The sequence below is a fragment of the Salmo salar genome, chromosome 04 (genome assembly GCF_965601325.2).
Source record: "Salmo salar chromosome 04, fSalSal1, whole genome shotgun sequence".
NCBI lineage: Eukaryota > Metazoa > Chordata > Actinopteri > Salmoniformes > Salmonidae > Salmo > Salmo salar.
This window is the reverse complement of record NC_138294.1, coordinates 93,014,955-93,151,606: the sequence shown is the minus strand read 5'-3', so window position 1 is coordinate 93,151,606 and position 136,652 is coordinate 93,014,955. Positions and strand designations below refer to the sequence as shown.

General features: G+C 43.6%; 3 protein-coding genes and 1 long non-coding RNA gene across 7 annotated transcripts in view; 1 reads left to right on the top strand and 3 right to left on the bottom strand.

The window, feature by feature from the left end:
• Positions 1 to 15,844: 15,844 nt before the first annotated feature.
• On the bottom strand, positions 15,845 to 19,054 carry LOC106604035 (regulatory factor X-associated protein). Its single transcript, XM_014198370.3, has 3 exons — positions 18,272 to 19,054; positions 17,884 to 17,994; positions 15,845 to 16,829 (listed from the first exon to the last, which is right to left on the bottom strand). The coding sequence occupies exons 1-3, from the start codon at positions 18,710 to 18,712 to the stop codon at positions 16,725 to 16,727; spliced, it is 657 nt and encodes a 218-aa protein (XP_014053845.1). The 5' UTR covers positions 18,713 to 19,054; the 3' UTR covers positions 15,845 to 16,724.
• Positions 18,369 to 32,486, top strand: LOC123742515 (uncharacterized). The gene is made up of 2 exons (XR_006769700.2): positions 18,369 to 18,647; positions 31,005 to 32,486. It is a non-coding gene; the product is annotated as an uncharacterized LOC123742515 (long non-coding RNA).
• A 3,929-nt stretch (positions 32,487 to 36,415) lies between these two features.
• LOC106604032 (uncharacterized) lies at positions 36,416 to 100,938 on the bottom strand. Of its 4 annotated transcripts, XR_014392235.1 has the most exons (13): positions 72,541 to 72,658; positions 56,454 to 56,683; positions 53,284 to 53,480; positions 52,876 to 53,013; positions 52,403 to 52,541; positions 51,591 to 51,765; positions 47,727 to 47,868; positions 46,911 to 47,057; positions 39,707 to 39,762; positions 38,834 to 39,529; positions 38,662 to 38,744; positions 38,229 to 38,586; positions 36,416 to 38,118 (listed from the first exon to the last, which is right to left on the bottom strand). XR_014392235.1 is itself a non-coding variant. In XM_082974822.1 (12 exons), the coding sequence occupies exons 1-12, from the start codon at positions 72,545 to 72,547 to the stop codon at positions 38,506 to 38,508; spliced, it is 2,091 nt and encodes a 696-aa protein (XP_082830948.1). In that variant the 5' UTR covers positions 72,548 to 72,658; the 3' UTR covers positions 38,145 to 38,505. The 4 variants fall into 4 exon arrangements, 3 of the variants coding, with proteins under 3 accessions (XP_082830949.1, XP_082830948.1, XP_082830947.1); XM_082974822.1 differs by lacking the exon at positions 36,416 to 38,118 and having other exon boundaries at positions 38,145 to 38,586; XM_082974823.1 differs by lacking the exons at positions 36,416 to 38,118; positions 52,876 to 53,013; positions 53,284 to 53,480; positions 56,454 to 56,683; positions 72,541 to 72,658 and adding exons at positions 93,132 to 93,269; positions 94,280 to 94,464; positions 100,662 to 100,918 and having other exon boundaries at positions 38,144 to 38,586.
• A 16,228-nt stretch (positions 100,939 to 117,166) lies between these two features.
• The window catches only part of LOC145850287 (serine/threonine-protein kinase DCLK1), a 20,643-nt gene continuing 1,157 nt past the window's right edge, over positions 117,167 to 136,652 (bottom strand). Inside the window, exons 2-8 of the mRNA XM_082973829.1 lie at positions 135,604 to 135,750; positions 132,835 to 132,968; positions 124,874 to 124,951; positions 121,574 to 121,751; positions 119,373 to 119,486; positions 118,770 to 118,843; positions 117,167 to 117,340 (exon numbers count right to left, since the gene is read on the bottom strand). Of these exons, the coding sequence (XP_082829955.1) occupies positions 117,283 to 117,340; positions 118,770 to 118,843; positions 119,373 to 119,486; positions 121,574 to 121,751; positions 124,874 to 124,951; positions 132,835 to 132,968; positions 135,604 to 135,750 (783 nt within the window). The 3' untranslated portion in view covers positions 117,167 to 117,282. The remainder of the gene's footprint in view (positions 117,341 to 118,769; positions 118,844 to 119,372; positions 119,487 to 121,573; positions 121,752 to 124,873; positions 124,952 to 132,834; positions 132,969 to 135,603; positions 135,751 to 136,652) is intronic.

Genomic DNA, 136,652 nt, shown 5'->3' with positions numbered 1-136,652 from the left:
TAACCCCTACAGACAGGTAGAGACACCAGGTATATAACTATATTAACCCCTACAGACACCAGGTATATAACTATATTAACCCCTACAGACACCAGGTATATAACTATATTAACCCCTACAGACACCAGGTATATAACTATATTAACCCCTACAGACACCAGGTATATAACTATATTAACCCCTACAGACACCAGGTATATAACTATATTAACCCCTACAGACACCAGGTATATAACTATATTAACCCCTACAGACACCAGGTATATAACTATATTAACCCCTACAGACACCAGGTATATAACTATATTAACCCCTACAGACACCAGGTATATAACTATATTAACCCCTACAGACACCAGGTATATAACTATATTAACCCCTACAGACACCAGGTATATAACTATATTAACCCCTACAGACACCAGGTATATAACTATATTAACCCCTACAGACACCAGGTATATAACTATATTAACCCCTACAGACACCAGGTATATAACTATATTAACCCCTACAGACAGGTACAGACACCAGGTATATAACTATATTAACCCCTACAGACACCAGGTATATAACTATATTAACCCCTACAGACACCAGGTATATAACTATATTAACCCCTACAGACACCAGGTATATAACTATATTAACCCCTACAGACAGGTACAGACACCAGGTATATAACTATATTAACCCCTACAGACACCAGGTATATAACTATATTAACCCCTACAGACACCAGGTATATAACTATATTAACCCCTACAGACACCAGGTATATAACTATATTAACCCCTACAGACACCAGGTATATAACTATATTAACCCCTACAGACACCAGGTATATAACTATATTAACCCCTACAGACACCAGGTATATAACTATATTAACCCCTACAGACAGGTAGAGACACCAGGTATATAACTATATTAACCCCTACAGACACCAGGTATATAACTATATTAACCCCTACAGACACCAGGTATATAACTATATTAACCCCTACAGACACCAGGTATATAACTATATTAACCCCTACAGACAGGTACAGACACCAGGTATATAACTATATTAACCCCTACAGACACCAGGTATATAACTATATTAACCCCTACAGACACCAGGTATATAACTATATTAACCCCTACAGACACCAGGTATATAACTATATTAACCCCTACAGACACCAGGTATATAACTATATTAACCCCTACAGACACCAGGTATATAACTATATTAACCCCTACAGACACCAGGTATATAACTATATTAACCCCTACAGACACCAGGTATATAACTATATTAACCCCTACAGACACCAGGTATATAACTATATTAACCCCTACAGACAGGTAGAGACACCAGGTATATAACTATATTAACCCCTACAGACACCAGGTATATAACTATATTAACCCCTACAGACACCAGGTATATAACTATATTAACCCCTACAGACACCAGGTATATAACTATATTAACCCCTACAGACACCAGGTATATAACTATATTAACCCCTACAGACACCAGGTATATAACTATATTAACCCCTACAGACACCAGGTATATAACTATATTAACCCCTACAGACACCAGGTATATAACTATATTAACCCCTACAGACACCAGGTATATAACTATATTAACCCCTACAGACACCAGGTATATAACTATATTAACCCCTACAGACACCAGGTATATAACTATATTAACCCCTACAGACAGGTAGAGACACCAGGTATATAACTATATTAACCCCTACAGACACCAGGTATATAACTATATTAACCCCTACAGACACCAGGTATATAACTATATTAACCCCTACAGACACCAGGTATATAACTATATTAACCCCTACAGACACCAGGTATATAACTATATTAACCCCTACAGACACCAGGTATATAACTATATTAACCCCTACAGACACCAGGTATATAACTATATTAACCCCTACAGACACCAGGTATATAACTATATTAACCCCTACAGACACCAGGTATATAACTATATTAACCCCTACAGACACCAGGTATATAACTATATTAACCCCTACAGACACCAGGTATATAACTATATTAACCCCTACAGACAGGTACAGACACCAGGTATATAACTATATTAACCCCTACAGACAGGTAGAGACACCAGGTATATAACTATATTAACCCCTACAGACACCAGGTATATAACTATATTAACCCCTACAGACAGGTAGAGACACCAGGTATATAACTATATTAACCCCTACAGACACCAGGTATATAACTATATTAACCCCTACAGACACCAGGTATATAACTATATTAACCCCTACAGACACCAGGTATATAACTATATTAACCCCTACAGACACCAGGTATATAACTATATTAACCCCTACAGACGGTAGAGACACCAGGTATATAACTATATTAACCCCTACAGACACCAGGTATATAACTATATTAACCCCTACAGACACCAGGTATATAACTATATTAACCCCTACAGACACCAGGTATATAACTATATTAACCCCTACAGACACCAGGTATATAACTATATTAACCCCTACAGACACCAGGTATATAACTATATTAACCCCTACAGACACCAGGTATATAACTATATTAACCCCTACAGACACCAGGTATATAACTATATTAACCCCTACAGACACCAGGTATATAACTATATTAACCCCTACAGACACCAGGTATATAACTATATTAACCCCTACAGACACCAGGTATATAACTATATTAACCCCTACAGACAGGTAGAGACACCAGGTATATAACTATATTAACCCCTACAGACACCAGGTATATAACTATATTAACCCCTACAGACACCAGGTATATAACTATATTAACCCCTACAGACACCAGGTATATAACTATATTAACCCCTACAGACACCAGGTATATAACTATATTAACCCCTACAGACACCAGGTATATAACTATATTAACCCCTACAGACACCAGGTATATAACTATATTAACCCCTACAGACACCAGGTATATAACTATATTAACCCCTACAGACACCAGGTATATAACTATATTAACCCCTACAGACACCAGGTATATAACTATATTAACCCCTACAGACACCAGGTATATAACTATATTAACCCCTACAGACAGGTACAGACACCAGGTATATAACTATATTAACCCCTACAGACACCAGGTATATAACTATATTAACCCCTACAGACACCAGGTATATAACTATATTAACCCCTACAGACACCAGGTATATAACTATATTAACCCCTACAGACAGGTACAGACACCAGGTATATAACTATATTAACCCCTACAGACACCAGGTATATAACTATATTAACCCCTACAGACACCAGGTATATAACTATATTAACCCCTACAGACACCAGGTATATAACTATATTAACCCCTACAGACACCAGGTATATAACTATATTAACCCCTACAGACACCAGGTATATAACTATATTAACCCCTACAGACACCAGGTATATAACTATATTAACCCCTACAGACAGGTACAGACACCAGGTATATAACTATATTAACCCCTACAGACACCAGGTATATAACTATATTAACCCCTACAGACACCAGGTATATAACTATATTAACCCCTACAGACACCAGGTATATAACTATATTAACCCCTACAGACACCAGGTATATAACTATATTAACCCCTACAGACACCAGGTATATAACTATATTAACCCCTACAGACACCAGGTATATAACTATATTAACCCCTACAGACAGGTAGAGACACCAGGTATATAACTATATTAACCCCTACAGACACCAGGTATATAACTATATTAACCCCTACAGACACCAGGTATATAACTATATTAACCCCTACAGACACCAGGTATATAACTATATTAACCCCTACAGACAGGTACAGACACCAGGTATATAACTATATTAACCCCTACAGACACCAGGTATATAACTATATTAACCCCTACAGACACCAGGTATATAACTATATTAACCCCTACAGACACCAGGTATATAACTATATTAACCCCTACAGACACCAGGTATATAACTATATTAACCCCTACAGACACCAGGTATATAACTATATTAACCCCTACAGACACCAGGTATATAACTATATTAACCCCTACAGACACCAGGTATATAACTATATTAACCCCTACAGACAGGTACAGACACCAGGTATATAACTATATTAACCCCTACAGACACCAGGTATATAACTATATTAACCCCTACAGACACCAGGTATATAACTATATTAACCCCTACAGACACCAGGTATATAACTATATTAACCCCTACAGACACCAGGTATATAACTATATTAACCCCTACAGACACCAGGTATATAACTATATTAACCCCTACAGACAGGTACAGACACCAGGTATATAACTATATTAACCCCTACAGACACCAGGTATATAACTATATTAACCCCTACAGACACCAGGTATATAACTATATTAACCCCTACAGACACCAGGTATATAACTATATTAACCCCTACAGACACCAGGTATATAACTATATTAACCCCTACAGACACCAGGTATATAACTATATTAACCCCTACAGACACCAGGTATATAACTATATTAACCCCTACAGACACCAGGTATATAACTATATTAACCCCTACAGACACCAGGTATATAACTATATTAACCCCTACAGACACCAGGTATATAACTATATTAACCCTACAGACACCAGGTATATAACTATATTAACCCCTACAGACACCAGGTATATAACTATATTAACCCCTACAGACAGGTACAGACACCAGGTATATAACTATATTAACCCCTACAGACACCAGGTATATAACTATATTAACCCCTACAGACACCAGGTATATAACTATATTAACCCCTACAGACACCAGGTATATAACTATATTAACCCCTACAGACACCAGGTATATAACTATATTAACCCCTACAGACACCAGGTATATAACTATATTAACCCCTACAGACACCAGGTATATAACTATATTAACCCCTACAGACACCAGGTATATAACTATATTAACCCCTACAGACACCAGGTATATAACTATATTAACCCCTACAGACACCAGGTATATAACTATATTAACCCCTACAGACACCAGGTATATAACTATATTAACCCCTACAGACAGGTAGAGACACCAGGTATATAACTATATTAACCCCTACAGACACCAGGTATATAACTATATTAACCCCTACAGACACCAGGTATATAACTATATTAACCCCTACAGACACCAGGTATATAACTATATTAACCCCTACAGACACCAGGTATATAACTATATTAACCCCTACAGACACCAGGTATATAACTATATTAACCCCTACAGACACCAGGTATATAACTATATTAACCCCTACAGACAGGTACAGACACCAGGTATATAACTATATTAACCCCTACAGACACCAGGTATATAACTATATTAACCCCTACAGACACCAGGTATATAACTATATTAACCCCTACAGACAGGTACAGACACCAGGTATATAACTATATTAACCCCTACAGACACCAGGTATATAACTATATTAACCCCTACAGACACCAGGTATATAACTATATTAACCCCTACAGACACCAGGTATATAACTATATTAACCCCTACAGACACCAGGTATATAACTATATTAACCCCTACAGACAGGTACAGACACCAGGTATATAACTATATTAACCCCTACAGACACCAGGTATATAACTATATTAACCCCTACAGACACCAGGTATATAACTATATTAACCCCTACAGACAGGTACAGACACCAGGTATATAACTATATTAACCCCTACAGACACCAGGTATATAACTATATTAACCCCTACAGACACCAGGTATATAACTATATTAACCCCTACAGACACCAGGTATATAACTATATTAACCCCTACAGACACCAGGTATATAACTATATTAACCCCTACAGACAGGTAGAGACACCAGGTATATAACTATATTAACCCCTACAGACACCAGGTATATAACTATATTAACCCCTACAGACAGGTAGAGACACCAGGTATATAACTATATTAACCCCTACAGACACCAGGTATATAACTATATTAACCCCTACAGACACCAGGTATATAACTATATTAACCCCTACAGACAGGTACAGACACCAGGTATATAACTATATTAACCCCTACAGACACCAGGTATATAACTATATTAACCCCTACAGACACCAGGTATATAACTATATTAACCCCTACAGACACCAGGTATATAACTATATTAACCCCTACAGACACCAGGTATATAACTATATTAACCCCTACAGACAGGTACAGACACCAGGTATATAACTATATTAACCCCTACAGACACCAGGTATATAACTATATTAACCCCTACAGACAGGTACAGACACCAGGTATATAACTATATTAACCCCTACAGACACCAGGTAATAACTATATTAACCCCTACGACACCAGGTATATAACTATATTAACCCCTACAGACACCAGGTATATAACTATATTAACCCCTACAGACACCAGGTATATAACTATATTAACCCCTACAGACACCAGGTATATAACTATATTAACCCCTACAGACACCAGGTATATAACTATATTAACCCCTACAGACAGGTACAGACACCAGGTATATAACTATATTAACCCCTACAGACACCAGGTATATAACTATATTAACCCCTACAGACACCAGGTATATAACTATATTAACCCCTACAGACACCAGGTATATAACTATATTAACCCCTACAGACACCAGGTATATAACTATATTAACCCCTACAGACACCAGGTATATAACTATATTAACCCCTACAGACACCAGGTATATAACTATATTAACCCCTACAGACAGGTACAGACACCAGGTATATAACTATATTAACCCCTACAGACACCAGGTATATAACTATATTAACCCCTACAGACACCAGGTATATAACTATATTAACCCCTACAGACACCAGGTATATAACTATATTAACCCCTACAGACAGGTACAGACACCAGGTATATAACTATATTAACCCCTACAGACACCAGGTATATAACTATATTAACCCCTACAGACACCAGGTATATAACTATATTAACCCCTACAGACACCAGGTATATAACTATATTAACCCCTACAGACACCAGGTATATAACTATATTAACCCCTACAGACACCAGGTATATAACTATATTAACCCCTACAGACACCAGGTATATAACTATATTAACCCCTACAGACACCAGGTATATAACTATATTAACCCCTACAGACACCAGGTATATAACTATATTAACCCCTACAGACACCAGGTATATAACTATATTAACCCCTACAGACACCAGGTATATAACTATATTAACCCCTACAGACACCAGGTATATAACTATATTAACCCCTACAGACACCAGGTATATAACTATATTAACCCCTACAGACACCAGGTATATAACTATATTAACCCCTACAGACACCAGGTATATAACTATATTAACCCCTACAGACACCAGGTATATAACTATATTAACCCCTACAGACACCAGGTATATAACTATATTAACCCCTACAGACAGGTAGAGACACCAGGTATATAACTATATTAACCCCTACAGACACCAGGTATATAACTATATTAACCCCTACAGACACCAGGTATATAACTATATTAACCCCTACAGACACCAGGTATATAACTATATTAACCCCTACAGACACCAGGTATATAACTATATTAACCCCTACAGACACCAGGTATATAACTATATTAACCCCTACAGACACCAGGTATATAACTATATTAACCCCTACAGACACCAGGTATATAACTATATTAACCCCTACAGACACCAGGTATATAACTATATTAACCCCTACAGACACCAGGTATATAACTATATTAACCCCTACAGACACCAGGTATATAACTATATTAACCCCTACAGACACCAGGTATATAACTATATTAACCCCTACAGACACCAGGTATATAACTATATTAACCCCTACAGACACCAGGTATATAACTATATTAACCCCTACAGACACCAGGTATATAACTATATTAACCCCTACAGACACCAGGTATATAACTATATTAACCCCTACAGACACCAGGTATATAACTATATTAACCCCTACAGACACCAGGTATATAACTATATTAACCCCTACAGACACCAGGTATATAACTATATTAACCCCTACAGACACCAGGTATATAACTATATTAACCCCTACAGACACCAGGTATATAACTATATTAACCCCTACAGACACCAGGTATATAACTATATTAACCCCTACAGACACCAGGTATATAACTATATTAACCCCTACAGACAGGTACAGACACCAGGTATATAACTATATTAACCCCTACAGACACCAGGTATATAACTATATTAACCCCTACAGACACCAGGTATATAACTATATTAACCCCTACAGACACCAGGTATATAACTATATTAACCCCTACAGACACCAGGTATATAACTATATTAACCCCTACAGACACCAGGTATATAACTATATTAACCCCTACAGACACCAGGTATATAACTATATTAACCCCTACAGACAGGTACAGACACCAGGTATATAACTATATTAACCCCTACAGACACCAGGTATATAACTATATTAACCCCTACAGACACCAGGTATATAACTATATTAACCCCTACAGACACCAGGTATATAACTATATTAACCCCTACAGACAGGTACAGACACCAGGTATATAACTATATTAACCCCTACAGACAGGTGCCCAGGTATATAACTATATTAACCCCTACAGACACCAGGTATATAACTATATTAACCCCTACAGACACCAGGTATATAACTATATTAACCCCTACAGACACCAGGTATATAACTATATTAACCCCTACAGACACCAGGTATATAACTATATTAACCCCTACAGACACCAGGTATATAACTATATTAACCCCTACAGACACCAGGTATATAACTATATTAACCCCTACAGACACCAGGTATATAACTATATTAACCCCTACAGACACCAGGTATATAACTATATTAACCCCTACAGACAGGTACAGACACCAGGTATATAACTATATTAACCCCTACAGACACCAGGTATATAACTATATTAACCCCTACAGACACCAGGTATATAACTATATTAACCCCTACAGACAGGTACAGACACCAGGTATATAACTATATTAACCCCTACAGACACCAGGTATATAACTATATTAACCCCTACAGACACCAGGTATATAACTATATTAACCCCTACAGACAGGTACAGACACCAGGTATATAACTATATTAACCCCTACAGACACCAGGTATATAACTATATTAACCCCTACAGACAGGTACAGACACCAGGTATATAACTATATTAACCCCTACAGACACCAGGTATATAACTATATTAACCCCTACAGACACCAGGTATATAACTATATTAACCCCTACAGACACCAGGTATATAACTATATTAACCCCTACAGACACCAGGTATATAACTATATTAACCCCTACAGACACCAGGTATATAACTATATTAACCCCTACAGACACCAGGTATATAACTATATTAACCCCTACAGACAGGTACAGACACCAGGTATATAACTATATTAACCCCTACAGACACCAGGTATATAACTATATTAACCCCTACAGACACCAGGTATATAACTATATTAACCCCTACAGACACCAGGTATATAACTATATTAACCCCTACAGACACCAGGTATATAACTATATTAACCCCTACAGACACCAGGTATATAACTATATTAACCCCTACAGACACCAGGTATATAACTATATTAACCCCTACAGACACCAGGTATATAACTATATTAACCCCTACAGACACCAGGTATATAACTATATTAACCCCTACAGACACCAGGTATATAACTATATTAACCCCTACAGACACCAGGTATATAACTATATTAACCCCTACAGACACCAGGTATATAACTATATTAACCCCTACAGACAGGTAGAGACACCAGGTATATAACTATATTAACCCCTACAGACACCAGGTATATAACTATATTAACCCCTACAGACACCAGGTATATAACTATATTAACCCCTACAGACACCAGGTATATAACTATATTAACCCCTACAGACACCAGGTATATAACTATATTAACCCCTACAGACACCAGGTATATAACTATATTAACCCCTACAGACAGGTACAGACACCAGGTATATAACTATATTAACCCCTACAGACAGGTAGAGACACCAGGTATATAACTATATTAACCCCTACAGACACCAGGTATATAACTATATTAACCCCTACAGTCACCAGGTATATAACTATATTAACCCCTACAGACACCAGGTATATAACTATATTAACCCCTACAGACACCAGGTATATAACTATATTAACCCCTACAGACACCAGGTATATAACTATATTAACCCCTACAGACACCAGGTATATAACTATATTAACCCTTACAGACAGGTACAGACACCAGGTATATAACTATATTAACCCCTACAGACACCAGGTATATAACTATATTAACCCCTACAGACACCAGGTATGTAACTATATTAACCCCTACAGACAGGTAGAGACACCAGGTATATAACTATATTAACCCCTACAGACACCAGGTATATAACTATATTAACCCCTACAGACACCAGGTATATAACTATATTAACCCCTACAGACACCAGGTATATAACTATATTAACCCCTACAGACACCAGGTATATAACTATATTAACCCCTACAGACACCAGGTATATAACTATATTAACCCCTACAGACAGGTACAGACACCAGGTATATAACTATATTAACCCCTACAGACACCAGGTATATAACTATATTAACCCCTACAGACACCAGGTATATAACTATATTAACCCCTACAGACAGGTAGATACACCAGGTATATAACTATATTAACCCCTACAGACACCAGGTATATAACTATATTAACCCCTACAGACAGGTACAGACACCAGGTATATAACTATATTAACCCCTACAGACCGGTACAGACACCAGGTATATAACTATATTAACCCCTACAGACAGGTACAGACACCAGGTATATAACTATATTAACCCCTACAGACACCAGGTATATAACTATATTAACCCCTACAGACACCAGGTATATAACTATATTAACCCCTACAGACACCAGGTATATAACTATATTAACCCCTACAGACAGGTACAGACACCAGGTATATAACTATATTAACCCCTACAGACAGGTACAGACACCAGGTATATAACTATATTAACCCCTACAGACACCAGGTATATAACTATATTAACCCCTACAGACACCAGGTATATAACTATATTAACCCCTACAGACACCAGGTATATAACTATATTAACCCCTACAGACACCAGGTATATAACTATATTAACCCCTACAGACACCAGGTATATAACTATATTAACCCCTACAGACACCAGGTATATAACTATATTAACCCCTACAGACACCAGGTATATAACTATATTAACCCCTACAGACACCAGGTATATAACTATATTAACCCCTACAGACAGGTACAGACACCAGGTATATAACTATATTAACCCCTACAGACACCAGGTATATAACTATATTAACCCCTACAGACACCAGGTATATAACTATATTAACCCCTACAGACAGGCGCACCGGTATATAACTATATTAACCCCTACAGACACCAGGTATATAACTATATTAACCTCTACAGACACCAGGTATATAACTATATTAACCCCTACAGACACCAGGTATATAACTATATTAACCCCTACAGACACCAGGTATATAACTATATTAACCCCTACAGACACCAGGTATATAACTATATTAACCCCTACAGACACCAGGTATATAACTATATTAACCCCTACAGACACCAGGTATATAACTATATTAACCCCTACAGACACCAGGTATATAACTATATTAACCCCTACAGACAGGTACAGACACCAGGTATATAACTATATTAACCCCTACAGACACCAGGTATATAACTATATTAACCCCTACAGACAGGTAGAGACACCAGGTATATAACTATATTAACCCCTACAGACACCAGGTATATAACTATATTAACCCCTACAGACACCAGGTATATAACTATATTAACCCCTACAGACACCAGGTATATAACTATATTAACCCCTACAGACACCAGGTATATAACTATATTAACCCCTACAGACACCAGGTATATAACTATATTAACCCCTACAGACACCAGGTATATAACTATATTAACCCCTACAGACACCAGGTATATAACTATATTAACCCCTACAGACACCAGGTATATAACTATATTAACCCCTACAGACACCAGGTATATAACTATATTAACCCCTACAGACACCAGGTATATAACTATATTAACCCCTACAGACACCAGGTATATAACTATATTAACCCCTACAGACACCAGGTATATAACTATATTAACCCCTACAGACAGGTACAGACACCAGGTATATAACTATATTAACCCCTACAGACACCAGGTATATAACTATATTAACCCCTACAGACACCAGGTATATAACTATATTAACCCCTACAGACACCAGGTATATAACTATATTAACCCTACAGACAGGTAGAGACACCAGGTATATAACTATATTAACCCCTACAGACACCAGGTATATAACTATATTAACCCCTACAGACACCAGGTATATAACTATATTAACCCCTACAGACACCAGGTATATAACTATATTAACCCCTACAGACAGGTAGAGACACCAGGTATATAACTATATTAACCCCTACAGACAGGTAGAGACACCAGGTATATAACTATATTAACCCCTACAGACAGGTAGAGACACCAGGTATATAACTATATTAACCCCTACAGACACCAGGTATATAACTATATTAACCCCTACAGACACCAGGTATATAACTATATTAACCCCTACAGACACCAGGTATATAACTATATTAACCCCTACAGACACCAGGTATATTTATATACTGCTCAAAAAAATAAAGGGAACACTAAAATAACACATCCTAGATCTGAATGAAAGAAATAATCTTATTAAATACTTTTGTCTTTACATAGTTGAATGTGCTGACAACAAAATCACACAAAAATAATCAATGGAAATCCAATTTATCAACCCATGGAGGTCTGGATTTGGAGTCACACTCAAAATTAAAGTGGAAAACCACACTACAGGCTGATCCAACTTTGATGTAATGTCCTTAAAACAAGTCAAAATGAGGCTCAGTAGTGTGTGTGGGCGTCCACGTGCCTGTATGACCTCCCTACAACGCCTGGGCATGCTCCTGATGAGGTGGCGGATGGTCTCCTGAGGGATCTCCTCCCAGACCTGGACTAAAGCATCCGCCAACTCCTGGACAGTCTGTGGTGCAACGTGGCGTTGGTGGATGGAGCGAGACATGATGTCCCAGATGTGCTCAATTGGATTCAGGTCTGGGGAACGGGCGGGCCAGTCCATAGCATCAATGCCTTCCTCTTGCAGGAACTGCTGACACACTCCAGCCACATGAGGTCTAGCATTGTCTTGCATTAGGAGGAACCCAGGGCCAACCGCACCAGCATATGGTCTCACAAGGGGTCTGGGGATCTCATCTCGGTACCTAATGGCAGTCAGGCTACCTCTGGCGAGAACATGGAGGGCTGTGAGGCCCCCCAAAGAAATGCCACCCCACACCATGACTGACCCACCGCCAAACTGGTCATGCTGGAGGATGTTGCAGGCAGCAGAACGTTCTCCACGGCGTCTCCAGACTCTGTCACGTCTGTTACGTGCTCAGTGTGAACCTGCTTTCATCTGTGAAGAGCACCGGGCGCCAGTGGCGAATTTGCCAATCTTGGTGTTCTCTGGCAAATGCCAAACGTCCTGCACGGTGTTGGGCTGTAAGCACAACCCCCACCTGTGGACATCGGGCCCTCATACCACCCTCATGGAGTCTGTTTCTGACCGTTTGAGCAGACACATGCACATTTGTGGCCTGCTGGAGGTCATTTTGCAGGGCTCTGGCAGTGCTTCTCCTGCTCCTCCTTGCACAAAGGCGGAGGTAGCGGTCCTGCTGCTGGGTTGTTGCCCTCCTACGGCCTCCTCCACATCTCCTGATGTACTGGCCTGTCTCCTGGTAGCGCCTCCATGCTCTGGACACTACGCTGACAGACACAGCAAACCTTCCTGCCACAGCTCGCATTGATGTGCCATCCTGGATGAGCTGCACTACCTGAGCCACTTGTGTGGGTTGTAGACTCCGTCTCATGCTACCACTAGAGTGAAAGCACCGCCAGCATTCAAAAGTGACCAAAACATCAGCCAGGAAGCATAGGAACTGAGAAGTGGTCTGTGGTCCCCACCTGCAGAACCACTCCTTTATTGGGGGTGTCTTACTAATTGCCTATAATTTCCACCTGTTGTCTATTCCATTTGCACAACAGCATGTGAAATGTATTGTCAATCAGTGTTGCTTCCTAAGTGGACAGTTTGATTTCACAGAAGTGTGATTGACTTGGAGTTACATTGTGTTGTTTAAGTGTTCCCTTTATTTTTTTGAGCAGTATATTATAATTAAGTCTATGATTTGATAGAGCAGTCTGACTGAGCGGTGGTAGGCAGCAGCAGGCTCGTAAGCATTCATTCAAACAGCACTTTACTGCGTTTTGCCAGCAGCTCTTCGCAGTGCTTCAAGCATTGCGCTGTTTATGACTTCAAGCCTGTCAACTCCCAAGATTAGGCTGGTGTAACCGATGTGAAATGGCTAGCTAGTTAGCGGGGTGCGCGCTAATAGCGTTTCAAACGTCACTCGCTCTGAGACTTGGAGTAGTTGTTCCCCTTGCTCTGCGTGGGTAACGCTGCTTTGAGGGTGGCTGTTGTCGATGTGTTCCTGGTTCGAGCCCAGGTAGGAGCGAGGAGAGGGACGGAAGCTATACTGTTACACTGGCAATACTAAAGTGCCTATTAGAACATCCAATAGTCAAAGGTATATGAAATACAAATGGTATAGAGAGAAATAGTCGACTTGTCATAATTCCTATAATAACTACAACCTAAAACTTCTTACCTGGGAATATTGAAGACTCATGTTAAAAAGAACCACCAGCTTTCATATGTTCTCATGTTCTGAGCAAGGCACTTAAACGTTAGCTTTTTTACATGGCACATAATGCACTTTTACTTTCTTCTCCAACACTTTGTTTTTGCATTATTTTAACCAAATTGAACATGTTTCATTATTTATTTGAGGCTAAATTGATTTTATTGATGTATTATATTAAGTTAAAATAAGTGTTCATTCAGTATTGTTGTAATTGTCATTATTACAAATAAATTGGGAAAAAATTGGCCGATTAATCGGTATCGGCTTTTTTTTGGCCCTCCAATAATCGGTATCGGCTTTTTTTGGCCCTCCAATAATCGGTATCGGCGTTGGTGGTTACACACACACGTAACCACCAACGCCAAGAAGCATGATTGTCACACGTAAAAACAGACAAACTGACAGTGAATTCAGACTTGATAAATTAGCCATTTAGCAACCACACTAGTATTTGCTGCCAAGTTATCAGCAGAAGTTTATAAAATTATATCATTCACGTTTAGTATCTGTTGGGTCTGGTTTTAAAATAAAATATACTTGAGCAAAAAGCCAAGACCGGTCCTCTTGTAATACCTAACAACACACGTACATAGATGACAATACAAAACAAAGACTTCCCTTTTTAGCTGATAGAAACATGTTTTACGTTGTTGGCACTAACAGGTTCATGTATGGTATAAATTATTTATTGATTGATCATGGAAGCTCGGTCATTGACGATAAGAGTACAGTTCCTAGGTAGTAAAGACCCTAGAGATCCTATTTAATTACTAGAAGAGCTATGTCATCTCTCAAAGCTCCAGAATAGAATGAAATGGCAGCCATTTTGGTCAGGGAGAAAAGCAGTCTAATTGGAATGAATAGCAGTAGAGGCATAGGTGATGAATTTCCTGATTTTACTTATGTAGGAAAATAAAATACGTGTTATATCTGAAGTTGTGTAATTGAATTATTATCAACATAAACTATTGTCATATAGTTATGAGTTTATACAAATGTTTTGTATAAACAACCTCTAAAATATATTTAAAACAGACCGTAAATGTCACAAAAAATATATTGGAAAGCTGTGAGTGAATTTCAGTACTTATTGCATTTACAACTTGTCTAAATCATATCATCAACTGATTTCAGCCAGTGTCTGGCTGTAGATTGACTGCATTGTTTGAATATAATGTTGGCATTTTGGTAGTTAATTAAAAACATTTATTGAATCATTCCTCTAAAACGTGCTGGCTAACAAACATACAGTGCAGATAAATTCTTAAAAAGTCATTGTTTTATACAATATCTTTATCACAACACTGGCAAACCATAGTCGACCAACTCCCTGACCAACATGGCTGATCTTTATCTCATCATAAGAAGGTTCATTGACCATTCTAGTATTCTATTTCCTAATTCTAATTCTATTTCCTAATTGTTATGGTAACGAGTCAGTCCTTCTCACAGAATGAGGAATTTAATATGGATCTCTATGGTCCTTCTCCTGTCGGAATCAGGAAATAAGTTCCAGAGAAGCTGGCTCCTCCCCGCCGTTGCCGTTAGCAGCCCTGGAAGTGAGGCTGTGATTGGCTGAGGCTCTGGTTGGCCAGGAGACGCTGCTGCTGCTGTAAAAACATTATCACCTCAGGACTCCTCAGCAGAGACTGGGGACAGAACGCACACACACACACGGACACACACACACACAGAAAATAGGTGTTAGTGTGATGTGTAATGCATTGTCTGAATTCATAATTTAGACCTATTTTGCAACAGCTAGAGATGTGGGTGAACTGGCATAACTACAGCAGTATTAACTGTCTGTCTGTCAGTCAGTATTAACTGCCTGTCTGTCTGTCAGTCTGTCTGTATTAACTGTCTGTCTGTCAGTCAGTCAGTATTAACTGCCTGTCTGTCTGTCTGTATTAACTGCCTGTGTCTGTCAGTCTGTCTGTATTAACTGCCTGTGTCTGTCAGTCAGTCAGTATTACCTGCCTGTCTGTCTGTCAGTCAGTCAGTATTACCTGCCTGTCTGTCTGTCAGTCAGTCAGTATTACCTGCCTGTCTGTCTGTATTATCTGCCTGTCTGTCTGTCAGTCTGTCTGTATTAACTGCCTGTCTGTCTGTTAGTCTGTCTGTATTAACTGCCTGTCTGTCTGTCAGTGTCTGTATTAACTGCCTGTCAGTGTCTGTATTAACTGCCTGTCTGTCTGTATTAACTGCCTGTCTGTCTGTCAGTATTAACTGCCTGTCTGTCTGTCAGTCAGTCAGTATTAACTGCCTGTGTCTGTCTGTCAGTCAGTATTAACTGCCTGTCTGTCTGTCAGTGTCTGTATTAACTGTCTGTCTGTCAGTCAGTATTAACTGCCTGTCTGTCTGTCTGTCAGTCAGTATTAACTGCCTGTCTGTCTGTCTGTCAGTATTAACTGCCTGTCTGTCTGTCTGTCAGTCAGTATTAACTGCCTGTCTGTCTGTCAGTCTGTCTGTATTAACTGCCTGTCTGTCAGTGTCTGTATTAACTGCCTGTCTGTCTGTCTGTCTGTCAGTCTGTCTGTATTAACTGCCTGTCTGTCTGTCAGTCTGTCTGTATTAACTGCCTGCCTGTCTGTCTGTCTGTCTGTATTAACTGCCTGCCTGTCTGTCTGTCTGTCAGTCAGTCAGTCAGTCAGTTAACTGCCTGTCAGTGTGTCTGTGTGTGCATCTGTGTCCATGACTCACCAGTCTCTTCTGGTTAAGCACCTGTTCGATGAGGGAGGGTCTGGCCGGCCTGTCCCCCACGGTACCAAGACGCTGCTTGTTCACAGATACAGGCCTCTCCTCCAAGCTCTCCTGATCAACACACACACACACACACACACACACACACACACACACACACACAGAGAGAGAGAGTACAGTTCAACGTATAGCCATCACATTGTTTAGACTAGACCAGATCTCTCTAGTCCTAGGTCTTAGAGATTCACAGCAAGGTTTTGTTCCAGCCTTGTACTAATATAAACAGACAATAACAAAAAAAATATATATATGCATGATGATTAGTTGGATATGTATTAGTACTGGTCTAGAACAAAAATCACACACACACAGTCAGATACATTCTTACATCTTGTTTCCCAGTGGACATTGCCTGGTCACTCTTCTTCCTCTTGTATTTGTCTTTGTACATCTTGTTCCGGTGTTTCTTACACATCCACGGCTTCCGTTGCTTGGCTACCTGGCTCGTAGTTTCCGTGCAACCGTCGTACGTACAAGTCTTTGAAATATTATCGTTATCTCCGTACCTTTCTTCATCGTTGAGTTCTTCTGGACTAGCAGCGCTATCCCGCGGGTCAGACGTGTCTAAAATATCACTTTCTTCCTCATCGGCATCATCCATTTCGTAGGAAAACATGTTGTTATTGTCCGGGTCTTGCGGCGTGACTACATTTCTACTGTCGACAACACCGCAGTCGTCAACGTAGTACGTCTGTCCGTCTTTGGTGAGTAAAATACTGGAGTCTTTATTGTTGTTACCCGCTGATGTGGAACTCTCCTCTTCACTCATGATTCGGATTTAAAAAATATATATATATATATATATTCTTTCTTGCTAGGAAATTGTATGCTAACGTTAGCTGGTTAGCAAGAATTAAACGCTAGTTAGCTACCAGGTTGGTTAGCTTGACGTTTCCATCCACTTCCCTAACCTAAGTAGATCTGAGTGACTTAGCAATAAGTGATGGACCACGCTAAGTTAACTGGGGGGGAAAAAAACAGGAATAATAAGGTTATACTTGACTGTTACCTGCTCTAAAATAGTAAATCATAGAATTGTATTTCTAAATACCCGAAATGCTTGCTAGCAGACAAACACCCTCCCAACAGAAATAAAGGAAGACAAGGAGGAGTCTCTTCTTCTTCTGTGGGGTTTTTTATCGGTGGTTGACATCCAACATGATGGTGCATTACCGCCACCTACTGTCCTGGAGTGTGGTCCGGAGACAGGGAGAAACTAAATCCTACTTGCCAGCCCCCGTTGCTCATAACAAAGATAACAACATATTTGAGACTACATAAAAATGGCGTTCTACTCAATATAATTTTGAAACGACCCCCCCCCTCTCCATCATACTGGATCTCAGCCTCTCTCTTTCTCTCTGATACTGCCACACTGTAGCAATACATGCTCCACGGTCCCTGTTTCCTGGCAACAATCACACTTTCCTGTTGGATGCTTTCCTATCACATTTAAGGTCTTATTCAACTGGCTGTGTCCCACCCTTAATCTTGTAAATAATAGCCTCCTCTCTTCTGTCCCGTCCTCCCGTCCTGCCGTCCTCCCCGACTTTCCTCTGCACCTGAAATAAATGCCTGTCCTTAGTATCTCTATTCCACTGCTCCTGCCATTTCTGCACCATCACTGTCCATATCAGGCTTTTAACCTGCCATCTCTACACCATCACTGTCCATATCAGGCTGTTAACCTGCCATCTCTACACCATGACTGTCCATATCAGGCTTTTAACCTGCCATCTCTACACCATCACTGTCCATATCAGGCTTTTAACCTGCCATCTCTACACCATCACTGTCCATATCAGGCTTTTAACCTGCCATCTCTACACCATCACTGTCCATATCAGGCTGTTAACCTGCTCCTGCCATCTCTACACCATCACTGTCCATATCAGGCTGTTAACCTGCTCCTGCCATCTCTACACCATCACTGTCCATATCAGGCTTTTAACCTGCCATCTCTACACCATCACTGTCCATATCAGGCTGTTAACCTGCCATCTCTACACCATCACTGTCCATATCAGGCTTTTAACCTGCCATCTCTACACCATCACTGTCCATATCAGGCTTTTAACCTGCCATCTCTACACCATCACTGTCCATATCAGGCTGTTAACCTGCCATCTCTACACCATCACTGTCCATATCAGGCTGTTAACCTGCCATCTCTACACCATCACTGTCCATATCAGGCTGTTAACCTGCTCCTGCCATCTCTACACCATCACTGTCCATATCAGGCTTTTAACCTGCCATCTCTACACCATCACTGTCCATATCAGGCTGTTAACCTGCCATCTCTGCACCATCACTGTCCATATCAGGCTTTTAACCTGCCATCTCTACACCATCACTGTCCATATCAGGCTTTTAACCTGCCATCTCTACACCATCACTGTCCATATCAGGCTTTTAACCTGCCATCTCTACACCATCACTGTCCATATCAGGCTTTTAACCTGCCATCTCTACACCATCACTGTCCATATCAGGCTTTTAACCTGCCATCTCTACACCATCACTGTCCATATCAGGCTTTTAACCTGCCATCTCTACACCATCACTGTCCATATCAGGCTTTTAACCTGCCATCTCTACACCATCACTGTCCATATCAGGCTTTTAACCTGCCATCTCTACACCATCACTGTCCATATCAGGCTTTTAACCTGCCATCTCTGCACCATCACTGTCCATATCAGGCTTTTAACCTGCCATCTCTACACCATCACTGTCCATATCAGGCTTTTAACCTGCCATCTCTACACCATCACTGTCCATATCAGGCTGTTAACCTGCCATCTCTACACCATCACTGTCCATATCAGGCTGTTAACCTGCCATCTCTACACCATCACTGTCCATATCAGGCTGTTAACCTGCCATCTCTACACCATCACTGTCCATATCAGGCTGTTAACCTGCTCCTGCCATCTCTACACCATCACTGTCCATATCAGGCTTTTAACCTGCCATCTCTACACCATCACTGTCCATATCAGGCTGTTAACCTGCCATCTCTGCACCATCACTGTCCATATCAGGCTTTTAACCTGCCATCTCTACACCATCACTGTCCATATCAGGCTTTTAACCTGCCATCTCTACACCATCACTGTCCATATCAGGCTTTTAACCTGCCATCTCTACACCATCACTGTCCATATCAGGCTTTTAACCTGCTCCTGCCATCTCTACACCATCACTGTCCATATCAGGCTGTTAACCTGCCATCTCTACACCATCACTGTCCATATCAGGCTGTTAACCTGCCATCTCTACACCATCACTGTCCATATCAGGCTTTTAACCTGCCATCTCTACACCATCACTGTCCATATCAGGCTTTTAACCTGCCATCTCTACACCATCACTGTCCATATCAGGCTTTTAACCTGCCATCTCTACACCATCACTGTCCATATCAGGCTTTTAACCTGCCATCTCTATACCATCACTGTCCATATCAGGCTGTTAACCTGCCATCTCTACACCATCACTGTCCATATCAGGCTTTTAACCTGCCATCTCTACACCATCACTGTCCATATCAGGCTTTTAACCTGCCATCTCTACACCATCACTGTCCATATCAGGCTTTTAACCTGCCATCTCTACACCATCACTGTCCATATCATGCTTTTAACCTGCCATCTCTACACCATCACTGTCCATATCAGGCTTTTAACCTGCCATCTCTACACCATCACTGTCCATATCAGGCTTTTAACCTGCCATCTCTACACCATCACTGTCCATATCAGGCTTTTAACCTGCCATCTCTACACCATCACTGTCCATATCAGGCTTTTAACCTGCCATCTCTACACCATCACTGTCCATATCAGGCTGTTAACCTGCCATCTCTACACCATCACTGTCCATATCAGGCTTTTAACCTGCCATCTCTACACCATCACTGTCCATATCAGGCTTTTAACCTGCCATCTCTACACCATCACTGTCCATATCAGGCTTTTAACCTGCCATCTCTACACCATCACTGTCCATATCAGGCTTTTAACCTGCCATCTCTACACCATCACTGTCCATATCAGGCTTTTAACCTGCCATCTCTACACCATCACTGTCCATATCAGGCTTTTAACCTGCCATCTCTACACCATCACTGTCCATATCAGGCTTTTAACCTGCCATCTCTACACCATCACTGTCCATATCAGGCTTTTAACCTGCCATCTCTACACCATCACTGTCCATATCAGGCTTTTAACCTGCCATCTCTACACCATCACTGTCCATATCAGGCTTTTAACCTGCCATCTCTACACCATCACTGTCCATATCAGGCTTTTAACCTGCCATCTCTACACCATCACTGTCCATATCAGGCTTTTAACCTGCCATCTCTACACCATCACTGTCCATATCAGGCTTTTAACCTGCCATCTCTACACCATCACTGTCCATATCAGGCTTTTAACCTGCCATCTCTACACCATCACTGTCCATATCAGGCTTTTAACCTGCCATCTCTACACCATCACTGTCCATATCAGGCTGTTAACCTGCCATCTCTACACCATCACTGTCCATATCAGGCTTTTAACCTGCCATCTCTACACGATCACTGTCCATATCAGGCTGTTAACCTGCCATCTCTACACCATCACTGTCCATATCAGGCTTTTAACCTGCCATCTCTACACCATCACTGTCCATATCAGGCTTTTAACCTGCCATCTCTACACCATCACTGTCCATATCAGGCTTTTAACCTGCCATCTCTACACCATCACTGTCCATATCAGGCTTTTAACCTGCCATCTCTACACCATCACTGTCCATATCAGGCTTTTAACCTGCCATCTCTACACCATCACTGTCCATATCAGGCTTTTAACCTGCCATCTCTACACCATCACTGTCCATATCAGGCTTTTAACCTGCCATCTCTACACCATCACTGTCCATATCAGGCTTTTAACCTGCCATCTCTACACCATCACTGTCCATATCAGGCTTTTAACCTGCCATCTCTACACCATCACTGTCCATATCAGGCTTTTAACCTGCCATCTCTACACCATCACTGTCCATATCAGGCTTTTAACCTGCCATCTCTACACCATCACTGTCCATATCAGGCTTTTAACCTGCCATCTCTACACCATCACTGTCCATATCAGGCTTTTAACCTTCTCCTGCCATCTCTACACCATCACTGTCCATATCAGGCTTTTAACCTGCCATCTCTACACCATCACTGTCCATATCAGGCTTTTAACCTGCCATCTCTACACCATCACTGTCCATATCAGGCTGTTAACCTGCCATCTCTACACCATCACTGTCCATATCAGGCTTTTAACCTGCCATCTCTACACGATCACTGTCCATATCAGGCTTTTAACCTGCCATCTCTACACCATCACTGTCCATATCAGGCTTTTAACCTGCCATCTCTGCACCATCACTGTCCATATCAGGCTTTTAACCTGCCATCTCTACACCATCACTGTCCATATCAGGCTTTTAACCTGCCATCTCTACACCATCACTGTCCATATCAGGCTTTTAACCTGCCATCTCTACACCATCACTGTCCATATCAGGCTTTTAACCTGCCATCTCTACACCATCACTGTCCATATCAGGCTTTTAACCTGCCATCTCTGCACCATCACTGTCCATATCAGGCTTTTAACCTGCCATCTCTACACCATCACTGTCCATATCAGGCTGTTAACCTGCCATCTCTACACCATCACTGTCCATATCAGGCTTTTAACCTGCCATCTCTACACCATCACTGTCCATATCAGGCTTTTAACCTGCCATCTCTACACCATCACTGTCCATATCAGGCTTTTAACCTGCCATCTCTACACCATCACTGTCCATATCAGGCTGTTAACCTGCCATCTCTACACCATCACTGTCCATATCAGGCTTTTAACCTGCCATCTCTACACCATCACTGTCCATATCAGGCTTTTAACCTGCCATCTCTACACCATCACTGTCCATATCAGGCTTTTAACCTGCCATCTCTACACCATCACTGTCCATATCAGGCTGTTAACCTGCCATCTCTACACCATCACTGTCCATATCAGGCTTTTAACCTGCCATCTCTACACCATCACTGTCCATATCAGGCTTTTAACCTGCCATCTCTGCACCATCACTGTCCATATCAGGCTTTTAACCTGCCATCTCTACACCATCACTGTCCATATCAGGCTTTTAACCTGCCATCTCTACACCATCACTGTCCATATCAGGCTTTTAACCTGCCATCTCTACACCATCACTGTCCATATCAGGCTTTTAACCTGCCATCTCTACACCATCACTGTCCATATCAGGCTTTTAACCTGCCATCTCTACACCATCACTGTCCATATCAGGCTTTTAACCTGCCATCTCTACACCATCACTGTCCATATCAGGCTGTTAACCTGCCATCTCTACACCATCACTGTCCATATCAGGCTTTTAACCTGCCATCTCTACACCATCACTGTCCATATCAGGCTGTTAACCTGCTCCTGCCATCTCTACACCATCACTGTCCATATCAGGCTGTTAACCTGCCATCTCTGCACCATCACTGTCCATATCAGGCTTTTAACCTGCCATCTCTACACCATCACTGTCCATATCAGGCTGTTAACCTGCCATCTCTACACCATCACTGTCCATATCAGGCTTTTAACCTGCCATCTCTACACCATCACTGTCCATATACAGGTTTTTCTCATTGAGAATACATCTCTTTTCCAAGAGAGTGTCACGGTTCGGGTTTTTGCAGCAAACGCCTGTGGTTTATCACCGACGAGCGTATAGGTTTACTTAGCCTGTATGTTCTCACTGACTAGTCTAGGATCCACCGATCACGCTCCGAACCTGCCTACTGAGTTGTTCCTCTCTGGGTTTGAGTCTTTGAAATTGGTCTACTTTATACACTATAAACTCACTCTGCTATTGTTATGTCGTTTTTAATGTCTCTTTGTTCTATGTACCCTTACTTCCCCTAAAGATATACCCCTGTGGAATACTCCAGTCAGCGTCCTGTAGCTTCCTTTGTAGCTAGGTAGTGTGGTAATGCCTGTGTCTATCTATTTCCTGTGTTGTGAGTCAAACACACGCTTGAAACGATAGTTATATTTGGTAGAGTAACTGGGGATAATTATTACACGAGTGTCAAAGGCGTTCTCTCGTGTTTTAACGTCTCCCAGTTAACTCAATTTATTATAAGCTTTAGCAGGTTTACACCTGATATCATTTACTTTGTATCACACAAGCTTTAAGCACAGCAACAATCCGTTAATAACAATGCAATCCTCTATGTCCTTTGTAAGCAAATATAATTACCTTATAGGTTGCCAGGTAGATGTGAGAGAGGGATGGGTCTTTGATAGATACTTAAAAGTAGTCACTTATCCTAAGTCTAACTACTGAATTTAAGTTCAAATCAAATCAAATCAAATTTATTTTTATATAGCCCTTCGTACATCAGCTGATATTCTCAAAGTGCTGTACAGAAACCCAGCCTAAAACCCCAAACAGCAAGCAAAGCATGTGAAAGAAGCACGGTGGCTAGGAAAAACTCCCTAGGAAAAACTCCCTAGAAAGGCCAAAAACCTAGGAAGAAACCTAGAGAGGAACCAGGCTATGAGGGGTGGCCAGTCCTCTTCTGGCTGTGCAGGGTGGATATTATAACAGAACATGGTCAAAATGTTAAAATGTTAAAATGTTCATAAATGACCAGCATGGTCAAATAATAATAATCATAGTAGTTCCATAATTCTCCGCAGATATTCCGTTCAGTGGAACAATATCAGAGTACCTTATTATTTTCTCTATAAGCCTGTTAGGTTATAATCAGTCTGTTTAGGAGCTGTAACCCAAGCACGAGAGCATAAGAAGTATAGATGCTTCTGAGTAGTTCAGTCGAATGGTCCAGTATCTGGGTAAAAACGAGTAATTCCTATGGTAGTTCTTCACGATATTTCGCACCCCTACTGGGTAAAGCTTTGTCTTATATACCCTCCGTCTCACAGTACTTAGCTTACATTTTATATGCCTAGGTAGGTGGGCGAGAGCTGTAGCTCCTCCGTCATTGCAGCCCTGGTCCACTCATCGTCCCCAGCTCCTTCTTCTAGGTTTTGTACGTTGGATGGCGTCGTCCTAGGCTCTTCTTCTAATGCTGGTAGCTCCTCCTTCTCTGGGGGTGGAGTGCTCATGGCCTTCTTTTGTGTCAAGAGACCTGGTCCAATAGCAGCAGGGAGAACAACGTTTCAGACAAAACAACTTCCATACACTAACACAACATTAAACAAAACTATAAAACACACATACAGTACAACACGATGAGGGAGGCTGGGCAGAGAGTCCAGCCCAACCTGAGTTGCTACACGGTAGCATCCATAATACAGACATTTAGACTGGAGAACAGGTATGTCTTCAACTTTCTACACTAGACTGTTCCTATGTAATTGTTGCATATCATTCTGCATCTCTTTAGCCCGGACAACTACTGCCAGTCTGCACAACGCGATTCAACCTAGAGCTTATCGGACTTATTTTTCTCCATATCCCCGGATTCCTACCACAAGCTCTGAACCTATTCACCTGGATCATCGCAGCTAGCTGCTATCCGATTGGCTTCTCCTGGCTAACGTCTCTGTCCCGAAGCAAGCACCAATTAGCCTGGAGCTAGCCAATGCTAGGCCCATCTCCCGGCTAGCCGAAGAGGTCCATCAGTCACTCCTTGGGCTACAATACCTATTTTGCCAATTGGCCTGGACCCCTTTTATTGCCAATACGGAGCCTTGCCGATCCATCACGACTGGACTGCCGACGTAATCCGCCCGAGGGGATTTTTCAACAGGATCCTCCGTCGCGACGTCATCTGAATGCCCATCTGCTAGCCGCAGCCCGCTAGCTGTCTAGAGCATATCAGACTGTTAGGTGAAGAAGTCCATCATCCAATTCTTTGTGCTACTATTCCTATTCTAATTGGCCTGGACCCTTTTACTACACGGACCCCTGCTGGTCCATCACGACTGGTCTGCCGATGAAACCGCAAGAAAGGGCGACAACAGACTTCTTTCTTTGCGACGTCCCTCTATGGCCCTTCTGCTAACCTGCTAGCCCCGGCCCGCTAGCTGTCTGAATCGCCGTGTCTCCAGCCCGCCCAGCTACTCACTGGACCCTATGATCACTCGGCTACGCATGCCTCTCCCTAATGTCAATATGCCTTGTCCATTGCTGTTTTGGTTAGTGATTATTGTCTTATTCCACTGTAGAGCCTCCAGCCCTGCTCAATATGCCTTAGCTAACCCTCTTGTCCCACCTCCCACACATGTGGTGACCTCACATAATTTAATTGATGTATCTAGAGACAATACCTCTCTCATCGTCACTCAATGCCTAGGTTTACCTCCACTGTACTCGCATCCTACCATACCTTTGTCTGTACATTATGCATTAAATCTATTCTACCGCGGCCAGAAACCTGCTCCTTTTACTCTCTGTTCCGAACGCGCTAGACGACCAGTTCTTATAGCCTTTAGCCGTACCCTTATCCTACTCCACCTCTGTTCCTCTGGTGATGTAGAGGTTAATCCAGGCCCTGCAGTGCCTAGCTCCACTCCCATTCCCAAAGCGCTCTCATTTGTTGACTTCTGTAACCGTAAAAGCCTTGGTTTCATGCATGTTAACATTAGAAGCCTCCTTCCTAAGTTTGTTTTATTCACTGCTTTAGCACACTCTGCCAACCCGGATGTCCTAGCCGTGTCTGAATCCTGGCTTAGGAAGGCCACCAAAACCCCTGAAATTTCCATCCCTAACTATAACATTTTCCGACAAGATAGAACTGCCAAAGGGGGCGGAGTTGCAATCTACTGCAGAGATAGCCTGCAGAGTTCTGTCATGCTATCCAGGTCTATGCCCAAACAGTTCCAGCTTCTACTTTTAAAAATACACCTTTCCAGAAATAAGTCTCTCACTGTTGCTGCTTATTACAGATCCCCCTCAGCCCCCAGCTGTGCCCTGGACACCATATGTTAATTGATTTCCCCCCATCTATCTTTAGAGCTCGTACTGTTAGGTGACCTAAACTGGGAAATGCTTAACACCCCGGCAGTCCTACAATCTAAGCTAGATGTCTTCAATCTCACACAAATTTGCAAGGAACCCACCAGGTACAACCCTAAATCCGTAAACACAGGCACCCTCCTAGATATCATCCTAACCAACCTGCCCTCCAAACACACCTCTGCTGTCTTCAATCAAGACCTCAGCGATCACTGCCTCATTGCTTGCGTCCGTAATGGGTCTGTGGTCAAACGACCACCCCTCATCACTGTCAAACGCTCCCTAAAACACTTCAGCAAGCAGGCCTTTCTAATCGACCTGGCCCGGGTATCCTGGAAGGATACTGACCTCATTCCGTCAGTAGAGGATGCCTGGTTATTCTTTAAAAGTGCTTTCCTCACCATCTTAAATAAGCATGCCCCATTCAAAAAATGTAGAACCAGGAACAGATATAGCCCGTGGTTCACTCCAGACCTGACTGCCCTTGACCAGCATGAAAACATCCTGTGGCGTACGGCATTAGCATCAAATAGCCCCCGCGATATGCAACTTTTCAGGGAAGTTAGAAACCAATATACACAGGCAGTTATGAAAGCTAAGGCCAGCTTTTTCAAATAGAAATTTGCATCCTGCAGCACATACTCCAAAATGTTCTGGGACACTGTAAAGTCCATGGAGAATAAGAGCACCTACTCCCAGCTGCCCACTGCTCTGAGGCTAGGAAACTGTCACCACCGATAAATCTATGATTATTGAGAATTTCAATAAGCATTTTTCTATGGCTGGCCATGCTTTCTACCTGGCCTCCCCTACCCTGGTCAACAGCATTGCACCCCCCACAGCAACTTGCCCAAGCCTCCCCATTTCTCCTTCATCCAAATCCAGACAGCTGATGTTCTGAAAGAGCTGCAAAATCTGGACCCCTACAAATCAGCTGGGCTTGACAATCTGGACCCTCTCTTTCTAAAATTATCCGCCGCAATTGTTGCAACCCCTATTACTAGCCTGTTCAACCTCTCTTTTGTATCGTCTGAGATCCTCAAAGATTGGAAAGCTGCCGCGGTCATCCCCCTCTTCAAAGGGGGAGACACTCTAGACCCAAACTGCTACAGACCTATATCCATCCGCCCTGCCTTTTTAAGGTCTTCGAAAGCCAAGTTAACAAACAGATCACCGACCATTTCGAATCCCACCGTACCTTCTCCGCTATGCAATCTGGTTTCCGAGCTGGTCATGGGTGCACCTCAGCCACGCTCAAAGTCCTGAACGATATCATAACCGCCATCGATAAAAGACAATACTGTGCAGCTGTATTCATCGACCTGGCCAAAGCTTTTGACTCTGTCAATCACCACATTCTTATCGGCAGACTCAACAGCCTTGGTTTCTCAAATGACTGCCTCACCTGGTTCACCAACTACTTCTCAGACAGAGTTCAGTGTGTCAAATCGGAGGGCCTGTTGTCCGGACCTCTGGCAGTCTCTATGGGGGTGCCACAGGGTTCAATTCTCGGGCCGACTCTTTTCTCTGTATACATCAGTGATGTCGCTCTTGCTGCTGGTGATTCTCTGATCCACCTCTACGCAGACGACACCATTCTGTATGCTTCTGGCCCTTCTTTGGACACTGTGTTAACTAACCTCCAGACGAGCTTCAACGCCATACAACTCTCCTTCCGTGGCCTCCAACTGCTCTTAAATGCAAGTAAAACTAAACGCATGCTCTTCAACCGATCGCTACCAGCACCTGCCCGCCCGTCCAGCATCACTACTCTGGACGGTTCTGACTTAGAATTTGTGGACAACTACAAATACCTAGGTGTCTATCAAGACTGTAAACTCTCCTTCCAGACTCACATTAAGCATCTCCAATCCAAAATTAAATCTAGAATAACCTTCTTATTTTGCAACAAAGCATCTGTCACTCATGCTGCCAAACATACCCTCGTAAAACTGACTCTCCTACCGATCCTTGATTTCAGCGATGTCATTTACAAAATAGCCTCCAACACTCTACTCAGCAAATTGGATGCAGTCTATCACAGTGCCAAACCCGTTTTGTCACCAAAGCCCCATATACTACCCACCACTGCAACCTGTATGGTCTTGTTGGTTGGCCCTCACTACATATTCATCACCAACCCCACTGGCTCCAGGTCATCTATAAGTCTTTGCTAGGTAAAGACCCGCCTTATCTTAGCTCACTGGTCACCATAGCAGCACCCACCCATAGCACGCGCTCCAGCAGGTATATTTCACTGGTCACCCCCAAAGCCTATTCCCCCTTTGGCCGCCTTTCCTTCCAGTTCTCTGCTGCCAATGACTGGAACGAATTGCAAAAATCACTGAAGCTGGAGACTCTTACCTTCCTCACTAGCTTTAAGCATCAGCTGTCAGAGCAGCTCACAGATCACTGCACCTGTACACAGCCCATCTGTAAATAGCCCACCCAACTATCCCATCCCCATACTGTTATTTATTTTTAAAAATTGCTCCTTTGCACCCCAGTATCTCTACTTGTACATTCATCTCCTGCACATCTATCACTCCGGTGTTTAATTGATAAATTGTAATTATTTCGCAACTATGGCCTATTTATTGCCTTACCTCCCTAATCTTACTACATTTGCACACACTGTATATAGACTTTTTTTCTATTGTGTTATTGACTGTATGTTTGTTTACTCCATGTGTAACTCTGTGTTGTTGTTTGTGTCGCACTGCTTTGCTTTATCTTGGCCAGGTCGCAGTTGTAAATGACAACTTGTTCTCAACTGGCCTACCTGGTTAAATAAAGGTGAAATAAAAAAACAGTACAATACAATGGAGTCCTACAATATTAGGTCTATTTTCCACAGTGAACAAAAAAAAAATAGGTATAGTGCTGTGAAGTACATGTAATACAGTTTTGATGTTCCTGTGTACAGTATGACAGTACAGGATGTACAAAATAACCTCACCAATGACATCATGTTCTTGCATTTTGTACAGAACTTCCAGACGACCTCCTGAGGGTGGAAGGCAACGTCTGTTCACCCATGTACAGGAACTGGCCCGTTGTCAATCTGGTGTTGGCTAACAAAACCATCCGCCTACATCAACTACGAGAGCCAATCATCTCAGATCACACAACGTTCCATAATGTTAACCGTGTCAGTATGTCGACACTCTGCCGCCATCTTGCATCAACACCAACTTACGATGAAGCAGCTGTACAGGGTTCCATTTGAGAGGAACAGCGTTAGAGTCGAAGTTTTGTAGCTTGTAGTTTTGACTGAATGTGTCTGACCCAAACCACCCACCCCCCCACCCCCTATCCTTGTGTGAAAATGTAATTGTAGTCCTGTGTTTTGCGTTACACCATATTCACGGTACAGTGTTTACATTTTCTGTTACAGAGAGTCCTGGACCTTGATGCAGCTGCACAGCGTCATGAGTTCATTTTCATTCATGAAGCTGGATTCAATCTGGCTTAAAACCAGGCGTTGGGGGCCGACGTGCTATAGGAGAAAGAGCCGTTGTGAATGTCCCTGGGCAGCGCCGCGGGGGGGGGGAAATATCACCTTGTGTGACGCCATTAGTCTGCAAGGAGTTCTCCATCACCATGGCACCCTAGGTCCCTACGATACTGCACACATAATCATATATCTGGATGCACTACATAATGCACTAGTACAGGACGGACCAGAGCAGCCCAGGTTTGTCGTCAACTGGGATAATGTTAGTTCCCTCTGGGCTGCTCTGGTCAGGGACTGGTTCACCAACCACAATAACTTCACAGTTGTATACTTGCCCCTCTTATACTCCCCATTTCTCAATCCGATTGAGGAATTATTTTTGTCTTGGAAAGTGTATGACCGCCAACCACATGCCCTACTGCCTCTTTCTGCAAGCAATGGAGAGGCATGTGGACTGGGTGGGGGTCAGTCCAGGGTTGGATACGGCACGTAAGATGATATTTTCCCCGTTGCCAAGCCAGGGATGACATTGCTTGTGATGAGGTAATGTGGCCAGACTCTATCAGAAGGCGGGATCCATAAACCATCCACCCCATCCCTTACAATACAATGTTTTTGTTTACTATTGCACTGTAATTTTACTGTAGTTATTTTTTTGTTTCCCGTGAGTTTACAGTAACATAATGTATTGATTACTGTAATTCTACTTTTCTTTGTGTTTTGTTGTTGTTGTAAAAAAAAACAGCAATAGCAACAAACAAAAAAATTATCTGTAATAATTTGTTTCTGAAGCCTTTCTACTTTTTGGTTTATTGAAATGTGAGTAGATGTACTATATACTGGAACAATCTTTCACGGGAGCCTGTATGAGAAAATGTCAAAGGTATACGAAGTACCAAAAGACAGCAGTGTTTTGTATAAAGTACATCAATGTGTTGTTGCTTTGAAAGAGTAATTCAAAATGGTGCATGTGTTATTATTATTTTGTTGCAAAAAATGCCATTTTGAAAAAGGATTGTTAGGTTTTGATTGGAGAGTTTCATTTTGACACAGAAACGAGATGTTTATCTCCAAGTGTTGCGTCTTATTTGACACAATGAGACAAAATTCCGCAACAAGTGTGTAAGCAATCGCAAAACAAACAACAACAAAAAAAAAACGGTAAAAAACTGTGGTAGTAAAAGGTTACGAAATCCACCTTATTCACAACGAGTGTATCCAGATCACTCGTTTGACTTCAAACACTATCAACTGGTTGCAATGCATCTTCCACCATATCTTCAACACTGTTTCTTCTTGCCCCTTCGACTCTCTTCACCGCCTCCGCATAGGAGATCTGCTGCACAGCCCTGATCCGTGACACCTTGACCTCCTTCACCCTAACGGGGCACTCAAGGAAGTCCAGAGTATGATACCCATATCACAGTTGCAAACATTTTCCATTGATTCGATTCTTAAATTTCATATTTTTACCGTCTGCAAATCATTTTTTTGACACGTGACCGTATCTTTTACAGTTCCACACACTGTAACGGCTTGGACGCAAAATGCTCTCACCGCTTACCTCACATATCCAAGCTTCATATATTCAGGTAGAGTCTCCTCAAACAACAATAATGTCGACAGGCTTTTTTCTCCTTCCTTCCATTTATCATACGGGTCAGGTGACGTGCACTGACCGCTTCTGGGATTTTATGACTATGGTACTCATTATCTATATCCAACGAGACTCCAGCTGTAACTCCTTTGGCCCTGCTCCGAAGATCAATACAGGTTACTTCTGACGTGGACAGTTTAGCCAAATCCAGTGTACTCTTCTTATGTTCCTCATCAACACAATTAACCAAAACAAGGCTGCTTCTAGTCACCAGTCTCAACGTCAACAGAGAAGAGGCGACTCCGAGATGCTGGCCTTCTAGGCAGAGTTGCAAAGAAAAAAGCCATATCTCAGATTGGCCAATAAAAAGAAAAGATTAAGATGGGCAAACGAACACAGACACTGGACTGAGGAACTCTGCCTAGAAGGCCAGCATCCCGGAGTCGCCTCTTCACTGTTGACGTTGAGACTGGTGTTTTGCAGGGTACTATTTAATGAAGCTGCCAGTTGAGGATTTATGAGGCGTCTGTTTCTCAAACTAGACACTCTAATGTACTTGTCCTCTTGCTCAGTTGTGCATCGGGGCCTTCCACTCCTCTTTCAATTCTGGTTAGAGCCAGTTTGGCTGTCGGAAGGGAGTAGTACACAGCGTTGTACGAGATCTTCAGTTTCTTGGCAATTTCTCGTTCATGGATTACCCTTAATTTCTCAGAACAAGAATAGACTGATGAGTTTCAGAAGAAAGTTATTTGTTTCTGGTCATTTTGAGCCTGTAATCGAACCCACAAATGCTGATGCTCCAGATACTCAACTAGTCTAAAGAAGGCCAGTTTTATTGCTTCTTTAATCAGAACAACAGTTTTCAGCTGTGCTAACATAATTACAAAAGTGTTTTCTAATCAATTAGCCTTTTAAAATGATAAACTTGGATTAGCTAACATAACATCCATTGGAACACAAGAGTGATGGTTGTTGATAATGGGCCTCTGTACACCTATGTAGATATTCCATAAAAAAAATCTGTTGTTTCCAGCTACAATAGTCATTTACAACATTAACAATGTCTACACTGTATTTCTGATCAATTTGATGTTATTTTAATGGACAAAAATGTAGATTTCCTTTCGAAAACAAGGACATTTCTAAGCGACCCCAAACTTTTGAATGGTAGTGTATATATCGATATTTCCTCAATTACCTCGACTAACCTGTAGCCGCACATTCACTTAGGTACCGGGACTTCCTGGCCTCGTTGTTGCTATTTTATTGTGTTACTTTTTTCATTTTTTTTTCTTCTTTTTAGTAAATATATTTAAAAATATTTTCTTACTTACTTAAAAAAAAAAAAGATTTGATTTCAGTTTCTATAACCGTTACTGAGAATGTTGTTGCTGTTCGGCCGGCTAATTGCTCATTTATTTTTGTATTTTAAAATACAAAATACATGCAATTTAATTAAATAGGATAATTTATTTTGATACATTAGTCTTATGTGTATTTTGTCATTATAAGTGGTAATTTATACCCTTCCCTGCTAGTGACAACCACTATGTATACAGTACCAATCAAAAGTTTGGACACATCTAGTCATTCAAGGGTTTTTCTTTATTTTTACTATTTTCTACATTGTTGAATAATAGTGAAGACATCAAAACTATGAAATAACACATATCGAATCGTGTAGTAACCAAAAAAGTGTTAAACAAATCAAAATATATTTGAGATTTTTCAAAGTAGCCACCCTCTGCCTTGATGACAGCTATGCCACTCTTGGCATTCTCTCAACCAGCTTCATGAAGAATGGTTTTCCAACAGTCTTGAAGGAGTTCCCACATATGCTGAGCACTTGTTGGCTGCTTTTCCTTCACTCTGCGGTCCAACTCATCCTAAACCATCTCATTTGGGTTGAGGTCGGGTGATTGAGGAGGCCAGGTAATCTGATGCAGCACTCCATCACTCTCCTTCTTGGTCAAATAGCCCTTACTCAGCCTGGAGGTGTGTTGAGTCATTGTCATTTAGGGGCGGCAGGGTAGCCTAGTGGTTAGAGCATTGGACTAGTAACCTAAAGGTTGCAACATCGAATCCCTGAGCTGACAAGGTAAAAATCTGTCATTCTGCCCCTGAACAAGGCATTTAACCCACTGTTCCTAGACCCTCATTGAAAATTAGATTTTGTTCTTAACTGGCTCGCCTAGTTAAATAAAGGTAAAATTTAAAAAATTGTCCTGTTGAAAAACAAATGATAGTCCCACTAAGCGCAAACCAGATGGGATGGCGTATCGCTGCAGAATGCTGTGGTAGCCATGCTGGTTAAGTGTGACTTGAATTCTAAATAAATCCCTGACAATGTCACCGGCAAACCTCCCCCACACCATAACACCTCCTCCTCCATGCTTCACAGTGGGAACCACACATGCGGAGATCATCCGTTCACCTACTCTCCATTTCACTAACACACAGTGGTTGGAACCAAAAATCTAAAATTTGAACTCATTTTTTGGACAGATTTCCACCAGTCTAATGTCCATTGCTCGTGTTTCTTTGGCCCAAGCAAGTCTCTTCTTATTATTGGTGTCCTTTAGTAGTGGTCTCTTTGCAGCAATTCCACCATGAAGGTCTGATTCACACAGTCTCCTCTGAACAGTTGATGTTGAGATGTGTCTGTTACTTGAACTCTGTGAAGCATTTATTTGGGCTGCAATCTGAGGTGCAGTTAACTCCAATGAATTTATCCTTTGCAGCAGAGGTAACTCTGGGTCTTCCTTTCCTGTGGCTTGAGCGCTGGGTTTTTGCGAATGCACTTGAAGAAACTTTCAAAGTTCTTGAAATTTTCCCGGAATGAGTAACCTTCATGTCTTAAAGTAATGATGGACTGTCGTTTCTCTTTGCTTATTTGAACTGTTCTTGCCATAATATGGACGTGGTCTTTTAGCAAATAGGGCTATCTTTTGTATACCACCCCTACTATGTCACAACACAACTGATTGGCTCAAGAAATTAACTTTTAACAAGGCACAGCTGTAAATTGAAATGCATTCCAGGTGACTACATCATGAAGATGGTTGAGAATCCGCCACCGTTTCAGGATCGTCCAGGCCAGATAGTCGACCTTAGGACACTATGAGTGGACACTCTCTCCTGGGTTGGTTTAGTCCAGAATCACCCCTCATATGACTCCTACCAATGCACTCAGTACCTTTAGTTGGGTCTCAGGTTCCTTCACACCAGCAATTCAGGTTCCCGATGGACTAATTAACCAGATGCTATAAATCCTCAATGAATCCAGTGTGTTTCAGAAACCAGGAGTAAAACGACATGCACTCCTATGACTCTTTGATGACACCGAGTTTCAGAACAATAAAACAAGTTTATTCAAAATTCCAGAAACGGGCATTAAAAATCACAGATCAATCAATCAATCATAAATCAATATCCCCAATCGATGATAAGCAAAAATATAACTTGGATTAAATTGAGAGATGCCTTCAGCGTCCTTAACTAAACCCTTAACTAAACCCTTATCTAAACCCTTATTAGTGTGTGTCAATAAAATATGTTTGGTTTATAACAATTTTATGAGAAGCACAGTGTTCAATAACAAGAAAAACAAGTTCTTACCTTCTACAATTTATAAAGAGCTTTTTGTCTCCCCCTTCAGGATGCTCAGTCCCTCAGTTGGTGTCTAAAAAACTAACAGCTACTAGAACACTCCTATCAGTGAGGTAACCTTTAGGGTTCCTCCTAGAATGTACTAGAACACTCCTATCAGTGAGGTAACCTTTAGGGTTCCTCCTAGAATGTACTAGAACACTCCTATCAGTGAGGTAACCTTTAGGGTTCCTCCTAGAATGTACTAGAACACTTCTATCAATGAGGTAACCTTAAGGGTTCCTCCTAGAATGTACTAGAACACTCCTATCAGTGAGGTAACCTTTAGGGTTCCTCCTAGAATGTACTAGAACACTCCTATCAATGAGGTAACCTTTAGGGTTCCTCCTAGAATGTACTAGAACACTTCTATCAATGAGGTAACCTTCAGGGTTCCTCCTAGAATGTACTAGAACACTCCTATAAGTGAGGTAACCTTTAGGGTTTCTCCTAGAATGTACTAGAACACTTTCAGAATAAAAACCAAGTATATTAAAAATCTAAATGAATCTGAAGTTAAAAAGCTTCAGTAAAAGTCTTTCTCCAGCAGACGACAGGTTCTTCTAGCAAACTCAAAGAGAGTCATTCCCTTCCCATGAAACCTGCTTCCTTTATACCCTTAATGCCTCTTCTGATAAATCATCAGGATGACCACCTGCTCCACTGATGCCTTCGGTGGTTAACACCTAATGAATGCATCCATCTTCTCAAAAGGTGCTTTTTCAGCCCCCACTAACCTCCACGTTTTCCCACCTAGGCAGAACGTACGCTTCAACCTACTTGCTGCTCTGACCTGGGGATTTCCAGATCAAGCTAGCACCCTTAATATACTTCATGAACATGAACTTCTTAAAACATACATTTTTCAAACATGAAACTTTCCTATTCCCTTCACCCTCCTACCTTTAACTAAATTATAGTCTTTCTACAACCTAATTTATTACTCCACTTATATCTTAATACATCAATATTTTAAACATTTCAACATTATAACATTTTACCATTATAACGTATCATTATCAACCTCCTAAGGCCTTGTCCTCTAAGCCTAATCAAACACAGTCTATATGATTCACACCTTAAGGAAAACAACATTATATCTCCCAATGTTTAATAACCTGTCTACAGGAAAGAACCTCAGTCTACCTCTGTACATTACCAAACAGGAAAGAACCTCAGTCTACCTCTGTACATTACCAAACAGGAAAGAACCTCAGTCTACCTCTGTACATTACCAAACAGGAAAGAACCTCAGTCTACCTCTGTACATTACCAAACAGGAAAGAACCTCAGTCTACCTCTGTACATTACCAAACAGGAAAGAACCTCAGTCTACCTCTGTACATTACCAAACAGGAAAGAACCTCAGTCTACCTCTGTACATTACCAAACAGGAAAGAACCTCTACCTCTGTACATTACCAAACAGGAAAGAACCTCACTCTACCTCTGTACATTACCAAACAGGAAAGAACCTCACTCTACCTCTGTACATTACCAAACAGGAAAGAACCTCAGTCTACCTCTGTACATTACCAATCATATTTATGTTGCATTTCTTCTTGTAGACATAAATCATTTACTTTTAAATCATTCAACTAACATCCAGTAAGACGTAGTGTCAGTTAATTCAACTAATCTTGGCAACCCACAGGAGATTATTACAAATCAACCGTATTCTGTCATTATAAGGAACCACTCCTTCTTCAAAATAACTATCTGCAGAATCAGAACCAGGAAGAAAAGACAAGTAGAAGTGAAGAAAGTCGAGCTGATTTCCTGTCCCTCCCTCAGGGACTGATGTCATGAGTGGCTAACAGGCGTAGCGTGAAGTCCCCTGGCAGCCCTAGTCTGATCAGTTCCTCACGGAGCTGGAAACAGAACACACACAGTGATTATCAGGTAGAGCTGAGGAGAAACCTGTCTGATCTGACAGTGACACTGACCTGCTGAAACACCACGTTTCTGATGTAATTATCCGTCAGTGGGATCAGAGAGGACACTTTTATCCTCAGTACTACAACGTATCCTGTGGAAACACAGTTAGTCCACATTATTACAACACACATACACAAATATTTTTTACAAAATTTGAACAAAAGTTAATGTTGTACTTACTAGGCCCACTGTTCTTTGTTGTACTGTCCACAATATGGGTTGTGAGATCGGTGGTTGGGTTTGTACTAAAAGTTGGGGATGCTGTGGTTGCGTATGTACTGAAATTTGTGGGCGTGGTTGGAAGTTCAGGTGCAATCTGTGAGGTCGTGAGGTTTATTGTCAGAGGAGGGGAGGTTGTTGGCTCCTCTGTGGTCGTGAGGTTTATTGTCAGAGGAGGGGAGGTTGTAGGTTCCTCTGTGGAGGTTATTGGTTCCTCTGTGGTCGTGAGGTTTATTGTCAGAGGAGGGGAGGTTATTGGTTCCTCTGTGGTTGTGAGGTTTATTGTCAGAGGAAGAGAGGTTGTTGGTTCCTCTGTGGTCGTGAGGTTTATTGTCAGAGGAGGAGAGGTTATTGGTTCCTCTGTGGTCGTGAGGTTTATTGTCAGAGGAGGGGAGGTTATTGGCTCTGTGGTTGTGAGGTTTATTGTCTGAGGAGGAGAGGTTATTGGTTCCTCTGTGGTCGTGAGGTTTATTGTCAGAGGAGGGGAGGTTATTGGCTCCTCTGTGGTCGTGAGATTAATTGTCAGAGGAGGAGAGGTTGTTGGTTCCTCTGTGGTTGTGAGGTTTATTGTCAGAGGAGGGGAGGTTGTTGGCTCCTCTGTGGTTGTGAGGTTTATTGTCAGAGGAGGAGAGGTTATTGGCTCTGTGGTTCTGATGGCTGTAGCACAAAGGACAGACAAACAAATAGACAAACAGTCAGAGATGTGTTGATTGGTTGATTGATAGGTAATTATCTCAAACATGCATTTCAACTGGAATCTGTAAGTAACAGTGAGACTAGCAGACCACCAGGAAGGGGATCATTAACCTCTTCCTGTAGTGAAACTGTACCCACCGCTTGTGTTTCCAACCCTGACGATCACACAGCGCAGCTCAGAGTGGTACTTGGAACTGAGAAGATCAACAGAACAACTGTTACACTGTTCAGATCTTTGTTAAACAGCATTTAATAAAACATTACAAAACCAAACCAACCACATACCATTGGTTTAATGAAACATGTCAAAACCAAACCAACCACATACCATTGGTTTAACTTCTTTGGGATAGGGGGCAGTATTTTCACAGCCGGATAAAAAACGTACCCGATTTAATCTGGTTACTACTCCTGCCCAGAAACCAGAATATGCATATAATTAGTAGATTTGGATAGAAAACACTCTAAAGTTTCTAAAACTGTTTGAATGGTGTCTGTGAGTATAACAGAACTCATATGGCAGGCCAAAACCTGAGAAGATTCCATGCAGGAAGTGCCCTGTCTGACAATTTGTTATCCTTCTGTTACATCTCTATCAACATTACAGCATCTGTGCTGTAACGTGACACTTTCTAAGGCTTCCATTGGCTCTCTAAAGCTGCCAGAAAGTGGAATGGGGTGTCTGCTGTCTCTGAGTAAAGTATAGGAGCAGAGTTTGTAAGTGGTCAGCCTGGTGACAGTGAGACTGGAGATGCGCGTTCATGAGACTTCTCAATTTTTTTCTTTCAGTCTTTGAATGAATACAACGTTGCCCGGTTGGAATATTATCGCTATTTTATGAGAAAAATAGCATAAAAATTGATTTTAAACAGCGTTTGACATGCTTCTAAGTACGGTAATGGATATTTTGAATTTTTTTGTCACGAAATGCGCTCGCGCGTTACCCTTTGGATAGTGACCTGAACGCACGAACAAAACGGAGGTATTTGGATATAACTATGGATTATTTGGAACCAAAACAACATTTGTTGTTGAAGTAGAAGTCCTGGGAGTGCATTCTGACGAAGAACAGCAAAGGTAATTGTCACAAACCTCTTCGTCAGAAGATATGTTGAAATCGCTGTCGGACAAAGTGAACCAATATGCAGCAGATTGCGTGCTCATCATCTTTTATTTTAAATGAGAACATGAGGAAAAAAACAATAAACAAAACTCACGACAGGAACAGTGTAGCAGGCTAAACAAAAGCAGTGCTAACATACAACTACCCACCATACAAAACAAACATCCCTCTGCCACGTCCAAACCAAAATACTAAACAACTACTCCCTCTGCTGGTCAGGATGTGACAGTACCCCCCCCTAAAGGTGCAGACCCCGGATGCACCTCATAACTAAACAAAAAAAACAAAACAACAACAAAAAAATCCCCCTAAACTAAAGGGAGGGAAGGGAGGGTGGCTGCCGTCACTTGTGCTACACCCCCCCTCCCCAACCCACCTATACAGGTGGTGGCTCCGGCTCAGGCCTACTGCCCTCCAGACTGCAGACAGACTTGCTCCGTTTCGGGCCGTAGGCAGACTCCCCTTGTTCCGGATCGTAGGCAGACCTCTTCCGTTCCACACTGTAGGTAGACTCATTCGATACACAGTTAATCCTTTTTATTTTCGGATCGTAGGCAGACTCATTCGATACACAGTTAATCCTATTTAATCCGGTTCTGGGTCACAGGCAGATTCCCTTAGTCCCGGGTCGCAGGCCGACCCCCTCGGTTCCGGGTCGCAGGCTGACCCTCTCAGGTTCCCGGGTCACAGGCAGACCCCTTTGGTTCCGGGTCACAGGTAGGCTCCCTCGGTTCCGGGTCACAAGCAGACTCCCTCGGTTCCGGGTTGCAGGCAGACTCCTTCGGTTCCGGGTCGCAGGCAGACTCCCTCGGTTCCGGGTCGCAGGCAGACACCCTCGGTTCCGGGTCGCAGGCAGACTCCCTCGGTTCCGGGTCGCAGGCAGTCTCCCTCGGTTCCGGGTCGCAGGCAGTCTCTCTCGGTTCCAGACTAGACACTGTTGCCGGATACTCTAGACTGCACACTGGTGCCGGATACTCTGGACTGCACACTGGTGCCGGATTCTCTGGACTGCACACTGGTGCCGGATACTCTGGACTGCACACTGGTGCCGGATACTCTGGACTGCACACTGGTGCCGGATACTCTGGACTGCACGCTGGTGCCGGATACTCTGGACTGCACGCTGGTGCCGGGCTCTTGAGGCTGGGCTGACACACTGGAAGCCTGATGCGTGGTGCTGGAAGTATCAGCCTGGGAACACGCACCATAGGGCTAGTGCGGGGAGCGGGAACAGGCCGAGTCAGACTGGGTTGACGCACTGGAAGCATGATGCGTGGTGCTGGTACTGGATGTGCCAGTCTGGGGACACGCACCTCAGGGCTAGTGCGAGGAGTGGGAACAGGCCAAATAGGACAAGGCTGGCTCATGGGAAGCTTGGTCTGGGTTGCTGGTACTGGTCGTGCCGGACTGGAGGTACCCACTTCCGGGTTAGCACGAGAGGCGGGAACCGGAAAGACTGGGCCATGGAGGCGCACAGGTGGCCTTGACTGCACCGCCTGCACAACCCGTCCTGGCTGGATGGAACTAGCCGCCCTGCACGAGTGGGGTGCTGGTACAGGGCGAACTGGGCTGTGCAGGGGCCTGATGGTTGCCGTTCGTAGAGCGGGCATAGGGTAGCCTGCTAAATGACAAAAAAATGTCCTAGGAGGCGTACCGGCGACCAGACGCGCTTCGCAGGAATCCTCCTACCAGGCTGGATGCCCACTCTAGCACGGCATCTGTGAGGGGCTGGAATGGCGCGCACCGGACTGTGCGTGCGTATGGGCGAGATAGTGCGCACCTCAGCAAAACACGGCGCTCTCCACCTCATACGCTCCTCCATACTCTCACGGGGAGCTGGCTTATGGCTCTTCCTAGGCCTAGCCAAACTACCCGTGTGCCCCCCCAAAAAATTGGGGGTGCCTCTCCGGCTTCCTCGCCAGATGTGTCCCCCGGTAGTGTTCCTGGTCCACCCCGGCCTTCTTCCACGGGCCCTCTCCGGCCAGAATCTCTTCCCAAGTCCATCTCTCAGTATAGTCCATATATTCCTCGTGCCGCTCCTTTCTCCGCCACTTGGTCCTGTTGTGGTGGGTAGTTCTGTCACAAACATCTTCGTCAGAACAAAGTGAACCAATATGCAGCGGATTGCGTGCTCATCATCTTTTATTTTAAACGAGAACACGAGGAAAAAAACAATAAACAAAACTCACGACAGGAACAGTGTAGCAGGCTAAACAAAAGCAGTTCTAACATACAACTACCCACCATACAAAACAAACATACCTCTGCCACGCCCTGACCAAATAATACAAATAATCCTCTATACTGGTCCGGACGTGACAGTAATCCAATTTTTCTAATTGTAATTCTGAGTTTAGGTGACCCCGAAGTTGGCGGATGTCAAAATAGCTAGCCGTGATGACCGAGCTATGTATTCAAAATATTGCAAAATGTGCTTTCGCCGAAAAGCTATTTTAAAATCGGACATAGCGATTGCATAAAGGAGTTCTGTATCTATAAATCTTAAAATATTTGTTATGTATTTTGTCAATGTTTATCATGAGTAATTTAATAAATTCACCGGAAGTTTGCGGTGGGTATGCTAGTTCTGAACATCACATGCTAATGTAAAAAGCTGTTTTTTGATATAAATATGAACTTGATTGAACAAAACATGCATGTATTGTATAACATAATGTCCTAGGTGTGTCATCTGATGAAGATCATCAAAGGTTAGTGCTGCATTTAGCTGTCTTCTTGGTTTTTGTGACATTATATGCTAGCTTGAAAAATGAGTGTCTGATTATTTCTGGCTTGGTACTCTGCTGACATAATCTAATGTTTTGCTTTCGCTGTAAAGCCTTTTTGAAATCGGACAGTGTGGTTAGATAAAGGAGAGTCTTATCTTTAAAATGCTGTGAAATAGTCATATGTTTGAAAAATTGAAGTTTTTGTATTTTTGAGGAATTTGTAATTCGCGCCACGCCTATCATTGGATATTGGAGCAGGTGTTCCGCTAGCGGAACGTCTAGATGTAAGAGTTAAGGGAAATGCAGGTTAAAACCTAGTCAGTTGCACAACTGAATGCATTCAACCAAAATCTGTCTGAATGTCCATTTAACTGATAGTCTTGATAGTAGACTACAGTAATTATGGATAATATTATTTAATTAATGAGGTTAGTCATGCTAGTTTATTAATGAGGTTAGTCATTCTAGTTCGTTAATCAGGTTAGTCATGCTAGTTCATTAATCAGGTTAGTCATGCTAGTTCATTAATCAGGTTAGTCATGCTAGTTCATTAATCAGGTTAGTCATGCTAGTTCATTAATCAGGTTAGTCATTCTAGTTAATTAATCAGGTTAGTCATGCTAGTTCATTAATCAGGTTAGTCATGCTAGTTCATTAATCAGGTTAGTCATGCTAGTTCATTAACCTGTTTAGGATAGGGGGCAATATTGACACGGCTGGATAAAAAACGTACCCGATTTAATCTGGTTACCACTCCTACCCAGTAACTAGAATATGCATATACTTATTACATATGGATAGAAAACACCCTAAAGTTTCTAAAACTGTTTGAATGGTGTCTGTGAGTATAACAGAACTCATTTGGCAGGCAAAAGTCTGAGAAGGTTTCATTCAGGAAGTGGCCTGTCTGACAAGGTGTCGTTCTTCTTGTCTCTGTTTATTGAAGAGTGAGGATCTTAGCTGTCCCGTGACACTTCCTACGGCTGCCATAGGCTCTCAGAAGGCGACAAAACGCTGAATCGTGGGTTTGCAGGCTCTGGCTGAAAAAAAGTAGCGCGTTTGGGTAGTGGCTGGTTACAGTACTGTGAGACTCAGGCTCGTGCCCGCGTCGACCGAAAGCTTTGTTTACTTTCCTCTGTTTAGCTAAATGGACATTCCCGGTCGGAATATTATCGCTTTTTTACGAGAAAAATGGCTTAAAAATTTATTTTAAACAGCGGTTGACATGCTTCGAAGTATGGTAATGGAATATTTAGATTTTTTTTGTCACGAATTGCGCCATGCGCGCGAGCCTGATTTATCATTTCAGATTGTGTCTGGGACGCACGAACAAAACGCCGCTATTCGGATATAACGATGGATTATTTTGGACCAAACCAACATTTGTTATTGAAGTAGCAGTCCTGGGAGTGCATTCTGACGAAGACAACAAAAGGTAATCAAACTTTTATAATAGTAAACCTGATATTGGTGAGTGCTAAACTTGCCGGGTGTCTAAATAGCTAGCCCGTGATGCCTGGGCTATGTACTTAGAATATTGCAAAATGTGCTTTCACCAAAAAGCTATTTTAAAATCGGACATATCGAGTGCATAGAGGAGTTCTGTATCTATAATTCTTAAAATAATTGTTATGCTTTTTGTGAACGTTTATCGTGAGTAATTTAGTAAATTCACCGGAGGTTTGCGGGGGGGTATGCTAGTTCTGAACGTCACATGCTAATGTAAAAAGCTGGTTTTTGATATAAATATGAACTTGATTGAACAAAACATGCATGTATTGTATAACATAATGTCCTAGGGTTGTCATCTGATGAAGATCATCAAAGGTTAGTGCTGCATTTAGCTGTCTTCTGGGTTTTTGTGACATTATATGCTAGCTTGAAAAATGGGTGTCTGATTATTTCTGGCTTGGTACTCTGCTGACATAATCTAATGTTTTGCTTTCATTGTAAAGCCTTTTTGAAATCGGACAGTGTGGTTAGATTAACAAGAGTCTTGTCTTTAAATAGCTGGAAAATAGTCATATGTTTGAGAAATTGAAGTAATAGCATTTCAAAGGTTTTAAAAATCGCGCCACAGGATTCAACTGGCTGTTACGTAGGTGGGACGAATTCGTCCCGCCTACTCAACAGTACTCAACAGCCCATTTTTCAAGCTAGCATATAATGTCACATAAACCCAAACCACAGCTAAATGCAGCACTAACCTTTGATGATCTTCATCAGATGACACCCCTAGGACATTATGTTATACAATACATGCATGTTTTGTTCAATAAAGTTCATATTTATATCAAAAAACAGCTTTTTACATTAGCATGTGACTAGCATTCCCCCCGAACACTGCCGGTGAATTTACTAAATTACTCACGATAAACGTTCACAAAAAACACAACAATTATTTTAAGAATTATAGATACAGAACTCCTCTATGCACTCGCTATGTCCGATTTTAAAATAGCTTTTCGGTGAAAGCACATTTTGCAATATTCTCAGTAGATAGCCCGGCATCACAGGGCTAGCTATTTAGACACCCAGCAAGTTTAGCACTCACCAAAGTCAGATTTACTATAAGAAAAATGTTATTACCTTTGCTGTCTTCGTCAGAATGCACTCCCAGGACTTCTACTTCAATAACAAATGTTGGTTTGGTCCCAAATATTCCATTGTTATATCCAAATAGCGGCGTTTTGTTCGTGCGTTCAAGACACTATCCGAATGGTAAATAAGGGTGACGAGCACGGCGCATTTCGTGACCAAAAAATTCTAAATATTCCATTTCCGTACTTCGAAGCATGTCAACTGCTGTTTAAAATCAATTTTTATGCCATTTTTCTCGTAAGAAAGCGATAATATTCCGACCGGGAGTGGTGGTTTTCGTTCAAAGAGGGAAAATAAAAACATCTCGTGCCCTCGTGCACGAGACCCAGTCTAATGGTCCTCTGACAGGCCACTATCCAAACGCGCTAATGTGTTTCAGCCTGGGGCTGCCTCGATATCATTCAGCTTTTTCCCGGGTTCTGAGAGCCTATGGGAGCCGTAGGAAGTGTCACGTTACAGCAAAGATCCTCAGTCTTCAACTTGTCAGACAGGCCACTTCCTGTTCAGAATCTTCTCAGGTTTTTGCCTGCCATATGAGTTCTGTTATACTCACAGACACCATTCAAACAGTTTTAGAAACTTTAGGGTGTTTTCTATCCAAAGCCAATAATTATATGCATATTCTAGTTACTGGGCAGGAGTAGTAACCAGATTAAATCGGGTACGTTTTTTATCTGGCCGTGCAAATACTGCACCCTATCCCCAACAGGTTAATCAGGTTAGTCATGCTAGTTCATTAATCAGGTTAGTCATGCTAGTTAATTAATCAGGTTAGCCATGCTAGTTAATTAATCAGGTTAGTCATGCTAGTTAATTTTGTGCCTTTATTTAATCAGGTTAGTCATTATGTTGTGCTATAAGTTTCCAGTTGAAGTGGCTGCAGACTGACCTGTTGTTCACTCCCTGAGCGATGAAGCACACAGGATAGTACCCTCCCTCCTCATCCTCAGTGGGCGTCCATCTTACAAGGTACTCTCCTGGATCAGTGGTGTTCTTTGTGATTATGGAAGGTCCACTCACCAACAGCTCTGAAACCCTTAAACACACAGGGAGAAAAAAATACAGTAATTTTATTTTTCATTATGAACCCCATTAGCTGTTGCTGAAGCAGCAGCAACTCTTCCTGGGGTCACACAAAACATAAAACATGACATTATACGTAACATTAATAGACAAGAAAAGCTCAAGGACAGAAATGCATCTCTTCAAAATCTGAATAAAATAAACAAAATCTCCTTTCTTGAAATGGAATGTGTTAAAAATGTCTTGAATAAAGTTGACATGTCAGTTTATGTATTGACTGTAGATGCCAGATCAGGAACCATATCAGTATATGTATTGACTGTACATGCCAGATCAGGAACCATATCAGTTTATGTATTGACTGTATATGCCAGATCAGGAACCATATGAGTTTATGTATTGACTGTACATGCCAGATCAGGAACCATATCAGTTTATGTATTGACTGTATAGTTGTATTTGTGTTTATTATGGATCCCCATTAGATGCTGCCTAGGCTTCACAGTCCCGCTGTTCCATAAGGTGTATTTGTATCTGTTTTTTAAATCTGATTCTACAGTTTGCAAGGGAGGAGCGAAAACCCGCTGACACACTGGTTCGTCTAACGGTTCGTCTAACATTTAAAACCCCTGATTTAGGCTATACCTATCTGCTATGTGTTTCCACGTTTCATTTCTCTTACGTGGAGTTGGTAGCCTGTGCTCTGACAGTGATTTCCAGGGGTTGGTCTGCAGAGGCGTTCAGCAGTGCATCCTGGGCTGGTGTTGGAGACAGGAACATGGGTAGGTACAGCCCCTCCATACAGGATGTCACCGGGGGGTCCACTGAGAGACAAACCATGGAGTTGAGATACAACACATAGCGTCAGTACCACAACCACTCTACTATGCTACAGGGTTGGAAACTCTGCATAAAATGTAATGACAATCAAATGCACTACTTCTACTACTACTGGAAACAAGGCACAGACATCATCTTATTCTCTATGAAGAGAAACAACTTAAAACCTGTTGGGGATAGGGGGCAGTATTGAGAATTTCGAAAAAAATATGTGCCCATTTTTAACTGCCTCCTACACCAACTCAGAAGCTAGGATATGCATATTATTGTTCAGGTTTGGATAGAAAACACTCTGAATTTCTAAAACTGTTTGAATGGTGTCTGTATAAAAGAACTCATATGGCAGTCAAAACCCTGAGACAAATTCTGACAGGAAGTGGATACCTGATGTGTTGAATTACCTTTAAGCCTATGCCATTGAAACACACAGGGGCTTATTAATGGTTGAGCACTTCCTATGGCTTCCACTAGATGTCACCAGTCTTTACAAAGTGGTTTGAGTCTTCTACTGTAAGAACTGAACGAACAAGAGCCTTGGAACGGTGGTGGCCGATAAGACTCTGGCGCGCGAGTTCATGTTGGGTACTCTCGTTCCAATACGTTTTAAAAGAGAATGCAATCGTCCGCCTTGAATATTATTCATCTTCTGGTTGAAAAAGGCCCTAATGATTTATGCTATACAACGTTTGACATGTTTGAACGAACGTAAATATTTTTTCTCCCCTCTTTCATGAAGACAAGTCCGGCGGGCTTAGATCATGTGCTAACAACACAGAGCTTTTTGGACATAAATTATGAGCTTTTTCGAACAAAACTACATTTGTTATGGACCTGGGATTCCTGGAAGTGACATCTGATGAAGAGAATCAAAGGTAATGGATTATTTACATAGTATTTTCGATTTTAGATCTCTCCAACATGGCGGTTAGTCTGTATCGCAAAGCTTATTTTTCTGGGCGCAGTGCTCAGATTATTGCAAAGTGTGATTTCCCAGTAAGGTTATTTTTAAATCTGGCAATCCGGTTGCGTTCAAGAGATGTAAATCTATAATTCTTTGAATGACAATATAATATTTTACCAATGTTTTCGAATAGTAATTATTTAATTTGTTGTGCTGATTTGACTGGCGGTTATTGGAGGGAAAAGATTTCCTCAACATCAACGCCATAGTAAAACGCTGTTTTTGGATATAAATATGAACTTGATAGAACAAAACATGCATGTATTGTCTAACATAATGTCCTAGGAGTGTCATCTGATGGAGATTGTCAAAGGTTAGTGCATAATTTTAGCTGGTTTTCTGCTTTTGGTGACGCGTGTCTTTGCATTGACAAAACATTACACACAGCTATTTTCAATGTACTGTCCTAACATAATCTAACTTTATGCTTTCGCCGTAAAGCCTTTTTGAAATCGGACAACGTGGTTAGATTAAGGAGATGTTTATCTTTCAAAGGGTGTAAGATAGTTGTATGTTTGAGAAATTTGAATTATGACATTTAATTGTTTTCAAATTTGGCGCTCTTGATATTTCACCTGTTGTTGATAGGGTGTACCAGGGGTGGGACGCTTGCGTCCCACATAGCCCATAGAGGTTAATAGAAACTACCTAGTTATAAAGATAAACTACCTAGATATAAAGATAAACTATATAGATATTAAGATAAACTACCTAGATATATAGATAAACTACTGTCACGTCCTGACCAGCAGAGGGCGTATTGCTTAGTCTAGGTCAGGATGTGGCAGGGGGTTTGTGTTTGTTAAATGTTGGGTTGATGATTGGGACTTCCAATTGAAGGCAGGTGTGTATAGTTGCCTTTGATTGGAAGTCCTATATAGGTATGTGTGTTTGTCTTTGGGGTTGTGGGGAATTGTTCTGTGTTGAGCCTATGCTTTGCCAGACTGTTGGTTGTTCGTTCATTCTCGTGAGTTTGTTTTGCACTGCGTTTGTTAGCCTGCAAACTGTTGCTGTCGTGTTATTGTTTTCCTGTGGATGCCTTACTTGAGTCTATTAAAGTATGAGTATTCACAGTCTCGCTGCGCCTTGGTCCACTTCTCTCCAGTACGACATTTTCAAGGATGAGTACAACTTATTTTATGACAGAATTCCCCACCAACAAAGGACCAAGCAGCGGAAGAAGGCTGGCGAGGACTGGGAGACACAACGGGTAAGGGAGACCGAGAGGCATCCCCAAGAATTTTTTAGGGGGGGGCACAAGGGCTGTTTGACGGGGCAAGAGCTGCCCGCCAGTCAACAGTCGTCATCAGAGCTGCCCGCCAGTCAACAGTCGTCATCAGAGCTGCCCGCCAGTCAACAGTCGTCATCAGAGCTGCCCGCCAGTCAACAGTCGTCGTCAGAGCTGCCCGCCAGTCAACAGTCATCGTCAGAGCTGCCCGCCAGTCAACAGTCGTCGTCAGAGCTGCCCGCCAGTCAACAGTCGTCGTCAGAGCTGCCCGCCAGTCAACAGTCGTCGTCAGAGCTGCCCGCCAGTCAACAGTCGTCGTCAGAGCTGCCCGCCAGTCAACAGTCGTCGTCAGAGCTGCCCGCCAGTCAACAGTCGTCAGAGCTGCCCGCCAGTCAACAGTCGTCAGAGAGGTCAGACTGCCCTGACCTGCCGGAGTGGCCAGACTGCGCTGAACTGCCGGAGTGGCCAGACTGCGCTGAACTGCCGGAGTGGCCAGACTGCCCTGACCTGCCGGAGTGGCCAGACTGCCCTGACCTGCCGGAGTGGCCAGACTGCCCTGAACTGCCGGAGTGGCCAGACTGCCCTGAACTGCCGGAGTGGCCAGACTGCCCTGAACTGCCGGAGTGGCCAGACTGCCCTGACCTGCCGGAGTGGCCAGACTGCCCTGACCTGCCGGAGTGGCCAGACTGCCCAGACTGTCCCGAGCTGCCAGAGTGGCCCGACTGCCTGGAACGGCCTGCACCTGAGCCACCTCCAGGATAGGTGGGTTGGGGAGGGAGGGTGTAGCACAGTGCCGTCGTTGACGGCAGCCACCCTCTCTTCCCTCCCTTATGGTTTAGGGGTTATTGTTTGTTGGGGTTTTGTTGGGGTATTGGGGATTTTCTTGTTTTTCTTTTTTAGGTGCATCCTGGAGTCTGCACCTTGAGGGGGGGGTACTTTCACATCCTGACCAGCAGAGGGCGTATTGCTTAGTCTAGGTCAGGATGTGGCAGGGGGTTTGTGTTTGTTAAATGTTGGGTTGATGATTGGGACTTCCAATTGAAGGCAGGTGTGTATAGTTGCCTTTGATTGGAAGTCCTATATAGGTGTGTGTGTTTGTCTTTGGGGTTGTGCGGAATTGTTATGTGTTGAGCCTATGCTTTGCCAGCCTGTTGGTTGTTCGTTCATTCTCGTGAGTTTGTTTTGCACTGCGTTTGTTAGCCTGCAAACTGTTGCTGTCGTGTTATTGTTTTCCTGTGGATGCCTTACTTGAGTCTATTAAAGTATGAGTATTCACAGTCTCGCTGCGCCTTGGTCCTCTTCTCTCCAGTACGATATTTTCAAGGATGAGTACAACTTATTTTATGACAACTACCCAGTTATAAAGATTAACTACCTAGTTATAAAGATTAACTACCTAGTTATAAAGATAACTACCTAGTTATAAAGATTAACTACCTAGTTATAAAGATTAACTACCTAGTTATAAAGATTAACTACCTAGTTATAAAGATTAACTATATAGATGATATATGTACCTCTCACTGCAAACTGAACAGGCAGTTTGCAGAGTGTATTGTTTGAGGTCCTGTTAGATTGAGATCCGTCAGTATAGGAGAGAGAGATGGACTGAGTCGGGAAATCCTCCATCACCATCTGAACTACATATGTTCCAGTGGTATTACTGTTGCCCCAAAATGACAAGGTGCAGTTCTGAGGGAGACAAGATAAAAACAAGATTAAAGCGGCAATATGTTATTGCTACATACATTTTTTGACTTTTAAATCATAAATATAAACCTATAGATTCTTGAAGGATATAACTTCCAAATGCCTTATGATCTTAGTTCAACTGTCGTAACAATACATTTACAGGAAAGTCACTAGGTAATCCAAGGCTCTCCAATCAGAATGGGAGCCTGCTGCTAGCTGGTTCTCCAATCAGAATGGAAGCCTGCTGCTAACTGGTTCTCCAATCAGAATGGGAGCCTGCTGCTAGCTGGTTCTCCAATCAGAATGGAAGCCTGCTGCTAACTGGTTCTCCTATCAGAATGGGAGCCTGCTGCTAGCTGGCTCTCCAATCAGAATGGAAGCCTGCTGCTAGTTGGCTCTCCAATCAGAATGGAAGCCTGCTGTTAGTAATGGTGAAGTTGCTGCATCTGAAATAAAGTTATAATGTTATCATTGAAATATATATTTTTTTGCATTCTAATATCACCCAAGAACTTCCTTAATTAACACACCCTAAATATTATTTTTCAGATAGAATATAGATGTTTCAGCTTGTTGTATCTTGTTATAAATTCATCATCATTGTCCATTGTCTGTGTTGTTTTATTTGGATACTAACCTCTCGTAGAGTAAAGTCATTAGGAAGGTCACTTGATGTGTAACACTCATCCGTTGGTACTGCGTATCTGCATCTGACCATATCCCCATCTGGATCAAACAGCAACAGGTTGAAATCTCTTTGACAATTAGCAGGGACACTAAGAGAGAGAAAGAGAGAGACAGAGACAGAGAGAGAGAGAGAGAGAGAGAGAGACACAGAGACAGAGAGAGAGAGAGAGAGAGAGACAGAGACAGAGAGAGAGAGAGAGAGAGAGAGAGAGAGACACAGAGACACAGAGACACACAGAGAGAGAGAGAGAGAGAGACAGAGAGAGAGAGAGAGAGAGAGAGAGACAGAGAGAGAGAGAGAGAGAGAGAGATTATTGCAGTGTTTCAGACCTGTTTTATATTGATTGAATACAACACACAGATTTATAAAAGCACTTCTTCATCAAACTAAATCACTTAACACTGATATGTAGGAGTATTTACCGCATTAGTGGTACGACAGTGGTCTGTGGAGATCGGTTGACTGTTCCCGTGTCAGACCTGACTCCAAGATCCACATGAGTCCACAACCTCCAATCAATAACAGAATTATCATTGTCTATCCAGCAACAGCCATCTGATCTGTAATGATAAAGAGACAAAGGTGAAAGGTGAGTTCCAAAAACACATCCTAAACACTGTTGTTGTTATGGTGTTCATCATGTACAGTACTGTGTGTATTAACTAATGTGTGTTTTCTCCTTCCTGTTGTAATGGGGCATGTTGGACATATTCTCTATAACTACTTTGGTAACCAGGATGCAATAACTTATCTGTTCCCTGTTAATACAAATCAGGTTCATAATCATACTGGTAATGGATGGAAGATTTGACTAGAAAAGAAACACTCACAGCAGATCAAAAGTCTGTGTGTTACTGAAGACATGTCTAGTCATTACTCCTTCTGTCTGACACCAGCCCTCAGATATCTCCTGGTCCACTGTGTTAACCACTAGACTGGTCTCATTCCCACAGTCCCCACTGACACACCACCAGGTATCAGAAAGACAGATGGAATAGTGGAAGGCTGTCTTGTAACGAAGGTCCACCTGCAACAACCCACTTCATTAAACCACCATTTCAGACACATTGCTAGACTGCTGTCTTTCACAAGTGTGGAACAAAGACAAATGTTCTCTTTGGTAAGGAGGGTAAGAGAACCAGGAGGAGCAAGGCATTCTTCATATAGCTAAATGCCTTTATCATTATGGTACGTTCAATAGTACAGAACATTCTAAACTCTGATTCATTTCATCCTTTGTCAGGGATTACAATGATACAACAAGCCTTCTGTAGAGAGCAAACCATGTTCCAACAAAGACTGATTGAAGAGGGACTGGTTAGGCACAACATAATCATTGGTGGACAACGCTTAGTTATCAACAATAGATACTATCAATTCAAAACAACACTTAGTTATCAACAATAGATAATATCAATTCAAAACAACACTTAGTTATCAACAACAGGCAAAATCAATTCCAAATGGTGAAATAGATACAGTATATAATGTCTAGTGAAAGTTTACACACCCCTTCCTTGCACAGTTTGATGCCTTAAAATTGCATCTAATTATGGATTAAATTAGATTTTTTTTTCCTATCGACTTAGACATCGATAAATTGTTGAAACATTTTCAAATTCATAAAAAAAAAAACACAGCAGAAAAACAAACAACTTGGGGTGTGGTAATCTAGTGTAGTCCCTTGTAGAAGTAATTTTAAGGCAGCACATTTTGAAGACTGTGCAAGGGGTGTGTAGACTCTCACTAGGCACTATATTATCATAATGCATATTAAAGCCTGAAATACTGAGAAGACTTGAATAGGAGTGGGTATAAGTAGTGAATAGGAGTGGGTATAAGTAGTAAATAGGAGTAGGTATAAGTATTGAATAGGAGTGGGTATAAGCTGTGAATAGGAGTGGGTATAAGTATTGAATAGGAGTGGGTATAAGCAGTGAATAGGAGTGGGTATAAGTAGTGAATAGGAGTGGGTATAAGCAGTGAATAGGAGTGGGTATAAGTATTGAATAGGAGTGGGAATAAGTAGTGAATAGGAGTGGGTATAAGCTGTGAATAGGAGTGGGAATAAGTATTGAATAGGAGTGGGAATAAGTAGTGAATAGGAGTGGGTATAAGCTGTGAATAGGAGTGGGTATAAGTAGTGAATAGGAGTGGGTATAATTAGTGAATAGGAGTGGGTGTATGTAGTGAATAGGAGTGGGTATAAGCAGTGAATAGGAGTGGGTATAAGTAGTGAATAGGAGTGGGTATAAGTAGTGAATAGGAGTGGGTATAAGTAGTGAATAGGAGTGGGTATAAGCAGTGAATAGGAGTGGGTATATGTAGTGAATACGAGTGGGTATATGTAGTGAATATGAGTGTGTATAAGCTGTGAATAGGAGTGGGTATAAGTAGTGAATAGGAGTGGGTATAATTAGTGAATAGGAGTGGGTATAAGTAGTGAATAGGAGTGGGTATAAGTAGTGAATAGGAGTGGGTATATGTAGTGAATAGGAGTGGGTATAAGCAGTGAATAGGAGTGGGTATAAGTAGTGAATAGGAGTGGGTATAAGTAGTGAATAGGAGTGGGTATATGTAGTGAATAGGAGTGGGTATAAGTAGTGAATAGGAGTGGGTATAAGTAGTAAATAGGAGTGGGTATACGTAGTGAATAGGAGTGGGTATATGTAGTGAATAGGAGTGGGTATATGTAGTGAATAGGAGTAGGTATAAGTAGTGAATAGGAGTGGGTATACATAGTGAATAGGAGTGGGTATAAGTGGTGAATAGGAGTGGGTATAAGCAGTGAATACGAGTGGGTATATGTAGTGAATATGAGTGTGTATAAGTGGTGAATAGGAGTGGTTATATGTAGTGAATAGGAGTGGGTATAAGTAGTGAATAGATGTGGGTATAAGTGGTGAATAGGAGTGGGTATATGTAGTGAATATGAGTGTGTATAAGTGGTGAATAGGAGTGGTCATATGTAGTGAATAGGAGTGGGTATAAGTAGTGAATAGGAGTGGGTATAAGTGGTGAATGTTCTGTTATAATCGTCACCCGGCACAGCCAGAAGAGGACTGGTCCACCCCTCAGAGCCTGGTTCCTCTCTAGGTTTCTTCATAGGTTCTGGCCTTTCTATGGAGTTTTTCCTAGCCACCGTGCTTTGTTTGCTGTTTGGGGTTTTAGGCTGGGTTTCTGTTCAGCACTTTGAGATATCAGCTGATGTAAGAATGGCTTTATAAATTCATTTGATTGATTGATTGATTGATTGATTGATAATGAATAGGAGTGGGTATAAGAAGTGAGAAAAGGAGAGCCATAAATGACATGACATTAAACACTAGAGGGCAGCAGACAGGGCACCACAGACCAAATGGAAACGTTGTGCCTTCCATTTCTACAAGTCTCTTGTCTGGAGTCTATTTTACAAGCCTGTTGAGCTAAGAATAGATTTGCAAAACACCTGGTAATTTACAAAAGTTGCCATTTTTTTTTCTTCATTTTACAGGTAATTTTGGAAATCTATGGAAATAATAATTTTAAAAATATATATTTTATATACTTTCTATTTTCAGTTAATTCCTTGAATGTTTTCAACATTCTGGTAGCTTACTGGTAAATGTTGGTAGTTTACTGGTACATTTAGAAAGTTACCAGTAAAACTCCAAACCCTATGAAGAACCTATTTTTCAAGATGACAGCAAGAACAAATAAGCATTTTTCTCAGTTGAAGAAAACACTGAAAACTACAATACGTAGAAATGTGAGTTATAGATCTGTCTTTTTGTGTCTTTTACTTTCTGTTTTGTACACCAGTTTCAAACAGCTGAAAATACTATATTGTTGGTTATTGAAAATATATTTCACAGCAGTTTAGATCTACGCTATACATGCTTGTTCTGTCACCAACTGAAATTAGACAAACTATTACAATTGTAGCAACCAGGAAATGACAGAGTGATTTCTGCATAGTGGATCTTTAATAGGAAGCATCATCATTGTGCTTTGGTCTTACCCTGTAGGTCCCGTCTGGGTTGGTCCCTCTGGGGTTGAAGGTCATGGTTCCTCCTGAGAAGTGGGAGGCCCAGGAGCAGGAGACCATCAGCAGCAGTATTAGGGAGGACTGGGAGGGAGACATGGTGCCTGTCTCTCTGTCTGTCTGAGTCTCTCTGAGTACTGACTCTACTTTAATAGACACATGTAGAGTAGTGGCACATGCGCACATGAACCTGCAAGTACACTGAACTACACACACACACACACACACACACACACACATTTTTTTACAGAAGCACTGTGCATTATGAGTCACTCTCAGAAGCAGACTAACACGTTTTAATCACCAGACTGACAATGGAATCTCGGTGTAGTAAAGATTGTTGTTTGTAACTTGAAAAGATTCAGGGCAAGATACCAGAGCAGACTTGAAGGCATCATGGCAGCCCACTGGGCACACACTGGTTACATTTACATTTACATTCACGTCATTTAGCAGATGCTCTTAACCAGAGCGACTTAGAAATTGGTGCATTCACCTTATGATATCCAGTGGAACAACCACTTTACAATAGTACATCTATATCTTTTTTGGGGGGGAGGGTAGGGGGGGAGGATAAGAAGGATTACTTAATCCTATCCCAGGTATTCCTTAACTCTGGGCTAGGCGGGACGAATTCGTCCCACCTACGTAACAGCCAGTTGAATCCTGTGGCGCGATTTTCAAAACGTTTGAAAAGCTATTACTTCAATTTCTCAAACATATGACTATTTTACAGCTATTTAAAGACAAGACTCTCGTTAATCTAACCACACTGTCCGATTTCAAAAAGGCTTTACAACGAAAGCAAAACATTAGATTATGTCAGCAGAGTACCAAGCCAGAAATAATCAGACACCCATTTTTCAAGCTAGCATATAATGTCACAAAAACCCAGAAGACAGCTAAATGCAGCACTAACCTTTGATGATCTTCATCAGATGACAACCCTAGGACATTATGTTATACAATACATGCATGTTTTGTTCAATCAAGTTCATATTTATATCAAAAACCAGCTTTATACATTAGCATGTGACGTTCAGAACTAGCATACCCCCCCGCAAACCTCCGGTGAATTTACTAAATTACTCACGATAAACGTTCACAAAAAGCATAACAATTATTTTAAGAATTATAGATACAGAACTCCTCTATGCACTCGATATGTCCGATTTTAAAATAGCTTTTTGGTGAAAGCACATTTTGCAATATTCTAAGTACATAGCCCAGGCATCACGGGCTAGCTATTTAGACACCCGGCAAGTTTAGCACTCACCAATATCAGGTTTACTATTATAAAAGTTTGATTACCTTTTGTTGTCTTCGTCAGAATGCACTCCCAGGACTGCTGCTTCAATAACAAATGTTGGTTTGGTCCAAAATAATCCATCGTTATATCCGAATAGCGGCGATTTGTTCGTGCGTCCCAGACACTATCTGAAATGGTAAATCAGGGTCGTGCGCATGGCGCAATTCGTGACAAAAAAAATCTAAATATTCCATTACCGTACTTCGAAGCATGTCAACCGCTGTTTAAAATCCATTTTTATGCCATTTTTCTCGTAAAAAAGCGATAATATTCCGACCGGGAATGTCCATTTAGCTAAACAGAGGAAAGTAAACAAAGCTTTCGGTCGACGCGGGCACGAGCCTGAGTCTCACAGTAATGTAACCAGCCACTACCCAAACGCGCTACTTTGTTTCAGCCAGAGCCTGCAAAGCCACGATTCAGCTTTTTACCGCCTTCTGAGACCCTATGGCAGCCGTAGGAAGTGTCACGGGACAGCTAAGATCCTCACTCTTCAATAAACAGAGACAAGAAGAACGACACCTTGTCAGACAGGCCACTTCCTGAATGAAACCTTCTCAGATTTTTGCCTGCCAAATGAGTTCTGTTATACTCACAGACACCATTCAAACAGTTTTAGAAACTTTACGGTGTTTTCTATCCATATGTAATAAGTATATGCATATTCTAGTTACTGGGTAGGAGTGGTAACCAGATTAAATCGGGTACGTTTTTTATCCAGCCGTGTCAATACTGCCCCCTAGCCCTAACAGGTTATTAAAGAAGTGGGGTTTCAGGTGTCTCCGGAAGGTGGTGATTGACTCCGCTGTCCTGGCATCGTGAGGGAGCTTGTTCCACCATTGGGGTGCCAGAGCAGCGAACAGTTTTGACTGGGCTGAGCGGGAACTGTGCTTCCGCAGAGGTAGGGAGGCCAGCAGGCCAGAGGTGGATGAACGCAGTGCCCTTCTTTGGGTGTAGGGACTGATCAGAGCCTGAAGGTACGGAGGTGCCGTTCCCCTCACAGCTCCGTTGGCAAGCACCATGGTCTTGTAGCAGATGCGAGCTTCAACTGGAAGCCAGTGGAGTGTGCGGAGGAGCGGAGAGATGTGAGAGAACTTGGGAAGGTTGAACACCAGACGGGCTGCGGCGTTCTGGATGAGTTGTAGGGGTTTAATGGCACAGGCAGGGAGCCCCGCCAACAGCGAGTTGCAGTAATCCAGACGGGAGATGAAAAGTGCCTGGATTAGGACCTGCGCCGCTTCCTGTGTGAGGCAGGGTCGTACTCTGCGAATGTTGTAGAGCATGAACCTTCAGGATTGGGTCACCACCTTGATGTTAGCGGAGAACGACAGGGTGTTGTCCAGGGTTACGCCAAGGCTCTTAGCACTTTGGGAGGAGGACACACAGGAGTTGTCAACCGTGATGGCGAGATAATGGAACGGGCAGTCCTTCCCCGGGAGGAAGAGCAGCTCCGTCTTGCCGAGGTTCAGCTTGAGGTGGTGATCCGTCATCAACACTGATATGTCTGCCAGACATGCAGAGATGCGATTCGCCATCTGGTTTTCAGAAGGGGGAAAGGAGAAGATTAATTGTGTGTCGTCTGCGTAGCAATGATAGGAGAGACCATGTGAGGATATGACAGAGCCAAGTGAATTGGTGTATAGCGAGAATAGGAGAGGGCCTAGAACTGAGCCCTGGGGGACACCAGTGGTGAGAGCACGTGGTGCGGAGATGGATTCTCGCCACGCCACCTGGTAGGAGCGACCTGTCAGGTAGGACGCAATCCAGGAGTGAGCCGCGCCGGAGATGCCCAACTCGGAGAGGGTGGAGAGGAGGATCTGATGGTTCACAGTATCAAAGGCAGCAGATAGGTCTAGAAGGATGAGAGCAGAGGAGAGAGAGTTAGCTTTAGCAGTGCGGAGAGCCTCCCTTGACACAGAGAAGAGCAGTCTCAGTTGAATGACCAGTCTTGAAACCTGACTGATTTGGATCAAGATGGTCATTCTGAGAGAGATAGCAAGAGAGCTGGCCAAGGACGGCACGCTCAAGAGTTTTGGAGAGAAAAGAAAGAAGGGATACTGGTCTGTAGTTGTTGACATCGGATGGATCGAGTGTAGGTTTTTTGAGAAGGGGTGCAACTCTCGCTCTCTTGAAGACGGGAACCAATGTTTCCACATTGGTTCAATGAAATGATGTGGAACCAACGCGGAATAGATGTTGAATTGACGTCTGTACCCAGTGGGAGGTGGCAGGGTCCTGGAACACAGTCAGGATTTCATTGAAAAATACACTTTTTTTGTTACTAACTTTGCATTACATAGATTCATCTCAAACACAACATACAACATATATAATTACAATAATAAACAACTTAAATAACATTTTACAATGTTACATGTACAGGGAAGCTTGTTAATCTGTTATGGCTAGGGGGCAGTATTTTCACGGCTGGATAAAAAAACGTACCGATTTAATCTGGTTACTACTCCTGCCCAGTAACTAGAATATGCATATAATTATTGGCTTTGGATAGAAAACACTCCAAAGTTTCTAAAACTGTTTGAATGGTGTCTGTGAGTATAACAGAACTCAAATGGCAGGTCAAAACCTGAGAGATTCCTTTACAGGAAGTGGCCTGCTGACCATTTCTTGAACTTCTTTGCCATCTCATTCAATTACAAAGGATCTCTGCTCTAACGTGACACTTCCTACGTCTTCCATAGGCTCTCAGAGCCCGGGAAAAAACAGAATGTCGTCATCCCAGCCCCAGGCTGAAACACATTATCGCCTTTCTCAAGTGGCCGATCAAGGGACTCTGGGCTTAGGCGCGTGCCCTGGCCGCCCCCGCCTTTGTGATTATTCCTCTGTTTGCCGAAAAGGAGATTCCCGGTCGGAATATTATCGCTTTTTTACGAGATAAATTGCATAAAAATTGATTTTAAACAGCGGTTGACATGCTTCGAAGTACGGTAATGGAATATTTAGATTTTTTTGGTCACGAATTGCGCCATGCGCACGACCCTGATATACCATTTCGGATAGTTTCTGGAACGCACGAACAAAACGCCGCTATTCGGATATAACGATGGATTATTTGGGACCAAACCAACATTTGTTATTGAAGTAGCAGTCCTGGGAGTGCATTCTGACGAAGACAACAAAGGTAGTAACATTTTTGTAATAGTAAATCTGATTTTGGTGAAGGCTAAACTTGCCGGGTGTCTAAATAGCTAGCCCGTGATGGCTGGGCTATGTACTTAGAATATTGCAAAATGTGCTTTCACCAAAAAGCTATTTTAAAATCGGACATATCGAGTGCATAGAGGAGTTCTGTATCTATAATTCTTAAAATAATTGTTATGATTTTTGTGAACGTTTATCGTGAGTAATTTAGTAAATTGTTAGTAAATTCCCCGGAAGTTTGCGGGGGGTATGCTAGTTCTGAACGTCACATGCTAATGTAAAAAGCTGTTTTTTGATATATGAACTTGATTGAACAAAACATGCATGTATTGTATAACATAATGTCCTAGGTGTGTCATCTGATGAAGATCAAAGGTTAGTGCTGCATTTAGCTGTCTTCTGGGTTTTTGTGACATTATATGCTAGCTTGAAAAATGGGTGTCTGATTATTTCTGTCTGGGTACTCTGCTGACATAATCTAATGTTTTGCTTTCGCTGTAAAGACTTTTTGAAATCGGACAGTGTGGTTAGATAAAGGAGAGTCTTGTCTTTAAAATGCTGTGAAATAGTCATATGTTTGAAAAATTGAAGTTTTTGTATTTTTGAGGAATTTGTAATTCGCGCCACGCCTATCATTGGATATTGGATGTGAACATCAGACCAATAATGTACAGAAACCCAGTAACTGACAGTAACAGACAGTAACAGACGGTAACAGACAGTAACAGACAGTAGCAGACAGTAACAGATGGTAGCAGACAGTAACAGACGGTAACAGACGGTAACAGACGGTAACAGATGGTAGCAGACAGTAACAGACAGTAACAGACAGTAGCAGACAGTAACAGACAGTAACAGACAGTAGCAGACGGTAACAGACGGTAACAGACGGTAACAGATGGTAGCAGATGGTAGCAGACAGTAACAGACAGTAACAGACAGTAGCAGACAGTAACAGACAGTAGCAGACAGCAACAGACAGTAACAGAGTAGCAGACAGTAACAGACAGTAACAGACAGTAACAGGCAGTAACAGGCAGTAACAGACAGTAACAGTTGGTAGTAGACAGTAACAGACAGTTGCAGACAGTAGCAGAGTAACAGACAGTAACAGACAGTAACAGACTGTAGCAGACTGTAACAGACAGTAACAGACTGTAGCAGACAGTAACAGACAGTAGCAGACAGTAGCAGGCAGTAACAGACGGTAGCAGACGGTAACAGACGGTAACAGACGGTAGCAGACAGTAACAGACAGTAACAGACAGTAACAGACAGTAGCAGACACTAGCATACAGTAACAGACAGTAACAGACAGTAGCATACAGTAACAGACAGTAGCAGACAGTAGCAGACAGTAGCATACAGTAACAGACAGTAGCAGACAGTAACAGACAGTAGCAGACAGTAACAGACAGTAACAGACAGTAACAGAGAGTAGCATACAGTAACAGACAGTAACAGACAGTAGCAGACAGTAACAGACAGTAACAGACAGTAACAGACAGTAACAGACAGTAGCAGGCAGTAACAGACGGTAGCAGACGGTAGCAGACAGTAACAGACAGTAACAGACAGTAGCAGACAGTAACAGACAGTAACAGACAGTAACAGACAGTAACAGACAGTAGCAGGCAGTAACAGACGGTAGCAGACGGTAACAGACGGTAACAGACGGTACCAGACGGTAGCAGACGGTAGCAGACAGTAACAGACAGTAACAGACAGTAGCAGACACTAGCATACAGTAACAGACAGTAACAGACAGTAACAGACAGTAACAGACAGTAGAATACAGTAACAGACAGTAGCAGACAGTAGCATACAGTAACAGACAGTAGCAGACAGTAACAGACAGTAGCAGACAGTAACAGACAGTAACAGACAGTAACAGAGAGTAGCATACAGTAACAGACAGTAACAGACAGTAGCAGACAGTAACAGACAGTAACAGACAGTAACAGAGAGTGGCAGACAGTAACAGACAGTAACAGACAGTAGCAGACAGTAACAGACAGTAGCAGACAGTAACAGACAGTAGCAGACAGCAACAGATAGTAGCAGACAGTAACAGACAGTAACAGACAGTAACAGACAGTAACAGAGAGTGGCAGACAGTAACAGACAGTAACAGACAGTAGCAGACAGTAACAGACAGTAACAGACAGTAACAGACAGTAGCAGACAGTAACAGACAGTAGCAGACAGTAACAGATAGTAGCAGACAGTAACAGACAGTAACAGACAGTAACAGACAGTAGCAGACAGCAACAGACAGTAGCAGACAGCAACAGATAGTAGCAGACAGTAACAGATAGTAGCAGACAGTAACAGACAGTAGCAGACAGTAGCAGTAAAAGTCTTACTGCTGACCACAGCTTTCAGTTACTGCTGATTTCTTTCTTCTTTTCTACTTCAACTCTCTAAAAATGTAGTTTAAGAATAACTCTGACTGGTGTGTGAAGTTTGTTTCTCCTCATTTGGTAATGCAGAAATTAGCCTCCACACCTTCTCTCTCCTTCTCTCCCCTTCAACTCTCTCTCACTTCTCTCTCTCCTTCTGTCACGGCCGTCGTACTGAGTAGACCAAAATGTAGCGGGTACGTGAATGCTCATGTTACTTTTATTAGAACATTACACAAAAACAAGAAAACGAATGAACGACAGCTAAACAGTTTTGCAGGCTAAACACAGCAGTGCAAAAACAACTTCCCACAAAAGACAGGGGGAAAAAGGGCTACCTAAGTATGGCTCCCAATCAGCAACAACGATGTACAGCTGTTCCTGATTGAGAGCCATAGCAGGCCAACACAAAGAAATACACAACATAGAAAAAACATAGAAATACAAAAACATAGAACCATACCCAAAAACCCCGATAACACAAAACAAACACACCCCTGCCACGCCCTGACCAAACTACATTAACAAATAACCCCTTATACTGGTCAGAACGTGACAGTACCCCCCCCAAAGTTGCAGACCCCGGAAGCACCTGAAACAAAAAACTAACAAAACAATAACCCATAACAATAAATCCCAAAACTACAGGGGAGGGAAGGGAGGGTGGCCACCATCACCGACGGTTCTAGTGCAACACCTCCCCCCTCCCCAATCCTCGTACCACGGAGGTGGCTCAGGCTCTGGCCTTAGTCCCCAACGTAACCTGTCCACCCCTGCTGAAGGCTCATGGCTAAGGCGCGTCGCTGGAGACCTCGGGCTGATGCGCGTCGCTGGAGACCTCGGGCTGATGCGCGTCGCTGTAGACCTCGAGCTGAAGCGCGACTCTGGAAGCTCTGGACTGGAGGGCGACTCTGGAAGCTCCGGACTGGAGGGCGACTCTGGAAGCTCCGGACTGGAGGGCGACTCTGGAAGCTCCGGACTGGAGGGCGACTCTGGAAGCTCCGGACTGGAGGGCGACTCTGGAAGCTCCGGACTGGAGGGCGACTCTGGAAGCTCCGGACTGGAGGGCGACTCTGGAAGCTCCGGACTGGAGGGCGACTCTGGAAGCTCCGGACTGGAGGGCGACTCTGGAAGCTCCGGACTGGAGGGGCGACTCTGGAAGCTCCGGACTGGAGGGCGACTCTGGAAGCTCCGAACTGGAGGGCGACTCTGGAAGCTCCGGACTGGAGGGCGACTCTGGAAGCTCCGGACTGGAGGGCGACTCTGGAAGCTCCGGACTGGAGGGCGACTCTGGAAGCTCCGGACTGGAGGGCGACTCTGGAAGCTCCGGACTGGAGGGCGACTCTGGAAGCTCCGGACTGGAGGGCGACTCTGGAAGCTCCGGACTGGAGGGCGACTCTGGAAGCTCCGGACTGGAGGGCGACTCTGGAAGCTCCGGACTGGAGGGCGACTCTGGAAGCTCCGGACTGGAGGGCGACTCTGGAAGCTCCGGACTGGAGGGCGACTCTGGAAGCTCCGGACTGGAGGGCGACTCTGGAAGCTCCGGACTGGAGGGCGACTCTGGAAGCTCCGGACTGGAGGGCGACTCTGGGAGCTCCGGACTGGAGGGCGACTCTGGGAGCTCCGGACTGGAGGGCGACTCTGGCTGCGCCGGTTTCGGACTGGAGGGCGACTCTGGCTGCGCCGGTTTCGGACTGGAGGGCGACTCTGGCTGCGCCGGTTTCGGACTGGAGGGCGACTCTGGCTGCGCCGGTTCCGGACTGAAGGGAGACTCTGGCTGCGCCAGTTCTGGACTGTGGGCCGTCTCTGTTGGCTCCGGACTGTGGGCCGTCTCTGTTGGCTCCGGACTGTGGGCCGTCTCTGTTGGCTCCGGACTGTGGGCTGTCTCTGGCGGCTCCAGACTGTGGGCCGTCTTTGCAGGCTCCGGACTGTGGGCCGTCTTTGCAGGCTCCGGACTGTAGGACGTCGCTGGACGCACTGGACGGGGCACTGTCGCCGGAAGCTCTAGACGGGGCACTGTCGCCGGAAGCTCTAGACGGGGCACTGTCGCTGGAAGCTCTGGACGGGGCACTGTCGCCGGAAGGTCTGGACGGGGCACTGTCGTCGGAAGCTCTGGACTGGAGCTGCGCACTGAAGGCCTGATGCGTAGGGCTCTATTAGGAGGCGCCAGACTATTTTCACGCACCACAGGGCTAGTGTGAGGAGCAGGAGCAGGACGAACTGGACTGGGTTGACGCACTGGAGGCCTGGTGCATGGGGCTGGTACTGGAGGTACCAGACTGGAGACACGCACCCCAAGGCTAGTGCGAGGAGCGGGAACAGGACGTACTGGACTGGGCTGACGCACTGGAGGCCTGGTGCGTGGTGCTGGCTTTGGAGGCGCCAGACTGGAGACACGGCTAGTGCGGGGAGCGGGAACAGGATACACTGGGCCGCGGAGGCGCACTGGCGGTCTCGAGCTCAGGACTGGGACCACCCGTACTGGCTGGGTGCCCGCTTCCCCCCGGAAAATGCGGGAAGCTGGCACCGAGCACACCGGCTTGTGGATGCTCGGCCTTGACGCCTTGCGCATCACCCCATAGCACGGGGCCTGACCAGTACCACGCTGCCTCTGGTAAGCACGGGGAGTTGGCTTAGGGCTCAACCCTGGCCCAGCCAAACTACCCGTGTGCCACCCCCAAACATATTTTTGGGGCTGCTTCTCGTAGTGAGTAGACCAAAATGTAGCTGGTACGTGAATGCTCATATTACTTTTATTAGATCATTACACAAAAACAAGAAAACGAATGAACGACAGCTAAACAGTTTTGCAGGCTAAACACAGCAGTGCAAAAACAACTTCCCACAAAAGACAGGGGGAAAAAGGGCTACCTAAGTATGGCTCCCAATCAGCAACAACGATGTACAGCTGTTCCTGATTGAGAGCCATAGCAGGCCAACACAAAGAAATACACAACATAGAAAAAACATAGAAATACAAAAACATAGAACCATACCCAAAAACCCCGATAACACAAAACAAACACACCCCTGCCACGCCCTGACCAAACTACATTAACAAATAACCCCTTATACTGGTCAGAACGTGACAGTACCCCCCCCAAAGTTGCAGACCCCGGAAGCACCTGAAACAAAAAACTAACAAAACAATAACCCATAACAATAAATCCCAAAACTACAGGGGAGGGAAGGGAGGGTGGCCACCATCACCGACGGTTCTAGTGCAACACCTCCCCCCTCCCCAATCCTCGTACCACGGAGGTGGCTCAGGCTCTGGCCTTAGTCCCCAACGTAACCTGTCCACCCCTGCTGAAGGCTCATGGCTAAGGCGCGTCGCTGGAGACCTCGGGCTGATGCGCGTCGCTGGAGACCTCGGGCTGATGCGCGTCGCTGTAGACCTCGAGCTGAAGCGCGACTCTGGAAGCTCTGGACTGGAGGGCGACTCTGGAAACTCCGGACTGGAGGGCGACTCTGGAAGCTCCGGACTGGAGGGCGACTCTGGAAACTCCGGACTGGAGGGCGACTCTGGAAGCTCCAGACTGGAGGGCGACTCTGGAAGCTCCGGACTGGAGGGCGACTCTGGAAGCTCCGGACTGGAGGGCGACTCTGGAAGCTCCGGACTGGAGGGCGACTCTGGAAGCTCCGGACTGGAGGGCGACTCTGGAAGCTCCGGACTGGAGGGCGACTCTGGAAGCTCCGGACTGGAGGGCGACTCTGGAAGCTCCGGACTGGAGGGCGACTCTGGCTGCGCCGGTTTCGGACTGGAGGGCGACTCTGGCTGCGCCGGTTTCGGACTGGAGGGCGACTCTGGCTGCGCCGGTTTCGGACTGGAGGGCGACTCTGGCTGCGCCGGTTCTGGACTGAAGGGCGTCTCTGTCGGCTCCGGACTGTGGGCCGTCTCTGTCGGCTCCGGACTGTGGGCCGTCTCTGTCGGCTCCGGACTGTGGGCCGTCTCTGTTGGCTCCGGACTGTGGGCCGTCTCTGTTGGCTCCGGACTGTGGGTTGTCTCTGGCGGCTCCAGACTGTGGGCCGTCTTTGCAGGCTCCGGACTGTGGGCCGTCTTTGCAGGCTCCGGACTGTAGGACGTCGCTGGACGCACTGGACGGGGCACTGTCGCCGGAAGCTCTAGACGGGGCACTGTCGCCGGAAGCTCTAGACGGGGCACTGTCGCTGGAAGCTCTAGACGGGGCACTGTCGCCGGAAGGTCTGGACGGGGCACTGTCGTCGGAAGCTCTGGACTGGAGCTGCGCACTGAAGGCGTAGGGCTCTATTAGGAGGCGCCAGACTATTTTCACGCACCACAGGGCTAGTGTGAGGAGCAGGAGCAGGACGAACTGGACTGGGTTGACGCACTGGAGGCCTGGTGCATGGGGCTGGTACTGGAGGTACCAGACTGGAGACACGCACCCCAAGGCTAGTGCCAGGAGCGGGAACAGGACGTACTGGACTGGGCTGACGCACTGGAGGCCTGGTGCGTGGTGCTGGCTTTGGAGGCGCCAGACTGGAGACACGGCTAGTGCGGGGAGCGGGAACAGGATACACTGGGCCGCGGAGGCGCACTGGCGGTCTCGAGCTCAGGACTGGGACCACCCGTACTGGCTGGGTGCCCGCTTCCCCCCGGAAAATGCGGGAAGCTGGCACCGAGCACACCGGCTTGTGGATGCTCGGCCTTGACGCCTTGCGCATCACCCCATAGCACGGGGCCTGACCAGTACCACGCTGCCTCTGGTAAGCACGGGGAGTTGGCTTAGGGCTCAACCCTGGCCCAGCCAAACTACCCGTGTGCCACCCCCAAACATATTTTTGGGGCTGCTTCTCGTAGTGAGTAGACCAAAATGTAGCTGGTACGTGAATGCTCATATTACTTTTATTAGATCATTACACAAAAACAAGAAAACGAATGAACGACAGCTACACAGTTTTGCAGGCTATACACAGCAGTGCAAAAACAACTTCTCACAAAAGACACCATCTCTCTCCTTCTTTTCTCTTCAACGCTCCTGTCTCTCCTTCTCTCCCTTTCAACTCTCCTCTTATCTCTCTCTCCTCTGTCTAGATCTCCAGCCTGCAGTGAGGCATGTCTTGGGCAGAGCCAGCAGAGTTGCTGCTGATAAGGGACCAGTTTGACTGTGCGTTGGCATGTCTGACCAGAGGTCTGGCAGTGAGGCATGTCTTTGACAGAGCCAGCAGAGTTGCTGCTGATAAGGAACCAGTTTGACTGTGTGTTGACGTGTCTGACCAGGGGTCTGGTAGTGAGGCATGTCTTTGACAGCAGAGTTTCTGTTGATAATGGACGAGTATGACTGTGCGTTGGCATGTCTGTAGTTGAGGACTTGGCGGACTGTATGTTCTTTAGGGTTGGGTTTTACTTAGCCCTATGTGCTCTCTCCCAGCTGCTTGTAAGAGCACAGATGACAGACCGGCAGGATTCCAGTTGAGGTTGTTTATTGACGCTGATTCACATAGAGCAGTAACGGCACAGCACAGCACAGCACAGCACAGCACAGCACAGCACAGCACAGCACAGTGTACGGCTTGACAATTGTGTTAACAAAGAGTGTGTGTGGTTCTGATTAGGAGGAAATTAAATTCAATAGTAAATGGAAGGTAAAAGCTTTATACAACCTCCAATTACATAAGCTGTAAATAATATGGCTTCAATTGGTTCTCTGCTGCACAGGGCAATACAACCTAACAGCATGGCTGTGACTTCACTAATGAATGATCAGAGAAGTGAAACTACACAGCACTACTGGGGTGGGTGTAATTTGTGGAACGTTCCAACAGGAATCTGTTCCAAAAACGTTGTAAATAACAAGGTTGCTAACAGACAACACATACAAAGTTGTATAGCGTCAGAATGAGATACCGGGTAAGGAGTGATTTATATTCCGACTTTGCGTTCCGACTTTACATTCCGACATTACATTCAGACTTTACATTCCGACTTTACATTCCGACTTTACATTCCGACTTGTTAATGTCTCTTTATTGGATATATCTAATAGTAATATCTAATAGTGTCTAATAAAGAAGAACAATGTATGTCAAGCATCCATCTGTTTTAAAATTATTGTGTGTGTGTGTGTGTGTGTCTGTGTGTGTGTGTGTGTGTGTGTGTGTGTGGTGTAGTTCCTCTTGATGTCCACTAGGTGTCGGCATAGTTTCAATATTGTTACACCAGGATCACAACGTTTTCATTTTTAGTATATTATATATATATATATATATATATATATATATATACTTTATTTTTCTGCAGTTTTCATTTCACAAATATTTCATCTAGATTTCATGGTTTAAATATCAAATATTTTCATACAGTGTATATATACAGTCCTGGAAAAAATGAAGAGACCAAAATAATCAGTTTCTGTGGTTTTACTATTTATAGGTCTGTGTTTGGGTAAAATTATCTTTTTGGTTTTATTCTTTAAACTACTGACATCTCCTCTCCCAAATTCCAAATAAAAAATTGTTCATTTAGGGCATTTACTTGCAGAAAATGACAACTGGTCAAATTAACATAAATGTTCATGAAATACAAGCTTACTGTAACAAGTGTCGTCATGAATGGACCAAGAAGCAGCAGGTATGTGGATACTCATGTTTTTTAATTTAAAAAAAAGGAGTAAAGTATCTACTGGACAAAACAATAAAGACGACAGCAACAGTCTTGCAGGCACATACAACGCAGTGCAAGGACAACTACCCACAATCCCAAAGAAAAACACACCCTTCTATATAGGACTCCCAATCAAAGGCAACTCAACACACCTGCCTTCAATTGGGAGTCCAATCCCCAACACAAACCCTTAACATACAAAAAACCTGCCACATCCTGACCAAAACTGATACAATACCTCCCTCTGCTGGTCAGGACGTGACACTTACCCAATAACAAAATGATGGATCTTTCTTGTTTTATTTACAAATGCTTGCACACATCATGCCAGAAATGAAGACCTAATGTTCAAAACCTTCAATATAGTATAAAGCCTCAACTTCTGCAACAACAGCAGCTTAAAAGCTATAATGAAACAGCTGATAAGCATTTTTGAATGAACAGATCATTGAAACATTGAGAAATATCTGATTTACTGTAAATTGTGTAAAATAGACCAACCACAGCTGATTCCAATCTCAATCGGAGACATAGCCAGGTGTTGAAGTTCTTTCTATCACATGGACATACACAGTAAAAAGGGGACTCTTTGGATTGATTTTGTTCAGTGTGGATACAGAACAACACAGAGGAGCAGAGAGTGAAAAAATAATGTCTGGAAAAGGGAAAGGAGTAGTTGGACCAGGGAGAGGAGTAGTTGGACCAGGGAGAGGAGTAGTTGGACCAGGGAGAGAAGTAGTTGGACCAGGGAGAGAAGTAGTTGGACCAGGGAGAGGAGTAGTTGGACGAGGGAGAGGAGTAGTTGGACCAGGGAGAGGAGGAGTTGGACCAGGGAGGGGGGTAGTTGGACCAGGGAGAGGAGTAGTTGGACCAGGGAGAGAAGTAGTTGGACGAGGGAGAGGAGTAGTTGGACGAGGGAGAGGAGTAGTTGGACCAGGGAGAGGAGGAGTTGGACCAGGGAGAGGAGGAGTTGGACCAGGGAGAGGAGGAGTTGGACCAGGGAGGGGGGTAGTTGGACCAGGGAGAGGAGTAGTTGGACCAGGGAGAGAAGTAGTTGGACCAGGGAGAGGAGTAGTTGGACCAGGGAGAGGAGTAGCTGGACCAGGGAGAGGAGTAGTTGGACCAGGGAGAGGAGGAGTTGGACCAGGGAGAGGGGTAGTTGGACCAGGGAGAGGAGTAGTTGGACCAGGGAGAGGAGTAGCTGGACAAGGGAGAGGAGTAGTTGGACCAGGGAGAGGAGTAGTTGGACCAGGGAGAGGAGTAGTTGGACCAGGGAGAGGAGTAGTTGGACCAGCCTAATACCATGGACTATCACTGAGAGAGACTGGTGAAAGAGTCCAGTCTAATACCATAGTCTATCACTGAGAGAGACTGGTGAAAGAGTCCAGTCTAATACCATAGTCTATCATTGAGAGAGACTGGTGAAAGAGTCCAGCCTAATCTCAGATGGTCAACCGTGGCTTCCATTATCCAGAATTTTCAACTTTCAATACTTATTTTCCACCATAATTTGCAAATAAATTCATAAAAAATCCTACAATGTGATTTTCTGGATTTTCTTTCTCATTTTGTCTGTCATAGTTGAAGTATGATGAAAATTACAGGCCTCTCTCATCTTTTTAAGTGGGAGAACCTGCACAATTGGTGGCTTACTAAATACTTTTTTTGCCCCACTGTATGTACTTTTCAACACATTTCGAAGGTTTAGCCTTCCTCAAGCTGGTCCCCCTCAGACTCAGAGCACAAAAAAATCAGAGTGAACAGAACACACTGGTTCTGGAGGACGGGATACTTCCTGGTGGGCTCGGACAGTTGATGGTCCTAAATTCATTTGGAGAGGTATATTGAAGAGCATTACTACCATTTCTTGCTTTCTCAAATGTCAACCAAAGCTTAACATACTTTGTAGGGTGTCATTGCTTTTTTAATTATTTTTTTTTACCTTTATTTAACTAGGCAAGTCAGTTAAGAACAAATTCTTATTTTCAATGACGGCTTAGGAACAGTGGGTTAACTGCCTTGTTCAGTGGCAAAACAACAGACTTTTACCTTGTCAGCTCAGGGATTTGATCCTGCAACCTTTCGGTTTTTCTGGCTCAATGCTCTAACCACTAGGCTACCTGCCGCTTCCACTAGTCGACCGTACAACTGCTCCAACTGTAGAAGATTGTTGCTTCCACCGAGGTGAAAAACATCAGTGTTTTTTCAGGGAAACTAAAACTAGCTTCAGGTTATTTTGTGTACAAATGCAACTAGTTATTATTTGTGATTTTTTTATATTCATTTTAACAGATGGTGAACCCAGCTGGGAGTGAAAGAGCAGCAAGGTTTCCTTTCGTCCTTCTTCCAAGTAACTACAGTATGCAGATTTTCATATATGTAAGGATACTGACACACACACACACACACACACACACACACACACACACACACACACACACACACACACACACACACACACACACACACACACACACACACACACACACACACACACACACACACACACACACACACACACACACACACAACTTATCAGGGCAGAATGTGAATTGGGACACTTACCGATCATGTTCCATGGTGAAACAGCTTTGATGGGCTTCAACTCTGGCGCCACAGTCTTCACCCTCTCAATCTTCTGCCAGGCTAGACAGGGTACTGACCTTTAAGCAAAAAGTGATAGATTGAAACATTGTGTGGTCTCTCATATGACATTCATTGAAATCAGAATAATTTCAGATATAAAAGAATGTGATTGATAAACAAAATGTTTTCACTTGTCCAGCTGTCCACCTCCTTGACAATTCCCCATCACAAAAAGCTTAGGTTGAAATTTTGCAATCGAATCACTGAATGATATGTATAGCTAGCAACTAGCTAACGTTAGATGGAAAATGGCTGTTGAAAAATGAAAAATGACTGTACGTAGCTACATCTGTCCAGTTATCTAATAGAAGCTAACTGCTTAACGTTACCATGAATTGTGCATTTCTCTGAATGTTGCACCTCTTGTCTATTGTGTCTTCATTGTACTTCACCTGGTTGGAAAGATACAATAAAATCTCCTTGAGGGATGCCATTAGAGTGCAAGCTTGATAAAAACAGAGAGCTGCAATAACAGTTACAGTAGCTTTCTTGCTAGCTAACTAACGTTAGTTAAATAAAACTGTCTGGCTAGCTTGCTAGCTGACTAGGCAGGCTGAGGTATGTAAGTACAGTAGCTAGCAACGTCAATCTAAAAACAGCTCAAATTCTTTATTCCTATTCAATAAGATGTACTTATATAAAGACTAGTAAACTCAGCAAAAAAAGAAACATCCCTTTTTCAGGACCCTGTCTTTCAAAGAATATTTGTAAAAATCCAAATAACTTCACAGATCTTCATTGTAAAGGGTTTAAACACTGTTTCCCATGCTTGTTCAATGAACCATAAACATTTAATGCACATGCACCTGTGGAATGGTCGTTAAGACACTAACAGCTTACAGACGGTATGCAATTAAGATCACAGTTATGAAAACTTAGGACACTAAAGAGGGCTTTCTACTGACTCTGAAAAACAGTAAAAGAAAGATGCCCAGGGTCCCTGCTCATCTGCGTGAATGTGCCTTAGACATTACGCAAGGAGGCATGAGGACTGCAGATGTGGGCAGGGCAATAAATTGCAATGTCCGTACTCCAAGATCATCCTGACATGACCCTCCATCATGACAATGCCACCAGCCATACTGCTCGTTCTGTGCGTGATTTCCTGCAAGAAAGGCAGATTCCCGGTCGGAATATTATCGCTTTTTTATGAGAAAAATGGCATAAAAATGGATTTTAAACAGCGGTTGACATGCTTCGAAGTACGGTAATGGAATATTTCGAATTTTTTGGTCACGAATTGCGCCATGCTCGTAACCCTGATAAACCATTTTGGATAGTGTCTGGAACGCACGAACAAAACGCCGCTATTTGGATATAACGATGGATTATTTTGGACCAAACCAACATTTGTTATTGAAGTAACAGTCCTGGGAGTGCATTCTGACGAAGACAACAATGGTAATCAAACTTTTGTAATAGTAAATCTGACTTTGGTCAGGGCTAAACTTGGTCGGTGTCTAAATGGCTAGCCGTGATGGCTGGGCTATCTACTGAGAATATTGCAAAATGTGCTTTCACCGAAAAGCTATTTTAAAATCGGACACCTCGATTGCACAAAGGAGTTCTGTATCTATAATTCTTAAAATAATTGTTATGTTTTTTGTGAACGTTTATCGTGAGTAATTTAGTAAATTGTTAGTAAATTCACCGGAAGTTTGCTAGTTCTGAACGTCACATGCTAATGTAAAAAGCTGGTTTTTGATATAAATATGAACTTCATTGAACAAAACATGCATGTATTGTATAACATAATGTCCTAGGATTGTCATCTGATGAAGATCATCAAAGGTTAGTGCTGCATTTAGCTGTCTTCTGGGTTTATGTGACATTATATGCTAGCTTGAAAAATGGGTGTCTGATTATTTCTGGCTTGGTACTCTGCTGACGTAATCTAATGTTTTGCTTTCGTTGTAAAGCCTTTTTGAAATCGGACAGTGTGGTTAGATTAACGAGAGTCTTGTCTTTAAAATGCTGTAAAATAGTCATATGTTTGAGAAATTGAAGTAATAGCATTTCTAAGGTATTTGAAAATCGCGCCACGGGATTCAACTGGCTGTTGCGTAGGTGGGACGAATTCGTCCCGCCTAGCCCAGAGAGGTTAACAGGTCCATGTTTATCAATAATTGGAAGAAGAAATGTCATAAATCCATCAAGTGCAGCATCTAGATGCTCCTCATTAATCACTTCAGACCAACAAATATTTTTAACATCATCCACTTAAGAGTCAAAGCAAAATCATTTGTGTGATGTCTTATATACTATTTTAGGCCCAGCTGTTGGAATTTTGGCTTTCCTGGATATAGCCACTATATTGTGATCACTGCATCCAATGGCTACAGATACAGCTTTAGAACAAAGTTATACAGTATTAGTAGAAATGTGATGATACATGTGGATGATCTTGTTCCTGTAGTGTTTGTAAACACCCTGGTAGGTTGATTAATAACCTGAACCAGATTACAGGCACTGGTTACAGTAAGAAGTTTCCTCTTGAGCGGACAGCTTGATGAAAACCAGTCAATATTCAGGTCCCCAAGAAAGTAGACCTCTCTGTTTACATCACATACACTATCAAGCTTTTCAGATATATTATTTAGATACTGACTGTTAGCACTTGGTGGCCAATAGCAACACCCCAAAAGAAAAGGCTTTAGATGTGCCAAGTGAACCTGCAACCACAACACTTCAATAACACTTGACATAAGATCTTCTCTAAGCATTACAGGGATATGGCTCTGAATATATACAGCAATTCCTCCCCCATAAGCGATCCTATCTCTTCTATAGATGTTATACCCTTGTATTGTTACTGCTGTATCATCAAATGAATTATCTAAGTGAGTCTCAGAAACGGCTAATATATAAATGTTATCTGATGTTAGCAAAATATTGATTTCATGAACCTTATTTCTAAGGCTACATATATTAATATGGGCTATTTTCAGCCCTTTCCTGGGTAGCTTATCAGACATCATATGGAAAATTAGATGGGTCTGAGGGAGAGGAGAAATAGGTTGTTACAGTAAAGTGAATTCAAAGCCTGGTATGTGGGAACCAATACATTTAGTTTTTAAAGCAAGAACGTAAAGCAATTAGTAATTTTTTTGTGTGCAAATATTCAGGATCATCTTTTGCGTACCTTATTGTAGTTCTTGCGTTGCGTACTGCATAGGGTATATTATAGGCTTTCCTATATCACAAAATATTCCCAGGATATTCCTGATTTCCACAAATCAATCCCGTACAAACCCACAAATTGTCAAAGCTAAAATACCTACCTTGCAGGATTAACAATTCTAGTGGGCTCTGCCTATCCAATGGCAGTTCTATTATTTATTGTCCCTAGTCCCTACAGATCTGATAGAATCCGCTCTGCCGTACCACTGAGCTAGTATACAGCTAGGGACTGTTCCTCAAACTCAAGGGTCTTACAGTAGAGTGGGCTATCCCCTAGGTCGAGCTCCTATACTACCTCACCCTGCAACACAGCACCTTCTCAGGATCGTCCAGGCCAGATAGTCGACCTTAGGACACTATGAGTGGACACTCTCTCCTGGGTTGGTTTAGCCCAGAATCACCCCTCATATGACTCCTACCAATGCACTCAGTACCTTTAGTTGGGTCTCAGGTTCCTTCATACCAGCAATTCAGGTTCCCGATGGACAAATTAACCAGATGCTATAAATCCTCAATGAATCCAGTGTGTTTCAGAAACCAGGAGTAAAACGACATGCACTCCTATGACTCTTTGATGACACCGAGTTTCAGAACAATAAAACAAGTTTATTCAAAATTCCAGAAACAGGCATTAAAAAAAACTATCAAAAATCAATATCACCAATCGATGATAAACAAAAATGTACCTTGGATTAAATTGAGAGATGCCTTCAGCGCCCATTACTAAACCCTTATCTAAACCCTTATTAGGGTTTACCAATATAATATATATATATATATTTTGACTATTACAATTTCATGAGAAGCACAGTATTTAATAACAAGAAAAACGGGTTCTTACCTTCTACAATTTATAAAGAGCTTTTTGTCTCCCCCTTCAGGATGCTCAGTCCCTCAGTTGGTGTCTAAAAAACTAACAGCTACTAGAACACTCCTATCAATGAGGTAACCTTTAGGGTTCCTCCTAGAATGTACTAGAACACTCCTATCAATGAGGTAACCTTCAGGGTTCCTCCTAGAATGTACTAGAACACTCCTATCAATGAGGTAACCTTTAGGGTTCCTCCTAGAATGTACTAGAACACTCCTATCAGTGAGGTAACCTTTAGGGTTCCTCCTAGAATGTACTAGAACACTCCTATCAATGAGGTAACCTTCAGGGTTCCTCCTAGAATGTACTAGAACACTCCTATCAATGAGGTAACCTTCAGGGTTCCTCCTAGAATGTACTAGAACACTCCTATCAATGAGGTAACCTTAAGGGTTTGTACTAGAACACTCCTATCAATGAGGTAACCTTTAGGGTTCCTCCTAGAATGTACTAGAACACTTTCAGAATAAAAAAACAAGTATATTAAAAATCTAAATGAATCTGTTCTTCTATTTAGTCAGTGTCAATTCTCCATCAGTGTTCATTCTTCTTTATGCTCCATGTGTGAGTGAAAGTGAAACTTCTTCCTGAGTGTGTGTGTGTGGGTGGAACCTGTGTCCTTTGTCACTAAAATGTCACAGAAAACTGAGCCTCAACCAACTATTCTTGACACAGGAAAGAACCTCAGTCTACCTCTGTACATTACCAAACAGGAAAGAACCTCAGTCTACCTCTGTACATTACCAAACAGGAAAGAACCTCAGTCTACCTCTGTACATTACCAAACAGGAAAGAACCTCAGTCTACCTCTGTACATTACCAAACAGGAAAGAACCTCAGTCTACCTCTGTACATTACCAAACAGGAAAGAACCTCAGTCTACCTCTGTACATTACCAATCATATTTATGTTGCATTTCTTCTTGTGGACATAAATCATTTACGTTTTAGTCCTTCAACTTACATCCAGAAAGACGTAGTGTCAGTTCATTCAACTAATCTTGGCGACCCACAGGAGATTATTACAAATCAACTATATTCTGTCATTATAAGGAACCACTCCTTCTTCAAAATAACTATCTGCAGAATCAGAACCAGGAAGAAAAGACAAGTAGAAGTGAAGAAAGTTGAGCTGATTTCCTGTCCCTCCCTCAGGGACTGATGTCATGAGTGGCTAACAGGCGTAGCGTGAAGTCCCCTGGCAGCCCTAGTCTGATCAGTTCCTCACGGAGCTGGAAACAGAACACACACAGTGATTATCAGGTAGAGCTGAGGAGAAACCTGTCTGATCTGACAGTGACACTGACCTGCTGAAACACCATGTTTCTGATGTAATAATCTGTCAGTGGGATCAGAGAGGACACTTTTATCCTCAGTACAACAACGTATCCTGTGGAAACACAGTTAGTCCACATTATTACAACACACATACACAAATATTTTTTACAAAATTTGAACAAAAGTTAATTTTGTACTTACTAGGCCCACTGTTCTTTGTTGTACTGTCCACAATATGGGTTGTGAGATCGGTGGTTGGGTTTGTACTTAAAGTTGGGGATGCTGTGGTTGCGTATGTACTGAAATTTGTGGGCGTGGTTGGAAGTTCAGGTGCAATCTGTGAGGTTGTGAGGTTTATTGTCAGAGGAGGGGAGGTTGTAGGTTCCTCTGTGGTTGTGAGGTTTATTGTCGGAGGAGGAGAGATTATTGGTTCCTCTGTGGTTGTGAGGTTTATTGTCAGAGGAGGGGAGGTTGTTGGCTCCTCTGTGGTTGTGAGGTTTATTGTCAGAGGAGGGGAGGTTGTTGGCTCCTCTGTGGTTGTGAGGTTTATTGTCAGAGGAGGAGAGGTTGTAGGTTCCTCTGTGGTTGTGAGGTTTATTGTCGGAGGAGGAGAGATTATTGGTTCCTCTGTGGTTGTGAGGTTTATTGTCGGAGGAGGAGAGATTGTTGGTTCCTCTGTGGTCGTGAGGTTTATTGTCAGAGGAGGGGAGGTTATTGGCTCTGTGGTTGTGAGGTTTATTGTCAGAGGAAGAGAGGTTATTGGCTCTGTGGTCGTGAGGTTTATTGTCAGAGGAGGGGAGGTTGTTGGCTCCTCTGTGGTCGTGAGGTTTATTGTCAGAGGAGGGGAGGTTGTAGGTTCCTCTGTGGTCGTGAGGTTTATTGTCAGAGGAAGAGAGGTTATTGGCTCTGTGGTCGTGAGGTTTATTGTCAGAGGAGGAGAGGTTATTGGTTCCTCTGTGGTTGTGAGGTTTATTGTCAGAGGAGGAGAGGTTGTAGGTTCCTCTGTGGTTGTGAGGTTTATTGTCAGAGGAGGGGAGGTTATTGGTTCCTCTGTGGTTGTGAGGTTTATTGTCAGAGGAGGAGAGGTTATTGGTTCCTCTGTGGTTGTGAGGTTTATTGTCAGAGGAGGGGAGGTTATTGGCTCTGTGGTCGTGAGGTTTATTGTCAGAGGAGGAGAGGTTGTAGGTTCCTCTGTGGTTGTGAGGTTTATTGTCAGAGGAGGGGAGGTTGTTGGCTCCTCTGTGGTCGTGAGGTTTATTGTCAGAGGAGGAGAGGTTATTGGCTCCTCTGTGGTTGTGAGGTTTATTGTCAGAGGAGGAGAGATTATTGGCTCTGTGGTTCTGATGGCTGTAGCACAAAGGACAGACAAACAAATAGACAGACAGTCAGAGATGTGTTGATTGGTTGAATGAGTGGTAATTATCTCAAACATGAATTTCAACTGGAATCTGTAAGTAACAGTGAGAAGGGGATCATTAACCTCTTCCTGTAGTGAAACTGTACCCACCGCTTGTGTTTCCAACCCTGACGATCACACAGCGCAGCTCAGAGTGATACTTGGAACTGAGAAGATCAACAGAACAACTGTTACATCGTTCAGATCTTTGTTAACCTGTTATGGCTAGGGGGCAGTATTTTCACGGCTGGATAAAAAACGTACCCGATTTAATCTGGTTACCACTCCTACCCAGTAACTAGAATATGCATATACTTATTACATATGGATAGAAAACACCCTAAAGTTTCTAAAACTGTTTGAATGGTGTCTGTGAGTATAACAGAACTCATTTGGCAGGCAAAAACCTGACAAGGTTTCAGGCAGGAAGTGGCCTGTCTGACAAGGTGTCGTTCTTCTTGTCTCTGTTTATTGAAGAGTGAGGATCTTAGCTGTCCCGTGACACTTCCTACGGCTGCCATAGGGTCTCAGAAGGCGGTAAAAAGCTGAATCGTGGCTTTGCAGGCTCTGGCTGAAAAAAAGTAGCGCGTTTGGGTAGTGGCTGGTTACAGTACTGTGAGACTCAGGCTCGTGCCCGCGTCGACCGAAAGCTTTGTTTACTTTCCTCTGTTTAGCTAAATGGACATTCCCGGTCGGAATATTATCGCTTTTTTACGAGAAAAATGGCATAAAAATTGATTTTAAACAGCGGTTGACATGCTTCGAAGTACGGTAATGGAATATTTAGATTTTTTTTGTCACGAATTGCGCCATGCGCACGACCCTGATTTACCATTTCAGATAGTGTCTGGGACGCACGAACAAAACGCCGCTATTCGGATATAACGATGGATTATTTTGGACCAAACCAACATTTGTTATTGAAGTAGCAGTCCTGGGAGTGCATTCTGACGAAGACAACAAAAGGTAATCAAACTTTTATAATAGTAAACCTGATATTGGTGAGTGCTAAACTTGCCGGGTGTCTAAATAGCTAGCCCGTGATGCCTGGGCTATGTACTTAGAATATTGCAAAATGTGCTTTCACCAAAAAGCTATTTTAAAATAGGACATATCGAGTGCATAGAGGAGTTCTGTATCTATAATTCTTAAAATAATTGTTATGCTTTTTGTGAACGTTTATCGTGAGTAATTTAGTAAATTCTTAGTGAATTCGCCGGAAGTTTAATGTAAAAAGCTGTTTTTTGATATAAATATGAACTTGATTGAACAAAACATGCATGTATTGTATAACATAATGTCCTAGGGTTGTCATCTGATGAAGATCAAAGGTTAGTGCTGCATTTAGCTGTCTTCTGGGTTTTTGTGACATTATATGCTAGCTTGAAAAATGGGTGTCTGATTATTTCTGGCTTGGTACTCTGCTGACATAATCTAATGTTTTGCTTTCGTTGTAAAGCCTTTTTGAAATCGGACAGTGTGGTTAGATAAAGGAGAGTCTTATCTTTAAAATGCTGTAAAATAGTCATATGTTTGAAAAATTGAAGTTTTTGTATTTTTTTGGAATTTGTAATTCGCGCCACGCCTATCATTGGATATTGGAGCAGGTGTTCCGCTAGCGGAACGTCTAGATGTAAGAGGTTATTAAACAGCACTTATTAAAACATTACAAAACCAAACCAACCACATACCATTGGTTTAAAACCTGTTGGGGCTAGGGGGCAGTATTTGCACGGCCGGATAAAAAACGTACCCGATTTAATCTGGTTACTACTCCTGCCCAGTAACTAGAATATGCATATAATTAGTAGATTTGGATAGAAAACTCAAAAGTTTCTAAAATTGTTTGAATGGTGTCTGTGAGTATAACAGAACTCATATGGCAGGCAAAAACCTGAGAAGATTCCATGCAGGAAGTGGAAATCTGATTTGTGGAATCACCTTCAACACTTTGCCTATGAAACACACCGTGAGTTAGGATTCATTGAGCACTTCCTAAGGCTTCCACTAGATGTCAACAGTCTTTACAAAGTGGTTTGAGTCTTCTCCGGTAAAAAGTGACCGAACGAGAGGCCTGGAAAGTTGGTCATAGAGGGAGGGCCATTACTACTATGACGCGGGCGCCCGTGGGTACCCTCTCGTTCCGAAACGTTTAGTAAGACAATGCAATCGTCCGCCTTGAATATTGTTGAAGCTCTGATTGAAAAAGACCCTAAAGATTTATGTTATACAACGTTTGACATGTTTGAACGAATGTAAATAGATATTTTTTGCATATTTGTGATGACAAGTCCCGCACGCCTCGTACATTTTGAGTAGCCTTCGGAACGCGCTAACAAGAAGGAGCTGTTAGGACATAAATTATTAACTTTTTCGAACAAAACTACATTGTTGTGTACCTGGGATTCCTGGAAGTGCCTTCTGATGAAGATAATCAAAGGTAAGGGAATATTTACAATAGTATATTTGATTTTAGATGACTCCAAGATGGCGCTAACCTGTATCGCCTAGCACCTCGTTTATTGCAAAGTGTGATTTCCCAATAAAGTTATTTTTAAATCTGGCAATGCGGTTGCATTCACGAGATGTTAATCTATAATTCTTTGAATGACAATATTATATTCGACCAATGTTTTCGAATAGTAATTTTGTAAATTGTAGCGCTGATTCACCGGAAGCATTTGAGGGAAAATATTTTCTGAACATCACGCGCCGATGTAAAATGCTGTTTTTATATATAAATATGAACTTTATCGAACAAAAAATGCATGTATTGTGTAACATGATGTCCTAGGAGTGTCATCTGATGAAGATTGTCAAATGTTTGTGCTGCATTTAACTGTGTTTTGGGTATTTGTGATGCATGCTAGTTGCTTTGAAAATGGCAGTGTGATTATTTTTGGCAGGGTACTCTCCTAACATAATCTAATGTTTTGCTTTTGCTGTAAAGCCTTTTTGAAATCGGACAACATGGTTCGATTCAGGAGAGGTGTATCTATAAAATGGTGTAAAATAGTCATATGTTTTAGAAATTGAAGTTATAGCATTTATGAGGTATTTGTATTTCGCGCGACGCGATTCCACTGGCTGTTGACTAGGGTGGGACGCAAACGTCCCAGGTTCCCAGACAGGTTAATGAAACACGTCAAAGCCAAACAAACCATATACCATTGAAGGGAAATGCAGGTTAAAACCTAGTCAGTTGCACAACTGAATGCATTCAACTAAAATGTGTCTGAATGTACATTTAACTGATTGTCTTGATAGTAGACTACAGAAAGGATGGATAATACTAGTTAGTTAATCAGGTTAGTCATGCTAGTTAGTTAATCAGGTTAGTCATGCTAGTTAGTTTCAATCAGGTTAGTCATGCTAGTTAATTCATCAGGTTAGTCATGCTAGTTCATTACATCAGGTTAGTCATGCTAGTTAATTCATCAGGTTAGTCATGCTAGTTAATTCATCAGGTTAGCCATGCTAGTTCATTCATCAGGTTAGTCATGCTAGTTAATGAATCAGGTTAGCCATGCTAGTTAATGAATCAGGTTAGCCATGCTAGTTAATTAATCAGGTTAGTCATGCTAGTTAATTAATCAGGTTAGCCATGCTAGTTAATTAATCAGGTTAGCCATGCTAGTTAATTAATCAGGTTAGCCATGCTAGTTAATTAATCAGGTTAGCCATGCTAGTTCATTAATCAGGTTAGCCATGCTAGTTAATTAATCAGGTTAGCCATGCTAGTTAGTTAATCAGGTTAGTCATGCTAGTTAAAACCTGTTGGGGCTACAGGTTAGCAATGAACCCCGAGTCGGGATTGCTAACAAGGCGGAAGTTCAAAACATCAAAAATCTAATAATTTCAATTTCTCAAACAATCAACTATTTTACACAATTTAAAAGATAAACATCTCCTTAATCTAACCACATTGTTCGATTTTCAAAGAGGCTTTACGGCAAAAGCATAAAGTTAGATTATGTTAGGACAGTACATAGCCACAAAAGTACAAACATCCATTTTCAATTCAAGGTCAGGCGTCACCAAAAGCAGAAACCAGCTAGAATTATGTACTAACCTTTGTCAATCTCCATCAGATGACACTCCTAGGACATTATGTTATACAATACATGCATTTTTTGTTCCATCAAGTTCATATTTATATCCAAAAACAGCATTTTACAGTAGCGTGAAATTCAGATTTTTTTCTTCTCTGAAATGCTTCCGGTGAACATAACAAAATTACTATTCGAAAACATTGGTAAATTGTAATATTGTCATTCAAAGAATAATATATTATCATCTCGTAATTGCTACCGAATGGCCAGATCTCAAAATAACTTTACTGGGAAATCACATTTTGCAATAAACGGGGTGTTATGCTAAGAACAATAAGCTATGCTATACAGTTAGCATCATCTAAAATCGATAATAACATTGTAAATATCCCCTTACCTTTGATTATCTCCATCAGAAGGCAGGCATCCCAGGTCCGGAAGGCATCCCAGGTCCGGAACAAATGTGGTTTCTTTTGACAAAGTTCATAATTTATGTCCAAATAACACCAAGTACTTAGCGTTCATTATGCTCCCACAAAACGTGGTGGGGGGAGTGTAAAATCACGCCGGAAAGCTAAAAAAACCTAGTAAATAATCTATTTATGTTCGTTCAAACATGTCAAATGTTGTTTAGCATTAATCTTTTGGTCCATTTTTAACGTTAAACATCAGTAATATTTTCACACAACCTATCCTATGTCTAGATAAACAATGATGACAAACTCAAGCTTCTCAGATTTATGCGCAGGCGCAAAAAAATGAAGTGATGACATGTCAACTTCCTTGGATTCTAATTTGCTCTCTGTTTATCATAGACGCTTCAAACAACTTTATAAAGATCGTTGACATCTAGTGGAAGCCGTAGGTGTTGCGAAATGAATCCTTTCTCACTATGGTATCTATAAAACAATGACACTAAATAGTACAGTCACAAAATTCACTTTTTTTTTTGATCTATTTTTCACAGGTTTTTGTCTGCAATATGAGTTTTGTTCTACTTACAGACACCATTCAAACTGTTTTAGAAAATTCAGAGTGTTTTCTATCCGAATGTGTTAATAATATGCATATCCTAGCTTCTGAGTTGGTGTAGGAGGCAGTTAAAAATGGGCACATATTTTTTTCAAAATGTCTCAATACTGCCCCCGAGCCCCAACAGGGTTTAATGTTATGCCTTTATTTAATCTGGTTAGTCATTATGTTGTGTTATAAGTTTCCAGTTGAAGTGGCTGCAGACTGACCTGTTGTTCACTCCCTGAGCGATGAAGCACACAGGATAGTACCCTCCCTCCTCAACCTCAGTGGGCGTCCATCTTAGAAGGTACTCTCCTGGATCAGTGGTGTTCTTTGTGATACCGGAAGGTCCACTCACCAACAGCTCTGAAACCCTTAAACACACAGGGAGAAAACAAATACAGTAATTTTTTTTTTTCATTATGAACCCCATTAGCTGTTGCTGAAGCAGCAGCTACTCTTCCTGGGGTCACACAAAACATGACATTATACGTAACATTAATAGACAAGAAAAGCTCAAGGACAGAACTGCATCACTTCAAAATCGGAATAAAATAATACAAAATCTCCTTTCTTGAAATGGAATGTGTTAAATGTTGTAGCTAAAAATGTCTTGAATAAAGCTGACATGATTATCCCTATATATTGACTGTATATTTGTTTTAATTTAAAAAAATATATATATTTCACCTTTATTTAACTCTTACATCTAGACGTTCCGCTAGCAGAACACCTGCTCCAATATCCAATGATGGGCGTGGCGCGAAATACAAATTCCTCTAAAATCCGAAAATTTCAATTTTTCAAACATATGACTATTTTACAGCATTTTAAAGACAAGACTCTCGTTAACCTAACCACACTGTCTGATTTCAAAAAGGCTTTACAGCGAAAGCAAAACATTAGATTATGTCAGCAGAGTACCCAGCCAGAAATAATCAGACTACCCATTTTTCAAGCTAGCATATAATGTCACAAAAAACAAAACCACAGCTAAATGCAGCACTAACCTTTGATGATCTTCATCAGATGACAACCCTAGGACATTATGTTATACAATGCATGCATGTTTTGTTCAATCAAGTTCATATTTATATCAAAAACCAGCTTTTTTACATTAGCATGTGACGTTCAGAACTAGCATACCCCCCGCAAACCACCGGTGAATTTACTAAATTACTCACGATAAACGTTCACAAAAAACATAACAATTATTTTAAGAATTATAGATACAGAACTCCTCTATGCACTCGATATGTCCGATTTTAAAATAGCTTTTCGGTGAAAGCACATTTTACAATATTCTCAGTAGATAGCCCAGCCATCACGGCTAGCTATTTAGACACCGACCAAGTTTAGCCCTGACCAAAGTCAGATTTACTATTACAAAAGTTTCATTACCTTTGTTGTCTTCGTCAGAATGCACTCCCAGGACTGCTACTTCAATAACAAATGTTGGTTTGGTCCAAAATAATCCATCGTTATATCCAAATAGCAGCGTTTTGTTCGTGCGTTCCAGACACTATCCGAATGGTAAATAAGGGTCGCGCGCATGGCGCATTTCGTGACAAAAGATTTCTAAATATTTCATTACCGTACTTCGAAGCATGTCAACCGCTGTTTAAAATCAATTTTTATGCCATTTTTCTCGTTAAAAAACGATAATATTCCGACCGGGAATCTGAGTTTCGGTAAATAGAGGGAAAAACAGAAAGACGGGGGCGGCCAGTGCACGAGCCTAAGCCCACTGTCCCCTGATCGGCCACTTGACAAACGCGATAATGTGTTTCAGCCAGGGCTTTGAATTACGTCATTCAGCTTTTTCCCGGGCTCTGAGAGCCCATTGGAGCCGTGGGAAGTGTCACGTAAGAGCAGAGATCCTTTGTAATGGATAGAGATGATAAAGAAGGCCAAGAAATGGTCAGACAGGGTACTTCCTGTACAGAATCTTCTCAGGTTTTGGCCTGCCATATGAGTTCTGTTCAATTCAAACAGTTTTAGAAACTTTAGGGTGTTTTCTTTCCAAAGCCAATAATTATATGCATATTCTAGTTACTGGGCAGGAGTAGTAACCAGATTAAATCGGGTACGTTTTTTATCCGGCCGTGTCAATACTGCCCCCTAGCCCTAACAGGTTAAATCAGGTACGTTTTTTTATCCAGCCGTGAAAATACTGCCCCCTAGCCATAACAGGTTAACCAGGTAGGCAAGTTGAGAACAAGTTCTCATTTACAATTGCGACCTGGCCAAGATAAAGCAAAGCAGTTCGACAACATACAACAACACAGAGTTACACATGGAATAAAACAAACATACAGTCAATAATGCAGTAGAAAAATAAGTCTATATACAATGTGAGCAAATGAGGTGAGATAAGGCAAAAAGGCCATGGTGGCAAAGTAAAACACTGGAATGGTAGATTTGTAGTAGAAGAAAGTGCAAAGTAGAAATAGAAATAATGGGGTGCAAAGGAGCAAAATAAATAAATACAGTAGGGGAAGAGGTAGTTGTTTGGGCTAAATTATAGATAGGCTATGTACAGGTGCAGTGATCTGTGAGCTGCTCTGACAGCTGGTGCTTAAAGCTAGTGAGGGAGATAAGTGTTTCCAGTTTCAGAGATTTTTGTAGTTCGTTCCAGTCATTGGCAGCAGAGAACTGGAAGGAGAGACGGCCAAAGGAGGAATTGGCTTTGGGGGTGACCAGAGAGATATACCTGCTGGAGTGCGTGCTACAGGTGGGTGCTGCTATGGTGACCAGTGAGTGGAGATAAGGGGGGATTTTACCTAGCAGGGTCTTGTAGATGACATGGAGCCAGTGGGTTTGGCGATGAGTATGAAGCGAAAGCCAGCCAACGAGAGCGTAGAGGTCGCAGTGGTGGGTAGTATATGGGGCTTTGGTGACAAAACGGATGGCACTGTGATAGACTGCATCCAGTTTGTTGAGTAGGGTATTGGAGGCTATTTTGTAAATGACATCGCCGAAGTCGAGGATCGGTAGGATGGTCAGTTTTACGAGGGTATGCTTTGTTGCGAAATAGGAAGCCAATTCTAGATTTAACTTTGGATTGGAGATGTTTGATGTGAGTCTGGAAGGAGAGTTTACAGTCTAACCAGAAACCTAGGTATTTGTAGTTGTCCACATATTCTAAGTCAGAACCGTCCAGAGTAGTGATGCTGGACAGGCGGGCAGGTGCAGGCAGCGATCGGTTGAAGAGCATGCATTTAGTTTTACTTGTATTTAAGAGCAGTTGGAGACCACGGAAGGAGAGTTGTATGGCACTGAAGCTCGTCTGGAGGTTAGTTAACCTCTCTGGGCCAGTGGGACATATATGTTTGCTTTTGAATATGGCGGTGTGATTATTTTTGTCTATGTACTCTCCTAACATAATCTAATGTTTTGCTTTCGCTGTAAAGCCTTTTTGAAATCGGACAATGTGGTTAGATTAACGAGAAGTGTATCTTTAAAATGGTGTAAAATAGTCATATGTTTGAGAAAGTTAAATTATGACATTATGTTGTTTTTGAATTTTCCGCCCTGATATTTCACTGGCTGTGTCCCGCAGGCTAGCGTCCCACCTAGCCCATAGAAGTTTTAACACGGTGTCCAAAGAAGGGTCAGAAGTATACAGAATGGTGTCGTCTGCGTAGAGTTGTATCAGAGACTCACCAGCAGCAAGAGCGACATCATTGATGTATACAGAGAAAAGAGTTGGCCCAAGAATTGAACCCTGTGGCACCCCCATAGAGACTGCCAGAGGTCCGGACAACAGGCCCTCCGATTTGACACACTGAACTTTATCAGAGAAGTAGTTGGTGAACCATACGTATATATATATATAAATAACAAAGCTGACATGATTATCCCTATATTTACATGCCAGATCAGGAACCATATCAGTTTATGTATTGACTGTACATGCCAGATCAGGAACCATATCAGTTGATGTATTGACTGTATAGTTGTATTTGTGTTTATTATGGATCCCCATTAGATACTGCCTAGGCTTCACAGTCCCGCTGTTCCATAAGGTGTGTTTGTATCTGTTTTTTAAATCTGTTTCTACAGCTTGCAAGGGAGGAGCGAAAACCTGCTGACACACCGGTTCGTCTAACTATTGCGTTTAAAACCCCTGATTTAGTCTATACCTATCTGCTATGTGTTTCCACGTTTCCTTTCTCTTACGTGGAGTTGGTAGCCTGTGCTCTGACAGTGATTTCCAGGGGTTGGTCTGCAGAGGCGTTCAGCAGTGCACCCTGGGCTGGTGTTGGAGACAGGAACATGGGTAGGTACAGCCCCTCCATACAGGATGTCACCGGGGGGTCCACTGAGAGACAAACCATGGAGTTGAGATACAACACATAGCGTCATGTTTTTCAGTATAAATCATTACCACAACCCCTCTACTATGCTACAGGTTTGGAAACTCTGCATAAAATGTAATGACAATCTAATTCACTACTTCTACTGGAAACAAGCCACAGGCATCATCTTATTCTCTACAGAGAAACATCTTATTAGAAAGTAGATATTAAGATAAACTATATTGATAATATATATGTACCTCTCACTACAAACTGAACAGGTAGTTTGCAGAGTGTATCGTTTGAGGTCCTGTTAGATTGAGATCCATCAGTATAGGAGAGAGAGATGGACTGAGTAGGGAAATCCTCCATCGTTAACTGAACTGCATATGTTCCAGTGGTATTACTGTTGCCCCAAAATGACAAGGTGCAGTTCTGAGGGAGACAAGGTAAAAACAAGATTAAACAGGCAATCTGTTATTGCTACGTACATTTTTGACCTTTAAACGAATTATATAAACCCATATATTCTTGAAGGATATAACTTGTCTATGCCTTATGAAATGTACAAGAAAGTCACTAGGTAATCCAAGGCTCTCCTATCAGAATGGAAGCCTTCTGCTAACTGGCTCTCCTATCAGGTTGGGAGCCTGCTGCTAACTGGCTCTCCTATCAGGTTGGGAGCCTGCTGCTAACTGGCTCTCCTATCAGGTTGGGAGCCTGCTGCTAACTGGCTCTCCTATCAGGTTGGGAGCCTGCTGCTAACTGGCTCTCCTATCAGGTTGGGAGCCTGCTGCTAACTGGCTCTCCTATCACGTTGGGAGCCTGATGCTAACTGGCTCTCCTATCAGAATGGGAGCCTGATGCTAACTGGCTCTCCTATCACGTTGGGAGCCTGCTGCTAACTGGCTCTCCTATCAGAATGGGAGCCTGCTGCTAGTAATGCTGAAGTAGCTAGCTAACCTTTGATGCATCTGAAATAAAGTGGTTTCATCTATAAACAAATTTAAACCCATTACGGAAAAAAACACTTGCATTACACATTACTTTATAATAACATGTGAAAACATAACGTAATAACATGAAAACATAGCAACATGAAAACATAACATAATAACATGTTATTATGTTTTCACGTTATTATGTTCTCACGTGAAAACATAACATGAAAACATAATAACATGTGAAAACATAATAACTGTAACGGCAGTCGTTCGGAAAAAAGGACCAAGGCGCAGCGGGTTGCATGTTCATCATATTTAATAACTAAAGTGAACACGAGGAAAAAACAATAAACAAACTCACGACAGGAACAGAGTAGCAGGCTAAACAAAAGCAGTGCTAACATACAACTACCCACAAATGACAAACCAAACACACACCTACTTATAGGACTCCCAATCAAAGGCAACTAGACAACACCTGCCTTCAATTGAGAGTCCATACCCCAATTAACTAAGTATAGAAATAGAACGGATAGAATAAACATAGAAATATAAACATAGAACTGATTAAACAAACACCCGACTAAATAAATCACCACCCCGAACCACATAAACAAAATACCCTCTGCCACGTCCTGACCAAACTACAATAACAAATAACCGTTATACTAGTCAGGACGTGACAATAACATGAAAACATAATAACATGTGAAAACATAATAACATGTGAAAACATAATAACATGTGAAAACATAATAACATGTGAAAACATAATAACATGTGAAAACATAATAACATGTGAAAACATAATAACATGTGAAAACAGAAAACTACACTTATAAAAAACAGGGTTAAGGTTAAAGTCCAGTATGCAGCTGTATGAGAAATGAAAAACAATTGGCCGTATATCTAGTGACTGTTTCTTTATTATGAAGACGTCTCTGATTAACATCAATAACAGCATTATTAACATGGGACGGTTGAGCTAACGTAGGCTAACGCGATTAGCATGAGGTTGTAAGTAACAAGAACAATTCCCAGGACATAGACATATCTGATATGGGCAGAAAGCTTAAATTCTTGTTAATCTAACTGCCCTGTCCAATTTACATTAGCTATTAGTTGTTATTATTACAAGTTTCCCTGCATTAAAGTCCCCGGCCACTAGGAACGCCACCTCTGGATGAGGATTTTCCTGTTTGCTTATGGCGGTATACAGCTCATTGAGTGCAGTCTTAGTGCCAGCATCGGTCTGTGTTGGTAAGTAGACAGCTACGATAAATACAGACGAAAACTCTCTAGGTAGATAGTGTGGTCTACAGCTTATCATGAGATACTCTACCTCAGGCGAGCAAAACCTTGAGACTTCCTTAGATATTGTTCACCAGCTGTTGTTTACAAATATACATCGACCGCCACCCCTTGTCTTACCAGAGGCTGCTGTTCTGTCCTGCCGATACAGTGTATAACCTGCCAGCTGTGTTATTAATATCGTTGTTCAGCCACGACTCGGTGAAACATAAGATAATACAGTTTTTAAGTCCCGTTGCCAAGTCTAGGTCCAAAAGGCTTCTTAACAGCTTCTACCCCCCAAGCCATAAGACTCCTGAACAGCTAATCAAATGTCTACCCAGACAATTTGCATTGCCCCCTCCCCCCTTTATGCGGCTGCTACTCTCTGTTTATTATCTATGGTCACTTTAACTCTACCTACATGTACATATTACCTCAATGTCACAGGAAGGCCAAAAAGATCATCAAGGACAACAACCACCCGAGCCACTGCCTGTTCACCCGCTATCATCCAGAAGGTGAGGTCAGAACAGGTGCATCAAAGCTGGGACCGAGAGACTGAAAAACAGCTTCTATCTCAAGGCCATCAGACTGTTAAACGGCCATCACTAGCACATTAGAGGCTGCTGCCAACATACAGACTCAAATCACTGTCCACTTTAATAATGCTTACATATTTTGCATTACTCATCTCATATGTATATACTGTATCCTATTCTAGTGTATCTTCGTCTATGCCGCTCTGACATCGCTCGTCCAAATATTTATACTGTATATTCTTATTTCCATTCCTTTACTTTAGAGTGTGTGTATTGTTAGATATTACTTGTTAGATATTACTTGTTAGATATTACTGCACTGTTGGAGCTAGAAACACAAGCATTTCACTACACCTGCAATAACATCTGCTAAACACGTGTATTTGACCAATAAAATTTGATTTTGATTGGATCAACCTGGAACGTTACAGCAATCACATGACTGTCATTCAACCATCCACAACAACTCATCAACTAACAATATACTGTATAACACAACACCTCATCAACTAACAATATACTGTATAACACAACACCTCATCAACTAACAATATACTGTAGAACACAACACCTCATCAACTAACAATATACTGTAGAACACAACACCTCATCAACTAACAATATACTGTAGAACACAACACCTCATCAACTAACAATATACTGTAGAACACAACACCTCATCAACTAACAATATACTGTAGAACACAACACCTCATCAACTAACAATATACTGTAGAACAACAACTCATCAACTAACAATATACTGTAGAACACAACACCTCATCAACTAACAATATACTGTAGAACACAACACCTCATCAACTAACAATATACTGTAGAACACAACACCTCATCAACTAACAATATACTGTATAACAACACCTCATCAACTAACAATATACTGTAGAACAACACCTCATCAACTAACAATATACTGTAGAACACTTAACACTAGACGTGCCGATACAGTCATTTTGACTGCATATACATTTAAATGTGAAAGTCATGCCCCAATCCATCCTTGACTTTTCCTAAATAAGTATATTTAACACACATATGCTGTTAGAATATCACAAACAGCTTTAGGAAGACAATTGTTATTTATTCATTTTGAGCAAATTTTGAGTAACCTGCTTTGGCCAGCTGGTTGGTGCCTTGGCATGTTAAATGACAGTGACCTGCTTTGGACAGCTCGTTGCTGCCTTCATCATCATAGTCCATCGTTGTCTGTGTTGTTCTACTTGGATACTAACCTCTCGTAGAGTGAAGTCATTAGGAAGGTCACTTGATGTGTAACACTCATCCGTTGGTACTGCATATCTGCATCTGACCATATCCCCATCTGGATCAAACAGCAACAGGTTGACATCTCTTTGACAATTAGCAGGGACACTGAGAGAGAGAGAGAGAGAGAGAGAGAGAGAGAGAGAGAGAGAGAGAGAGAGACAGAGAGAGAGAGAGAGAGAGACAGAGAGAGAGAGAGAGAGAGAGAGAGAGAGAGAGAGAGAGAGAGAGAGAGAGAGAGAGAGAGATTATTGCAGTGTTTCAGACCTGTTTTCTATTGACTGAATAAAACACACAGATTGATAAAATCTCTTGTTCATTGACCTAATCACTTTATACTGATAAGTAGGAGAATTTACCGCATCAGAGGTATGACAGTGGTCTGTGGAGATTGGTTGACTGTCCCCGTGTCAGACCTGACCCCAAGATCCACATAGGGCCACAGCCTCCAAACAACAACAGAATTATCATTGTCTATCCATAAACTTCTATTCAATCTGTAATGATTTAGAGACAAAGGTGAAAGGTGAGTCCACATCCTAAACACTGTTGTTGTTATGGTGTTCATCATGTACAATACTGTGTGTATTAACTAATGTGTGTTTTCTCCTTCCTGTTGTAATGGGGCATGTTGGACATGTTCTCTATAACTACTTTGGTAACCAGGATGCAATAACTTATCTGTTCCCTGTTAATACAAATCAGGTTCATAATGATACTGGTAATGGATGGAAGATCCATGGAAGATTATATCCTGCCTGTTTGGCCCTGTCCGGGGGTATCATCGGATGGGGCCACAGTGTCTTCTGATCCCTCCTGTCTCAGCCTCCAGTATTTATGCTGCAGTAGTTTATGTGTCGGGGGGCTAGGGTCAGTCTGTTACATCTGGAGTATTTCTCTTGTCTTATCCGGTGTCCTGTGTGTATTTAAATATGCTCTCTCTAATTCTCTCTTTCTCTCTTTCTGTCTTTCTCTCGGAGGACCTGAGCCCTAGGACCATGCCTCAGGACTACCTGGTATGATGACTCCTTGCTGTCCCCAGTCCACCTGGCCGTGCTGCTGCTCCAGTTTCAACTGTTCTGCCTGCGGCTATGGAACCCTGACCTGTTCACCGGACGTGCTTGTTGCACCCTCGACAACTACTATGATTATTATTATTTGACCATGCTGGTCATTTATGAACATTTTAACATTTTAACATTTTGACCATGTTCTGTTATAATATCCACCCTGCACAGCCAGAAGAGGACTGGCCACCCCTCATAGCCTGGTTCCTCTCTAGGTTTCTTCCTAGGTTTTTGGCCTTTCTAGGGAGTTTTTCCTAGGGAGTTTTTCCTAGCCACCGTGCTTCTTTCACATGCTTTGCTTGCTGTTTGGGGTTTTAGGCTGGGTTTCTGTACAGCACTTTGAGAATATCAGCTGATGTACGAAGGGCTATATAAAAATAAAATGTGATTTTTTTTTGATTTTGAAGATTTGAATAGAAAAGAAAAAATGAAACACTCACCGCAGAGAAAAGGCGACTGTGTTACTGGATAAGTCAACATTAAAGACTCCTTCTGACTGACACCAGTCCCCAGACATCTCCTGGTCCACTGTCTGACCCTCTATCATAACCTCATTCCCACAGTCCTCACTGGTACACAACCATGTACCACAACGTGTAAAGGCTGTCTTGTAAAGAACGTCCACCTGCAACGTCACACTTCATAAAACCACCACTTCAGACACATTGCTAGACTGCTGTCTTTAACAAGTGTGGAACAAAGACAAATGTTCTCTTTGGTAAGGAGGGTAAGAGAACCAGGAGGAGCAAGGCATTCTTCATATAGCTAAATGCCTTTATCATTATGGTACGTTCAATAGTACAGAACATTCTAAACTCTGATTCATTTCATCCTTTGTCAGGGATTACAATGATACAACAAGCCTTCTGTAGAGAACAAACCTTGTTCCAACAAAGCCTGATTGAAGAGGGAGTGGTTAGGCACAACATAATCATTTGTGGACAACGCTTAGTTATCAACAATAGATAATATTAATTCAAACAACACTTAGTTATCAACAACAGGCAAAATCAATTTCAAATTGTGAAATAGATATACAATTTGTATTTTTTTATTTAGGTAGAAAAGTCTAGGGGCTAGGGGGCAGTATTGATAATTTTGAAAAAAATATGTGCCCATGTTTAACTGCCTCCTACACCAACTCAGAAGCTAGGATATGCATATTATTAACAGATTTGGATAGAAAACACTCTGAATTTTCTAAAACTGTTTGAATGGTGTCTGTAAGTATAAAAAAACTCATATGGCAGGCAAAAACCTGAGAAAAATGCAACCAGGAAATTAGAATTTTGTGGCTGTACTATATTCGAGTCATTGCTAATAGATCACACAGTGACAAAGGATTCATTTCGCACTTCCTACGGCTTCCACTAGATGTCAACGATCTTTATAAAGTTGTTTGAAGCGTCAATGATGAACAGAGACCGGATGACAACGAAGAGAAGTTGACGTCCCTGGGACGTCGTCACTTCATTATTGCGCGCACCTGCGCATGCATGTGAGGCGAGACATTTATCAAAAACGGTTTTCAAGACACAGGAGACACAGGAGAGGTCGGGTTGAAACATTACTGATGTTTCACGTTAAAAATTGCCCTAAAGATTGATGCTAAACAACGTTTGACATGTTTGAACGAACGTAAAATTCTGCCACTGTAAAATGCTGTTTTTGGATATAAATATGAACTTGATGGAACAAAAATGCATGTATTGTATAACATAATGTCCTAGGAGTGTCATCTGAGGAAGATTGTCAAAGGTTAGTGCATAATTTTAGCTGGTTTTCTGCTTTTGGTGACGCCTGTCCTTGAATTGAAAATGGATGTTTGTACTTTTTGGGCTATGTACTGTCCTAACGTAATCTAACTTCATGCTTTCGGCGTAAAGCCTCTTTGAAAATCGAACAATGTGGTTCGATTAAGGAGATGTTTATCTTTTAAATGGTGTAAAATAGTTGATTGTTTGAGAAATTGAAATTATTAGATTTTTGATGTTTTGAATTTCCCGCCTTGCTAGCAATCCCAACTGGGGGATTAAGGCTACCCCCTAGCCCCAACAGGTTATTAATTAAGGACAAAGTCCTATTTTCAATGACAGCCTAGGAACAGTGGGTTAACTGCCTTGTTCACGGGCAGAACGACAGATTTTTACCTTGTCAGCTCGGGGATTGTATTGTATCGATTGTATTGGGGTGGCAGGTAGCCTAGTGGTTAGAGTGTTAGACTAGTAACCAAATGGTTGCAAGATCAAATCCCAGAGCCGCCAAGATAAAAAACTGTTGTTCTGCCCCTGAACAAGGCAGTTAACCCACTGTTCCTAGGCTGTCATTGTAAATAAGAATATGCTCTTAACTGACTTGCCTAGTTAAAATTTCCAAGCTGATTGAAGTCATGAGGATGGAAACTGGACCAATCAGGAACACTCATAACCTCTTGGTGAACCATTCAGTTGTGTCTTTAGAATAATGTCTTTTGTAATTGATTCTCTGTATTTTCAAGTGTTGTGGTGGCCGCATCATGTTATGGGTATGCTTGTCACCGGCAGGAACTGGGGAGTTTGTCAGGATCAAAATAAATATGAAGAAGGAAAGTTAGATGGAAATACCTCAATCTTCTGAAAATCTAACCCTGGGAAAGTTTTATGTTCAGCGAGACATACACTAAAAAACACACCAGAATGGTTTTACTGAGCTTGAGCACTTTGTGTTACCCTAAAATTTGTGCCAAGTTGGTAGAATCTTGGTAGAAAAAATGTATAACTGTAAACAGAGCTTCCACCAAGTATTATCTCAAGGGTTTTATTTTACTAGACAGTTAATAACAAATTCTTATTGACGATGACGGCCTAGGAACAGTGGAATAACCGCATTGTTCAGGGGTAGAACGACAGATTTTTATCTTGTCAGTTCAGGAATTCGATCTAGCAACCTTTCGGTTACTGGCCCAAAGCTCTAACCACAAGGCTACCTACCCCCCTACACTCTAACCACTAGGCTACCTACCCCCCTACACTCTAACCACTAGGCTACCTATCCCTCTACACTCTAACCACTAGACTACCTGCCGCCCCTACACTCTAACCACTAGGCTACCTGCCCCTCTACACTCTAACCACTAGACTACCTGCCGCCCCTACACTCTAACCACTAGGCTACCTGCCCCTCTACACTCTAACCACTAGACTACCTACCCCCCTACACTCTAACCACTAGACTACCTGCCCCTCTACACTCTAACCACTAGGCTACCTGCCGCACCCCCCCCCCCTACACTCTAACCACTAGGCTACCTGCCGCCCCCCCCCCCCCCCCTACACTCTAACCACAAGGCTACCTACCGCCCCTACACTCTAACCACTAGGCTACCTTCCCCCCTACACTCTAACCACTAGGCTACCTGCCCCCCCCCTACACTCTAACCACTAGACTACCTGCCCCTCTACACTCTAACCACTAGACTACCTGCCCCCCCCCTACACTCTAATCACTAGGCTACCTACCCCCCTACACTCTAACCACTAGGCTACCTGCCACCACTACACTTTAACCACTAGGCTACCTGCCGCCCCTACACTCTAACCACTAGGCTACCTACACCCCCTACACTCTAACCACTAGGCTACCTACCCCTCTACACTCTAACCACTAGGCTACCTACCCCTCTACACTCTAACCACTAGGCTACCTGCCGCCCCCCCCCCCCTACACTCTAACCACTAGGCTACCTACACCCCCTACACTCTAACCACTAGGCTACCTACCCCTCTACACTCTAACCACTAGGCTACCTTCCCCCCTACACTCTAACCACTAGGCTACCTGCCACCCCTACACTCTAACCACTAGGCTACCTGCCGCCCCTACACTCTAACCACTAGGCTACCTGCCCCCCCTACACTCTAACCACTAGGCTACCTGCCGCCCCTACACTCTAACCACTAGGCTACCTGCCCCCCCTACACTCTAACCACTAGGCTACCTGCCACCCCTACACTCTAACCACTAGGCTACCTACCCCCCTACACTCTAACCACTAGGCTACCTGCCCTCTCCCCTACACTCTAACCTCAAGGCTACCTGCCGCCCCTACACTCTAACCACTAGGCTACCTGCCCCCCCACACTCTAACCACTAGGCTACCTACCCACCCTACACTCTAACCACTAGTCTACCTGCCGCCCCTACACTCTAACCACTAGACTACCTACCCCCCTACACTCTAACCACTAGGCTACCTGCCGCCTCTACACTCTAACCACTAGGCTACCTGCCCCCCCTACATTCTAACCACGAGGCTACCTGCCGCCTCCCCTACACTCTAACCACTAGGATACCTGCCGCCCCCCAGGGTGTGAAGACATGGTTTTTGTATTAATGTGGAACATTTTCAAAAATGTTCTATCACTTTGAAAATGTGGAGTAAGTTTTATAGATCCGTAGGGGTGGATGGGGGGGGGGGGCATTGTATACTGAGAAGACTTGAATAGGAGTGGGTATAAGCAGTGAATAGGAGTGGGTATACGTAGTCGAATAGGGTAGGATTTAAGCAGTGAATAGGAGTGGGTGTACGTAGTGAATAGGAGCGGGTATAAGCTGTGAATAGGAGTGGGCATAGGTAGTGAATAGGAGTCGGTATAAGTAGTAAATAGGGGTGGGTATAAGTAGTGAATAGGAGTGGGTATAAGTAGTGAATAGGAGTGGGTATATGTAGTGAATAGGAGTGGGTATAAGTGGTGAATAGGAGTGGGTATAAGTAGTGAATAGGAGTGGGTATAAGTAGTGAATAGGAGTGGGTATAAGTGGTGAATAGGAGTGGGTATAAGTGGTGAATAGGAGTGGGTATAAGTAGTGAATAGGAGTGGGTATAAGTAGTGAATAGGAGTGGGTAAACGTAGTGAATAGGAGTGGGTATACAAAGTGAATAGGAGTGGGTATATGTAGTGAGAAAAGGAGAGCCATACATGACAATAAACACTAGAGGGCAGCAAACATGCACCACAGACCACCAAAGGGAAACATTGTGCGTTCCATTTCTACCAGTAGAGTCCATTTTACAAGCCTCTTTAGCTAAGAATAGGTTAGCAAAACCCCCAGTAATTTTCAAATGTCATTTTGGAAATCTATGGAAACATTGGTAATTTATATATGTTTTCAGATTTGTTTTTCATATTCTTTATATCTATTTCCATGTTTACCATAACTTTCTAATAGATAGACCATGTGGTTAGAAAATAGCCCAATTAATTAAAAAACATCTAATCAACAATGACATATTTACCAATTAACTCTGCAACACTACCAACTATTGATTTTTGTCATAACTGCGACTGGCGCCAGTTTGGCCCAAAAACATTTACATCAAACATCAACCAAGATAGAGACAGCAGGAGCGGTAGAGATACTCTCAATGATCGGCTATGAAAAGCCAACTGACATTTACTCCTGAGGTGCTGACCTGTTGCACCCTCTACAACCACTGTGATTATTATTATTTGACCCTGCTGGTCATTTATGAACATTTGAACATCTTGGCCATGTTCTGTTATAATCTCCACCCGGCACAGCCAGAAGGGGACTGGCCAACCCTCATAGCCTGGTTCCTCTCTAGGTTTCTTCCTAGGTTCTGGCCTTTCTAGGGAGTTTTTCCTAGCCACCGTGCTTCTACACCTGCAATGCTTGCTGCTTGGGGTTTTAGGCTGGGTTTCTGTACAGCACTTTGAGATATCAGCTGATGTAAGAAGGGCTATATAAATACATTTGATTTGATATATTGAGACATTTTGAATATTGAAATATACAGGATTTTCCATGGTGAAACACTCAGCAACAATATTCACTAAATTTATGGGTTATATTTAGAATAGTCACGTTCTGACCAGTAAAAGGGGTTATTTGTTATTGTAGTTTGGTCAGGGTGTGCCAGGGGGTGTTTGGTTTGTGTGTTTCGGGGTTTTTGGTTTATGTTCTATATTTTCTATTTCTATGTGTTTATCTAGTTTTTATATTTCTATGTTTGGGTTTTGGGAACGACCTCCAGTTAGAGGCAGCTGGTTGTCGTTGCCTCTAATTGGAGGCCATATTTAAGTGGGTTTGTTTTCTCTTGTGTTTTGTGGGTGGTTGTTCCTACTATAGTCTGTGCACCTTACTGGGCTGTTATCGTTGTTAGTTTGTTTAAGTGTGTTTACCTTCAATAAATCGAAAATGAGCAATATACCCGCTGCATATTGGTCCGATGATTTCTCCTCTTCAGATGACGAAGATTGTGACAAGGATAATGTTTTACTGCTTTGTTTTATAGATTTGTAATAGGATTTCAAAAAATTATTTTATATATTTCACGTTAGGAAAACTCCTTGAATGTTTTCGAAATGCTGGTAGTTTACTGGTAAATGTTGGTAGTTTACTGGTACATTCTGATAGTTTACTGGTACATTCTGTTAGTTTACTGGTACATTTAGAAAGTTACTAGTAATATTCCAACCCTATGAAGAATGTATTTTTCAAGATGACAACAAGAACAAATTATAATTTCTCTCAGTTGAAGAAAACACTTAAAGCTGCAATATGTAGAAATGTGAGTTATAGATCTGTCTTTTTGTGTCTTTTACTTTCAGTTTTGTATAACAGCTTCAAAAAGCTGAAAATACTATATTGTTGGTTATTGAAAATATATTTCACAGCAGTTTAGATCTACGCTATACAAGCTTGTTTTGTCACAAACTGAAATTAGACAAACTATTAGAATTGTAGCAACCAGGAAATGACAGAGTGATTTCTGCATATTGCAGCTTTAATAGGAAGCATCATCATTGTCATTGGTCTCACCCCGTAGGTCCCATCTGGGTTGGTCCCTATGAAGATGAAGGTCATGGTTCCTCCTAAGGAGCGGGGGGCCCAGGAGCAGGAGACCATCAGCAGCAGTACTAGTAGGGAGGACTGGGAGGGAGACATGGTGTCTGTCTGTCTGTCTGTCTGTCTGTCTGTCTGTCTGTCTGAGTACTGACTCTGCTTTAATAGACACACGTACAGTAGAGGCACATGCGCACATTAACCTGCAAGCACACTGAACTACACACAAACACACACACACACACACACACACACACACACACACACACACACACACACACACACACACACATATATGCACACACACACACACACACATTAACCTGCAAGAATACAGAAGAATTCTGAACTCCCCCCCCCCCCCCCCCCACACACACACACATTTACAGAAGCATCTCCCACACACACACACACACACACACACACACACACACACACACACACACACACACACACACACACACACACACACACACACACACACACACACACACATTTACAGAAGCATGTCCCACACTCAGAAGCACACACACACACACAAACACATATTTACGGAAGCATCTCCCACTGCGCGTTAAGCACACAAACCTGTTTTAATCACCATGCATGACTGACTATGGAATCCCGGACTGGTAAAGATTGTTGTTTGTGACTTGAAAAGTGAGATGATGAGTCAGATTGAGGGCAGGAGTCCAGAACAGACTTGAAGGCATCCTGGCAGCCCACTGGGCACATCGGTTGAATCATCGTTGTTTCCACATTGGTTCAATGATACGACTTTGAATTGATGTCTCTGACAGTACCAGACAGTAACAGACAGCAGCAGACAGCAGCAGACAGTAGCAGACAGTAACAGACAGCAGGAGACAGCAACAGACAGCAACAGACAGCAGCAGACAGTAGCAGACAGTAACAGACAGTAACAGACGGTAACAGACAGTAGCAGACAGCAACAGACAGTAACAGACAGCAGCAGACAGCAGCAGACAGCAGCAGACAGTAACAGACAGTAACAGACAGTAACAGACAGTAACAGACCATAGCAGGCAGTAAAAGACAATAACAGACAGTAGCAGACAGTAACAGACAGTAACACACCATAACAGACAGTAGCAGACAGTAACAGACCATAGCAGACAGTAACAGACAGTAACAGACAGTAACAGACAGCAGCAGACAGTAGCAGACAGCAGCAGACAGCAGCAGACAGTAACAGACAGCAGCAGACAGCAGCAGACAGCAGCAGACAGCAGCAGACAGTAACAGACAGCAGCAGACAGCAGCAGACAGCAACAGACAGTAGCAGACAGTAAGACAGTAACAGACAGTAACAGACCATAGCAGGCAGTAAAAGACAATAACAGACAGTAGCAGACAGTAACAGACAGTAACACACCATAACAGACAGTAGCAGACAGTAGCAGACAGTAACAGACAGTAACAGACAGTAACAGACAGTAACAGACAGTAGCAGACAGTAACACACCATAACAGACAGCAGCAGACATTAGCAGACGGTAGCAGACGGTAACAGAGAGTAGCAGACAGTAGCAGACAGCAGCAGACAGCAGCAGACAGCAGCAGACAGCAGCAGACAGCAGCAGACAGTAACAGACAGCAGCAGACAGCAGCAGACAGCAGCAGACAGCAGCAGACATTAGCAGACGGTAGCAGACGGTAACAGAGAGTAGCAGACAGTAGCAGACAGCAGCAACAGCAACAGACAGCAGCAGACAGCAGAAGACAGTAACAGACAGTACCAGACAGTAACAGACAGTAGCAGACAGCAGCAGACAGTACCAGACAGTAACAGATAGCAGCAGACAGTAACAGACAGTAACAGAGAGTAGCAGACAGTAGCAGACAGTAGCCGACAATAACAGACAGTAGCAGACCATAGCAGGCAGTAAAAGACAATAACAGACAGTAGCAGACCGTAACAGACAGTAACAGAGAGTAGCAGACAGTAGCAGACAGTAGCAGACAGTAACAGACAGTAACAGACAGTAGCAGACAGTAGCAGACAGTAACAGGCAGTAGCAGACAGAAGCAGACACTAACAGACAGTAGCAGACAGTAACAGACAGCAGCAGACAGTAACAGACAGCAGCAGACAGCAGCAGACAGCAGCAGACAGTTGCAGACAGTAGCAGACAGTAACAGACAGTAACAGACAGTAACAGACAGCAGCAGACAGCAACAGACAGTAACAGACAGTAGCAGACAGCAACAGACCATAGCAGACAGTAACAGACAGTAACAGACAGCAACAGACAGCAACCGACAGCAACAGACAGCAACAGACAGCAGCAGACGGTAACAGACGGTAACAGATGGTAACCGACGGTAACAGACGGTAACAGACGGTAACAGACGGTAACAGACGGTAACAGACCGTAGCCGATAGTAACAGACAGCAGCAGACAGTAACAGACAGTAGCATTAAAGGTCTTACGCTGACCACAGATTTCGTTTACAGCAGTCAGTGTGGTTAGATTAAGGAGAGTCTTGTCTTTAAATAGCTGTAAAGTAGTCATATGTTTGAGAAATTGAAGTAATAGTATTTCAAACGATTCAAAAATCGCGCCACTGAATTCAGGTGGCTGTTACGTAGGTGGGACGAATTCGTCCCGCCTTGCCCATAGAGGTTAATCTAACCACACTGTCCGATTTCAAAAAGGCTTGACAACGAAAGCAAAACATTAGATTATGTCAGCAGAGTACCCAGCCAGAAATAATCAGACACCCATTTTTCAAGCTAGCATATAATGTCACATAAACCCAAACCACAGCTAAATGCAGCACTAACCTTTGATGATCTTCATCAGATGACAATCCTAGGACATTATGTTATACAATACATGCATGTTATGTTCAATCAAGTTCATATTTATATCAAAAACCAGCTTTTTACATTAGCATGTGACTAGCATGTGACTAGCATTCCCACCGAACACTTCCGGTGAATTTACTAAATTACTCACGATAAACGTTCACAAAAAACATAAGAATTATTTTATGAATTATAGATACAGAACTCCTATATGCACCCCAGTCTCATTGTTCTCAGATCGACCACTTACAAAATGCGCTAATGTTTTTCAGCCAGGGCCTGCAAAGCCACCATTCAGCTTTCTGGCGCCTTCTGAGAGCCTATGGGAGCGTTAGAAAATGTCACGTTATGCCAGAGATCCCCTGTTTTGGTTAGAGATGATCAAGAAGGCCAAGAAATGGTCAGAGAGAGCGCTTCCTGTTTGGAATCTTCTCAGGTTTTGGCCTGCCAAATGAGTTCTGTTATACTCACAGACACCATTCAAACAGTTTTAGAAACTTTGGAGTGTTTTCTATCCAAAGCCAATAATTATATGCATATTCTAGTTACTGGGCAGGAGTAGTAACCAGATTAAATCGGGTACGTTTTTTATCCGGCCGTGCAAATACTGCCCCTAGCCCCAACAGGTTAACTCTCCTGTCTCTCCTTCTCTCCCCTTCAACGCTCCTCTCTCCTTCTCTTCCCTCCAACTCTCCTCTCTTATCTCCTTCTCTCAACTTCAACTCTCCTCTCTCTCGTTCTCCTCCTTCTCGCCCCTTCAACTCTCCTCTCTCTCGTTCTCCTCCTTCTCGCCCCTTCAACTCTCCTCTCTCTCGTTCTCCTCCTTCTCGCCCCTTCAACTCTCCTCTCTCTCGTTCTCCTCCTTCTCGCCCCTTCAACTCTCCTTCTCTCAACTTCAAATCTCCTCTTTCTCCTTCTCTTTCCTTCTCTCCTCTGTCTCTTCTTCTCTCCCCTTCAACTCTCCTCTCTCCTTCTCCTTCTCTCCCCTTCAACTCTCCTCCCTCTCCTTCTCTCTCCTTTAACTCTCCTGTCTCTCCTTCTCTCCCATTCAACGCTCCTCTCTCTCCTCCTTTCTCCTTCTCTCCCCTTCAACTCTCCTCTCTCCTTCTCACCCCTTCATCTCTCCTCCTCTCTCTCTCTCCTTTGTCTAGATCTCCAGCCAACAGTGAGGCATGTCTTTGGCAGAGCCAGCAGAGTTGCTGCTGATAAGGAACCAGTTTGACTGTGTGTTGACGTGTCTGACCATGGGTCTGTCATTGAGGTATGTCTTTGGCAGAGCCAGCAGAGTTGCTGCTGATAAGGAACCAGTTTGACTGTGTGTTGACGTGTCTGACCAGGGGTCTAGTAGTGAGGCATGTCTTTGACAGCAGAGTTTCTGTTGATAATGGACGAGTATGACTGTGCGTTGGCATGTCTGTAGTTGAGGACTTGATGGACTGCATGTTCTTTAGGGTTGGGTTTTACTTAGCACAATAAGCTCTCTCCCAGCTGCTTGTAAGTGCACAGATGACAGACCGGCAGGATTCCAGTTGAGGTTGTTTAGGGGGCAGTATTTTCATGTACGGATGAATAGCGTGCCCAGAGTAAACTGCCTGCTACTCAGGCCCAGAAGCTAGGATATGCATATTATAGATTTGGATAGAAAACACCCTGAAGTTTCTAAAACTGTTTGAATGATGTTTGTGAGTGTAACAGAACTCATATGGCAGGCAAAAACCTGAGACAAATCCAACCAGAAAGTGGGAAATCTGAGGTTTGTAGTTTTCAAGTGATTTCCTATCCAGTATACAGTGTAAATTTGGTCATATTGCACTTCCTAAGGCTTCCACTAGATGTCAACAGTCTTTAGAACGTTGTTTCAGGCTTCTATTGTGAAAAGGGAGCGAATAAGAGCTGTTTGAACCAGTGGTCTGGCTGAAAGCCTTTAGTTTAGTCACATGCGCAGCCGTGAGCACGAGCTCCGTTCCCTTTCATTTCTAAAGACAAAGGAATTGTCCGGTTGGAATATTATTGAAGATTTATGATAAAAACATCCTAAAGATTGATTATATACATCGTTTGACATGTTTCTACGAACTGTAATGGATCTTTTTTGACTTTTTGTCTGGACTTAGTGTCCGCACCTTGTGCATTTGGTTTAGTGAAATAAACGCACGAACAAAAAGGAGGTATTTGGACATAAAGATGAACTTTATCGAACAAAACAAACATTTATTGTGGAACTGGGATTCCTGGGAGTGCATTCTGATGAAGATCATCAAAGGTAAGTGAATATTTATAACGCTATTTCTGACTTTTGTTGACTCCACAACATATCTGTATGGCTTGTTTTGGTGGCTGAGCGCTGTACTCAGATTATTGCATGGTGTGCTTTTGCCATAAAGCTTATTTGAAATATGACACAGCGGTTGCATTAAGGAGAAGTTTCTTTAATCCTATGTATAACACTTGTATCTTTCATCAAAGTTTATGATGAGTATTTCTGTAAATTGATGTGGCTCTCTGCAAAATCACTGAATGTTTTCGGTGCAAAACATTACTGAACATAACGCGCCAATGTAAACTGAGATTTTTGGATATAAATATGAACTTTATCAAACAAAACATACATGTATTGTGTAACATGAAGTCCTATGAGTGTCATCTGATGAAGATCATCAAAGGTTAGTGATTCATTTTATCTCTATTTCTGCTTTTTGTGACTCCTCTCTTTGGCTAGAAAATGGCAATGTTTTTTTGTGACTAGGCGCTGACCTAACATATTTGCATGGTATGCTTTCACCGTAAAGCCTTTTTGAAATCGGACATTGTGGTTGGATTAACAAGAAGTTTGTATAATACTTGTATGTTTGAGGAATTTTAATTATGAGATTCTATTGTTTGAATTTGGCGCCCTACACTTTCACTGGATGTTGGTCAGGTGGGACGTTAGCGTCCCACGTACCCTAGAGAGGTTTTTAACAAACCTCAACTTCTTAAAAAAAACTAAAAACAGTCCTACTCTTTTTTTAATTGTTTAACCTCTTACATCTAGACGTTGCGCTAGCGGAACACCTGCTCCAATATCCAATGATAGGCGTGGCGCGAATTACAAATTCCTCAAAAATACAAAAACTTCAATTTTTCAAACATATGACTATTTCACAGCATTTTAAAGACAAGACTCTCCTTTATCTAACCACACTGTCCGATTTCAAAAAGGCTTTACAGCGAAAGCAAAACATTAGATTATGTCAGCAGAGTACCAAGCCAGAAATAATCAGACACCCATTTTTCAAGCTAGCATATAATGTCACATAAACCCAAACCACAGCTAAATGCAGAACTAACCTTTGATGATCTTCATCAGATGACAACCCTAGGACATTATGTTATACAATACCTGCATGTTTTGTTCAATCAAGTTCATATTTAGATCAAAAAACAGCTTTTTACATTAGCATGTGACGTTCAGAACTAGCATACCCCCCGCAAACTTCCGGAGGAATTTGCTAACAATTTACTAAATTACTCACGATAAACGTTCACAAAAAGCATAACAATTATTTTAAGAATTATAGACACAGAACTCCTCTATGCACTCGATATGTCCGATTTTAAAATAGCTTTTTGGTGAAAGCACATTTTGCAATATTCTAAGTACATAGCCCGGCATCACAGGGCTAGCTATTTAGACACCCGGCAAGTTTAGCACTCACCAATATCAGATTTACTATTATAAAAGTTTGATTACCTTTTGTTGTCTTCGTCAGAATGCACTCCCAGGACTGCTACTTCAATAACAAATGTTAGTTTGGTCCAAAATAATCCATCGTTATATCCAAATTGCGGCGTTTTGTTCGTGCGTTCCAGACACTATCTGAAAGGGTAAATAAGGGTCGTGCGCATGGCGCAATTCGTGACAAAAAAAATCTAAATATTCCATTATCGTACTTCGAAGCATGTCAACCGCTGTTTAAAATCAATTTTTATGCCATTTTTCTCGTAAAATAGCGATAATATTCCGACCGGGAATGTCCATTTAGCTAAACAGAGGAAAGTAAACAAAGCTTTCGGTCGACGCGGGCACGAGCCTGAGTCTCACAGTACTGTAACCAGCCACTACCCAAACGCGCTACTTTTTTTCAGCCAGAGCCTGCAAAGCCGTAGGAAGTGTCACGGGACAGCTAAGATCCTCACTCTTCAATAAACAGAGACAAGAAGAACGACATCTTGTCAGACAGGCCACTTCCTGCATGAAATCTTCTCAGGTTTTTGCCTGCCATATGAGTTCTGTTATACTCACAGACACCATTCAAACAGTTTTAGAAACTATAGGGTGTTTTCTATCCAAAGCCAATAATTATATACATATTCTAGTTACTGGGCAGGAGTAGTAACCAGATTAAATTGGGTACGTTTTTTATCCAGCCGTGAAAATACTGCCCCCTAGCCATCACAGGTTAAGTTAGGGTTAAGATAACGGTTAATGAGTAGTTCTATAAAAAATGAGTTTGGGTACAAATAAATATTACTGACAGAAGAGCTTATTGTCTCCAGTTTGGGTTCTTCAGTCCAGCTGACAGCACTTCCACTCCTGAATCCTGCAGGTCCTTGTCACTCAGGTCCAGCTCTCTCAGGTGTGAAGAGTTTAAAATACACGTAACAAACTAATACACATAACAAACTAATACACATAACATTCTAATACACGTAATAATCTAATACACGTAACAATCTAATACACATAACATTCTAATACACGTAACAAACTAATACACATAATAAACTAATACACATAACATTCTAATACACGTAATAAACTAATACACGTAACAATCTAATACACGTAACAAACTAATACACGTAACAAACTAATACACGTAACAATCTAATACACGTAACAATCTAATACACGTAACATTCTAATACACGTAACAATCTAATACACGTAACAATCTAATACACGTAACATTCTAATACACGTAACAATCTAATACACGTAACAATCTAATACACGTAATAATCTAATACACGTAACAATCTAATACACGTAACAAACTAATACACGTAACATTCTAATACACGTAACATTCTAATACACATAACAATCTAATACACGTAACAATCTAATACACGTAACAATCTAATACACGTAACAATCTAATACACGTAACATTCTAATACACGTAACAATCTAATACACGTAACAATCTAATACACGTAATAATCTAATACACGTAACAATCTTCTTGACATCATTTAAGATGTAGTTATTTCACAGTTTCCGGTTCTCTTCCCTGAGCTAAACTCAGAACAATAGAGCCATGTAGAGCCATGTTCAATCACTTTATTCATTGGCAGTTTTTACCCCGTATGCATGTTGTGCCATTTTTTTTACAGCCTGGTACTGGGTTACCTTCAAACAACTCCCCTGAAGATCAAACGCTTCGGCCCGGAAGGACAGGTTATGTCAAGTAGACCTCTTCGAAATGAGCCTATCCGCATCAGAGAGTTCAGACGACTGCTGTAAAGCTCGTAGAGGTCATAGAGCAAAACAAACGACACCGTCGTGTTCGTGAGTCTCATCAAATGTATTCGTTTTTTGTAGATCAAATTGTTCATGTTCTACAGACAATTTTGCGAAGATTTTCTCTCGTGTGTAGAAAAACAACCCCCGTGTTATGTTATAGGCACACACTTCATATCGGCGGAAAGAGGGGATTGAGCTGCAGCAATGACATGACACGATAAGCCTCTAGCATAAACACATGGAGAGCTGTTCAATACACGCAGGTCAACAGCTTTGTGTGTTTACAGCATTGATTTTAATAAACTGTATTTGAACAGAGGTTTAGGTATCACACACAACCAATTCTAACACACTGGTGCACTGAGGAGAGGCGTCGAACTGAACGCATCACATTTCCCAGGTAGCTACTGTGGTGACACGTGAAGTACTACAGTACCCAGAAGACACTGTTACAGAGGAAGTGACATCATTCTCACAGAGTCATGTGACGGGAAGTTGATCCACGTATATGTACACTTGACTTGTATTGTTATTGTTCAGATGTAGATAAATAAATAAAATAAATAAATATTAAATTGTATTATTTACATAGTGTACAAACAAGACCCTGTCACCAAACCATGTTCTGTTAAAGGTCCTGAACAGTCAAAATCATGACATTTCATGATATTTGGATGAAACCAGATCAAAGTAGGAAGACCAATGTATGATAAATGACTGTTGCTTGTACATTGATCAAGTTTGATCATAAAGTTAAATGGTACCCCTCCCCCACGTGTCAAACACTTGGACTCAGGAGAATGTCACAAAAAAAAAAAAATAATATCTTATTTTAATACACCAATGGTAATGCCATGTCGTTACATTAACAGACGTGCCAAAACAGGAGATTCATACAAACTTCTTGACATCATTGATAGTCATGATATAAGACCATTGTCTGGCAGTTAAAAATATAATGTATGAAGTTTACCCAGACTTCACCCTGTCGTTTCAAATCAAATTGGTCAAGATAGCTTTATAAAAATGGTGCTGACAGCAAAAATATATATATATATATTTGTGAAACCGTGATGTGTGAAAGGAATGAAAGTTATTTACTGTAATTTCAATGTTATTTTGAGTTTCTTTGCGTATCATCAAATTTGCTTGAGATAATCTCACTGTAACACGGCTCAGCGCGTCCACGTTGTTTGACACCGCCGTTTTCAAAGGACCCGTCAGTCGAGGTGATCTCCTCGCCCCACTCTGTCTTTTCAGACTTCCTGGTAGTTTGACATGAAAGAAAAAGTACATTTTTTTTTCTCTTAAAATTCTGAGCATTTCTAGAGGAGAATTTTTTTTTAAATAATATTGGTGATGTTTTATTCACTTTACTGTTCAGGACCTCTGAGTTAGTTAGTCCAGGGGTACATCCCAAATGGCACCCTAGTCCCTATGTAGTGCACAACCTTTAACCAGAGCCCTATTCCCTATGTAGTGCACTACTTTAGACCAGAGTGCCATTTTGGGAGGCAGAGAGAAGACAGGGAACAGAGAAACAATGTCACAGATAGATATTACATCTATAGAGAAGACATTCTATTTTCCTTGTGAAATGTGATCTATAGATGCTATTTCTACCTGCAACACTGTGTGTCCACAGAGAGAACAGAGAACACCCCTGGGTTTGGGTTACGTTCAGAAAGCACAAATGGGAAAACGTTTTTGAAATGGAAAACATTTGCTCTCTAATTAGCCAAGTTAATTTAGTACCTTTTTCAATTCGAAAAATATTTGTGACTCCTGAACTGAACCCCTGGTTCAGAACATATTGCTCTTCTCGTAGCAGTAAATAAACCCCTGTCTCCTGGACTGAAGGTGGAGTCCAGACGCAGCTAGCATGTAGTTGAGCTATGATCTGTAAAGGCTTATAAATGTGGACTGAAGTATATAACTAGTACCCAAACACCACAGAAAGGCATCAGTGTTCCGGAGAGAGTATGGTGGAAGAAGAGAGGAAGAGTATGGTGGAAGAAGAGAGGAAGAGTATGGTGGAAGAAGAGAGGAAGAGTATGGTGGAAGAAGAGAGGAAGAGTATGGTGGAAGAAGAGAGGAAGAGTATGGTGGAAGAAGAGAGGAAGAGTATGGTGGAAGAAGAGAGGAAGAGTATGGTGGAAGAAGAGAGGAAGAGTATGGTGGAAGAAGAGAGGAAGAGTATGGTGGAAGAAGAGAGGAAGAGTATGGTGGAAGAAGAGAGGAAGAGTACGGACCACATTGACTCTCTCTTTCCTTTCCTGTTCATCTCTTCCATGAGAGATCAGACAGTTCAGTTCATGGAGGAAGTGCTTGTTCCATCCAGAAATCCGAACTATCGTAATACACGTAAACATTTATCTCTATTGTTTCTGTTTCGTAAATAACTTCCGTCGACACGTCGACCGACAGAGAACATTGTTTTTCTTCAAACGTCAGTAAAAAAAAAAAAAAAAAATAAACATTAAAGTTTGGTCTCCTATAGCTGGCTGCTAACTGGTGGAGGTGACCCGTTACCATGACAACCCAGACTGGTGGAGGTGACCCGTTACCATGACAACCCAGACTGGTGGAGGTGACCCGTTACCATGACAACCCAGACTGGTGGAGGTGACCCGTTACCATGACAACCCAGACTGGTGGAGGTGACCCGTTACCATGACAACCCAGACTGGTGGAGGTAACCCGTTACCATGTAGACCCAGACTGGTGGAGATGACCCGTTACCATGACAACCCAGACTGGTGGAGATGACCCGTTACCATGACAACCCAGACTGGTGGAGGTGACCCGTTACCATGACAACCCAGACTGGTGGAGGTGACCCGTTACCATGACAACCCAGACTGGTGGAGGTAACCCGTTACCATGTAGACCCAGACTGGTGGAGGTGACCCGTTACCATGTAGACCCAGACTGGTGGAGGTGACCCGTTACCATGACAACCCAGACTGGTGGAGGTGACCCGTTACCATGTAGACCCAGACTGGTGGAGGTAACCCGTTACCATGTAGACCCAGACTGGTGGAGGTGACCCGTTACCATGTAGACCCAGACTGGTGGAGGTAACCCGTTACCATGTAGACCCAGACTGGTGGAGGTGACCCGTTACCATGTAGACCCAGACTGGTGGAGGTGACCCGTTACCATGACAACCCAGACTGGTGGAGGTGACCCGTTACCATGTAGACCCAGACTGGTGGAGGTGACCCATTACCATGTAGACCCAGACTGGTGGAGGTAACCCGTTACCATGTAGACCCAGACTGGTGGAGGTGACCCGTTACCATGTAGACCCAGACTGGTGGAGGTGACCCGTTACCATGTAGACCCAGACTGGTGGAGGTGACCCGTTACCATGACAACCCAGACTGGTGGAGGTGACCCGTTACCATGACAACCCAGACTGGTGGACGTGACCCGTTACCATGTAGACCCAGACTGGTGGAGGTGACCCGTTACCATGACAACCCAGACTGGTGGAGGTGACCCGTTACCATGACAACCCAGACTGGTGGACATGACCCGTTACCATGTAGACCCAGACTGGTGGAGATGACCCGTTACCATGACAACCCAGACTGGTGGAGATGACCCGTTACCATGACAACCCAGACTGGTGGAGATGACCTGTTACCATGACAACCCAGACTGGTGGAGGTGACCCGTTACCATGTAGACCAAGACTGGTGGAGTTGACCTGTTACCATGACAACCCAGACTGGTGGAGGTGACCCGTTACCATGTAGACCCAGACTGGTGGAGGTGACCCATTGCCATGACAACCCAGACTGGTGGAGGTGACCCGTTACCATGACAACCCAGACTGGTGGAGGTGACCCGTTACCATGTAGACCCAGACTGGTGGAGGTGACCCATTACCATGACAACCCAGACTGGTGGAGGTGACCCGTTACCATGACAACCCAGACTGGTGGAGGTGACCCGTTACCATGTAGACCCAGACTGGTGGAGGTGACCTGTTACCATGACAACCCAGACTGGTGGAGGTGACCCGTTACCATGTAGACCCAGACTGGTGGAGGTGACCCATTACCATGACAACCCAGACTGGTGGAGGTGACCCGTTACCATGACAACCCAGACTGGTGGAGGTGACCCGTTACCATGTAGACCCAGACTGGTGGAGGTAACCCATTACCATGACAACCCAGACTGGTGGAGGTGACCCGTTACCTTGACAACCCAGACTGGTGGAGGTGACCCGTTACCATGTAGACCCAGACTGATGGAGGTGACCCGTTACCATGTAGACCCAGACTGGTGGAGGTGACCCATTACCATGACAACCCAGACTGGTGGAGGTGACCCGTTACCATGTAGACCCAGACTGGTGGAGGTGACCCATTACCATGACAACCCAGACTGGTGGAGGTGACCCGTTACCATGTAGACCCAGACTGGTGGAGGTGACCTGTTACCATGACAACCCAGACTGGTGGAGGTGACCCGTTACCATGTAGACCCAGACTGGTGGAGGTAACCCGTTACCATGTAGACCCAGACTGGTGGAGGTGACCCGTTACCATGTAGACCCAGACTGGTGGAGGTGACCCGTTACCATGACAACCCAGACTGGTGGAGGTGACCCGTTACCATGTAGACCCAGACAGGTGGAGATGACCCGTTACCATGACAACCCAGACTGGTGGAGGTGACCCGTTACCATGTAGACCCAGACTGGTGGAGGTAACCCGTTACCATGACAACCCAGACTGGTGGAGGTGACCCGTTACCATGTAGACCCAGACTGGTGGAGGTAACCCGTTACCATGTAGACCCAGACTGGTGGAGGTAACCCGTTACCATGTAGACCCAGACTGGTGGAGGTAACCCGTTACCATGTAGACCCAGACTGGTGGAGGTGACCCGTTACCATGTAGACCCAGACTGGTGGAGGTAACCCGTTACCATGTAGACCCAGACTGGTGGAGGTGACCCGTTACCATGTAGACCCAGACTGGTGGAGGTGACCCGTTACCATGTAGACCCAGACTGGTGGAGGTGACCCGTTACCATGTAGACCCAGACTGGTGGAGGTGACCCGTTACCATGACAACCCAGACTGGTGGAGGTGACCCATTACCATGACAACCCAGACTGGTGGAGGTGACCCATTACCATGACAACCCAGACTGGTGGAGGTGACCCGTTACCATGACAACCCAGACTGGTGGAGGTGACCCGTTACCATGTAGACCCAGACTGGTGGAGGTGACCCATTACCATGACAACCCAGACTGGTGGAGGTGACCCGTTACCATGACAACCCAGACTGGTGGAGGTGACCCGTTACCATGTAGACCCAGACTGGTGGAGGTGACCCGTTACCATGACAACCCAGACTGGTGGAGGTGACCCGTTACCATGACAACCCAGACTGGTGGAGGTGACCCGTTACCATGACAACCCAGACTGGTGTAGGTGACCCGTTACCATGACAACCCAGACTGGTGGAGGTGACCCGTTACCATGACAACCCAGACTGGTGGAGGTGACCCGTTACCATGTAGACCCAGACTGGTGGAGGTAACCCGTTACCATGTAGACCCAGACTGGTGGAGGTGACCCGTTACCATGTAGACCCAGACTGGTGGAGGTGACCCATTACCATGACAACCCAGACTGGTGGAGGTGACCCGTTACCATGTAGACCCAGACTGGTGGAGGTGACCCGTTACCATGTAGACCCAGACTGGTGGAGGTGACCCGTTACCATGTAGACCCAGACTGGTGGAGGTAACCCGTTACCATGTAGACCCAGACTGGTGGAGGTGACCCTTTACCATGTAGACCCAGACTGGTGGAGGTGACCCGTTACCATGTAGACCCAGACTGGTGGAGGTGACCCGTTACCATGACAACCCAGACTGGTGGAGGTGACCCGTTACCATGACAACCCAGACTGGTGGAGGTGACCCGTTACCATGTAGACCCAGACTGGTGGAGGTAACCCGTTACCATGTAGACCCAGACTGGTGGAGGTGACCCGTTACCATGTAGACCCAGACTGGTGGAGGTAACCCATTACCATGTAGACCCAGACTGGTGGAGGTGACCCGTTACCATGTAGACCAAGACTGGTGGAGGTGACCCGTTACCATGTAGACCCAGACTGGTGGAGGTAACCCGTTACCATGTAGACCCAGACTGGTGGAGGTGACCCGTTACCATGTAGACCCAGACTGGTGGAGGTGACCCGTTACCATGACAACCCAGACTGGTGGAGGTGACCCGTTACCATGACAACCCAGACTGGTGGAGGTGACCCATTACCATGACAACCCAGACTGGTGGAGGTGACCCGTTACCATGACATCCCAGACTGGTGGAGGTGACCCGTTACCATGACAACCCAGACTGGTGGAGGTGACCCGTTACCATGTAGACCCAGACTGGTGGAGGTGACCCATTACCATGACAACCCAGACTGGTGGAGGTGACCCGTTACTGACATGTTTTCCCTCTTCAGATCTCCAGCTCTCTGTCCCATTGGACAATGTTTCTCTCTTCTTTTCCTGTTTTTGGACTATCGGCCCTCCCCTGTTCACGCTGTTCCACCCCTTCACCCCTCCCCTCTTCCCTGTTCCCCCTCTTCACCCCTCCCCTGTTCCCCCTCTTCACCCCTCCCCTGTTCCCCCTCTTCACCCCTCCCCTGTCCCCTGTTCCCCCTCTTCACCCCTCCCCTGTTCCCTGTTCCCCCTCTTCACCCGTTCCCTGTTCCCCCTCTTCACCCCTCCCCTGTTCCCCCTCTTCACCCCTCCCCTGTTCCCTGTTCCCCCTCTTCACCCCTCCCCTGTTCCCTGTTCCCCCTCTTCACCCCACCCCTGTTCCCCCTCTTCACCCCTCCCCTGTTCCCCCTCTTCACCCCTCCCCTGTTCCCCCTCTTCACCCCTCCCCTGTTCCCTGTTCCCCCTCTTCACCCCTCCCCTGTTCCCTGTTCCCCCTCTTCACCCCTCCCCTGTTCCCTGTTCCCCCTCTTCACCCCTCCCCTGTTCCCTGTTCCCCCTCTTCACCCCTCCCCTGTTCCCTGTTCCCCCTCTTCACCCCTCCCCTGTTCCTTGTTCCCCCTCTTCACCCCTCCCCTGTTCCCTGTTCCCCTCTTCACCCCACCCCTGTTCCCCCTCTTCACCCCTCCCCTGTCCCCCCTCTTCACCCCTCCCCTGTCCCCTGTTCCCCCTCTTCACCCCACCCCTGTTCCCCCTCTTCACCTGTTCCCTGTTCCCCCTCTTCACCCCTCCCCTGTTCCCCCTCTTCACCCCTCCCCTGTTCCCCCTCTTCACCCCTCCCCTGTTCCCTGTTCCCCCTCTTCACCCCTCCCCTGTCCCCCCTCTTCCCCCTCCCCTGTCCCCTGTTCCCCCTCTTCACCCCACCCCTGTTCCCCCCTTCACCCCTCCCCTGTTCCCCCTCTTCACCCCTCCCCTGTTCCCCCTCTTCACCCCTCCCCTGTTCCCTGTTCCCCCTCTTCACCCCTCCCCTGTTCCCCCTCTTCACCCCTCCCCTGTCCCCTGTTCCCCCTCTTCACCCCTCCCCTGTTCCCTGTTCCCCCTCTTCACCTGTTCCCTGTTCCCCCTCTTCACCCGTTCCCTGTTCCCCCTCTTCACCCCTCCCCTGTTCCCCCTCTTCACCCCTCCCCTGTTCCCTGTTCCCCCTCTTCACCCCTCCCCTGTTCCCTGTTCCCCCTCTTCACCTGTTCCCTGTTCCCCCTCTTCACCCCTCCCCTGTTCCCCCTCTTCACCCCTCCCCTGTTCCCTGTTCCCCCTCTTCACCCCTCCCCTGTTCCCTGTTCCCCCTCTTCACCCCTCCCCTGTTCCTTGTTCCCCCTCTTCACCCCTCCCCTGTTCCCTGTTCCCCCTCTTCACCTGTTCCCTGTTCCCCCTCTTCACCCCTCCCCTGTTCCCCCTCTTCACCCCTCCCCTGTTCCCCCTCTTCACCCCTCCCCTGTTCCCTGTTCCCCCTCTTCACCCGTTCCCTGTTCCCCCTCTTCACCCCTCCCCTGTTCCCCCTCTTCACCCCTCCCCTGTTCCCTGTTCCCCCTCTTCACCCCTCCCCTGTTCCCCCTCTTCACCTCTCCCGTGAGAATGCGGCTATGGGAGGGAATAAGGGCGGAGACGAGGTTAAAGGTCAGAGAGAGGGGGGTGATGGTCAGGCTGGGAGGTAGCTGGGCGGTATGTCCATCTTTGTTGTTGTCGTCGTCAACGGCAACAGGCATGAGCTCACATCCTGGTTGCGTCTTCGTCTGAGAACCTGCCCCTCCTTATCAAGAGCGGTGGCCTGAGGGGGAGGAGACACTCGTCAGCCAATCAGGACCGATGCTCACAGGGACAACACTCACGCTGAGGATATTGTGGGTTAGAAGAGGAGCATGGGTAAAATAGAGGAGAGCAGGAGAAGTAAGAGATGAGATGAGAGGAGAGGGGAGAGGAGGAGGAGGAGGAGGAAGAGGAGAGGAGGAGGAGGAGGAGGAGGAGAGGAATGAGAGGAGTACAAGGAAGCGGAAAACGGACGCACGTCACGAGCTGATGGTGACAAACCGGTGCAATCTCACATTAACACCTCAACAATCAAAGATCTTTGAGTTGATCAAATTATTGTGCACTCTAGCCTACAGTTTGTTTAGAGGATTTACAGTTTGTTTAGAGGTTTACAGTCTGTTTAGAGGTTTACAGTTTATTTAGAGGTTTACAGTTTGTTTAGAGGTTTACAGTTTGTTTAGAGGATTACAGTTTGTTTAGAGGATTTACAGTTTGTTTAGAGGATAACAGTTTTAGAGGATTTACAGTTTGTTTAGAGGATTACAGTTTGTTTAGAGGATTACAGTTTGTTTAGAGGATTTACAGTTTGTTTAGAGGTTTACAGTTTGTTTACAGTTTGTTTAGAGGTTTACAGTTTGTTTAGAGGTTTACAGTTTGTTTAGAGGTTTACAGTTTGTTTAGAGGATTTACAGTTTGTTTAGAGGTTTACAGTTTGTTTACAGTTTGTTTAGAGGTTTACAGTTTGTTTAGAGGTTTACAGTTTGTTTAGAGGTTTACAGTTTGTTTAGAGGATTTACAGTTTGTTTAGAGGATTACAGTTTGTTTAGAGGATTTACAGTTTGTTTAGAGGTTTACAGTTTGTTTACAGTTTGTTTAGAGGATTACAGTTTGTTTAGAGGTTTACAGTTTGTTTAGAGGTTTACAGTTTGTTTACAGTTTGTTTAGAGGTTTACAGTTTGTTTACAGTTTGTTTAGAGGATTTACAGTTTGTTTAGAGGATTTACAGTTTGTTTAGAGGTTTACAGTCTGTTTAGAGGTTTACAGTTTGTTTAGAGGATTTACAGTTTGTTTACAGTTTGTTTAGAGGTTTACAGTCTGTTTAGAGGGTTTACAGTTTGTTTACAGTTTGTTTAGAGGTTTACAGTCTGTTTAGAGGGTTTACAGTTTGTTTAGAGGGTTACAGTTTGTTTAGAGGTTTACAGTTTGACAGCGCCACTTTTTCTACAGACAAACATTAGTCACAGGATTGCAAAGGGAAGGTCAGATGCAGATAAGGGGTCTATGAGAGGGGGTCTATGAGAGGGGGTCTATGAGAGGGAGCGGGGGGCAGGACATGGGTGGGGCTGATAGAGCACACAGAAGTAAGCAGCCAAAGCAAGCAGCCAATCATTACTCTGGGCCACAGGAAACGGAGCGGACAGGGTTGTCGTGACAACGGGAGGTCATACCGTATCCAGTACATGGCCGGGTGCTGGTAGAAGTCCAACGACCCAGAGCGCTGCAAACAGAAGCTGTGCTCCAACTGGACAACAGGACACAGAAACCAGGAAATTAAAACCAGTATAACTTAAAGAGAAACCAGTAGCCTTTAAAACCAGTATAACTTAAAGAGAAACCAGTAGCCTTTAAAACCAGTATAACTTAAAGAGAAACCAGTAGCCTTTAAAACCAGTATAACTTAAAGAGAAACCAGTAGCCTTTAAAACCAGTATAACTTAAAGAGAAACCAGTAACCTTTAAAACCAGTAGGATTTATAGAGAAACCAGTACAGTCAACCTTTTAAACCAGTAACATTAACCAGTAACGTAGCGAAAGTGAGTACAATCAGAGAAACCAGGTTTAAACCAGTAGGACTTACTGGAAACCAGTTAAAACATTTAGACCTTTATCAAACCAGTGGAAACCATTACAGTTAGATTTCTAAACCAGTACAACAGGAGTTCAACTCAGTTCATTCAGACTTAGAGCCAACGACAAAGCCAGTACAACTTAGTGGTGCCGTGTAAAAACACAGACATGTCTGCATCAATCTTTCCTGAGCGGGGCTCACCATAATGACAGACACCCCGGCGGTGGTGTCATTAGCTTTAGGGCCGGTGTTGAAGTGCTTCTTTATCTTTCCTGCAACTGAAAGCTCCTGTTCATTCTCTGACACACCGCCATCCTGCAGAGAGACAGAGAGAGAGAGGGGAAGGGGAGGGGAGGGGAAGAGGAGATGATAAGAGAGGAAATAGAGGATAGGAGAGGAGAGAGAAGGGGAGAAGAGTGGAGAGGAGAGAAGGAAAGAAGAGAGGAGACAAGGGGAGAAGAGTGGAGAGGAGAGAAGGGAAGAAGAGAGGAGACAAGGGGAGAAGAGAGGAGAAGAGAGAGAAGGGAAGAAGAGAGGAGAAGAGAGGAGAAGAGAGGAGAGGAGAGGAGGGGAGAAGAGAAGAGAGGAGAGGAGGGGAGAGGAGAAGAGAGAGAAGGGGAGAAGAGAGGAGAGGAGGGAGAAGGGGAGAGGAGAGGAGACGAGGGGAGAAGAGAGGAGAGGAGAGAGAAGGGAAGAAGAGAGGAGAGGAGAGGAGGGGAGAAGAGAAGAGAGGAGGGGAGAAGAGAGGAGAGGAGGGGAGAGGAGGGGAGAGGAGAGGAGAGGAGAGAGAAGGGGAGAAGAGAGGAGACGAGGGGAGAAGAGAGGAGAAGAGAGAGAAGGGAAGAAGAGAGGAGAGGAGAGGATAGGAGAGGAGAGGAGGGGAGAAGAGAGGAGAGGAGAGGAGGGGAGAAGGGGAGAGGAGAGAGAAGGGAAGAAGAGAGGAGACGAGGAGAGAAGAGAGGAGAGGAGAGAGAAGGGAAGAAGAGAGGAGACGAGGAGAGAAGAGAGGAGAGGAGGGGAGAGGATAGAGAAGGGGAGAAGAGAGGAGAGGAGGGGAGAGGAGAGGAGAGAGAAGGGGAGAAGAGAGGAGAGGAGGGAGAAGGGGAGAGGAGAGGAGACGAGGGGAGAAAAGAGGAGAGGAGGGAGAAGGGAAGAAGAGAGGAGAGGAGACGAGGGGAGAGGAGACGAGGGGAGAAGAGAAGGGAAGAAGAGAGGAGAGGAGACGAGGGGAGAAGAGAAGAAGAGAGGAGAGGAGACGAGGGGAGAAGAGAACGGAAGAAGAGAGGAGAGGAGACGAGGGGAGAAGAGAACGGAAGAAGAGAGGAGAGGAGGGGAGAGGATAGAGAAGGGGAGAAGAGAGGAGAGGAGGGGAGAGGAGAGGAGAGAGAAGGGGAGAAGAGAGGAGAGGAGACGAGGGGAGAAGAGAACGGAAGAAGAGAGGAGAGGAGACGAGGGGAGAAGAGAAGGGAAGAAGAGAGGAGAGGAGACGAGGGGAGAAGAGAACGGAAGAAGAGAGGAGAGTAAGCATCAGTTTTCCCTTCACACTACATGTTTATCCGATTTGAGACCCACAGTAACAAGTTGGATGTTCAGGACAGTTTCTGAGACGTTGTAGACATCCTGTACTGTAGGTAGTGAGGCTATAGACAGACTATATAGAACAGGGTTCCCAATCACACAGAGTAGAACATTAGATGTTCCAATCAAATCAAATGTGATTGGTCACATATTTAACAGATGTGATTGGTCACATATTTAACAGATGTGATTGGTCACATACACATATTTAACAGATGTGATTGGTCACATACACATATTTAACAGATGTGATTGGTCACATATTTAACAGATGTGATTGGTCACATACACATATTTAACAGATGTGATTGGTCACATATTTAACATATGTGATTGGTCACATATTTAACAGGTGTGATTGGTCACATATTTAACAGATGTGATTGGTCACATACACATATTTAGCAGATGTGATTGGTCACATATTTAACAGATGTGATTGGTCACATATTTAACAGATGTGATTGGTCACATACACATATTTAACAGATGTGATTGGTCACATATTTAACATATGTGATTGGTCACATATTTAGCAGATGTGATTGTTCACATACACATATTTAACAGATGTGATTGGTCACATATTTAACAGATGTGATTGGTCACATATTTAACAGATGTGATTGCGGGTTGTAGTGAAATGCTTGAATGAAATAACACACAACTAAATACCTGCTTATGAGCTAGAAGCAGAGCTGAAGTGGCATCTTCTGTACTAGGGCCAAGACAAACACGTACCAACCCTTATCGTCCCCAAAGGACAAAGATGGTGAATCAATGCTATAGTACGTTAAGAGTATAAGGCAAGAGGTTCTACTCGCCTTGACCCAAGGGTGTTCCAACACCTGTAGTGCTGTGTATCTCTGATCCACCTCTACCTGCAGCATGGACCTGATCAGCTCCTTGGCAGTCTCGGAAACGTTGTCCCAGTGAGCGAGAGGGAACTCAAGCTGCCCCATTAGGATCTGGTCAAACAACAACTCCTGGTCCTCACTGCTCCTAAACACAACACAGAGAAACACATCAAGTCAATAAATATACAATATCATAGAATTAAACAATAAGGGCTCAGGGGGGGTTGGTATATTTAAACAATAAGGGCTCAGGGGGTTGGTATATTTAAACAATAAGGGCTGAGGGGGTTGGTATATTTAAACATTAAGGGCTCAGGGGGTTGGTATATTTAAACAATAAGGGCTCAGGGGGTTGGTATATTTAAACAATAAGGGGTTGGTATATTTAAACAATAAGGGCTGAGGGGGTTGGTATATTTAAACAATAAGGGCTGAGGGGGTTGGTATATTTAAACAATAAGGGGTTGGTATATTTAAACAATAAGGGCTGAGGGGGTTGGTATATTTAAACAATAATGGGTTGGTATATTTAAACAATAAGGGCTGAGGGGGGTTGGTATATTTAAACAATAAGGGCTCAGGGGGTTGGTATATTTAAACAATAAGGGCTGAGGGGGGTTGGTATATTTAAACAATAAGGGCTCAGGGGGTTGGTATATTTAAACAATAAGGGCTCAGGGGGTTGGTATATTTAAACAATAAGGGCTGAGGGGGGTTGGTATATTTAAACAATAAGGGCTCAGGGGGTTGGTATATTTAAACAATAAGGGCTCAGGGGGTTGGTATATTTAAACAATAAGGGCTCAGGGGGTTGGTATATTTAAACAATAAGGGGTTGGTATATTTAAACAATAAGGGTTGAGGGGGGTTGGTATATTTAAACAATAAGGGCTCAGGGGGTTGGTATATTTAAACAATAAGGGCTCAGGGGGTTGGTATATTTAAACAATAAGGGCTGAGGGGGTTGGTATATTTAAACAATAAGGGGTTGGTATATTTAAACAATAAGGGGTTGGTATATTTAAACAATAAGGGCTGAGGGGGTTGGTATATTTAAACAATAAGGGGTTGGTATATTTAAACAATAAGGGCTGAGGGGGTTGGTATATTTAAACAATAAGGGCAGAGGGGGTTGGTATATTTAAACAATAAGGGGTTGGTATATTTAAACAATAAGGGGTTGGTATATTTAAACAATAAGGGCTGAGGGGGTTGGTATATTTAAACAATAAGGGCAGAGGGGGTTGGTATATTTAAACAATAAGGGGTTGGTATATTTAAACAATAAGGGGTTGGTATATTTAAACAATAAGGGCTCAGGGGGTTGGTATATTTAAACAATAAGGGCAGAGGGGGGTTGGTATATTTAAACAATAAGGGCAGAGGGGGGTTGGTATATTTAAACAATAAGGGCTGAGGGGGTTGGTATATTTAAACAATAAGGGGTTGGTATATTTAAACAATAAGGGCAGGGGGTTGGTATATTTAAACAATAAGGGGTTGGTATATTTAAACAATAAGGGCTGAGGGGGTTGGTATATTTAAACAATAAGGGGTTGGTATATTTAAACAATAAGGGCTCAGGGGGGTTGGTATATTTAAACAATAAGGGGTTGGTATATTTAAACAATAAGGGCTGAGGGGGTTGGTATATTTAAACAATAAGGGCTGAGGGGGTTGGTATATTTAAACAATAAGGGGTTGGTATATTTAAACAATAAGGGCTGAGGGGGTTGGTATATTTAAACAATAAGGGGTTGGTATATTTAAACAATAAGGGCTGAGGGGGATTGGTATATTTAAACAATAAGGGCTCAGGGGGTTGGTATATTTAAACAATAAGGGGTTGGTATTATTAAACAATAAGGGCAGAGGGATTGAGGTATTATAATGACAATAATAAAATGTAACTGACAGATGTGGGAGCAGACTGAATTAATACATACGGTAAGGTCTGTAACGTTAGCTAGCTACATTGCTAAGCGAGCCAGTGTAATGTGGTCTGTGTGTAGCTGGTGTAGAGGAGTCAGGCGCAGGACAGCAGATATGAGGAAATAAACATAATTTACTCAAAATCGACAAATATAATACAATAAAGCGAGCCCGCATAACGGACCGTCTTACATACAAACAATTACTCACAAACAAACATGGGGGAACAAGAGGGTTAAATAATGAACAAGTTATTGGAGGGATTGAAACCAGGTGTGTAAGACAAAGACAAAACAAATGGAAAATGAAAAGTGGATTGGCGATGGCTAGAAGGCCGGTGACGTCGACCGCCGAACGCCGCCCGAACAAGGAGAGGAGCCGACTTCGGCGGAGGTCGTGACAACCAGATTGACTTGTGTGGAGTAACATTAACGTTAGATGAGCAATTCCCATTTCATGTATTATACATTAGCAGCGTGGCAGTTTCCCAAAGTTTGGTGTTGCCTATGAACTTTACCTAGCTAGCTAGCTAGCTATGCTTTGTTTGTGGAGTAATGTAGAATAACTACAGTACCAGCCAAAAGTATGGACACGCCTACTCATTCAAAGGTTTACCTTTATTTTTTACTATTTTCTACATTGTAGAATAATAGTGAAAACATCAAAACTATGAAATAACACATATGGAATCATGTAGTAACTAATGGTGTGTCCAAAGTTTTGATCGGTACTGTATATTGTCAACATTGAATTGTGCCGGTGCATGATCCGTCCATACAGTTAACGTTACAGACTTGTTGGCTTGTAACTAGCGAACGTTACTGTCTAACAACGTTAATTGGAGAGGACATTCACTATCTTATATATATGCCTGTTACACGCAAGTGTCAAGGGCAATGGTTTTATACAGATGACTTCAGCCATGTGGAAAAACCTATAAAGAAATATAACTTCCGTTGCTTGTAGCTTTCCTGTCATTTCTGAGTTGTGTTAGATGGCGACTAGCGACTGCTGCTGCTCAACCCACCGGTTTTATCAGAACTCTGAGATTCCACAATAACATCAATGAAACATTACTGAAGCTGAAAGTAAAAACGAAATATTAGCACTGGTTTCATATGATGTTGTTGGGCTGGGAGATTCAGCAATACCTCCTTCCAACCACATTACGGGAGTACGGCACCACACACTGAAGCTCTGGATTCCACTCCAGACATCGATTCATCAAAATTAAGACTTTGTAGCTACATGTCAGATTGGAGCAGGACAGCGGGGACAGTTTTGTTTGTGTAATTCGCCATAACATGTGGAGTTTGTGGATTCAGTTGATCTTACCCGCGGAAGGGAGGGAAGCCACACAACAAGATGTAGGCGATGACTCCTACTGCCCAGATATCTACCTTAAGGCCATACCTAGAACACACAGAGAGAGAGAGAACACACAGGTCAGAGAGGGAGGGAGGGAGGGAGGGAGGGAGGGAGGGAGGGAGGGAGGGAGGGAGGGAGGGAGGGAGAGAGGGAGGGAGGGAGAGACAGGGAGGGAGAGAGAGAGAGAGAGAGAGAGAGAGAGAGAGAATACACAGGTAGGGAGGGAGGGAGGGAGAGACAGGGAGGGAGGGAGAGAGAGAGAGAGAGAGAACACACAGGTCAGCGAGAGAGAGAGGGAGGGAGGGAGGGAGAAGGGAGAGAAAGGGAGGGAGAGAGAGAGAGAGAGAGAGAGAGAATACACAGGTAGGGAGGGGAGGGAGGGAGGGAGGGAGGGAGGGAGGGAGGGAGGGAGGGAGGGAGGGAGGGAGAGCGAGAGAGAGAGACTTGACTTTTTGTCTTTCTTTACTGAAACTTTCTCATTTCATTTAAAACTCACCCACCCAAGTAAAACACCAAAATATATCCTGTAATGCATACATGTACCATACTCACCTTTCCATCTACCACATGATACAAAACAACATCACAATACCCCAAAACAATACCCACTCCTACAACCGTACGTCCAAAACATCTCCCCCAGCTATACAGACAGCCCCCCCCAACACACCATATCTCCTGAAACATCTCCCCCAGCTATACAGACAGCCCCCCAACACACCATATCTCCTGAAACATCTCCCCCAGCTATACAGACAGCCCCCCCCCAACACACCATATCTCCTGAAACATCTCCCCCAGCTATACAGACAGCCCCCCCAACACACCATATCTCCTGAAACATCTCCCCCAGCTATACAGACAGCCCCCCCCCAACACACCATATCTCCTGAAACATCTCCCCCAGCTATACAGACAGCCCCCCCAACACACCATATCTCCTGAAACATCTCCCCCAGCTATACAGACAGACCCCCCAACACACCATATCTCCTGAAACATCTCCCCCAGCTATACAGACAGCACCCCAACACCCCATGTCTCCTGAAACATCTCCCCCAGCTATACAGACAGCCCCCCCAACACACCATATCTCCTGAAACATCTCCCCCAGCTATACAGACAGCCCCCCCAACACACCATATCTCCTGAAACATCTTCCCCAGCTATACAGACAGACCCCCCAACACACCATATCTCCTGAAACATCTTCCCCAGCTATACAGACAGCCCCCCAACACACCATATCTCCTGAAACATCTCCCCCAGCTATACAGACAGCCCCCCCAACACACCATATCTCCTGAAACATCTTCCCCAGCTATACAGACAGCCCCCCAACACCCCATATCTCCTGAAACATCTCCCCCAGCTATACAGACAGCCCCCCCAACACACCATATCTCCTGAAACATCTCCCCCAGCTATACAGACAGCCCCCCCAACACACCATATCTCCTGAAACATCTCCCCCAGCTATACAGACAGCCCCCCCAACACACCATATCTCCTGAAACATCTCCCCCAGCTATACAGACAGCCCCCCCAACACACCATATTTCCTGAAACATCTCCCCCAGCTATACAGACAGCCCCCCCAACACACCATATCTCCTGAAACATCTCCCCCAGCTATACAGACAGCCCCCCCAACACACCATATCTCCTGAAACATCTTCCCCAGCTATACAGACAGACCCCCCAACACACCATATCTCCTGAAACATCTTCCCCAGCTATACAGACAGCCCCCCAACACACCATATCTCCTGAAACATCTCCCCCAGCTATACAGACAGCCCCCCCAACACACCATATCTCCTGAAACATCTCCCCCAGCTATACAGACAGCCCCCCCAACACACCATATCTCCTGAAACATCTTCCCCAGCTATACAGACAGCCCCCCAACACCCCATATCTCCTGAAACATCTCCCCCAGCTATACAGACAGCCCCCCCAACACACCATATCTCCTGAAACATCTCCCCCAGCTATACAGACAGCCCCCCCAACACACCATATCTCCTGAAACATCTCCCCCAGCTATACAGACAGCCCCCCCAACACACCATATCTCCTGAAACATCTCCCCCAGCTATACAGACAGCCCCCCCAACACACCATATTTCCTGAAACATCTCCCCCAGCTATACAGACAGCCCCCCCAACACACCATATCTCCTGAAACATCTCCCCCAGCTATACAGACAGCCCCCCCCAACACACCATATCTCCTGAAACATCTCCCCCAGCTATACAGACAGCCCCCCCCCAACACACCATATCTCCTGAAACATCTCCCCCAGCTATACAGACAGCCCCCCAACACACCATATCTCCTGAAACATCTCCCCCAGCTATACAGACAGCCCCCCAACACACCATATCTCCTGAAACATCTCCCCCAGCTATACAGACAGCCCCCCCAACACACCATATCTCCTGAAACATCTCCCCCAGCTATACAGACAGCCCCCCAACACACCATATCTCCTGAAACATCTCCCCCAGCTATACAGACAGCCCCCCCAACACACCATATCTCCTGAAACATCTCCCCCAGCTATACAGACAGCCCCCCAACACACCATATCTCCTGAAACATCTCCCCCAGCTATACAGACAGCCCCCCCCCCAACACACCATATCTCCTGAAACATCTCCCCCAGCTATACAGACAGCCCCCCCAACACACCATATCTCCTGAAACATCTTCCCCAGCTATACAGACAGCCCCCCCCCCCCAACACACCATATCTCCTGAAACATCTCCCCCAGCTATACAGACAGCCCCCCCAACACACCATATCTCCTGAAACATCTCCCCCAGCTATACAGACAGCCCCCCCAACACACTATATCTCCTGAAACATCTCCCCCAGCTATACAGACAGCCCCCCCAACACACCATATCTCCTGAAACATCTCCCCCAGCTATACAGACAGCCCCCCCAACACACCATATCTCCTGAAACATCTTCCCCAGCTATACAGACAGCACCCCCAACACACCATATCTCCTGAAACATCTCCACACTTTTTATCATTTTATAGAACTCAAACTCAACCCTAAGGCGCGCAGAGACCATCCCATTAAACACTAGTAAAGGGTCTGTTATCCCCCCACCTTTGACCCTGTTCCTCCTTGTTAGCCAAATAGCTAACTTTGCCTGAGCCAACAGAAAATTCAACAAAAACACATTTGACCTTCTCGTTATTCGAACACCTGTATCCCATTTATAAACAACCCAACAGTAAAAACCAACCCAAACCTCTCACACAGACATTCCAACAGAGATATTAATGGAATTAACCTGGTGCACAGAGAAAACACATGAATCACAGTTTCTCTCATGACACAGAAAGGACACCCCTGCCCGACTCCCGGTTCAATCCGTACCAACCAGCGGTTAGTGGCCAGGGCTCCATGAAGAACCCTCCACTGGAGGACCCCTGACCTCTTTGGTACTGGGGGTTTGTAGAGCCCCCTCCATCTAAAACCCACCATACTCTCCACCCCACATACCCCACTGCCACTGATGTGCCTTCACTCCTGTTAGGCTCCTAATGTTCCTCACCTTAACGCAGAGGTTGTAGAGGGCTTTACCTCCGACCCCTTCAAACTCCCCCAGGCTCGGAGTGTTAACCTGTTAGGGCTAGTGGGCAGCATTTGCACGTCTGGATAAAAAAAATGTACCCGATTTAATCTGGTTACTAATCCTACCCAGTAACTAGAATATGCATATACTTATTATATATGGATAGAAAACACCCTACATTTTCTAAAACTGTTTGAATGGTGTCTGTGAGTATAACAGAACTCATTTGGCAGGCAAAACCCTGAGACATTTTCTGACAGGAAGTGGATACCTGATGTGTTGTATTGCCTTTAAACCTATCCCATTGAAAAACACAGGGGCTGAGGAATATTTTGGCACTTCCTATTGCTTCCACTAGATGTCACCAGCCTTTACAAAGTGTTTTGAGTCTTCTGGAGGGAGATCTGACCGAACAAGAGCCATGGAACGATGATGTTCCATTAGACACCTGGCGCGCGAGTTCATTTACATTTACATTTTAGTCATTTAGCAGACGCTCTTATCCAGAGCGACTTACAAATTGGTGCATTCACCTATAATATCCAGTGGAACAACCACTTTACAATAGTGCATCTAAATCTTTTAAGGGGGGGGTTAGAAGGATTACTTTATCCTATCCCAGGTATTCCTTGAAGAGGTGGGGTTTCAGGTGTCTCCGGAAGGTGGTGATTGACTCCGCTGTCCTGGCGTCGTGAGGGAGCTTGTTCCACCATTGGGGTGCCAGAGCAGCGAACAGTTTTGACTGGGCTGAGCGGGAACTGTGCTTCCGCAGAGGTAGGGAGGCGAGCAGGCCAGAGGTGGATGAACGGAGTGCCCTTGTTTGGGTGTAGGGCCTGATCAGAGCCTGAAGGTACGGAGGTGCAGTTCCCCTCACAGCTCCGTAGGCAAGCACCATGGTCTTGTAGCGGATGCGAGCTTCGACTGGAAGCCATGTTGGGTACCCTCGTTCCAATACGTTATAAAAGAGTATGCATTCGTCCACCTTGAATATTATTAATGTTCTGGTTAAAAAAGGCCCTAATGATTTATGCTATACAACGTTTGACATGTTTGAACGAACGTAAATATATTTTTTCACCTCGTTCATGACGAGAAGTCCGGCGGGCTTAGATCATGTGCTAACAAGACGGAGATTTTTGGACATAAATGATGAGCTTTTTTGAACAAAACTACATTCGTTATGGACCTGTGATACCTGGAAGTGACATCTGATGAAGAGAATCAAAGGTAATGGATTATTTACATAGTATTTTCGATTTTAGATCTCCCCAACATGACGTCTAGTCTGTATCGCAACGCGTATTTTTCTGGGCGCAGTGCTCAGATTATTGCAAAGTGTGATTTCCCAGTAAGGTTATTTTTAAATCTGGCAAGTTGATTGCGTTCAAGAGATGTAAATCTATAATTCTTTAAATGACAATATAATATTTTACCAATGTTTTCTAATTTTAATTATTTAATTTGTGACGCTGACTTGACTGCCGGTTATTGGAGGGAAACGATTTCCTCAACATCAATGCCATAGTAAAACGCTGTTTTTGGATATAAATATGAACTTGATAGAACTAAAAATGCATGCATTGTCTAACATAATGTCCTAGGAGTGTCATCTGATGGAGATTGTAAAAGGTTAGTGCATCATTTTAGCTGGTTTTATGGTTTTGGTGACCCTGTCTTTGACTTGACAAAACATTACACACAACTCTTGTAAATGTACTGTCCTAACATACTCTAAATTTATGCTTTCGCCGTAAAACCTTTTTGAAATCGTAAAACGTGGTTAGATTAAGGAGATGTTTATCTTTCAAAGGGTGTAAAATAGTTGTATGTTTGAAAAATTTGAATTTTGACATTTATTTGGATTCAAATTTGCCGCTCTTGAAATGCACCTGCTGTTGATGGAGTGCACCACGGGTGGCACGCTAGCGTCCCACCTAGCCCATAGAGGTTAAAATCTAACAAGTCCTCCAGACCCCCTTGCCAGTCTCCAGTCTCTGCCGTCACCTGCGGTGGCGGAAACATTGGTGGCCCCTCCCCCTTTGGCCGCTCAAACACCCCCCTTACCGGCTGAGACAGTGCCTCCTGGACCTCCTCCAGGAATCTCTCCAGCAACCTAAGAGACGTTATTCCTGTTTGTTGTGCCAAGACTTCCGGGGTTTTCCACACCTCCTCTCCCAGCAGTCTCAGGTCACCCAGCCTTTGTAAACCCCCCGCCATCAGTTTCCTCTGCAGGGTGACCGACTGAACCGATCTCAAAGGGATGGCTGGGTTGTTGAAGATAGGCTACTCCCCACACCCACAGCCCAGGCTCCACACCCCCTTCTCGTGTGGGCCTTAGCAGGTGCCAGGCCCTCAGCACTGCAGAGTAAAAATCTGAAAGACCAGCTGTACTCAGCGTCTCCAGCTTCATGAGGAACAGTTGCCAGGCCCTCAGCACTGCAGAGTAAAAATCTGAAAGACCTGCTGTACTCAGCGTCTCCAGCTTCATGAGGAACAGCTCCAGTTCCAGTTCGCCCTGTCCTCCTTCGTGGACGGTCACGTACAACACTGCGGAACTGGAACCCTCAGCCAGTGATGGCCCGACCAGAAAAAGTCCACAAGCTTGCGTTGCCTGGTCTGCGAGCAGATGCCACCAGGTTGTTGATTATCAGCACTATCTATATGACACTTGGGACAGGATCCACCTCCACCTGGCCAGTCTTGACACCACTGCCTGTGACAGCCCCTCACAGTTCTTCCTGACCCACTTCTCCGAGCCCAGGTACACCCCCAACACTTTAAGCCCTTCACAACCCCACTGCAAACCCCCCTGGAAGCAGAGGAGGAGCCCTATCCCCCCATGCCCCACATAACAGAGCTTTGCTCTTGCCCCAGTTCACCTTAGCTGATGAAGCTCCTTTGTACACCTTCAGACGGGTCTCCAGTGCCTGCATATCTTACCATCCTTGACTATCACAGAAACATCATCTGCATATGCTGACACTGATATGCCTGTCACCACACCCATACCTGTCCAGCACACTCCCTGCAGCCTCCTGCGTAGCAGTCCTAAAAAAGGCTCAATGGCTAGTGTGTATAACTGCCCTGATAGAGGGCATCCTTGTCTAATGCCCCGTCTCACCCAGACTGGCTTACTGTGTCCCCCTCCCACCTTGACCATACATGATTCCCCAGCGTACAACAGCTTCACACAGGTCAAAAACCTTTCCCCAAATCCAAACACAGACATCACATTAAACAGATACTCATGATCCATTCTATCAAAAAGCCTTCTCTTGATCTAAAGAGATCAGTCCAAATTTCACATTAGAACCTCTCGACAAGTCCAACATGTCCCTAATTAAGAACAAGTTGTCCGTGATTGAGCGTCCCGATACACAATATGTCTGGTCCTTGTGTACTATCGAGTCCAAGTGGGACTTCAGTCTGTTAGAGAGGACCTTGGCAAATATCTTGTAGTCCGCACAGAGTAATGCCACAGGCCTCCAGTTCTTAAGTTCACCCAAGTCCCCTTTTTTGGGCAGTAGAGTCAGAGCCGCCCGACGGCAGCTCATCGGCAACTATCCTACCCCGACGCATTCACGCAACACGCAAAAGAAGTCCTGTCCAATTATTCCCCAGAATTTTTTATAAAACTCCACTGGGAGTCCATCGACCCCCGGTGCACGACCGGGGGACATCTGAGTTACGGCCTCTGCCAGTTCATGGGACAACAGAGGAACGTCCAAATCGTCCCTCTGTGCCAGAGAGAGTTTAGGGAGTTCTGTGAACAAGACCTGAGCACACAAAGGATCACACTCTTCTGCCCTATACAATTCAGTATAAAACTCCACAGTCCGCTCCCGCATCTCACCCACCACAGAGGTCACCCGCCCATCAGACAGCCGTAGACAATGCATACCCTTGGCTTCACTGCTCTGTCTTTCCAAACCAAAGAAGAAGGAGCTGGGAGCATCCATCTCCTTGAGCATGGAGAACCTAGCTCTTACAAGTGCTCCCTTTGCTTTAACCTGGAAAAAACTACCCAGGTCCCTGCGCAATTCAGCTAAATTAGCCTGAAGGCCAACATTGCCTTGCCCCACCATCTCTACCTCCATCTCACTAATACACCGCTCTAGTTCCCCCAATACTCTCCTAGCCTCTGAGGATGAGAGAGCTGTGTACTGTTGACAGAAAAGCCGAATTTGGACTTTCCCCACATCCCACCATTGACTCAGAGACTCATACTCCTCTCTTCGCTGCCCCCACCTTTCCCAAGAGAGAGAGAGAGAGGTAGAGGGAGAGAGGGGGGTAGAGAGGGGGGGGGGTCAGGAGACACACACGTACCCTGTCTCTGCGATGATCTCGGGTGCTACATATGTTGGTGTCCCACAGACTGTGTAGAGAGGTCCGTCTACTACCGTGGCCAGACCAAAGTCCCCCAACTTCAGACTCTTACTGCCATCAGCATGCTCATACACCTGGAGAGGAGAGGAGAGGAGAGGAGAGGAGAGGAGAGGAGAGGAGAGGAGAGGAGAGGAGAGGAGGGGAGGGGAGGGGAGGGGAGAGGAGAGGAGAGGAGAGGAGAGGAGAGGAGAGGAGAGGAGAGGAGAGGAGAGGAGAGGAGAGGAGAGGAGAGGAGAGGAGAGGGAGGAGGAGGAGGGAGAGGAGAGGAGAGGAGAGGAGAGGAGAGGAGAGGAGAGGAGAGGAGAGGAGAGGAGAGGAGAGGAGAGGAGAGGAGAGGAGGGGAGGGGAGGGGAGGGGAGAGGGGGGAGAGAGGAGAGGAAAGAGGAGAGGGAAACAGATGGAAGATGTAACATTGTGAGGACAGTTAGAAATATAATGTAGATAATAATTGTATGTATTAGAATATCTATCATGTGGTCACTGTAATGCACTAAATACTTCCAGTGACATGTATTCACATAACAGCAAAACATTTACATGTCATGATTCAGTCATGTAGTTACTTTTGCCATAAAATGAATAACCTTTTGTCTTTTATAAAGGTGAGAGTTAGAGCTCTTCGAGTTATCTTTGGTGTAAAGTACTTAAGTAAAAACAATTTAAAGACACAGTGGTGTAAAGTAATTAAATAAAAACACTTTAAAGTACTACTTAAGAAGTTTCTTTCTGTATTTTACTTTATTTTAGACAACTTTTACTTTTACTTCACCACATTCCTAAAGAAAACAATGTACTTTCTACTCCTTACATTTTCCCAGACACCCAAAAGTACTCGTTACATTTTGACAGGAAATTGGTCAAATTCACACACTTATCAAGAGAACATCCCTGGTCATCCCTACTGCCTCTGATCTGGAGGACTCACTAAACAGAGAACATCCCTGGTCGTCCCTACTGCCTCTGATCTGGAGGACTCACTAAACAGAGGACATCCCTGGTCATCCCTACTGCCTCTGATCTGGAGGACTCACTAAACAGAGAACATCCCTGGTCATCCCTACTGCCTCTGATCTGGAGGACTCACTAAACAGAGAACATCCCTGGTCATCCCTACTGCCTCTGATCTGGAGGACTCACTAAACAGAGGACATCCCTGGTCATCCCTACTGCCTCTGATCTGGAGGACTCACTAAACAGAGAACATCCCTGGTCGTCCCTACTGCCTCTGATCTGGTGGACTCACTAAACAGAGAACATCCCTGGTCGTCCTTACTGCCTCTGATCTGGAGGACTCACTAAACAGAGAACATCCCTGGTCATCCCTACTGCCTCTGATCTGGAGGACTCACTAAACAGAGAACATCCCTGGTCATCCCTACTGCCTCTGATCTGGTGGACTCACTAAACACAACATGCTTTGTTCAGTGCCCCCTGGCTATCTTTAAATCAATTACAAAACAAGAAAATGGCGTCATCTTGTTTGCTTAATATATGAAATTAGAAATCATTTGTACTTTTACTTTAGATACTTAAGTATATATATATAAAACCAAATACTTTTACTCAATAACTATTTTACTGGTTGACTTTCACTTGAGTGAAAGATTGTGTCGAGGCACAGATCTGGGGAAGGGTACCAACAAGTTTCTGGAGCACTGAAGGTCCCCAAGAACACAATGGAATAAGTTTCGAACCGGCCAAACTGAGCAATCAGGGGAGAAAGGCCTTGGTCAGGGAGGTGACCAAGAACCCGATGGTCACTCTGACAGAGCTCCAGAGGTCCTCTGTGGAGATGGGAGAACCTTCCAGAAGGACAACCATCTCTGCAGCACTCCACCAATCAGGCCTTTATGGTAGAGTGGCCAGATGGAATCCACTCCTCAGTAAAAGGAACATGACAGCCCACTTGGAGTTTGCCAAAAAGCATCTAAAAACTCTCAGACCATGAGAAACAAGATTCTCTGGTCTGATGAAACCAAGATTTAACTCCTTAGCCAGAATGCCAAGCATCATGTCTGGAGGAAACCTGGCACCATCCCTACGGTGAAGCATGGTGGTGGCAGCATCATGCTATGGGGATGTTTTTCACTGGTGGGGACTTGGAGACTAGTCAGGATCGAGGGAAAGATGAACGGAGCAAAGTACAGAGAGATCCTTGATGAAAACCTGCTCCAGGGAAATCCGGAAATCCGGACCAGACTGGAGTGAAGGTTCACCTTCCAACAGGACAACGACGCTAAGCACAGAGCCAATACAAAGCAGGAGTGGCTTTGGGACAAGTCTCAATGTCTCAATGTCCTTGAGTGGCCCAGCCAGAGCCTGGACTTGAACCCGATCGAACATCTCTGGAGAGACCTGAAAATAGCTGTGCAGCGACGCTCCCCATCCAACCTGACAGAGCTTGAGAAGATCTGCAGAGAAGAATGGGAGAAACTCCCCAAATACAGGTGTGCCAAGCTTGTAGCGTCATACCCAAGAAGACTGGAGGCTGTAATCGCTGCCAAAGGTGCTTCAACAAAGTACTTAGTAAAGGGTCTGAATACTTATGTAAATGTGATATTTCCGTTTTTTATTGTTAATACATTTGCAAAAACTTCTAAAAAACAGTTTTGTCTTTGTCATTATAGGGTACACACACACACACACACACACACACACTCACACACACACACACACACACACACACACACACACACACATCTGACTTACCAGTAGGTTTTCTGGTTTGACGTCTCTGTGTACGATATTGAGACTGTGGAGGTATTTGATGGCGCTGGCCAGGTTGTACAGCATCCCGCTGGCGTCTCTCTCTGTGTATCTGTTGGTGGACGTGATGGCGTCAAACAGATCGCCCCCCTGTGGACAACACACACAATGACATGCGACAATATTAATACAATCCCAATTGGGAAGGATGGTTTTGTTTGTGATTATTCAAAAACTGTGTATGAAGCAGTGTCCTGAGAAGCAGAGGTGTCCTCAATTCTCACTCGACACACACACACACACACACCACACATTCATCTACGCGCACACACACACACACACACCCTCCCTGTCAGGGTCCCTGAGCGGACTAAGTGGAGCAGCAGCTTAAAATAGGGTCTACACACGCACGCACACACGCACACATGCACGCACGCACACACGCATGCACACACGCACGCACACAGACACAGACACACACACACACAGAGACACAGAGACACAGAGACACAGAGACACAGAGACACAGAGTCATTAAAATTAGAAACCTTTAAGATTCCTCCTCTAACTGTCAAGGCTTCTCCTGTTACTGTCAAGGATCCTCCTGTAACTGTCAAGGCTCCTCCTGTAACTGTCAAGACCCCCCTCCTGTAACTGTCAAGACTCTCCTCCTGTAACTGTCAATACTCTCCTCCTGTAACTGTCAAGACTCTCCTCCTGTAACTGTCAATACTCTCCTCCTGTAACTGTCAAGGCTCCCCTCCTGTAACTGTCAAGGCTCCTCCTGTAACTGTCAAGACTCTCCTCCTGTAACTGTCAAGACTCTCCTCCTGTAACTGTCAAGACTCTCCTCCTGTAACTGTCAAGACTCTTCTCCTGTAAATGTCAAGGCTCCCCTCCTGTAACTGTCAAGGCTCCTCCTGTAACTGTCAAGCTCCTCCTGTAACTGTCAAGTGTCCTCCTGTAACTGTCAAGACTCTCCTCCTGTTACTGTCAAGCCTCCTCCTGTAACTGTCAAGGCTCCTCCTGTAACTGTCAAGAATCCTCCTGTA

What these genes read in the sequence shown, in the direction of transcription:
- LOC106604035 (XM_014198370.3), bottom strand. Translation starts at nt 18,712, where the DNA reads ATGAGTGAAGAGGAGAGTTCCACATCAGCGGGTAACAACAATAAAGAC. An exon ending in TGTCCACTGGGAAACAAGAT is followed by an intron (nt 17,995 to 18,271) that starts GTAAGAATGTAT and finishes TGTGTTGATCAG; the next exon opens with GAGAGCTTGGAGGAGAGGCC. An exon ending in TGCTTAACCAGAAGAGACTG is followed by an intron (nt 16,830 to 17,883) that starts GTGAGTCATGGA and finishes TTCTGTCCCCAG; the next exon opens with TCTCTGCTGAGGAGTCCTGA.
- LOC106604032 (XM_082974821.1), bottom strand. Translation starts at nt 100,787, where the DNA reads ATGTCTCCCTCCCAGTCCTCCCTACTAGTACTGCTGCTGATGGTCTCC. An exon ending in ACAGTCGCCTTTTCTCTGCG is followed by an intron (nt 93,270 to 94,279) that starts GTGAGTGTTTCA and finishes AAATCATTACAG; the next exon opens with ATTGAATAGAAGTTTATGGA. An exon ending in AACAAAGAACAGTGGGCCTA is followed by an intron (nt 78,062 to 78,150) that starts GTAAGTACAAAA and finishes GTGTTTCCACAG; the next exon opens with GATACGTTGTTGTACTGAGG.